The sequence below is a fragment of the Lithobates pipiens genome, unplaced genomic scaffold (genome assembly GCF_037356315.1).
Source record: "Lithobates pipiens isolate NorthernLeopardFrog02 unplaced genomic scaffold, aLitPip1_a1.2 Scaffold_16, whole genome shotgun sequence".
Lineage (NCBI taxonomy): Eukaryota > Metazoa > Chordata > Amphibia > Anura > Ranidae > Lithobates > Lithobates pipiens.
Genome location: NW_027507748.1, coordinates 565,110,910 through 565,225,128, shown reverse-complemented (window position 1 = coordinate 565,225,128; position 114,219 = coordinate 565,110,910). Strand labels below are relative to the sequence as shown.

Here is a 114,219-nt window from a genome sequence, read left to right as displayed (position 1 = left end):
AGTATATCCTATAAACTGAGCGTGACAATTCAGTTTATCATGAACAATACAAAAAAAAAAAAAAAAAATTAAAATCTAATCCAACACCAGCTAAATTTACACCATACACAAATTCATACTATTTATGCCCACACATACGAACAACCATATGCGCCATATTTACCTACACGAACGATTACGATCTAATCCTCCAGATTTACTTCGCCTACACGAACGATTAATATAAAGACGCCTGTTTCACACACTATCTATACGCACGATTATGATAAAATCCGCCAGTTTTACATACACTATCTACGCGAACGCTTACGATCAAACCCGCCAGTTTGCATACACTATCTACACGAACGATTACGATCAAATCAAACGATTATGTCCGACAGTCACGAGAAACACGGAGTTTACTCACTTTTTTTCAGGACCTTTTTGATGCGGTCATATTGGTCCGGCTCCCTGGACTTGATGTCCGACCATCTTTTCCGCAGCTGGTCCTTTCCTCTCCGTACCCCGAATTTTGACTCCAAGACTGTGACCACCTCGTCCAAGATGGCGCTTTTTCTTATGTTTGGTTTTGGGTAAGGGCCATGTTCCCCATCATAATCCTCCCTTTGAAGGATAGCTACCATCTCCACCATCTCTTCGAACGCCATATTGGTGGCCTTATATCTCCTCCTTGCTTGGGGCCCACGGCTTTCCTCCGCGCTGCTCACGCTGCTAATTGAGCTTGCATCCGCCATTTTCCACTCTCATACACCTACAGCGGAAGGAGGGTAAAAGGGGCGGGGAAACACGGTCGCAAGGAACGTCAGGGGCGGGCGACGCAGGCGGAGCCTGAGCGCATGCGCCGTGTATAAAGCGGTGCCACGAGGCCGTACGCTTGTCCGAACGGGAGCAGCGAGTGCTACACGCGACGGTAAGATAGTTATCATTTTATTTTCGGTTAATTTAAAGCCTGCGTTAGGGATATGCATATTTAATTTTATTTTTATTGATGTTTGATTGATTTCTATGTGGGTTGTTGGTTGAGTGGGCTTGGTGTTTTGTGTGGTAGTGTGGGGGTGGGTGTTTAGGGGGTGGGGCTAGTGTGTGTGTGTGTGTGTGTGTGTGTGTGTGTGTGTGTGTGTGTGTGTGTGTGTGTGAGTGTGTGTGGGGTGTTGTGTGGGAGTGTGTGTGGGAGTGTGTGTGTGGGGGGGTGTGTGTGTGTGGGGTGTGTGTGTGTGTGTGTGGGAGTGTTTGTGTGTGTGTGGGGGGGTGTTTGTGTGGGGGGGGGGCAGTAGTGTGTGTAGAGTGTGTGTGTGTGTGTGTGTGTGTGTGGGGTGTTGTGTGGGAGTGTGTGTGGGAGTGTGTGTGTGGGGGGGTGTGTGTGTGTGGGGGGTGTGTGTGTGTGTGTGGGAGTGTTTGTGTGTGTGTGGGGGGGTGTTTGTGTGTGGGGGGGGGGCAGTAGTGTGTGTAGAGTGTGTGTGTGTGTGTGTGTGTGTGTGTGTGTGGGGTGTGTGTGGGGTGTGTGTGGGAGTGTGTGTGGGTGTGTGTGTGGGTGTGTGTGTGTGTGTGTGGGAGTGTTTGTGTGTGTGTGGGGGGGTGTTTGTGTGGGGGGGGCAGTAGTGTGTGTAGAGTGTGTGTGTGTGTGTGTGTGTGGGGTGTGTGTGGGAGTGTGTGTGGGTGTGTGTGTGGGGGGGTGTGTGTGTGTGGGGGGTGTGTGTGTGTGTGTGGGAGTGTTTGTGTGTGTGTGGGGGGGTGTTTGTGTGTGGGGGGGGGCAGTAGTGTGTGTAGAGTGTGTGTGTGTGTGTGTGTGTGTGTGTGTGGGGTGTGTGTGGGAGTGTGTGTGGGTGTGTGTGTGGGAGTGTGTGTGGGTGTGTGTGTGGGGGTGTGTGTGTGTGTGGGGGGTGTGTGTGTGTGTGTGGGAGTGTTTGTGTGTGTGTGGGGGGGGGTGTTTGTGTGGGGGGGGGCAGTAGTGTGTGTAGAGTGTGTGTGTGTGTGTGTGTGTGTGTGTGTGTGGGAGTGTTTGTGTGTGTGTGGGGGTGTGTGTGGGGGTGTGTGTGTGTGTGTGTGTGTGTGGGGGGGGGGGTAGCGTGTGTAGTAGTGTGTGTCTCGCCTACATTGTCACAATATAGTGTGCATTTGGTCTGACTTTTTTTTTTTTTTTTTTTCAGAAAATGCAAAAGTATAGTGCAGACCCCTTTAAAGAGGAGGCCTTCCTCTCCACCTTTATAGATCTAGTGGAGTCCCACAGCAATCTGTGGGATACAAAACACCCCCAATACCCAATCCGTGCTGCCCGGAAGAAGACACTGGAGACAGTTTTGGCGTTTGTGAAAACCCGACTCCCCCAGGCAGACACTACCTTTGTGAGCAACAAAATTCAGAACCTGCGTAGCGCGTATAGGCGGGAGCAACGAAAGATCCTAGAGTCCCAAACATCAGGATCAGCAGCAGGTCAGGTCTATGTACCTAAGCTGTGGTATTATGACAGGCTGCGTTTTCTGGATGACACGTCAGAAGCCAGGCCGTCACTTTCGACTCTTCCGTCTACCCGTCCCTCCACCCTTCCCTCCGCCTCAGGTGAGCCATCCCTGGAAGATCCAGACCCTTCCTTGCTGGACGAGGTTGATGCGCCCAGCTGGAGCCAGGTATATTTTAGTTTCTAACATTTGGATTGCTCAAATATTAATGATGTCAAGTTCAATGTTTGAATTGCTTCCAAATCTAGGATTTCATCACAAATTAAATTAGATAGAAGGATACAGTAGTTTCCACAAATGTGGCTCAAATCTTGGTGAACTGATGGAAAAATGATGGTGTCAAAATGATAGCCTTTTGTATTTCAAGACAAATGTATTTGCAAGTGAGAACTGTAAAATTGTTAGTGATTGATGATTTCTAAATATAGACATATTTTAGTTATTGATTGCTTTGTTTTTTTACACAGGATGAGCTCACCCAGGAGGAGGCTGGGACCAGTGGTATGGAGGAGGAGGCCGGGACCAGCCACACGCAGGAGCTAGCTGGGCCCAGCAGGAGTAGGACTGAGAGCCAGGTCCCTCCCCTCCGCCTAGCCAGCAAAAGGCCCAGGAGGATGGGCCGTACAGAGGAGGAGTCCTTGGTGCTGATACGGCAAGCCACCCAGATTTTGACCAAACCCCCCAATCCGCAGGAGGCCTATGCCACTTATCTGGCTAGCAAGCTCCAGGAAATGGACAAACCCCAAAGAGACATGTGTGAGGCAATCTTCTTTGATGCCATACAGCTGGGTCTGAAGGGTGAGCTCACACCCACCACGAAGCTCTACAAAACAGACCCTACTGCTCCTCATCCTCCTCCTCCTCCTCCTCCTCCTCCTCCTCCTCCTACCACAACTCCACCACCAGAGGCACAGCCTCCAGCGAAGCATGGAGGGAAGGCTAGACGGAAGAGTCGCAAGTGACTGCCTGGCTTCAGTCTGCTCTGAAAGAAGACGCAGGCTGTTGTAGTACCACAGTCTGGGGACATAGATCTCATCTGCTGCTGTTCCTGGTCTTTGGGATTCTAGGACCTGGTTGTGCTCCCTATGTACATGCTACGCAGGTTCGGAATTTTGGTGTCCACTCACTTGATGTGTGCCTGGGGGACAAAAGGCTTCACAAACGTCAAAATTGTCTCCAGTGTTGCCTCCCTCTTGATTCATTTTGGTTATGAGGAAAAATAAAAAATTTTGATTTCAAAAAAAAATTGTATGTTTTCTTTTATTTATTTTTTATCAATATTTTTGTATAATTTTGGGTTACAAAAAACAAAGTTTATTTGTGAGTAGGCAGATACATGTCAAAAAACTCTGGGGGTTATTTACAAAACACATGTTCATGTAAATATGCTAACTTCAAGTGCAATTTTTAAAGCACTGCAAGTGCACTTGGAAGTGCATTCGCTGTAAATTTGAGGCTTAACATTTGAAATGAGGGGAAGCTCTGCTGATTTTGAACATGCAATCATGTGTAGGCTAAAATGATGGTTTGGGTATCTATCTATCTATCTATCTATCTATCTATCTATCTATCTATCTATCTATCTATCTATCTATCTCTACTTGCATAGTCCTGCTTGTCCCAAAAAAATGAAAGTCCATCTTGTTTCAAACCCCCCACCCAAAAAAAAAAAAAAAAAAAAAACAATAGTAGTTCCAAAAATATATAGTAATAGATTTTTTTTTTTTTTTTCTGAAATAAATAAAAAAATATATATATATATAAAAATAAAAAAATATATATATATATATTATATATATATATATATATATATATATATATATATATAAAATATATATATATTTTTTTCTTTTTATATAAATTGGGAATATATTTTTGATATAATTGGAAGATTAATCATAGGATGAGGATGAATAAAAACATGTAGTATAACTCTGTGTGAATATAAGCAGCAAAGCTACTTCGCTTTTCTTGCATTACAAAGAAGAAAAGAACGGGCTATATTAAAAAAAAAACACAAAATTAGCAGCATGACGAATATGCTAGCTTCAATACGAACACTAGTTTTACAAGACCGAGCGCTTCCGCCCTGTAAATTCTTTCTGAGTATGCGCGGAACTTAGTTTGTCGAACAAGCCTACACACGGGCGGACTGTCCGCTGAAACAAGGTTTCAGCGGACAGTTTTACGGAATTTCCGAAAAACCTTGTTCGTCCAACTGTCCGCTGAAACTGTCCGCTGAAAGCCCACACACGAGCGGACTGTCCGCTCAAACACTGTTCAGCGGACAAGGTTGGGCGAACAGTCCGCCCGTGTGTACGCGGCCTTAGTGTTTTCCCCTGATATCTTTGTGAACCACAAAACACCTCCCTCTGTTATGGAGATAAAGTGTGTGTGTGGGGGGGTGGGGGGGGGGGTGTTATATTGTCCTAACACAATGTAATGTAGTCCTAAGACACTCCCTGTCCTAAGGTGACAACGTTGCTATGTACTTTTTTTTACCCTAGCACAAGAAGTGTGCTAATTATAGGATTATCTGGTTAAAGCTGAGCTCCAGGTTTACTTTCACTTTAAATAGTTTGTTTAAGCCAAGCTTCTTTACTAATTGATGTAGCTGCTGTCTGCACTGTATAAACTGTATATAGCATAAGCTACATACCGTATACAGTGTTGTATTCCAGTTGTGGTACAGAGACTTCCTGTCTGCTGCCATAACAAAGCTGAGTTGGGCTGAGGGTTTCTCAGCCATTTGCAGAAAGGCTTGCATTTTTATCAATGAATGCAAGCCTTTCTTTGACTGGCTGAAGTGGAAATCATGACATCATCCACTCGCCTCTCTAAATCAAGGTATAAAGGTATGTAGTGCAGTGCTACCCCCGTAGGAGCCCCTTAAGTTTGTTCAGTCCATTACTCTGCCCTTCATCGGCTGGAGCTCAGAAAAGATAAATAATCCTCAGTATGCTACAAGGAGAGTCAATAATCGGAATAAAGAGATTTAAAGAGTAAGTGACAGGTCCTCTTGACAATATGCAATATGCTTTCTGTATATTGTGTTCAAAGTGGGTTGTGTGTCTTTAAAATGAACAAGTGCCTTCTCGCCAGCCCTGTGACCCAGGCAGGAAGAAGGATGCCCAGGAAGATAGTTCTTCAGTGGCCCCCAGGCCACTTTATGAATTGATCGCCTCTTGTCCTTGGATTGCCTGCAATCTCTCTGGTGGGATGCCTGAATTCCACTGTCTCTGGAACCTTCTCTGGGATCTTTGACAGGATGGTTTCCCGGTGGATCACCATAGGTCCCCTGGACACATATATCTCTCTATCCCTCATGGTGATCATCCCTCAGCAGAGCACCCTGGGATTTGTAGTTCCGTCCCCTTAAAGAGCAATGGGGCCATTTGGTGAATAAGACTTCATGCCCATGGTTCTGCTGCTGAATGGCTTCCTCCTCCTGCCAATAGGGACACAGGAGAAGGGAGCAGAGCTGGCGGATGCCTGTGTGTGTGGAGAGGGAGTGGGGAATACCCCTCGCAGGCACTGACAGGCACATTCTCCCTATCTGCCTGTATGAGCGTTCAGTCCGGTGATGACCAGCTTGGCAAGGTACCCGCTACATAGTCTTTATACCTTTTAATGTTTGCTGAATGTTCCAAAAGTCTGCGATGAGTTGTTTCAGGATGTGTTAAAAATGGATACGTTTTGTAAGTATGACTATAAACAAGAGAGTGGTTTTGTGCTTGTGGTCGTAAGGCCCAGATTTCATTTTGAAAAATACATTCAGTCTCCTGAAATGCATGACATCATTTTGACCTAGGCCAGAAACCAAGAAACTGAAGAAATGTAAAAAAAAAAAAAAAAAAAATTGAATACAAGAAAATCTAATATACCTTGTTTACTAATGCTTGCAGCATAAGGATTAAACATAGGTAATGTTAATTGAGAGAGTTTAGTTTTTGCTTTAATTTAGCTCTTTCATCTCCAAGTCCAGGTTCACACTGAATGAGGCTTTGAAATCGCACAATTTCAAAGCCGCAATATCAGTACGACTTCAGGTTCGACTTGGCTGACATCTGTGTGACTTCATGCACAGATGTCTATGTAAGTCGCACCTGAAATCACCAAAAGGAGTACAGGAATTACTTTCTCAAAACCGCGCAGCACTGCAAAGTCGGCGTGCATCAGGTTGAACAGTTTCAGTGATGACAATAGGGTGCAGCTTGTCATGTGTTTTGACCTGTCAAATTGCATGACAAATTGCACCTGGGTGAACAGAGGCTTACTATCCTTTTCATTCACTGGTTTTCAGTTCTTTCAATCATGGATTTTCAGCATCACATGAGGGCATTATTACAGCCTCTTGTTTTTAGAAAGCTGTGCAGCACCCTGTTAGCCCCTCCCATGAGCCATGATCTGCCTGCATTCAGGGCCATCTTTAATATTGATTGGACCCTGGGCAAAACTTTTCTTGGGGCTCCACCTCCCCCCCGATGCAGTTTCGCTCTCCACCTGCTCTGAGACATACAATAAATAGCAGCTAGACTCAAAATCATTTTACTGAATCAGATCAGTCAGCTATTGCCATTGGTTGCCAGAGGTTACAGTGTATCATTACCACTCACTGACTGGTTGCTAGAGGTTACAACACATTATGGCTCACTGATTAGTTGCTAGAGGTTACAGCACATGATTTATGCTTGTTGATTGGTTGCTAAAGATTACTGTGGATATGACCTCAGGGGGGCATGATATACATATCAATGCCGCCGGCCGCCTCTATTTACATATGTATTCCACCACTATTTACATGTGAATGCCGGTTATTTACATGTAAACACAGGGTCTGGGTGAGTCTGGGTGAGTCATCTGTACACAACAATAGGGCAGAGCTGGGCAGCATTAGTAGCAGCACTTCACACTGAGATATTGGGACACAGCACAGGACTAAAACCTCAAGGAACGAGGGAATTTAAACCAGGATAGTTGGAAAGTATGAGGCAGCTGCTTTGGGCCCCACAACAATGACAGGGCCCAGGGCAGCTGCCCCTTTTGCCCTGTCTTAAAAACGGTCCTGCCTGCATTGCATAGAGAAGCATGGATGATGATGTTAATGGTCTGGTATGTAATGAAAACAGAAACGTTTCATTTAAATAATGTAATTCGTATGAAGGGAAAAGAAGAACTAGGGATGCAGATTAAAGTGGTAATAAACTTTACAAAAAAAAAAAATCTTCTCCCTGCCAGGTAATGTAAAAAATGTGGTAGTATGCACCACATACTAGCACATTATGAAAGACTTACCTTGAAACAAAGCCCTCCAGCAGTGTGCTGTCATCATTGACAGGAATTGTTTCTTAACCGGGTCTTCCTTCCGGGTTTGCGGTCTCTGGCTGCTTGAATGGCTAAGCCACAATAATGTCACTCCCATGCATGTGCACGGGAGTCTCAGCTGTGGCACAGAGCTCTGAAGGAACATCATGAGTATGCTGTTCCTTCAGAGCACATGCGCCAGTGATGTCGCCAGCTGCATATACACTGAATATCTCCTAAACAGTGAACATTTAGTAGATATATCTTCTACCAGCAAGGAAGTTTTATTATAAGCTTACCTGCAGGTACAAGTGTCCAATGGGAGTTTACTACCGCTTTAAACTTCAACTTTTTTTCGAAATGGACATCAATACATGAATTGAGAAAAGGAAAAAATGCTGTGCTCCCACCTAATAATGAAGTAAAAAATATATAGTAGCAGCTACTATGTGTGATACACACAAAAACACAGTGAAATAAGATGTTGGATGTTGAACCAGAGGAAAAAATTATATTCAAAATTGAATAAAATAAATAAATATGTAAGCAATCAAGTGTGAAATGCCCACAACCAATATTATGTGAATAAATAAAGATTGGATAAAAATATTATCAATAAAAATTAATGAAAATTAATACGAGTATATCTTGAGTGATAAAAAAAGTTCAAATATTAGTCTGAATGATAAGTGAATGTGATGAATCATGCAATCTTCTGTCACCAATAAGTGTTGACCACCATAAAGAATGCGCGCTTACCAGAGGCAAGCATCAACCAGCTTGCAATCAACACCCGACAGACAGGGTCCCAATGGCAGATCCCGCGTTAACAATTCAGAGGACAGCAGGTCAGGGACACACACCCCCAATAGTTAGCCGAGGAGACTCCCAATCGCAGGACAATGGTCACTCAGAAAGAAAAGCAAAAGGGACTTCCCATAGTGTAAACCTGATATACCGCTTTAATATATAATGAATAAAAACACTTACAAACACAAGATAAGAACAGCATGTATGCCAGCCAGCAAGCGATCGCCTGTTCGCTCAGGATCCCAACGTGATTGTGTCAGCACGTCCTAGCCACCTGACTCGTGTTTCATCATAGGATGACATCGTCTGTGGTATGGGCAGAGCACTGATGCACCACGCTTAAATACAAATTAATATTACCCAAGCCTCGATCTGAGCTGAGGATGGAGACTTAACCAACATGGCGGACTAGTGATACCACATCCGCCATGTTGGAAAGTGGCAAAGAGAATGGGAAAAAATGGGAAAAAATAGGAAAAAAATTGAAAAAATTTATATATTTATACAAAAACTATAAATGCACATTAAAAAATACAAGGACAGAAAGAGATGAATTAATAAATATTAGTAAATCAAATAGTGAACAAAACTTTATATAGGAAATTCATACAAAAATACAAAAAATCGATTTCTATTGATAGGCGGGAGCTCCTGAAATTTCAAGCAAAACTATTAGATTATGTATGGGGACATGGTAGACCTAGGGTGAACAGACAAACAATGTACACACCCAAAGCGAGGGGTGGCCTGGGCATGCCGGATCTGTTTAAATACCATCAGGCGGCATTGTTATCACAGTTAATTCGGTTCCATACACGCCAAGACAAACCACTCTGGATGCTGTTGGAATCCTCCCAATTCCCTAGAACAGAGATTAGCCATTTAATCTGGATGAAAGCAAAAGACAGGCCTAAGGTGATGTGCCCGACCCTGTCCTACTCTCTAAATTTGTGGGATAGACTGGCAACCACCCACGCCTTCAGATCTAGGCATGCCCCGTTAGCCCCTCTGCTTAATAATCCTCTGTTTGCCCCGGGTCTACGGCCTCAAGATTTTTTATGGTGGACTAATAAAGGTTTGGTGCGCATAGCTGACCTATGCGACCATAAAGGGGCCTTGTCGCGAGCATCACTACAAGATAGACATCAGCTCCCGAGGTCGGAATTCTATCGCTATACTCAGATAGCGCACTTTCTGGCAACATTAAGTCGCACTTCTGACCTCGCTACGTGTACCCCAATGGAATCGCCTGCAGGACATACGACAACCACAAGGGTCATAGTTCCATGATATACAAAATCGTATTCCCGACCTCTCAGAAGCTGCCTTATATGGAGAGATGGGAAAGAGATATGCAATGTACCTTGCGAATGGAAGAATGGTATAAGGTAGTACAAAGTGCATCTAGAGCCCTTATTAATACTTCTTTGATTGAAGCAAACTACAAGGTGATACTGAGGTGGTATATGGTTCCAGCTCGAGTGGCTGCTTTTGCTCCGGCGGCGTCCCCGCGGTGCTTTCGAGGTTGCAATGCGGATGGGACCATGTATCACATATGGTGGTCATGCCCTAAGGTGCGAAGGTTCTGGATACGCATGTACAATTTTATATACTCTTTGACCCGAGTGAACCTTCGGAAGTCGCCACTGCACGCGCTGCTGGGACGCCCCGTAGAGGGGGCATCGAAGCCAATGAGAACGCTTATAGCTTTCATATTTGTGGCGGCAAGGGTCTCTATAGCTAAATCGTGGAGGTCACCAGTAATACCCTTTTATTTACTTAAAACAAAACTGTCCTGGATTATGGTGAATGAATGTCTATCGGCAATACTAACTGATAGAATGGCTTGGTTCAATAGAGTGTGGGGTCCGTGGATTAGGGACCTGGTTACAGACTAATGGGTCTACCTGGCCCGCCAGGGTCGGGGGCCCCCCCCCCGGAGCCGGAGTGCATCCCTTCTTCTATCTCTTCTATCCTTTTTCTTCTCTTTCCTCTCTCTACTCTTTTTCACTCATCTCAGTCTATGATAGCTATCTCATTTGGTTTTCCCCTTCTCTATCGGGGGAGTTCTTTGTTTTTGGTCGCATATGTCCCTTTGATTACAGTACGGTTATTAAGTTGTACTGATTATGGTACTGGAACCGGAATTGAGGGCCGGGTGGCGGGGTCCCAGTACTTGCCATGCCGCTCTCATATAGAGCAAGATAAACACTTGATTCCGGTATGTGTTGATCTAATTATTCTTTGAACCACCTTTTAAGTCATGCATATGCGGACCTACCCTTTTTTCTTACGGTTACTGTTATGCTATTTGAGTTGTATTATTATAAGATTTCTGCCTCTCTGTGTCTTAATGATGCCAAATACTGAGATTGTAATTTCTAAGTGGAAAAACTTGAATAAAAATATTGAAAGAAAAAAAAAAAAAATACAAAAAATCTCTCTTTATTGAAAAAACCTCTATGTAAAAAATTGTGCAAAATTTATTAATTGATAGAGTCAATCAATCATTAAAAATAATAATAATTAAAAATTAAATAACTATTATCATTTATTTTCTTATTAATTGTTATTGATAATATTTTTATGCAATCTTTATTTATTCACATAATATTGGTTGTGGGCCTTTCACACTTGATTGATTACATATTCATTTAATTTATTCAATTTTGAATATAATTTTTTCCTCTGGTTCAACAACTGGGGTATTATTGTCAGTGCAGCTACCTTTTCTTATTTCATTAATACATGAATAATTGTATTACATGTATTACAATTATATACATGAATAAATGTATTCACTTTCAAGTCAAATTCTTATTGTATCTGATAAATAAGTGAAAATTACATGTTTACGAAATGAAATGTAAAGGTCACCCAGTTTTAACAGTCACCCAGGATAATGTTGCACAATTCCTGAAGTTCAGAAAGGTTGTGAGACAAGCAAGGTCACTCATATTGATATTCCATCTCCTGAGGTCACTGATACAAGGTGTCTATAAAAGATTTGCAGCTGTACAGAAGTTTTCAGGACTGTAACTCCAGACACTCCACAATGAGGACCTCCTTCCTTATGCTGTGGTTTTTGCCATGCCTTGCCTATGGAGCGCACCTACCAGAGCCAAGTGAGATCTTTTTATTTTACGTTACTTGGTTGTGTTATAAATAACTTTCATATTTAGATATCGTATTATTTAAACTAGGAACCAGCTGAATGATGAACTATGTATTAAATGTTAATCATTCATTTTTGTTATATGTTTGAAAGGAATCTCTCGAACTGAAACAACAGTGTGAGAAAGTCCTGATCAAAGCAGCTTTTCACCGACTCATAGAACCGACTCATAGAACTCATACTAGTTAATTGTAATTCAATACAGAAGTTTAGCTTCACAACTAGCATGTGGTAGATGAGTTAGGCAATGGTTGCTTCTATCAGAGACTTCTTACTCAGGTTCCTTTTTTTTTTTTTGTGTGGTAAGTGCTGAGGGGTTTGACTCACTGTTAAGTTTGCATTGCTGTCTTTGTCCTCTTTGAGGAGATTTACGCTTTTTAATTGTCCCAAGCACCAATATTATAATTAATGAAAATGGGCGTAAATTCTAAATTTTGAGTTGCCACCAGAACAGAAATAGAGGGCAAATCTTCCAATGGGAGATGTTTGCTCATGTGACAACTGTGTAATATATCTTTTCACTTCCTGTTGAGTCTACAAGACACGGGAAAGGCCCACAGGACAGAGGAGAACATTTCTTAATGAGACACAGCAGTTGTAACTCTGATTGCGCACTTGTAGTCCACTGCCACTTCCTCCAGTTTTCTGAACTTAGTTTTCTGAGTTTTCAGTTTTCTGAAACTGAAAAATAATAAATGTGTATTATTGTTTTTTTTCCTGAAGGTGAACTTAGCATTTAGATTTTGTTCCTAAATCTCAGCTTACTGTTCACAGTAATGAGCTGTAGATATTGTAATTGTTATCAAGGGTTCCCTGAAACCTAAAAGTAATATCGATAAAAAGGTTAAAACATGACAGGGGTTCCTCTACAATAAAAAGTAAATTACGAAAAGTACATTTTACATAAATTGCATATAAAGAACATAGCCCACAGCCCTAGTGTATCCCAGCACTGATTTTCTGTACCAAGACTTCCTGCTGTAAAATGAGTATGGTCCTCAGAAACATGTATCTCCCGAGGTTTGGTTTAATGAATATTAGGAATATTAGGAAATCCAAGTTCCAAACTCCACCCATTAACACAGCATATATTTTAATAGATATTTCAAATATACACTATAGGTGTAACTGTAGTCCAATTGTGTTTGAGATCTGATATCATGGGGACAATGGGCTGCAATGGGCTGCAGTGCATTCCAGAAATGAACCCTTCATGACAGTCACTCCTTAAAGTTTCAGTGCCCTCTCTGCTCACTGTCTGATGCTGACTCTACTATCCACCTCTGCCGTAGTTTTCAGAAACAATTACTCTGGCAATGACTGGCAAGGGACTGGAGTCCTACTGCTGAAAGTTATGTAAATCCTCAAAGAAGATAAAATAAGTGAACGTCGAAGATAAGCTGAATTAACTTTTGAAAATAAACTGAGTGGACTTTCTAAATGTATTATGGTGCCACTTTTGCTTCATTAGAATTAGCAGTTCATTAAAAGATTTTACTTGTTTGGCAATGCTTTGATAAGCTTAAAAACTGCAATTTGATGCTCTTTATGTGTCTTCTTAAACATTATAGTCATAAATACTTATTCTAAAACCTGCATAATCTTTTTTTCTTTTTGTGTAAATCTCTCAAATATTAAATTATTGCAGCAATCACTCTATATTTCTGTTTAAACTGTTGTATTCCAGGGGCAGTACCAGAGCTGTATGCAGCCACCAATGCTGAAATTACCAATTTGGTCGAGCAGTTGTATTCTTCAGATGTAAACAAAGCTGTCAGTGGTGACATTACCTTGAATCTCCAGTACTTGGCATCCAGCACCCAGACAAGCGCCGGAACAGATTATTCCAGCCAAAAGTAGGTTAATGACTTGTTTCCATCATAGTTCATAATTTTCTTTCTATTAAAATTTTATTTTCGAAAGTTGCAAACTTCGACATGCTGGGTAATTGTAAAATAATGAATTAAGGCCTATGTAAGGAACTGTAGCTTGAAAGGGTGAAGTCTGTGCTACATCTCAAGATCGAAGTCAGGGACACTGGTATCATGGGATATAATGTTATGCACAGGGATCCCTCTCTCTACCTCCCTCCAACTAATCTCTGGTATAATATATAAAATAACTCAATCTAAATGTCCCTTTTACTTACTTAGAGTAAATAACGAATTGGTTTAATGGTTTCAAAATCCCAGTTACATTCCCAGCATGCAGGGAAGGCTAATTGTCACATTTGATTGTGCTCTCAACCAATCTGTCAAACCATCCACTGGCGTCATAACTTATTACATGTGCGTGCACCATGGTAGTTTTAGATCAAACAGAGGCTAAGATGGCAACTTCCTTGGCTGAAAAGAATAGAAGGATTTCGTTTCAATTTAAATCCCTGGTCACACAGGAGGCAGGGTCCTTCTTTGAGTGTCCACATCACTGACTGCATGGACACTTTCTATTGATTGTCCAGTGGCAGGGTCCTCTCAGAATTCAAAAGACATTCTGAAATGATGATAGCAGGGCAAGGGGAACAACTAAGAATGGCTGGTGTGGGTACATCTTGAGTGCTGGATTACCAGTTCCCTGAAAATGACAAGGGACATGGATGGTGGACTTAGGTAAGTATGCAATTGCTTCACCAGCAAATGAAATACTGGTGGGATGGGAATAATTGAAAGTTTTGCCTGGAGATGGGCTTTAAAGCTCAGCTCTGGGCACATTTTTAAAACAGTAAATGGTAAACATAAAAAACAGCCTTGGTTAAAAAATACTCTACTGTACTGGTCCCCTGCAGTGTTTCTATTCTGCCATTGATTGTTCTTAGTTATACTGGTTAAATGTCAGGCAGTGTAATTTTATACAGAAGACTGAGATCATACTAGGAGTGCAGGTGTCATAGGTCCACTGTAATTTCAAAACTGTAGTAATCTCAGGCATGTCCATTTCATTAAATCATTGCTTCAACTACTCCAGCCTTTTGTATTTTTACCATGTAGACAAATTGTTGACTAGGGATGAGCTTCGTGTTCGAGTCGAACGTACGTTCGACTCGAACATTGGCTGTTCGTCCGTTCGGCGAAATCCGAACACTTGGTCCGTTCGCGTCAAAATTCGTGTGGCGCGCATGGCGATGGCGCATTGCGTTGCTGGCTCATGATTGGCCAAGCATGCACTGTGACCCCGCATGCTTGGCCAATCGCAGCGCCAGCAGCGAGGAGAGCCATGATTGGCCACAGGCATCCTGCCTGTGGCCAATCATAGCTCAGGCTGTGTAGTGCACGCCCCACACTATATAAGGCCGCCATTGAGGCGGCCTCGTGTAGTGTGTTGGCATCTGAAGCAGTGGGTGTTCTGTGTACCTTCAACACAGTACACACCGATCGTTTTTGGCTGATTTCCTATCTTGCTGTTGTGTAGTGGTTATTGTCTGTGCCCTGACCGCAGTATACACCACTATATTCACTATTCACTTCACTATATTTATATATCTTTAATAATAGAGCTTGCAGTCAGTAGTGTTAGGAGATAGTGCGTGCTGTCTGCGTGCTCTGTACCCAGTACATACCACTATAATCCACCTACATAGCTGTTCTCTATTTGAGCCCAATTGCCATCTGCAGGAGTTATTGGAAGTTGTGTGTGCCTCCAGCACAGCACAGTATACATCTGTATATACCCCTTTATCTCTGCTGTTTTCTGGTTATTGTCTGCGTGCCCTGACCGTAGTATACACCGCGATATTCACCTCACCTATATAGCTAGTGGTCCATCTTTAATAATAGAGCTTGCAGTCAGTAGTGTTAGGAGATAGTGCGTGCTGTCTGCGTGCTCTGTACCCAGTACATACCGCTATAATCCACCTACATAGCTGTTCTCTATTTGAGCCCAATTGCCATCTGCAGGAGTTATTGGAAGTTGTGTGTGCCTCCAGCACAGCACAGTATACATCTGTATATACCCCTTTATCTCTGGTGTTCTATAAAAAAGACATCTGCAGGAGTTAGTGGGTGTTGTGTGCCTCCAGCACAATATAAACTACCCAACTGCTGTTTTACCCAACTCCCTTCAGGCCATTACCATGTCTGGAAGGCCAGCAAGGAGAGGCAGACAGGCGCGAGCCGATAAAAGAGGGCAAGCAGGCTCTGTGTCTAGAGACAACAGTGCTGGTCGTGGACGCGGTGCATTGTCATCAGCACGTGGCCATGGGACATGCTTGTCCTTCTTTTCGGCAGCTGGACATGTTGAACCGCAACATGCCAACGACTTGGTAGAGTGGATGACCAAGCCCTCTTAATCCTCCTCATCCTCTCTCACCCAGTCTCAGGGTAGTAGCAAAGCAGCTGCCAACGCATCGTCTTCCCTCCTCTCAATGTCATCATCAGTGACTCCTTCCCTAGACCCACCACGTCCTCCTGAGGAGTCTCCTGAACTCTTTGAGCACAGTGTTGGGTACATGCTCCAGGAGGATGCCCAGTGTTTGGTGGGCTCTGATGATGACACTCAGCTAGAGGAAGGCAGTAGCGTGAGCGCAGAGAGAGGGGATGCTCAAGAAGGACAGCAATCTGGCAGTCATGTTCCACAAGCTGCAGCATACTGCCAGGTTTGCTACAGCGATGAAGAGGGAGGGGATGATGAGGGCACTGACTCCACGTGGGTGCCTGGAAGGAGGGAGGAGGAGGAGGAGGAGGAGGAGGCACATGTCCAACGAGGCAGGATGCCCTCCGGGGGCCAGCTTAGGGGCAGCACACCGACTGAATCACACCGCAGAGCTCCGCCTGTGCAGAGCGCTGCCTCTGCGCGTTATTCTAAAAGTTCTTTGGTGTGGGCCTTTTTTGAGACGAGTGCATCAGATCGCACCGCTGCTATTTGCAACATATGTCTCAAGCGTATCTCACGTGGCCAAAACATCAGCCGCTTGGGCACCACATGCTTGACCAGACATATGTTGACCTGCCATGCAGCTCGTTGGCAAGCGTACCTCAAAGACCCACACCAAAGAACAAAGCGGACCTCTCCTTGCTCCTCATCAGCTGGCATCTCCAACCCCACTAGACCTTCAGTCCTCTCTGAAACCTGCTCTGAGAGGAATGAAGGTGTAGAATTAGGTGTGTCACAGCCAAGTGCTTCCGGGAACTCTGCTAGTGGTACACCCACGTCCGATTATAGCAGGCAAATGTCCCTGCCCCAGCTGCTGGACCGGCGGAAGAAGTTTACTCCCAGCCATCCACATGCCCGGCGGTTGAATGCTAGCTTGGCTAAATTGCTAGCACTTCAACTGCTGCCTTTTCAGTTGGTAGACTCGGCCCCCTTCCGTGAGTTTGTACAATGTGCGGTTCCTCAGTGGCAGGTCCCCAAACGCCACTTTTTCTCACGGAAGGCGATTCCGGCTCTCTACCGGCATGTGGAAGGCAATGTCCTTGCCTCGCTGGACAGGGCGGTCAGCGGTAAGGTGCATATTACCGCTGACTCGTGGTCCAGCAGGCATGGACAGGGACGTTACCTGTCTTTCACGGCCCATTGGGTCACTCTTCTGGCTGCTGGGAAGGATGCAGGACAAGGTGCAGTAGTGTTGGAGGTTGTTCCGCCACCACGCCTCCAAAATGCTACTATTGGTTGTGACACACCTCTCTCCTCCACCCCCTCCTCTTCTTCTTCCTCCATGGCCTCTTCCAGTGCTCTGTCCTCAGAACCAGCGGTGCTCCGTAGGCGTTCCAGGGGCTACGCAAGTATGCAGGCAAAACGATGCCATGCCGTGCTTGCGCTGGTTTGTTTGGGGGACAGGAGCCACACTGGGGCGGATGTTTTGTCAGCTCTGCAGGGGCAGGCCGAGAGGTGGTTGACGCCACGCCAGCTTAAGCCAGGAATGGTGGTTTGCGACAATGGCACCAACCTCCTCTCCGCCCTCTGACAGGGACAACTGACCCATGTGCCCTGTGTAGCTCACGTCCTTAACCTGGTGGTGCAGCGGTTCTTGGGCAGGTACCCTGGCTTACAGGAAGTCCTGAAGCAGGCCAGGAAAGTCTGTGTGCATTTCCGCCTATCATTTAATGCCTGTGCTCGGCTGGCTGAGCTCCAAAAGAAGTTGAACCTGCCCAAGAACCGCCTTATATGTGACATGCCCACCAGATGGAACTCAACATTGGCCATTGCTGCAGCGGCTGCACACGCAGCAGAGGGCCCTCAATGAGTACCTGTGCGACTACGGCACCAGGACAGGGTCAGGGGAGCTTGGTTTTTTCTCACCACGCCAGTGGGGCATGCACTGTCCTGTCACCATTTGAGGAGGCCACAAGGATGGTGAGCAGTGACAGTGCATGCATCAGTGACACTGTACCTCTTGTCCACCTCTTGGAGCATACGCTGCGTGGAATAATGGACAGGGCACTTGAGGCAGAACAGAGGCAGGAAGAGGAGGACTTCCTTGCCTCTCAAGGCCCCCTTTATCCAGACAGTGTTCCTGCTGTGCCACCCATCACACAGGAAGAGGATGAGGAGGAGGAAGAGGAGGAGGAGGATGATTGTGTCAGCATGGAGGTGGAGGCTGGCACTCAGCATCAGCATCAGCAGCAGCAGTCTTATAGGGATGATTTACAGTCCCAAGAAACACGTGGACTTGTACGTGGCTGGGAGGAGGTAGCTGCGGATCATGTTGTCCTTAGTGACCCAGAGGACTCCGGACCGAATGCCTCAGCTAACCTACGCTGCATGGCCTCCCTGATCCTGCAAAGCCTGCGGAAGGATCCTCGTATTCTTCGGATCAAGGAGAGGGACCATTACTGGCTGGCCACTCTCCTTGATCCACGGTACAAGGGTAAGGTTGCCGACCTTATCGTGCCATCGCAGAGGGAGCAGAGGATGAGACATCTCCGGGAGGCCTTGCAGAAAGGTCTGTGCAACGCGTTCCCAGAGACTGGGAGGTTACAAACTCCTGGTCCTGGACAACGTGTTGCTGAGGCATCGGTCAGAAGGAGCGGTGGAGAAGGTGGCCGTGTTACTGATGCTTTCAGACAATTTTTTAGTCCGCAGCCCCAAGGTATGATTGGTTCCAGCACCCATCGCCAGCGTCTGATTTACATGGTGCAGGAATACCTAGGGGCAAGGTCAGACTTGGACACCTTTCCCACCGAAAATCCTCTGGCTTACTGGGTCTTGAGGATGGATCACTGGCCAGAGCTTGCACAGTATGCAATTGAGCTACTGGCCTGTCCTGCATCCAGCGTTCTTTCGGAACGCACCTTCAGTGCTGCTGGTGGCTTTGTTACCGATCACAGGGTGCGCCTGTCCACCGAATCAGTTGATCGACTGACCTTCATCAAGATGAATCAGTCTTGGATCACCCACAGCTACCAAGCACCTGAAGCTGATGTAACCGAATAATTTTTTTTGAAATACCACATCCCTTCAAGACTGCCTATGCTGATGCTGAGTGACTGTCCTGTTATGTTGATTGTCTATCCTCTTCCTCCTCCGCTGATATGTTGGAAGAACATTTTTGGTTCTGGGTGATGCCAGCAGCCCAATTTTTCTGCCCCTGTTTAACAGGGGCGTTTAATTACAATTTTTTATGCAATGCTTTGCAGCAGGGCTAATTCCTGCAATAAAACTAGAGTATATGGCAGAGGTTGCAGTGTGGGGGCACCAGCACCAGTGCCTAAGGCCCAATTTTTCTGCCCCTGTTTAACAGGGGCGTTTAAGTACAATTTTTGATGCAATGCTTTGCAGCAGGGCTAATTCCAGCAAAAAAAAACTAGAGTATATGGAAGAGGTTGCAGTGTGGTGGCACCAGCAGCAGTGCCTAAGGCCAAATTTTTCTGCCCCTGTTTAACAGGGACATGTAATTACAATTCTTGATATAATATTTCACAGGAGGGCCCCTTCCTGTGCCCACCCAGAGTAACGGTGAGGACTTATAGTGTTGTGGCACCAGCACCACAACCACCAAAGGTCAATTTTTCTACCACTGTTCAACAATGGCATGTAATTACAATTCTTGATATAATCGTTCACAGCAGGGCGCTCCAGCGCCCACCAAGAGTCACTTTGAGGGCTTACAATGTTGTGGCAAAACCAACACCTTGTTCCTCCATTTCTGCAGAGCATATAGGGCAGGCCCCTACTTTCAAACATCCAACTTACAAACATCTCCTACTTGCAAACGCAAGGAGACAGCAGCAAGTGAGATGAAAAAAGATGGACGACAAAACAAATTATACAGGGGTGATAACCCTTCCCTATGTTTTCCAAAAAGCTTAAAAATAGTTTTTTTGACTGGAGCTACACTTTAAAAATGTACCAGTTGAAAATTACAAACAGATTCAACTTAACACAACAAACCTACACAGTCCCTGTCTTGTTTGCACCGCCTGTATACTGCTGTTCTGAGTATATAGGGCCTGGGGGCCACACGCATTTCCTTTTTTTAATATGGGTACAGGGTTCCCCTTAATATGCGTACAAGACCCAAATAGGCTGGTAATGGGCAGGGAGGGCTACCCATGCCATTTTTCTCAATGATTTTCAACCATATTGCAGGAACCAGATATAACATTAAAACCGCAAGCAGTTTTAAATGGTGTTATTTCCGTTTAATGTCATTTTGTGCAGGGACTGTTCTAAACACGGGAAACACGTGGCACTTCACAGGCATACTGCAGACACCCCCCAGGCACCATATTTAAAGGAATATTTCACTTTTTTTTTCACTTTAATCGTCATTAAAATCAGTGCTCCCGCCAAAACGGCCGTTTTTAAAACTTTTTTTTGCATTGACCCATGTCCCCTGAGGCAGGGGTCAGGTCCCCAAACACTTTTTAGGACAGTATCTTGCATATTAGCCATTAAAATTAGCACTTTCCATTTCGAACGTTCGAGTCCCATAGACTTCAATGGGGTTCTAACGTTCGTAACGAACGTGGGGTCTGTTCGAAAGTTCTGGTGCGAACCGAACCGGGGGGTGTTCGGCTCATCCCTATTGTTGACATACAGTATCTCACAAAAGTGAGTACACCCCTCACATTTTTTGTAAAAAAATTATTATATGTTTTCATGTGACAACACTGAAGAAATGACACTTTGCTACAATGTGAAGTAGTGAGTGTACAGCTTGTATAACTGTGTACATTTGCTGTCCCCTCAAAATAACTCAACACACAGCCATTAATGTCTAAACCGCTGGCAACAAAAGTGAGTACAAAAGTAAGTGAAAATGTCCAAATTGGGTCCAAAGTGTCAATATTGTGTGGCCACCCTTATTTTTCAGCACTGCCTTAGCCCTCTTGGGCATAGAGTTCACCAGAACTTCACAGGTTGCTACTGGAGTCCTCTTGATGACATCATGGAGCTGGTGGATGTTAGAGAACTTGCGCTCCTCTACCTTTCGTTTGAGGATGCCCCACAGATGCTTCATAGGGTTTAGGTCTGGAGATATGCTTGGCCAGTCCATGAACTTTAGCCTCAGCTTCTTTAGCAAGGCAGTGGTTGTCTTTGAGGTGTGTTGGAATACTGCCCTGTGGCCAAGTCTCTGAATAGAGGGGATCATGCTCTGCTTCAGTATGTCACAGTACATGTTGGCATTCATCAATGAACTGTAGCTCCCCAGTGCCGGTGTTCTGTCAAGAAGTTCCCTCCATTGGATAGTGCCTGGGCTGAAGAGCGCATGCGCACTACGTAACAGCACAACAACTGATTTTAACATCAGCTGTTGTCATGGCGAGACGGTGCAGGTGCACAATACCCAACAGAATTTTTATTTTCTGTCAGATTGTGCCCCACGCTCCTGTGGCGAGTTCATAAACTTTGTGATGGGCGAATTTTTACATTTCTTGTGGGAGGAATTGGATAAGAAATGTAAAAAGCCTCTCATCACAAAGTTTTATTTTTTTGCTGCACTGGCCATCAAATTCAGCCCACAATCTGCCCACAATGTGTAGAAATTCACCCATCATGGACAGCCCAGGCACTAACCCGATGGGGGGCACTTCTCGACAGAAAACCGGCAGCACTCATGCAGCCCCAGACCATGACACTCCCACCACCATGCTTGACTGTAGGCAAGACACCCTTGTCTTTGTAATCCTCACCTAGTTGCTGCCACACACGCTTGACACCATCTGAACCAAATACGTTTATCTTGGTCTCAGCAGACCACAAGACATGGTTCCAATAATCCATGTCCTTAGTCTGCTTGTCTTCAGCAAACTGTTTGTGAGCTTTCCTGTGCATCATCTTTAGAAGAGGCTTCCTTCTGGGATGACAGCCATGCAGACCATTTTGATGCAGATTATGGCATATGGTCTGAGCACTGACAGTCTGACCCCCCACCCCTTCCACTTCTGCAGCAATGCTGGCAGCACTCATACATCTATTTCCCAAAGACAACCTCTGGATATGACGCTGAGCACATGCACTCAACTTCTTTGGTCAACCATGGCAAGGCCTGTTCTGAGTGGAACCTGTTCTGCTAAACAGCTGTATGGTCTTGGCCCCCATGCTGCAGCTCAGTTTCAGGGTCTTGACAATCTCCTTATAGTCTAGGCCATCTTTATGTAGAGTAAAAATATATTTTTTCAGATCCTCAGAGAGTTCTTTGCAACGAGGTGCCATGTTGAACTTCCAGTGACCAGTATGAGAGTGAAAGCGATAACACCAAATTTATCACCCTGCTCCCCATTCACAGCTGAGTCCTTGCAACACTAATGAGTCACATGACACCAGGGAGAGAAAATGGCTAACTGGGCCCAATTTTGACATTTTCACTTAGGGGTGTACTCACTTTTGTTGCCAGCAGTTTAGACATTAATGACTGCATGTTGAGTTATTTTGAGGGGACAGCAAATTTACACTGTTGGGGCTCTTTCAGACGTGCAGATCCGTATCCAGCGTTCCGCTTGCTCAGCAGGGATCGAACCGTTGATCCCTGCTGAGCCAGCGGATGACAAGTCCGTCTCTGCACATTGTGCAGAGATGGACCTTTCAGATCTCCGCTCTCCTCTATGGGGGGGATCGGATGATTGCGGTCCCCCAGTCCATTTTAATCTGATCCGATCCGCCATATGGATGGAAAGTAGGGTTTCCATCAGTCTGAATTTTGTGGAGTGGATCAGATGGGGGCTGATTGGATGACAGCGGACATGTCATTGCTGACATCCGTCGCTCCATAGAGCTGTATGGAATGACCGTTCAGATCCGCTGTGAAAAACTAAGAGGTGGATCTGAACAGTCCGCACGTGTGAAAGAGCCCTTATACAATCTGTACACTCACTACTTTACATTGTAGCAAAGTGTCATTTCTTCAGTGTTGTCACATGAAAAGATATAATTAAATATTTGTAAAAATGTGAGGGGTGTACTCACTTTTGTGAGATACTGTAATGTCTACTAATATCTACTAGATTATTCCTATTGCTAAATTGCAGCATGTGATCTACTTCAAAAATAGACACATCATGGAGAGTGGAGATCACTTTTTATTTAATTTCTATCTCAACTAGACATTGTGATTAGAAAATAAAAACAGTTTACATTTCACTTTAATGAAATAAATACTTTGTAGAAGATGGTTTTGCTTGAAAGTAGGTGCCATGTGTGTTTAGCGAATATGGTATTTTCTTGCAGTCCTTTTAGGTGTCAGATAAAAAAGAACTCTCCAGTCTCCCTTTTTTGTCTGACCCCCAGGCTATTGTCTCCGCAGGGGCCGAATGATAACTCATGGGGCCCCCGGGCAATAGGGGATCATGGGGCCCCCTTTGTCCCCACCTACCCACACACAAAAGCCACACCCTCACAAAGCCTCACATATATATATAGCCCCCTCCTTACATCAGGGTACCCAGAGAGCCCCCCCTTACATCAAGGTCCCCAGAGAGCCCCCAACCCCCCCTTACATCAGGCTCCCCAGAGAGCCTACCTTACATCAGGTTCCCCAGAGAGCCCCCCCTTACATCAGGGTCCCCAGAGAGTCCCCCTTACATCAGGGTCTCCATATAGCCCCCCATACATCAGGGTCCTCAGAGAGCTCCCCATACATCAGGGTCTCCAGAGAGCACCCCTTACATCAGGGTCCTCAGAGAGCCCCCCATACATCAGGGTCCCCAGAGAGCCTCCCCCTTACATCAAGGTCCCCAGAGTGCCCCCCTTACATCAGGGTCCCCAGAGAGCCTACCCCTTACATCAGGGTCCCCAGAGAGCCCCCATACATCAGGGTCCCCAGAGAGCCCCCCATACATCAGGGTCCCCAGAGAGCCCCCCATACATCATGGTCCCCAGAGAGCTCTCCCATATATCAGGGTCCTCAGAGAGCCCCCCATACGTCAGGGTCCCCAGAGAGCCCCCCATATATCAGGGTTCCCAGACTTAACCCCCCCCCCCCAGAGGTTCCCCTGTACCTGGCTGTCTGTGCACCTCCAGGGGGAGGTGAGAGGTGGCGATCGGTAGCTCTATGGTACCTGTGGACCACGGGATCTCCCTGGGGCTTGTAGTTCTCTTCCTGATTCTGTACAGTGGAGAGGGGAGGGGCCTCTGACCCGGGCAGCAGTGGGCAACAGTGTACAAGCAGAGCAACTCACTTGTACACTGAAGCATGAAACTTGTAGCTGCCTGGGTCAGAGGCCCCTCCCCTCTCCACCGTATACACTCTGGAGGAGAAATACTAGCCCCAGGGAGATGCCGCGAGCACCATAGAGCTGCCGATCGTCGCCTCCCAGTCCCTCCACTGCATCCCAAACTGACAGCCAGAGGTGGCGGGGGCCAGATACTGTGTCTTGGGCCCCCCCTACAGCGCCAGAACGGTTCTGCCGCAACATGACTGCCAGCAGCATACTCCTAGATCCGACGAGCATCTCTTAGGAGCTTCTCACTGGCCCCCTACTGGCCGCGGGCCCTCGGTCGGCGTCCAAATGCCCGAATTGTCAGTCTGCCCCTGTATAGAGGAATCCTTGACATCATTTTCAGGTCTCAGGGAACCCCTGGCTACAGCTCATGGTAAATTAGCTCAAACATTAATCTGAGATATACAAATAAGTAAATAAAGGGAATTGTAGTGTACTTAGCATACTTGATCCCTAGAGCTGCTCTGTATAACAAAATGGATTTTAGCAATAATAATAAAATTAAACGAGTTATAATTATGGCCAGAAAATAAACACAACCAGTAAAATTTTCAGTGTTTTCTCATATTGGTGGTAAGTGGAGAAATGCCCAATTACATTGGTAGTCGGTGAAGTGTCCCATTACACTGGTGGTCAGTGTAGTGCCTTCTAATCAGTGAAATGCTCCCCTACATACCTGTAGATGGTCAGTGGGAAAGCCCCCCTTAGATTGTTGGTCATTAGGGATGAGCCGAACACTCCACGGGTCAGTTTGCAGCAGAACATGCGAACAGGCAAACAATTTGTTCGAACACGCGAACGCCGCTAAAGTCTATGGGACACGAACATGAATATTAAGGGGAACCTTAAAAAAATGGCGTGGGGGTCCCCCTCAAAATCCATACCAGACCCTTATCTGAGCATGCAACCTGGCAGGCCCCAGGAAAAGAGGGGAGAACAAGAGAGCGCCCCCACCCTCCTGAACCATACGAGGCCACATGCCCTCAACATGGGGAGGGTGCTTTGGGGTAGCCAAAGCACCGTGTCCCCATGTTGATGGGAACAAGGGCCTCATCCCCACAACCTTTGCCCGGTGGTTGTGGGGGTCTGCGGGCAGGGGGCTTATCGGAATCTGTAAGCCCCTTTAACAAGGGGACCCCCAGATCCCGGCCTCCCCCCCGTGTGAAATGGTAACAGGGTACAAATATACCCCTACCATTTCACAAAAAAAGTGCGAAAATTGTAAAAATGACATGACATGGCTTGGGGACAAGTCCTTTATTAAAAAATAAAAAAATAAAACTGTCCCACAAAGTCTTCTTCTTCTTCTCTTGCTCCGCCAATGGAAAAGAAAAAAAATGCACGCTGCCTACGATCCGCCTTCATGGGAGGCACCCTCCGTTATAACCGTCGTCTCAGGTGACAGCTATTTTATAACTGAGGGCAGGGCCACATGGTGATGTCCCTAAGTGACCCCCTCATGGGGAAATCCCTATGGCTTTCCGTAGCCTCAGGGGGGCGGGGCCACCGGGTTGCGTAACTGAGTGGCCCTGCCCTCAGTTATAAAAGCTGTCACCTGAGAGGATGTCATTACGGCGGGTGCCTCCCATGGAGGCCGATCGTAGGTGGCGTGAGTTTTATTTTCCAGGCAAGGGTTGTGGGGATATAACCGTTGTCCCCATCAACATGGGGACACGGTGCTTTGGCTACCCCAAAGCACCCTCCCCATTTTGAGGGCATGTGGCCTGGTACGGTTCGGGGGGGCACTCTCTCGCCCCCTCTCTTTTCCTGTGGCCTGAGTTTTATTGTTTCACTCCCGAAAAAATGTCAGTTTTTAAAACTTTTTTTTGCATTGATACATGTCCCCTGAGGGCAGGACCCAGATACCCAAACACTTTTTATGACAATGCCATGCATATAAGCCTTTAAAATTAGCACTTTTGATTTCTCCCATAGACTTTTAAAGGGTGTTCTGTGGCTTTCGAATTTGCCACGAATACCCCAAATTGTTTGCTATTCGGCGAACAAGCGAATACCGATGTTCGAGTAGAACTTACTTTCGACTCGAACATTGGGCTCTTCCCTATTGCTCATTGTAGAAAGACTCATTTAAATTAGTGATCAGTAGGAATGACGCTCCTTACAGATAGCTAAAAAGATAATTGGAGTCAGTGGTCACTTATCTGATAGTCAGAAGTTGCTCATTGCTCAGGGAACCTCTAGTAACTTCTGGTTGAGAAAGACTGGTATAGCTAACAGTAGTTAATCACATTCAGCATGACTTGTTTCATAATGTTGAAGACAGTTCATGGCTAATCAAAGTGGCTTTCTTAGTTCAAACGACTGTGTTATTCTTGGACAATCAACATCTGCCCTGACACATTTCTCAAAACAAGGGTAATTGGATTAAGGTGACTGAATTTACTGTAGATGTTCATATGCAACATGCAGCCTGGGCAGCCATCAGAAATTTTTGGGCCCCTTACACATCTTTAGGCTTGCCCCCCCCCCCGGAGCCTGACCACCAACATTCCCCAGGGCCTGCCCGCCGGCCATCTTACCGAATCCGCACTCAGCCCCCCTCACACATGTACACAGTCAGCCCCCCCCTCATACCTGTATGCACTAAACACCCCCGCACACCTGCATATATGTCAGCCCCCTCCTCACACCTGTACACACTCAGACCCCGCTCACACCAGTACGCACACAGCACCCCCCACTCCTGCATATATGTCAGCCCCCCTCGCTCCTGTATATATGTCAGCCTCCCTCACTCCTGTATCTATGGCAGCCCCCCTCACTCCTATATATATGTCAGTACCCTCCCACTTCTATATATATACGTCAGCCCCCACATATACACATCTATAAACACACAAAGCTCTGACCCCTCCCTGTACACAAACAGCCCTCCTCCCTTTTCTTCACAGCCCCTACTTGTAAATAAGGTCTTCCTACCTAGACCCAGCTCTTGTTTCCACAAAGCTGACATGTTGCTGAGACACAGAAGAGCTGCAGCCGATCACAGTACACAGCACAGGACAGGCAACTCACACGAGAGGGTGCACATGCACATAGTAGCCAGAGGTGGCAGTAAAGAACTTGATGTCTGAGCTTAATGACACAGAGCAGCAGAGGCTGCCGAGATTGTTTCTATAGTGCACAACATGGCTCCTGCCTTCTCTCGGCCTGGTCGTATCGGCTGCCTCCCCCTGATGGCGGCCCTGCATGCAGCACCAGTCTTACATTTTTTGAAACAACTTTTGTACTTTTCTTTACTGCAGAGCCTCCTGTAGTAAAGACCAGTCGCTGCTGTTTTCTCTCCTTGTTCTGCTGACAGACTTTGTATCTGCCCCCCCTATGTAGTTTTATGGATACAACCTGTAGTGGGCAGACCTGCTGGGTCCCTCCCACAGCTCCACTCTCTGCACAGGTGTTGTAGTACAGGGATGATGTCAAAGTACTTACCAGGTAAACTCTGGGACTTTAAAATAATTTGGTGCCTACAAAGTGGACTTAAAGCCTTTGTGGCTATTGTGGAATACATTTAAATGTAAGGATTCGTACCTAGTGTTAACTTTAAATAATGTATCCAAGCACAGAATTGTGTAAGTGGATATTAAAAAATACACCTCATATTTCCCCTATTTATCTGTGAAATACACCATTAAAAATGGTTTCTTATATATGTTTGATTAGTGCACTAACCCTGCTGATTTTGTCAGACGTTAAGAGCTGTCCTGTGCTCCAGAACTTGTAACGTCTCGTACACTATGCTTCTGCTACACTAACATCTCAAGTAGTGCTATTACCCTTCCCAGTTCACCTCTGTGAACTACAGAACACTTCTACCCATGTTAGGGAGTTGTGTGCCTGTCCAAACTAAAAGTGAGTAGCCTAGGTTGACACCATGAAGAATTAATAAGCAAAAAATGATTAATAGACCACAATTAATAAACCAAAATAACCCCAAATTGCTTTTTTCATGACTATGTTTCTTTATACTGGCTTTTTGAAACAGTATTAAAGAGGTTTGTGTGAAAGGTTTAGTGTAGTGTAACACTTTTGGTAGTTAAGTATTGCATTTATTATAGAGGCCTACATATCTCTCCAAAAAGAATGACAATTGAGGAGGAAAAGGGGAGTGAGTGATTTGGTTCCCAAAGTGAGACAGTTCCTCCAAACAAGAGACATTTAGGAGGTATCAATGAGTATTTTCACCCTAGGACAATAATTGGGTTACCAGTAGGATTACAAAGAAAGAAAGCTTGAAGAAAATAAAACAAAAAACGAATGTAGCCACCACTTCTACAGACCGGTAAGCTGTCATAATATACTTTGTTGATGCTGGTCTTAGATACACTTTAAGGATACATGAACATTATCTGAGACACACCCACAATGGATGACCTCGCCCTCCCATCCAGCGTTTATAGGTTTCCTGGAACCATATAACCAGTGATAACGCAATGTGCCCTTGATAGAGTCGCATATTCAGATTCTATGAACTGTTGCTGGCAGGACAGCTGAGCACATCCTGATGTAAGTGAAGTTTGGGTAACCTTTCAGACAGAAGTCTTCTTCATATATCAATAAAGTGGAGGTTTTGTCCCAAGCAACAACCTGCTTTTGTCTCCAGAAAAAAAATGAGACCTGAAATGTGCCTGTTTGCAATAACTATCAATCCAACTTGTAAAAATCATGAAAGATTCCACAAGGTCAGGTTAATGGCAACGGCCTTATAAATATACAAACATTGCACAGATGCAATGTCTCACACAACACAAACTCTATATCAGTAACATGGTTTATTTATTACTTTCCAATTTTTTGTAGTGGTTAAAAAGGAATAAATCATTTATAAAGTTATATTTTTAGTCTACCAACATCTTTATTTTAGTTGGCCACCTTTAAGCATGTAATAAATTCTGTTTTACTTTTAGGCTTTTCAGCTATGTCAATGAGGCCAAACTGTTTGCTCGTCCAACCTTTTCCCGATTCATTGCTCTGCTTGACAATTACGTGCAGACGACTGGAACAGCAGAGTCAGTGCCCACTGGAGAGATCACAGAGCAAAATGCATTTGTTGATGAGGTCTTTAGGACTTCTATCTTCAGTTTACTTTCAAATTTCCTAGTTTCCAAAGGTAAACATTTTTATTATAAAAGCAATACCATTATTATTACAAAGGTACAAAAGGTAAACAATATTATTTGCACATATTCTTACTATAAGTTGGATTACTTACATACAAACAGTCCATGCAACCTTTTTAAAGGACAATTTTGGATGAGTGATGATAATATACAATATTCTATGATATTTAACAACCATATCTGAGTTTACTCTGGACAGACTAGTAAAAGAGGAATTTTGATCAATTGATAAAGGTTGTGATATTTTGAGCATTGCTGTTTGCCTTATAGCTACCCTCCTATGTCTGCATTCACTGTATCACATTTGCTTTAGACAAAACATTGATAGATTATCTTATTTAGACCTGCCACAAAACTCGGATAAAATGTATTGTAGCTTTAGCGTAGGAAAAATCCAATGTATAGATGTAACATTGTTGGCAAAATTTTATTACAACCTACCTACCTACCATAGGGGAGTTATAGGAGACCAAAAAACTTTCAGGAGATGGGAATACTTAAGCAACCCACAAATTACTCAATTTTCTTGTGGAGGAAGGAAAGAAAATTTCTTGATTCCCCCATCAACATAGTTAGTATTGATGGGGGAGCATTCCTGGCAAACAGAATACAATGAATACTGCTAGTGGCTATAGCTACTTGCACTAATCAAATTACGAAAAATCTGAAAGGCTGGTTCTACCCAAGATGATCGATGGATCGACTTAGGTATTGTACATGGATTGAAATTTTGCCAATCCCTGCTGAACCAGCTGAATTTCGATCCATGTATGGCTGCCTTTAGATTGTAGAAAACTGTGGTAAGGTCTTCAAATTTTCATGAGATGTGAATACTCAAACTGTAAAGAATGCTGAAAAGGTCTTCAAATGATTAGAAGATGATGATACTCAAACTGTGCAGAACTTTGATCAGAATATAGATTTTAGAGAAGGTGCGAGTACTCCAGCAGATTGTTTTGGAGTTCTTTACAGTCTATATATTCCTGTCCTCTTAAAGTTTGAAGCCTTGATGGGGTGGGGGGATTGGGGCTTGTTAACAGAATTTTTTCAATAAATAAACTTTCCTACTTGGACTTACAATGGCCTGGGCCTCTTTTTTATATTATGTATATTATATAACATTTTGGGCTTGAGAGAGGCCTCTCCAAAGCCATTATACTACAAAATACAGTAACCCCAAGGCTTTATAGAAGGAGACTGAGCATTTTGGAACTAGTGTCATAGAACATATACTTGCTATGTAAGTGAATAGCAAATACTGTATGGATAGCAGTTTTTTTTTCTGTATGGGGTTAATCAATCAATTCAGAAGCCAGTCACCTTAGGCTGTTGACTAAAATGCAGAGAAATGCCTCCAAGAAGTTAAGCAACGCTCTTACGAAATGTGCCAAAGGCAATTGTCCAACTCTGCAACCTGTCAATGATTGTTAAGGTAAGTCTAAATGAAAATTTGTTTACCTTCACACAGGTTATTATACATCTTCCACAAGCTTTAAGGATGACCTGAAGTTGATGTGGTTTGGGCTGTTTACCCGTACCAAGGGGCCCTTGGACTCATCAGGGTTTGAGCACATATTTCTTGGTAAGGAGTAACTGCTTCTTGTATCTCGCCTTTTTTTTTTTATTTATAGAAATAATATACTGTCAGCACATTAGGCCTAACTAACATATCATATACTGTATTTATTGAAAGCATTGTCTCATTTTAGATATTTTTATTTTGAACATGTCTTATACATCTTTAACATTTTTCAGAACACCTTCTGGACATTATTCCCAGCTATTGTTAGTAAAGAGTATACCCGTGTGTTCCTATCCTGATTATCAAATGCCAGTCGGTAAAATGGCTACAGCTGTGAGATTACGTTTAACTAATTTATGTTGATTCCCATTCCCTTTTCTGAGGGGGGGGGGGGGGGGTAGATGACTTTAGAGCTTACCAGGCATACTCAGCCTTCATATTATAGACTTCTGCTGAGTCAATATAGCTTTAAAGGAGTTGTAAACTCTCAGGTTTTTTCACCTTATTGCATTTTATGCATTGAGGTGAAAAACCTTCTGTGCTGCAGCAGCCCCCAGAGCCCACCTTTTCTTACTTGAACGCGATCGTTCCTGCGACGAGAACAAGCCCAACAGCTCCAGCCGCTGTCTTGGGTCCTCATTGAACAGACTGATGCTCCCAATGCATTGACTCAAATTCAGTGACATGGGAGACGGGGGCTGGGCCGAGTCCTGCTGTCTGGCTCAATGGACGCAACAGCAGGACTTGGGAGCGTGCCCGCATGAGTGCCCCATGGAAAGCTGCTCTCTGTGGGTTCACTTGATGAGGAGGAGGCGCCAGAAGCACCGTCAGGGGACCACAGAAAAGGTGGATCGGGGATGCTCTGTGCAAAACCTTTGCACAGAGCAGGTAAGTGTAACATGTTTGTTATTTAAAAAAGAAAAGGAACCTTTACAATCACTAAAGGTCTATGAATATTTGTTTCCTGTTGCCTCCGTCTACATTAATGCCTTGGAATATATAAATCAACAGATATCCCCGCAGTACCTATATCAGAAGTACAAAAAATTACTTTTTAGATTTCTGAATGAGCAGCTATCACTAATGTGCATTCACTAAACACATAAACAGTATAATAAACAATAAAACAGTGCAGCGCTCCTATTAGTGGTAACAGGAACAATTTAGTAGGTCCTTCACACCAATATTTATGTTAATTTAAAATTACTGAGAGAACAATGAGAAATACCTTACGCCTAGCTGTGAGATATGCCAATAAATACACACACAGACACCTGTTTAGTGGTAAATACGCTTAATTTATTGATACGGATTAGCGTAAGTAATAGTTAATCCGAATTTAACACACATAGCAGTTAGCAATAAACAATGCATATAAACTTTAAATGCAACAAGGGTACTTATCAATCCACACTAGGTTTTGAGTGCAGAGATAGAAAGAGGTATGATACCCCTTTAACTAGCAAATGGCCAAGGTTCTGGGATAGCTAAGGTTAGGGGCAATCTTTAGTCCTGAAGCTAAACCTTTGGAGCTTGTTGCGGCCATCAGTAAAGTCTGCAGGCAGCATTAAGGCTATAGGATAGCAGGTCAAGCAGTTCCTAATAGCTCAGTCTATAGCAGTGATAACAAATAATGAGAGCAAGGCCCTTTCACCAGACCCAGAAACACAGCATTAGCTGTCCCTCTGATCGAAATTTGCTTGCTTGGGTTACCTAAGGTGACTCTGGTGGACAGCATGGCAAAGACGGTGTCCCAGCTGTGAGTCTGTCTCTCCCCATTCGGGTGCCACTCTGGCGCTTGCCTTGGTCCCTTTCCCTGAAGGCGTTCCCTCAGTCACACTTCAGCCTCCTCTCTCTCCTTGTAGCACTCTACTCACTCTGGTGGTGGAGGGCAACATGACCCCCTCTCTCCCTCTCTCCTTGTTTCCCCAGGTCATACACTGCAGCGTGGTTCTCCTTTCTCTCCTTTAGACTCCAGGCTCCTTGTCCCTCACACACTCTCTCCCTCAGCAGCCTGTCTCTCTCCTGGGATAGTGCTGGGATGCGTAGTTGTCCCTCATGGACACACAGTCCTCCAGCACAGGCCGCTCACCACTCTGTTCTCAGTGTCATCTGTGTCTCTCCATGTTCAGGAAAGAAAGGTCAGCATCTCCCTATCTCCATCTTGTGACCAAAAGGAGAAATTGCATGACAATTAGTCTTACATTATAATCTATGAATGTCCTTTAAGGCTCGATGGCAACATGCCTGTTACACATTCCCCCACCAAAGAACCTTTGGTCCCCAAATAGGGACAATGTCCATCAAACTTTAGACCAGCTTCACACTGGTGCGGTTTTCAGGCACTTTAGCACTAAAAATAGCCTCTGCCAAGGGCCTGAAAACCACCTCCAATTTATTCCAGTGTGTCTTTTCACACTGGGGTGGTGTACTTGTGGGACATTCCGAAAAGCTCTGCAAGCAGCATCTTTGGGGTGGGTTGGAAGCGCTGTATTTAGTGCTCCCAAAATGTCTTGCCCAGTGGAATGAATGGGCACCGCTTTCAAAGCGTCTAAAAAGTGGACTTTTTACCCTTTTTCAGCGTGAAAGCAGCCTTAATGTCCTGTTACATGCTTTCAAAATACATCAGGAGGAATAAACAGGTTAGTGCATGTATGCAAACAAGCAATTGGCATGCACGTATGAACCTGGCAAGGGAACCTCCCACCATTTGTCATAAGAGGTGAGGTTGTCTTGCCAACAAGCCACTGATATTGGGATGGTCCATCTAGATGTGCCAGGGGGTGAGTTGGAGTCCCCCTCCACTAAACTTGTAATGGGAGGGGTCGACATGTTGTGAGTTCTTTGAGAGGTATAGATAGCTTCCTCAGAACTTTTGCCTGGAGTATCGTAAGTCAGTCTTTTTGGCAGGCAAATTGTTTGCTTTTTCCCTTTGCTCTTTCGGCTCAGATGGTTCTAGTACAGCAGTCTCTTCCCCTTCCCCCTTCCCCCTTCCCCTTCCACTATAGAAGGCTGAAGAGTCTCTGTGTCCTCTGCAGTTAGGGAAATCAGAAGATCGTCCTGGTCTGTCAATGATTGGCTCTGTGGTATGAACTCTTGTGCCTCAGGCCTAAGGATTCCAGTATCTGCTTCTTTAGAAGGAAACAGAGTGGCAGTTTCTGATAGCATAGACTGCCACAGCCAGTCCATGAAAAGTTTTTTTATCCTCACTATCCTCTTTATCTGTGTTCAGTGACACAGACTGAGAGCTGGTTATTGGACAAGATTTCTGACAGGTAGTTCGAGTAGGCTGTGGATCTGGTTGTTGAGGGACACAAACTTCTGCTTCTGATAGCAGCAGTAGGTGATTATGGTGCCAGGTCTTTAGTGGGCCCATACTTCCTATCTGGACGGATCCGGTATACTGGTAGTCCTGGCAGATACTTACAGATAATATAAGGCTGTGACTTTCAGGGATCATCCAGCTTGTGTTTTCCAGGGACACCTAAGTTCCTCAGTAACACTCTGTCACCAGACTACAGATTATGTACCCTCAACTTCAAGTCAAAATGTATTTTGTTTCACTGCTCTTGGGTGTCTGAGGCAGACTGAGCTTTCTCATATGCTGCTTTTAGACTCTTCCTCAAGAGGTCCACATATCCTCTTTGGGACATCAACAAAGTATGGTCCAGAAATGTGCTAAATGCTAAGTCAACTGGCAGTCGAGCTTTCACTTCCAAACATCAGCCTGTAAGGTGCGTAGCCTATGGCATCATTTTCGGTGCTATTGTAAGCATGTACAGTATCTCACAAAAGTGAGTACACCCCTCACATTTTTGTAAATATTTTATTATATCTTTTCATGTGACAACACTGAAGAAAATATACTTTGCTACAATGTAAAGTAGTGAGTGTACAGCTTGTATAATCCTGTACATTTGCTGTCCCCTCAAAATAACCATTAATGTCTAAACTGCTGACAACAAAAGTGAGTACACCCTTAAGTGAAAATGGCCAAATTGGGAAAGATTAGCCATTTTCCCTCCCCGGTGTCATGTGACTCATTATTGTTACAAGTTCTCAGGGGGAGCAGGTGTGTTAAATTTGGTGGTATCTCTCTTACTCTATCATACTGGTCACTGGAAGTTCAACATGGCACCTCATGGCAAAGAACTCTCTGAGGATCTGAAATTTTTTTTGTTGCTCTACGTAAAGATGGCCTAGACTATAAGAAGATTACCAAGACCCTGAAATTGAACTGCAGCACGGTGGCCAAGACCATACAGCGGTTTAACAGGACAGGTTCCACTCCTAACAGGCCTCACCATGGTCGACCAAAGAAGTTGCTTGCACATGCTCAAAATCATATCCAGAGGTTGTTTTTGGGAAATAGACATATGAGTGCTGCCAGCATTGCTGCAGAGGTTAAAGTGGTGGGGAAGATCAGCCTGTCAGTGCTCAGACCATACACCGCACACTGCATCAAATTAGATAAAAAAAGAAAACCCGCAAACAGTTTGCTGAAGAGAAGTAGACTAAGGAAATAGATTACTGGAACCATGTCCTGTGGTCTGATGAGACCAAGATAAATGTATTTGGTTCAGATGGTGTCAAGCGTGTGTGGTGGCAATTAGGTGTGGAGTACAAAGACAAGTGTGTCTTGCCTACAGTCAAGCATGGTGGTGAGAGTGTCATGGTCTGGGGCTGCATGATTGCTGATGGCACTGGGAAGTTACAGTTCATTGGGGGAACCATGAATGCCAACATGCATTGTGACATACTGAAGCAGAGCATGATCCCCTCCCTTTGGAGACTGGGCCGCAGGGCAGTATTGCAACATGATAATGACCCCAAACACACCTCCAAGATGACCTCCGTCTTGCTAAAGAAGCTGAAGGTAAAGGTGATGGACTGGCCAAGCATGTCTCCAGACCTAAACCCTATTGAGCATTCATGGGGCATCCTCAAACAGAAGGTGGAGGAGTGCAAGGTGTCTAACATTCACCAGCTCTATGATGTCATCATGGAGGAGTGGAAGAGGACTCCAGTGGCAACCTGTGAAGCTTTGGTGAACTCTATGTCCAAGAGGGTTAAGGCAGTGCTGGAAAATAATGGTGACCACACAAAATATTGACACTTTGGGCCCAATTTGGATATTTTCACTTAGGGGTGTACTCACTTTTGTTGCCAGCGGTTTTGACATTATTGGCTATGTGTTGAGTTATTTTGAGGGGACAGCAAATTTACTCCATTATACAAGCTGTACACACACTACTTTACATTGTAGCAAAGTGTAATTTCTTCAGTGTTGTCACATGAAAAGATATGCCTACTTCAATGCTGCCTCTGCTCTGAAGTAAGAGTCTTAAGCATATCTGGGTGTGATTAAACCTTTCCAGCTGAGGGTCTGCTTGAAGGTGGTAGGGAGTTGTTCTTGATTTCTGAATACCCAAAAGGTCTAAGAGTCTCTTTATGAGTCTACTGTCAAAGTCTCTCCCCTGGTCAGAGTGAATACGTTGAGGTAGGCCGTAATGGACAAAGAATTTTGGCCACCATAGATGCTTGCTGATCTTTAGTTGGGAATGCCTGGGCATACCGAGTGAAGTGGTCGGTTACCACCAGGACATTTCCCTGTCCACTCGAATCAGGCTCCAGAAACAGGAAAAGTCAATGCACACCAATTCTACTAGTCCTTGACTTTGATGATGTCCCATTGGGGCAGCTCTGTAGGGTAAAGTCTTCCTCTGCATACACCGTATGCAGGAGTGGCAGTATCCCTCAACTTCAGCCCACATACAGGGCCAATAGAAATGGTCTCGCACCAGTTTAAACATTCTTTCAGGGCCTAAATGATCATGGTTGTCATATAAGTACAGTCTCACTATGTGTATATGAGGGCTCCTGCGCTATATGTAAAAAAATGAAAGGCACAGTTCTATTCCAATAGGTGCAGCAAACACTTTATGAGTTGGCTCTCATTTAAATATGAATAGAATAAAAATGGTGTTGTGCTCCTAAAATAAAACTGAGCAGCTACTCAATACTCAATCTATATCTTAAAAGTGTCAAAGATATGATAGTGTGAATGATAGTGTAAAAAATTTAAAAACAAAGTGCAAATGTGTTTAATAAATCTCAAATAATAGCATAAAAAAAAAAAATAGAACAAAGTGCATATGTGCATAGCATATCAAAAATATAAAAAAACTTTAAAGTAATATGCAAGTAATTCAAATATCAGCAACAGTGGTGCTGTGATAAAACATATAATATAAAGTAATAAAGTGCATACAGCAAAGAAAATAAAAAATTCCAAAAAAACCAATTGGGTTTAATCAGAGTGACCCATAAATAGTCCAATCGGGAATACTAAGGCCGCGTACACATGAGAGGATTGTCCGTCCAACTTAGTCCGCTGAAACGTGTTTCAGCGGACAGTCCGCTCGTGTGTGGGCTTCAGCGGACTTTTTCGGCGGACAGTCTGGCGGACTAAGTCTTTCGGAATTTCCGTAATATTGTCCGTCCAACTTTGGTTTCAGCGGACAGTCCGCTCGTGAGTAGGCTAGTTGGACGGACTAAGTATGGCGCATGCTCAGAAAGGATTTACACGGCCGAAGGTTGCATTGCAGTGTATTGGACGTCGTATTTCTAGTCCCGTCGTACGTGCTGTACACGTCATCGCGCAAGCTTTCAGCGGACTGTCTGTTCATCGTGTGTGGTCAAGTCCGTTCATTCAAAAGTAGGACGGACTGTCTGTCGGATTGTCTGACGGACTTAGTTGGACGGACAATCCTCTCATGTGTACGCGGCCTTAGGTGAAATATCACAACCAAATAAAATAGTGCAGTTGTGTGTTCACAGTGCCAAGCCAACTCTCTCCGTTCAGGTGGTTTTCACGTGTTAGTGCTGGCCACACCAGGTAATTACCTTACTGCTGTAAGGTATACAGCAAAATAGCCTTTTATAAGGAACACTTGAATTCGGGAGATTCTGTTCAGGAAAGAAAGGTCATTGTTCTGTGAGATCAGAAACCGTAAGTGTTGAGGATTTTGTCTTTTTCAGTTTTGGTGTTTTGTTTACTGGCCATTACAGTCTTTTACAAGCATCTGATCAAACCAATCTTGGTTTAATCATATGCTATGATGGCTAGAGGAGAGATCTGGGGTGCAGGCCCCAGATCTCTCCATAAAGAGGACTTGTTATGACCAATGCTATCACAAGGGATGTTGTTTATCCCCCGTGATAGCAATAAAGTTGATAAAAAATTTTTTTTTAAATAAATAATAAAATAAAAAAATTTAAAGCACACCTATTCCTTCGTGCTCACGCACATTTAAGTCCTGCACACATATGTACACACACTCTATACAATCTGATTGTGTAAACTATGTGCAATTTCCTTTAGATTTGCCACAACTATTGAATAGGTGGACACACCTGATCAATCCATTCAATTTGTTTCAAATCAGGCAGGCTCTTTTACTACATAGCTGATGGGAGATCTAAAGGAGTGTATACAGATTGTATAAAAAGTGGGTGAAAGGTGGTATTGCAGTGAGGGATATGTGGTGATGAACACACCCTATCAACCCCTTTCTGTGATGCAACTAGGAAGAGAAGGCTTTTGGGATGACCTACAGGAAGTGAGAGAAAAGCACATTGGAATGGCATTGGAAAATGCTTCTATTTATTATGCAAACTACAATTCTGCCCTTTGAAGCCTAAGTTTAGCTAAAATAAAAAATAGAAAAATCAGCACAAGGGACATTACTTACAGTCAGTTATGTCCTGCCCCCCCCCCCCCCCCCAGCTGCTCCATTTATAGAAGCCACACTATAGCATCTGTGGATGAAACAGAATGTGTAAATTGAGGATGGGTGGATGATTGAAAGATCTGCCCCCTCCATTCATAAATCCTGTTTTATTCATAGAAGCTGTAGTACAGTTTCTATGAATAGGGAGCTGGATGGAAAGGGTGGGTATATTCGTTTTCTCTTGATGAAAGGAATTAGCGCAAAGGACACATCCAGCTGTCTGTACCTTATGTCCCTTGTGCTGATTTTTCTATTTTTATTCTAGCTGCACTTAGGTTTTAGATAAATCCCTTAAAGTGGAATTCTAGCTTAACCCTAACTACTCTTAAAACTGTCCCCTCACCCCTCCTAAGCCCTTGTACACACGGTCGGACATTCCGAAAATAAAATCCGTAAGATTTTGTCTGACGGATTTTGTCCGAAACTTGTGTTGCATAAACATGGTCGGACAAAGTTGTCGGAAAATCCGATCGCTCAGAACGTGATGACGTTATTTCGTTATGAAGGGACTACGTTCAGGCTAGTAGCCAATAGCTTTGGTCTAGGAATTTGATCTGAGCATGCTTGGCACTTTGTCTGATTTGAATTCTCTACACATGATCGGACAAAGTCCGATCGGATCATGTTGTCGGAAAGTTTTATAGCCAAGCTCTCAAACTTGGTCCGTCGGATATCCCGACGGAAACAGTCCGATGGAGCCCACACACTGTCGGATTATCCGACAACACGGTCCGATCGAATATTTTCCATCGGAATGTCCAACCGTGTGTACAAGGGCAAACACATATGCTTAGTACCCTATGTAAGAAAGATTTAACTCTGGTCTGGTCATGTGATGCCGATCCCCTGTGTCAGCCAGTGTCACTGCAGGGGAGAGGAGGGGGCACCAACAATGAATGGGCCATTGTCGGAGTGCTCTCTCATCTCCCTTGCAGTGGCACTGGCTGTCATAGGGGAGTGAGATCATGTCATTAAACCAAAGCAGCCTGAAAATAGGTGTTTACATCTTTTTTACATTACTTTACTAAACATAGGTGTTAGGAGAGGGGAGAGAACATTTTTAAGAGTAGTTAGGGTTAAGTTGGAAATCCGCTTTACGTTTCGGTGCATGTTTGATGTGTGCTTAATAATTTTGTCTTGCATTTTGACCACATCAAAATGTTATGTATTAAATGTTAGTATAATATATTTTGTGCAAGAGATAAAAAAAAGCTACTTAAAATCATGGTAATGATGTAATTACAGAGAGTAATGGACTGTACAGGTAAATATACGTCAAATATCTAATTTTCTATTAAATGTGGCACATTTTGTATATATAGGTGTGAATGTTATAGAGATGCTTTCACCTAATACATATAGGGGGATATTTACTAAAACTGGTGCACTCAGAATCTGGTAGGGGCAGCTGTGCATTGTAACCTGTGCAAAAATCCTACCAAGCAGTGTAGAATGAGTGGTGCTCATTCTACACTGCTTGGTAGGATTTTTACACATTATTATTATTTATTTAGAGTGGCAGCAAGTTTTTTTGTTGTTTTGTTTGATTTTTTTTTGTGTGTGTGTGTAAGTGGTGGTGATACACAGGTGTGAGGGCGGAAGTGTGTATTATTGTGCATTGTAACCGATCAGCTTCAAAATTCAGCTTGTTCATTTAATCTTTGACAATAAAACCTGGAAGCTGGTTACAATGCAAAGCTAAAGTAGATCCCCTGTGCACCAGCTTTAGTAAATCCCCCCCCCCCCCCCCATAATGTATCTTTTGGATTTGAGCCTTCTTTACACAGTGCACATACTCATTGGTGCTTTGCATTCATAGGTGAAATTCATGGAGGAAAGATCTCTGGCTTTCACAACTGGATACGTTTCTACCTGCTGGAAAAGTCTGGCCAACTCAACTACCTGAGTTACAGTGCAAATGGACCTGTAAGTGTTTCCATGCAATTATTAATTCTCCCCCCAGACAATGTTAACCACTCAAGCCCTGGGCCATTTGGCTGGCCAAAGACCAGAGCACTTTTTGCGATTGGACACTGCGTCGCTTTAACTGACAATTGTGCGGTCGTTACGACATGGCTCCCAAACAAAATTGACGTGCTTTTTTTCCACAAATAGGGCTTTCTTTTGGCGGTATTTGATCACCTTTGCAGTAGTAGCGACAATTTTGAAAAAAACACATTCTTTTTTACTTTTTGCCAAAATAAATATCCCCAAAAACATATAAAAAAACATTGTTCTCCTCAGTTTAGGACGATACGTATTCTTCTACATAATCTTGGTAAAAAAAATCGCAATAAGCATTTATTGATTGGTTTGCGCAAAAGTTATAGCGTTTACAAAATAGGGGATAGTTCTATGGCATTTTTATTACTATTAGTAATGGCGGTGATCAGCGATTTTTATCGTGACTGCGACATTATGGCGGACAGATCGGATACTTTTGGCGTGATTTTGGGACCATTCACATTTATACAGCGATCAGTGCAATTAAAAATGCATTGATCACTGTGTAAATGTGACTGGCAGTGATGGGGTTGACCACCAGGTGGCGCTGTAGGGGTTAAGTGTGTCCTAGGGGGGGATTCTAACTGTGGGGGGGCTGTGTGTGACACTACACTGATCACCGCTCCTGATCACAGGGAGCTGTGATCAATGACAGTGTCATTAGGCAGAATGGGGAGATGCTTGTTTACATTAGCATCTCCCCGTTCTTCCTCACCGTGAGACGATCGTGGGTATCCTCGTGGACATCGAGTCCACAGGACACGCGATCACGTTCACAAAGCTCCCGGCGTGCGTGCCCACAAGCCGCCTCTTAAAGGTGGAGGTACATGATTCTGCCTGCACATGCCCTTCTGCCGACATATATCGTCGTGAGGCGGTTAAGTAAATGTTGCAAGATGTGCAAATCTTACTTATGTATGCTCACTGGGCTCATAGTAACAGTTCCACAGGCAGAATAGCGTTTCTTATTACAATCAATTAAATAGTTGCATTTATTTTTAAACGTAGCCTAAGAAAGTGGCAGCTGTAATCTCGATGAAAGGTCGTAATTCAGAGATTTCGTGAGATGGGAAATATAGGTATGCATGGCTGTACAGTTTTCATACTTATCAGTCCTCTTTTAGCTATATCTTGTGTTGCTAGTAGTGATGGCCCGAACCTCCGACGGGACGTTTCGCGAATGCGGACCGCGAACGAGGCCGACCGTTCGCGAAACCGAACGTTCGCCGCGGGCCCCATTGACTTCAATGGGAGGCGAACGTTTCAAACCTTTAGGTCGAATTTGCAGCCACGAGGTAATTATTAGCAGGGAAAACATAGTCCCACCACCTGGCCAATGACATAATACATGTATGAGGTGAATTTGGGATCGATAACTACAAGCATTCTTTTTTTATTTGGTAAATTGTTCTGACAATTCAGGACTGTGGAGCGCATGAAGGCAATGGAGGAGAGGGAAGGTCAGGGACCAGGGTAGGCAAAGAAGAGGGTGCAGGAGATGATCACCAGCAGCGTCACATACAGCAATGACACATGCACCGTGATAGAGGCATCTGACAACAGCACCGTGATAGAGGGCACTGACATCAGCAGCGTGACATAAAGCATTAACACCAGCACCGTGACATACAGCATTGACAGCAACACCGTGATAGAGAGTACTGACATCAGAAGCGTGACATTAAGCACTGACATCAGCACCGTGATATACAGCACTGACAGCAGCACCGTGATAGAGAGCACTGACATCAGCAGCGTGACATACAGCACTGACAGCAACACCGTGATAGAGAGTACTGACATCAGAAGCGTGACATTAAGCACTGACATCAGCACCGTGATATACAGCACTGACAGCAGCACCGTGACATTAAGCACTCACACCAGCACCGTGATATACAGCACTGACAGCAGTACCGTAAGCAGCCCCAGGAGTAAGTCAGCACAGCACAGGGATGGTGTGATCCCCTCATAATAAGAACCCCCAGGAGGAAGTCAGCACAGCACAGGGATGGTGTGATCCCCTCATAGTAAGCAGGCCCAGGAGAAACTCAGCACAGCACAGGGATGGTGTGATCCTCTCATAATAAGAACCCCCAGGAGGAAGTCAGCACAGCACAGGGATGGTGTGATCCCCTCATAGTAAGCAGGCCCAGGAGAAACTCAGCACAGCACAGGGATGGTGTGATCCCCTCATAATAAAAACCCCCAGGAGGAAGTCAGCACAGCACAGGGATGGTGTGATCCCCTCATAGTAAGCAGGCCCAGGAGAAACTCAGCACAGCACAGGGATGGTGTGATCCCTCATAAGAAGAACCCCCAGGAGGAAGTCAGCACAGCACAGGGATGGTGTGATCCCCTCATAGTAAGCAGGCCCAGGAGAAACTCAGCACAGAACAGGGATGGTGTGATCCCCTCATAATAACTCAACCCTATGTACTGTAGCATCCTAGACCAAGTTACCAGTCCTTATAGGAACTTTTGTGGACCAAGCAGGTTGTGTTAGTGATTAGCAGACTGTACGTCAGTCCCTATACTGCTGAAGGACTGCTGCAGTATAGGGCAGCGGTCAGCAGTGGTGCACCTCAACCCTATCTATTGTGGACCGATAGCGGTCCTTACAGAACAGCAGACTGTACCGCACTGAACCCTATGTACTGTAGCACCCTAGACCAAGTTACCAGTCCTTATAAGAACTTTTGTGGACCAAGCAGGTTGTGTGTTAGTGATTAGCAGACTGTACGTCAGTCCCTATACCAATGAAGGACTGCTGCAGTATAGGGCAGCGGTCAGCAGTAGTGCACCTCAACCCTATCTATTGTGGACCGATAGCGGTCCTTACAGAACAGCAGACTGTACCGCACTCAACCCTATGTACTGTAGCACCCTAGACCAAGTTACCAGTCCTTATAAGAACTTTTGTGGACCAAGCAGGTTGTGTGTTAGTGATTAGCAGACTGTACGTCAGTCCCTATACCAATGAAGGACTGCTGCAGTATAGGGCAGCAGTCAGCAGTAGTGCACCTCAACCCTATCTATTGTGGATCGATAGCGGTCCTTACAGAACAGCAGACTGTACCGCACTCAACCCTATGTACTGTAGCACCCTAGACCAAGTTACCAGTCCTTATAGGAACTTTTGTGGACCAAGCAGGTTGTGTGTTAGTGATTAGCAGACTGTACGTCAGTCCCTATACCAATGAAGGACTGCTGCAGTATAGGGCAGCAGTCAGCAGTGGTGCACCTCAACCCTATCTATTGTGGACCGATAGCGGTCCTTACAGAACAGCAGACTGTACCGCACTCAACCCTATGTACTGTAGCACCCTAGACCAAGTTACCAGTCCTTATAGGAACTTTTGTGGACCAAGCAGGTTGTGTGTTAGTGATTAGCAGACTGTACGTCAGTCCCTATACTGCTGAAGGACTGCTGCAGTATAGGGCAGCGGTCAGCAGTGGTGCACCTCAACCCTATCTATTGTGGACCGATAGCGGTCCTTACAGAACAGCAGACTGTACTGCACTCAACCCTATGTACTGTAGCACCCTACACAGACCAAGTTACCAGTCCTGATAAAGAGCTTTGTGGAACAAGTGAGTTGTGAATGATTAGCAGACTGCAGCAGAAGGGCAGCAGTCAATTATAATATTCTTTCTATATTTGGAAGAAAGAATATTATACGTGTACAAGCCTATTACCGTACCACTGATACCAGTCCTGAAAAGAACCTTTGTGGAACTAATAGTAACAGCAAGTCTTTAAACTGACCCTCACTGCCTGACAACACTGCTTCCTTCCTGTCCCTATACAAAGTGGCAAAAAAGAGTAGACTGGAACGATTAGTGGTTACTGGAACAGCTCTTTTGTGGACCTGATAGTAACAGCTAATGATGATGATGATGATGATGATGAAAGACTAATCTGGCTGTCCCTGTAGCACACACCGTCCTTTCCCTTTCTCTAAACTGACAAAAGACACTCAGGCTGCTGCAAGAATCAGTAGCACAGCAAACCTATATACACCTAACACCTATACCAGTCCTGAAAAGAACTTTTGTGTACCAAATAGCTAGCGTTTTATCTGTCCCTACTCCACACAGCAACCTTTCCCTATAGTGACAGAAGAAAGAATGTAAAATGGCCACCGGATCGGGTGTATTTATAGGTTAGGGGGAATGTCCAAGTGTCCATGTGCTGTCATGTCTCAATTGGCTGTCCTGTACCCCATGATAGACGTGTCATCATAGGTCAAAGTTCTTTTACACATTAAACACGTAAGTCCGCCGGGGCGAACGACGGAAAAAGGCTAGCGAACGAGCGGACCGCGAACGACCGAAATTCGCCGCGAAACGACCGCCGGGCGAACCGTTCGGCCATCACTAGTTGCTAGTAGTAGTTAATCATATTCAACTGGATTTTCTGTATTAAAAAACAATTTTGCTGCTTATCCAAACAGCTTCCCTAGCTCGAATTACTCTCATGCCGTGTACACACGACCGGACTATCCGGTGGACTTAGTCCGGAGGACAAACCTCCAGACTTTGAAGCGGAGGTCCGCCGGACTTCAAAACGAGTGGACCTGACCACACACGACTGGACTTTTCCGGCAGACTAGGTGCAGCGGACAAACTGCCGGACTATGGCCGGACTTTTGAAATGAACGGACTTGCCCACACATGGAGGAAAGTCATTTTCATTTCATTTTGAACGAGGCACCAGGTAGATGGGACTAGCGCAGGAGGTCAATGTCGCCGCCTCCATGGGCGAGATTGACACGTTGCTGGCCCCGTCATTTGGTATGGACTTAAAGGGGAAGCCCTACGGCGAAAAAAACGGCGTGGAGGTCCCCCCCAAAGTCCATATCAGACCCTTATCCGAGCACGCAGTCAGCGGTCAGGAAAGGGGGTGGGGACGAGCGAGTGCCCCCCTCCTGAGCCGTACCAGGCCGCGTGCCCTCAACATGGGGGGGTGCTTTGGGGAAGGGGGGCCATGCGGCCCCCCTTCCCCAAAGCACCTTGTCCCCATGTTGATGAGGACAAGGGCCTCTTCTCAACAACCCTGGCCATTGGTTGTCGGGGTCTGCGGGCGGAGGGCTCATCGGAATAATTTAATAAGGGGGCCCCCAGATACCAGCCCCCCACCCTATGTGAATGACTATTGGGGTACAATGTACCCCTACCCATTTACCTGGTAAAATATGTAAATAAAACACAACACAAGGTTTCAAAATAATTTATTGCACAGCTCCGGGGGTCTTCTTCCGTCTTGGGGGTCTTCCCGCCGGACTCCTCTGCTATCATCTGCTAGCTCTTTTACTAGCGTAGGAGCCTGGCTTTCTTCTTCGTCACCCCGCGGGGGTCTTCTTCGGACTTCGGGGGTCTTGTTCCCCTCTTCGGGGGTCTTGTCCCCCTCTTCGGTTCTTCTTGCCGGGCTTCCGCTTTCTTCCTTTAGCTCTTTTACTAGCAGTGGCCCGGTCTACTATCACCGCCGCCTCTTCTTCCGACCTCGAGGGTCTTGTCCCCCTCTTTGGTTCTTCTTGCTGGGCCCCGGCTCCTTCTTCCAGCTCTTTTACTAGCGGTGGCCCGGTCTTCTGTTGCTGTTGCCGCAGCCTTCTATTCTTCTTGTTCTTGTTCTTCTTCCTTGAGATGTTAACTTAACGCTCTCTCTGGCTGCAATGACAGGGACGCGGTGTGCAGCGACTTATATAGGGACAATGAGCAGGGTCACCGGGTGATGTACCAGCCCCTTATGATGTCACCGTCCCAGCATCTTCTGGGACTGTGACATCACCCAGCTGTGTGCTCGCATAAGGGTCTGATATGGACTTTGGGGGGGACCCCCACAATGTTTTTTCGGAGTAGGGCTTCCCCTTTAAGTCCATACCAAATGACGGGGTCAGCAAAGTGTCAATCACGCCCATGGAGGTGGCGACATTGACCTTCACTAGTCCTGTCTACCAGGTGCCTCCTTCAAAATGAACCGACATTTCTCCATGTGCGGGAAAGTCTGTTCAGTTCAAAAGTCCGACGGACTAGCGCACAGATGGCCGACTTGTAGTCCGGCGGACAATTTTTGAGTCAAAACTACTTTCTAAGTCCGCCGGACTTTTGGGGAAAAAAAGTCCGCCGGAGCCCACACATGGGCGGATTGTCTGACGGACTCTGGTCTGCTGGATAGTCTGATCGTGTGTACGCGGCATTAGGGACATACCCCAGCATTTATAGCTACATGGGAAACTGAGCCGTCCGTCTCTGCACACTTGTCAGATCTCCGCTCTCCTCTATAGGGAGATCGGATTATTACGATCTGCCTGTCCATTTTCATTTTATCCAATCCACCAGATGGATGGGAAATAGGGTTTCCATCCGTCTGGATTTTGGTGGATCGTGGCAGATCAGATGTCATTCGCTCCATAAAGATGTGTGGAGTGACCGTTCAGATCCGCTGTAAAAAACTGACGGATCGGTCACGTTCCGCACATGTGAAAGAGCCTTAAAGGTGATCTTGACCTAAGAACAAAAATGTGATCTATTGCTGCTTAGATGCTTGTGGCTGCATTCGTTTTATTTTTTTTCCAGGAATTATTTCCTTTATATTTACCTGGTGATCCTGCCAGTAACACACTTTCTGTTCTAGGATGATAACGCTCGCTTACCATACAGTATGTATGAAGGAGAATGATTGCCACTCTCCTGTCAGGCATCTCTTTTGATTTGGAGTACAAAACACCTTCCCCTCTCCATATCTCCATTACATAGAGCAGCCTATCTCTACATTTTTTAATATGGAGGACCTTTGAAAAAACTTTCAGATCTCAGGGAACCTCTGGTAAGAATAACTATAGCTACAGCTCATGGTACTTTATCCGAAACAGTAATCTGAAATACACTATATTGTCAAAAGTATTGCTCGCAGTCGCCTCTCTAATTCATCCCGTTATATCGGGTTGAGGTCAGGACTCTGTGCAGGCCAGTCAGCTTCCTCCACCCCAAACTCATTCATCCATGTCTTTATGTAGCTTGCACTGGTCCAAATCATTTGGTGGAAGGGGGATTATGGTCTGTGGTCGTTTTTCAGGGGTTTGGCTTGGCCCCTTAATTCCAGTGAAGGGAACTCTTAAGGCATCAGCATACCAAGACATTTTGTACAATTTCATGCTCCCAACTTTGGGGGAACAGTTTGGGGAAGGCCCCTTTCTGTTCCAACATGACTGCACACCAATGCACAAAGCAAGGTCCATAAAGACATGGATGAGCGAGATTTGGGTGGAGAAACTTGACTGGCCTGAGTCCTGACCTCAACCTGACAGAACACCTTTAGGATGAATTGGAGCGCTGCGAGCCAGGTCTTCTTGTCCAACATCAGTGCCTGTCCTCACAAATACACTTCTGGAAAAATGGTCAAACATTCCCATAGACATGCTCCTAAACCTTGTGGACAGCTTTCCCAGAGGAGTTGAAGCTGTTATAGCTGCAATACTGAACCCTACAGACTAAGACTGGGATTGCTATTATAGTTCATGTGCGTGCAGGTGTCTCAATACTGTTGACAATATAGTGTATATGAATAAGTAAAAGAAAAGGGATTGTAGGGTACTTAGTGTATTTAGGGTATTTGATCCTCAGAACTGCTCTGTTTGACAAAATAAATGTTGGCAATAATAATGAAATCAAACGAATTATAATTATGTCCAGAAAAGAAACAGTGAGGTCGGGAGTAAAGCCAAGGGAAAGGAAAGACAGATTCTGTCGGTAGGGGACTTAATTGTCAGAAGGACAGAGAGGGCAATCTGTCACAAAGACCTGAAGCTCCAAACTGTATGTTGTCTACTGGGCGCTCGGGTTCCACACGTCATTGATCTGGTGGACAGATTACTGGGAGGGGCTGGGGAAGACCCAGCTGTCATGGTGCACGTTGGCACCAATGACAAAGTCAGAGGAAGATGGAGTGTCCTAAAAATGATTTTAGGGACTTAGGAGCTAAATTGAGGAAAAGGACCTCCAAGGTAGAAATACAACCAGTACCTCGAGCCACACCAGAAAAGCAGGGAGAGATTAGGGAAGTAAACAAGTGTCTGAGAAGCTGGTGTATAAAGGAGGGGTTTGGGTTCCTGGAGAGCTGGGCCGACTCCTCAGTCGATTATCAGCTCTTTAGCAGGGACAGACTGCACCTAAATGAGGGTGCAGATCTGCTGGGAGTAAAGATGGCCGACAAGTTAGAGGGGCTTTTAAACTTGGCGACGGGGGGAGGGTCCAGAGGTAGAGATAGTCAGCGCGGAACAAATTCCAGAGGGTATTGGGGGCATTAGTGGTAGGTTGACTAAACCACCTAAACCAGAGGTAAGTAAAGTAACAAGTCCTATTTGCAACCTCAGAACACCCAATAAGGTGATAGTATGGGACCTGTCTAAACTATGTGGCATGTTCATCAAAACCAGGAGTCTGCCAGACAAGATGAGAGAACTAGACCTGCTATTGTACAAGGAGGATTTAGATTTTGTAGGCATTTCAGAGACCTGGTTCAACATCTCTCCTGATTGGCTGGCAACTAGGGAAGGGCGAACGGTTCGGCCTGAGCAAAAGTTTGGGCCGAACTTCGGTTGTTCAGATGTTCTGCGAACACAGAACAATATGCGGTGTTCAGGGCAAATTCGAAAGCCACCAAAACACCGTTAAAGTCTATGAGACATTAACATGAAAAATCATAAGTGTTCATTTTAAAGGCTTATATGCAAGTTATTGTCATAAAAAGTGTTTGGGTACCCGAGTCCTGCCCCAGGGGACATGTGTGAATTAATATTTTTTTTTTTAAACTGACGTTTTTTCGGGAGCAGTGATTTGTTTAATGCTTAAAGTGAAACAATAAAAATGAAATATTCCTTTAAATATCGTACCTGGGGGTGTCTATAGTATGCCTGTAAAGTGGCATATTTTTCCCGTGTTTAGAACAGTCCCTGCACAAAATGACATTTCTAAAGGAATTTAAAAGTACTCGTGGCTATAATGAATTGTCGGGTCCTGGCAATACAGATAAAAGTAATTGAAAAAAACGGCATGGGGTCCACCCAGTCCATTACCATGCCCTTTGGGTCTGGTATGAATATTAAGGGGAACCCCGAACCAAAATTAAAAAAAAAACTGCGTATGGGTCCCCCAAATTTCATACCAGGCCCTTCAGGTCTGGTATAGATATTAAGGGGAACCCACGCCAAAATTGAACAAAAAATGGCACGGGGTCCCCCCAAAAATCTATACCAGACCCTTGTCCGAGCACGCAACCTGATAGGCTGCAGGAAAAGAGGGGGGATGAGAGAGTGCCCCCCTCCTGAACCATACCAGGCCACATGCCCTCAACATGGGGTGGGTGCTTTGGGGTAGCCCCTCAAAGCTCCTTATCCCCATGTTGATGGGGACAAGGGCCTCTTCCCCACAACCCTTGCCCGGTGGTTGTGGGGGTCTGCGGGTGGGGGGCTTATCGGAATCTGGAAGCCCCCTTTAACAAGGGGACCCCCAGTTCCTGCCCCCCCCTGTTTGAAATGGTAACGGTACATTGTACCCATACTATTTCACAAAAAAAGTGTCAAAATGTTAAAAAACCACAAGACACACTTTGGGACAAGTCCTTTATTAAAAAAATAAATAAAAATGTCCCACAAACATTCATATTCTTCTCTTGCTCCGCCAATGGACCGAAACCCCTCCGCAGGCCACCACCGATCCGCCTCCATGGGAAGCTCCCACCGTCTGACGTGTCCTCGCAGGTGACAGTTATTATATAACTGAGGGCGGGGCCACACTGTGACGTACCCGGGTGACCCTGCCTCCCCGACACCTTGGGAAAGCCTTGGGGAAGTCCATTACCATTTCAAACGGGGGGCAGGATCTGGTGGTCCCCTTTTTAAAGGGGACTCCCAGATTCTGATAAGCCCCTTCGCCCGCAGACCCCCACAACCACTGGGTAAGGGTTGTGGGGATGAGGCCCTTGTCACCATCAACATGGGACATGTTGATGTCCCGATGTTGGTGGGGACAAGGGCCTCATCCCCACAACGCACCCTCCCCATGTTGAGGGCATGTGGCCTGGTGCGGTTCAGAAGGGGGGGTTACGTGCTCAAATAAGGGCCTGGTAAGAACTTTTGGGGGGACCCCCACCATTTTTTAAAAATTTGGGCGTGGGGTTCCCCTTAAAATCCATACCAGAACTGAAGGGTCTGGTATGGATTATGAGGGAGATCCCTACTCCATTTTTTTTAAATTTTGGTTTGGGGTTCCCCTTAATATTCATACACAAAGGGCCTGGTAATGGACTGGGGGGGGGGGGTCCCATGCCGTTTTTTTAATAACTTTTATTTGTATTCCCGGGACCCGACAATTCATTATAGCCACGAGTACTTTTAAATGACTTTTTTTCTTTAGAAATGTCATTTTGTGCAGGGACTGTCCTAAACACTGTCCTGCGCCACTTTACAAGCATACTATAGACACTCCCCCAGGTAAGAAATTTAAAGGAATATTTTACTTTTATTGTTTCACTTTAAGCATTATTGATCCGAACAAAGTGCTTTCTTGTATTAACCACTTTCAGACCGGACCATTTTGCTGGTAAATGACCAGAGGTCTTTTTACACTTTGGCACTGCGCTGCTTTAACTGGTAATTGCGCGGTCATGCAATGTTGTACCCAAACAAAATTTGCGTCCTTTTCTTCCCACAAATAGAGCTTTCTTTTGATGGTATTTGATTGCCTCTGCGATTTTTATTTTTTGCGATATAAACGTAAAAAGACCGCAAATTTTGAAAAAAAATGATATTTTCTACTTTTTGTTATTAGAAAAATCCAATAAACTCAATTTTAGTCATACATTTAGGCCAAAATGTATTCAGCCACATGTCTTTGGTAAAAAAAAAGTCAATAATTGTATATTTATTGGTTTGCGCAAAAGTTGTCACATCTACAAACTAAGGTACGTTTTCTGGAATTTACGCAGCTTTTAGTTTACGACTGCCTATCTCATTTCTTGAGGTGCTAAAATGGCAGGGCAGTACAAAACCCCCCCAAATGACCCCATTTTGGAAAGTAGACCCCCTAAGGAAATTGATAAGAGGCATGTTGAGCCCATTGAATATTTTATTTTTTTGCCTCAAGCGATTGAATAATGACAAAAAAAAAATTTTTTTTTTTTTTTTACACAAAGTTGTCACTAAATGATATATTGCTCACACATGCTATGGGCGTATGTGAAATGACACCCCAAAATAAATTCTGCTGCTTCTCCTGAGTACGGGGATACCACATATGTGGGACTTTTTGGGAGCCTAGCCGCGTACGGGGCCCCGAAAACCAAGCACCGCCTTCAGGCTTTCTAAGGGCGTAAATTTTTGAGTTCACTTCTCACTACCTATTACAGTTTTGAAGGCCATAAAATGCCAAGATGGCACAAAACCCCCACAAATGACCCCATTTTAGAAAGTAGACACCCCAAGCTATTTGCTGAGAGGCATGTTGAGTTCATGGAATATTTTATATTTTGCCACAAGTTGCGGGAAAATTACAAACTTTTTTTTTTTTTTTTTTTTTTTCACAAAGTTGTCACTAAATGATATATTGCTCACACATGCCATGGGCATATGTGAAATGACACCCCAAAATAAATTCTGCTGCTTCTCCTGAGTACGGGGATACCACATATGTGGGACTTTTTGGGAGCCTAGCCGCGTACGGGGCCCCGAAAACCAAGCACCGCCTTCAGGCTTTCTAAGGGCGTAAATATTTGACTTCACTCCTCACTACCTATTACAGTTTTGAAGGCCATAAAATGCCAAGATGGCACAAAACCCCCACAAATGACCCCATTTTAGAAAGTAGACACCCCAAGCTATTTGCTGAGAGGCATGTTGAGTCCATGGAATATTTTATATTTTGCCACAAGTTGCGGGAAAATTACAAACTTTTTTTTTTTTTTTTTTTTTTTCACAAAGTTGTCACTAAATGATATATTGCTCACGCATGCCATGGGCATATGTGAAATGACACCCCAAAATAAATTCTGCTGCTTCTCCTGAGTACGGGGATACCACATATGTGGGACTTTTTGGGAGCCTAGCCGCGTACGGGGCCCCGAAAACCAAGCACCGCCTTCAGGCTTTCTAAGGGCGTTACAGTTTTGAAGGCCATAAAATGCCAAGATGGCACAAACCCCCCCCAAATGACCCCATTTTGGAAAGTAGACACCCCTAAATTTAGGGGTACACTAGTGAGACTAGGTAATAAATGGCGGGTGCCCTGAAACTATAAAAAAATAACTAACCAACCAGCGTCACCTGTAACAGTTATATGGTGATCACTGGTGAAAGGGTTAACTAGGGGGCAATCAGGGGGCTTTATGCGGTAGTATATGGGGGTCCCTGGCGCTATAAAAAGCTGCGGCGAACCTAAATACCTACCTGCCTAACTAGCGTCACCTGTGACACTAATACAGCGATCAGAAAAACGATCGCTTATTAGGCTGGGTTCACACTGGAGCGATGCGGGAACGCCACGAATGCGCGGCGGGTTCCCGCATCGCATGCCTCCCGGCGGCAGTTCACACTGCCCTATGCGAACTGCTGGGAGTGTCAGTGAAATGTTACTGACACCCCCAGATCAGTTCGCATATCGCAGTGCGATCTGCAAACTCGGATCGCATGGTGTGAACACCCATGCGATCCGATTCTGCTGCGGGCCAAAAAAAGGGTCCCGTGCGAATTTGCGGCGGGTGCGGCGGGTGCGGCGAATGGCTGAACTCGAATCGCACAGAGATCGGATGTGATTTGCACTGCAGTGCGGTGCGAATCACATCCGTTCTCAAACCGCTGCAATCTGAACCCAGCCTTAGTGACACTGGCGACGGGGGGTGATCACGGGGTTAAACCTTTATTGGGGGGGTTAGGGGGGTACCTTAGAACTAAAGGGGGCTAACCCTAACTGCCCTAACAGTTATTAGTCACAAATGACACCCGCCGGGTGATCAGGGGGTTAAACCTTTATTAGGTAATAAATGGCGGGTGCCCTGAAACTATAAAAAAATAACTAACCAACCAGCGTCACCTGTAACAGTTATATGGTGATCACTGGTGAAAGGGTTAACTAGGGGGCAATCAGGGGGCTTTATGCGGTAGTATATGGGGGTCCCTGGCGCTATAAAAAGCTGCGGCGAACCTAAATACCTACCTGCCTAACTAGCGTCACCTGTGACACTAATACGGCGATCAGAAAAATGATCGCTTATTAGGCTGGGTTCACACTGGAGCGATGCGGAAACGCCGCGAATCCGCGGCGGGTTCCCGCATCGCATGCCTCCCGGCGGCAGTTCACACTGCCCTATGCGAACTGCTGGGAGTGTCAGTGAAATGTTACTGACACCCCCAGATCAGTTCGCATATCGCAGTGCGATCTGCAAACTCGGATCGCATGGTGTGAACACCCATGCGATCCGATTCTGCTGCGGGCCAAAAAAAGGGTCCCGTGCGAATTTGCGGCGGGTGCGGCGGGTGTGGCGGGTGCGGCGGGTGCGGCGAATGGCTGAACTCGAATCGCACAGAGATCGGATGTGATTTGCACTGCAGTGCGGTGCGAATCACATTCGTTCTCATAAACCGCTGCAATGTGAACCCAGCCTTAGTGACACTGGCGACGGGGGGTGATCACGGGGTTAAACCTTTATTGGGGGGGTTAGGGGGGTACATTAGAACTAAAGGGGGCTAACTCTAACTGCCCTAACAGTTATTACAGTCACAAATGACACCAATGCAAAAAAAAAAAAAAAAAAAATGACATTGGTGTCACTGTGACTGGGGGGCAGGGGTAATTGGGGGGGTGATCGGGGGGTAAAGGGGGGGTGTGAGTGTGCCTGGCATGTTCTACTGTGTGTGTAGAGTGTTGGTGCAACTCACCGATCCGCTCTCCTCCGTGTCGGAACGGAAAATACCGACACGGAGGAGAGAATACATCACTTCCTCTCCTGTGTTTACATTACAGGAGAGGAAGTGATGTCACCGGGGATTTCCATTCGTCGAGAGCGATCGCGAGGGGGTGGCCATGAATGAATGGCCGCCCCCTCATCCCGGATCGCTCTCGAAGAAATGCCGACCGCCGCAGGCACCGGGGGGGGGCCCGATCGGGCCCCCCACCCGCGGGCAGGCAGGGACTTATATATACGCCCATATGCCTGCCCGTGCCATTCTGCCGACGTATATCGTCGTGCGGCGGTCGGCAAGTGGTTAAGAGAGGTATGGACTCCAGAGAGAGCGAGAGAGATAATTTTGCCCCTGTTCAGTAAGGCCTCATCTGGAATATGCAGTTCAGTTTTGGGCACCAGTTCTCAAAATGGATATCGGGGAACTGGAGAAAGTGCAGAGAAGTGCAACCAAACTGATAAGAGGCATGGAGGAACTCAGCTATGAGGAAAGATTAGAGGAACTGAATTTATTCACTCTTGAGAAGAGGAGAATAAAAGGGGATATGGTCAACATGTTCAAAAATATATAATATATAAATATATAAGTGGTCCATATAGTGAACTTGGTATTATTCACTTTACGGTCAATACAGAGGACACGGGGCACTCTTTACATCTAGAGTAAAAGAGATTTCTTCTCCAAATACAGAAAGATTTCTCCACAGTAAGAGCTGTGAAACTGTGGAATAGACTCCCTCCAGAGGTGGTTCTGGCTAGCTTAGTAGATTGCTTTAAGAAAGGCCTGGATACTTTCCTAAATGTACATAATATAACTGGGCACTAACATTTATAGGTAAAGTTGATCCAGGGAAAATCTGATTCCCCTGCTGTAGCAAATTGGAGCATGCCCTGCTGTTTTTTTTTGCCTTCCTCTGGATAAACTGTGGGTATAGAATTGGGTATATGGGATTGTACGATATTTTTTATTTTATTTTTTATTTTTTTATGGTTGAACTGGATGGACTCTTTTTTCCTCCTGACTAACTGTGTAACTATGTAACTATGCACCTATGTTACTATTATTAAAATCACTGCTCCCGAAAAAACTGCCCTTTTTAAAACTTTTTGTTTGCATTGATACATGTCCCCTGGGGCAGGACCCAGGTCCCCAAACTATTTTTATGACAATACCAAGCATATAAGCCTTTAAAATTAGCACTTTTGATTTCTCCCAATTCATTATAACTGCAAGTACTTTTAAATGACTTTTTTTCTTTTACAAATGTCACTTTTTGCAGGTACTACTCTAAACACGGGAAAAATGTGCCACTTTACAGGCATACTATAGACACCCCCCAGGTACAAAGAATATTTCACTTTTATTGTTTCACTTTAAGCATTATTAAAATCACTGCTCCTGAAAAAATTTAAATTTTTTAAACTTTTTTTTTGCATTAATACATGTCCCCTGGGGCAGGACCCAGGCCCCCAAACACTTTTTATGACAATAACTTGCATATTAACCCTTAAAATTAGAACTTTTGATTTTTCACGTTAATGTCACATAGACTTTAACAGTGTTTGCGTGTTCAAACAAATTTTTTGCCTGTTCGCATGTTCTGCTGTGAACTAAACCGGGGGGTGTTCGGCTCATCCCTACTGGCAACCATTCAAGGGTATTCCCTATATCACAGGGATAGAGAGTGTAAAAAAAAGGGGGGGGGGGTGTGCCTGTATATCAAAAATGATGTACAAGTGAATGTGAGAGATGACATCACTAAGGGAGTAAGGGAGGAGGTATAATCCCTATGGGTAGAGCTACAAATGGAGGAACCTAAAGGGAAAGTAATACTGGGAGTATGCTATAGGCCCCCTAACCAGAGGGAGCAGGGGGGAGGCGGACCTCCTATCACAGTTTGGATTAGTGGCAAGGATGGGAAGTGTCATTATAATGGGGGATTTTAATTATCCAGACTGTCTTGCAGGACAATTTCATGTGTCAGATGGTAAATACACCAACTAGAAACAAAATGTTACTAGACCTACTGATTACCAACAATACAGACCTGATCATGGATGTGGAAATATGGGACAATTTAGGAAACAGCGATCACAGGTCAATTAGTTTCAGTATAACTCTCACAAATAGGAAATATAAGGGGAATACAATACAAAGACACTGAACTTTAAAAGAGCCAACTTTCGTAAACTACGATCCTTGCTATAAGGTACTACATTTGATAAAATCTTAGGAACAAAGAACACAGAAGAAAAATGGGTATGCTTTAACAGCATATTAAATACGGGTATTAGCCAGTGCATCCCAATGGGAAATACATTTAAAAGAGCTAATAAAAGTCCTGGGTGGCTTAACTCCAACATAAAATGCATATAAAAGCAAAGGAGAAGGCCTTCAAAAAATACAAGGCTGAGGGATCATCATCAGCTTTCCAACTATACCAAGGATGCAACAAGAAATGTAAGGGTGCAATCAGGGTGGCTAAGATAGAACACGAAAGGCACATAGCAAAAGAGAGTAAAAAAAAATCCCAAGAAAATCTTTAAGTATATGTAGCACTGACCCCCGAAGGAGCGGCTGGTTTTCTTGGGCTTACCGTATACCTTCTCCACCTCGTAGCTTGTCGTTCTTGTCTAGGGGTTCCCGAGGTTGATGGCCCAATAACTGCAGAGACCGACACTTGAATTCCTTTAGGAATTTTTATTTGCATAAAACGTTGAACAGAAACTCAGTCTCTCAGTTGGGAATAGAGGATATGGGTAGGAAAGCTCAGGCACTTTTGGAAACTGCTGACACTTAATAAATGTCTCTCTCTAGATGATCCAGGGAATAGCCACTCGCAACTGGATACTTCAACTGTTGGATAAACCCTTGATTGTGGATCTAGCAGCCAACAAGTGATTTTAGCTTAGCAAAGTCTCTGCCACAGACCTGGTTGTAAAACTTTAGATGAACACTGAAAGTCCCTCACAGGAACTTAGTTGTAACCAAAAGATGAAATTAGGAATTTTCTTACAGTACCAGTATCTTACAGCTGGTCCGGCGATACCGTAAAAAATGTGGATTCAATTAGTGTCCTTACAGCTCAGCTTCCAGGCTCTTACCGAGCAGCCAGCCTCGTGCGCAGCCCTCTTCTGAAGAGTCCTCCCCTGGTTGCATGTTGAGTTGCTGGGCCTCTCCAAAACGGAAGATGGCACCTGACTACTTTAGAATCCTCCTTCCAGATACTGTGCCTCAGGCTAGCTAGTCCCGAGACTAGGAAATGGATGGATCCACACCCCAGGCCATGAGGGCCTCTGGGGGCTGGTCAGGAGGACCAGGACCATGGAGTCAGAACATACTTCTGGATCAGAAAAAAATGTCTAATTTCTTTATTAACCTAGGCAAATATGTATTCTGCTACATGTTTTTGGTGAAAAAAAAAATCCAATAACCGATTGGTTTGTGCAGTTATAGCATCTACAAACTATAGGATATTTTTATGGATTTTTTTTTTTTTTTTTACTAGTAATGGTGGTGATCAGCAACTTATAGTGGGATTGTGACATTCCGGTTAACAAATCGGACACTAAGTGACACTTTTGACACTTTTTTGGGGATCAGTGCTAAAAAATATGCACTGTCATAGTTACATAGTTAATCAGGTTGAAAAAAGACACAAGTCCATCTAGTTCAACCACAACTAGTACACACAACAGTCACTGTACTAATGTTACTGGCAGTAAAAGGGTTAAAATCAGGGGCGATCAAAGGACTAAATGTGTACAGTTAGCAAAAGTTCTTGCTAACTGTGGGCAATGTGCTTTAAAGAACCTGTATTAAAAAATGTTTTAGAGTCAGCAGCTACAAATGCTGTAGCTGCTGACTTTTAATATAATGACACTTACCTGTCCAGGGAGCCCACAATGTCGGTACCTGAAGCCGACCTGGGTACAGCTGCCGGCATCCTTACTAAGGGAAATGGGAAGTGAAGTCTTGTGGCTTCACAGCCTGTTTCTTACTTCACATGTGCGAATCGCACTGCACTTTCTAAATTGTCCCGCTATCTTCTGGCACCTGTGTGTGTTTCCCAGAAGGCAGCAGTGGGATGGAGGAAAGGCCGCAAATGACGGAGGTTGCCATGGTGCCCTCACACAGAAGTCAGAGCGGGTATCCGTTTTTGACAAGTATCCACCCCCCAGAAAGGTGCCAAATGTGGCACCGGAGGGGGGGGCAGAAGCAGATAAGCAGAGCTTCCACTTTTGGGTGGAACTCCGCTTTAACTGTGGGAAGCAGAAACACAAAATCTCTATTTTCCTCACTAACAGAAAGTCAATCTGCCTTATTTACATAGGTAGACCACTGTTCTGCCTCTCTTGGGAATGGGTGGCGGGTCCCGGCGGACATCGGGTCTGCCGGACCCACTGATTGTCTCCCGCTGTATCCAATCACAGTGGGAGCCGGTCGCCGGCAGAGCACATGCGCACCCCAGACCCGGAAGTGCAGAATCACTTACCTGTACGTGATTCTGCGCAGAGAGGCTGCACGGCCGCCGTATATCTATGGTATACAGTCAGCAAGCGGTTAATTACGTAAATGCCATCGACCTATTATATTAATATTTTTATTGACGTTACCCTAATAAATGAATGCAATATACACTAATTATCTGGCAATCATATTTATATATGTGTACAGTCACAGATAAAATCATTCTATCAATCATGTTTACCTTAAACATAATATCTTAAATAGATTAACATCACCAATAATGAATTTTCACAATATACACTAGAAAATTTGTAATCATGTTTACCTATCCATAAAATCACAGATACAATAGAACCTTTTTTTTAATTACATTAGCCATTAACTATCTTCCAAAAAAGTTTTAATCAATTTCAACATTTATTCCATTTGTTAAGAGTATTTAGCTTATGAATCCAGTTTTTTTCCTTTTTTGAACAGAAATTTCAAAGAAGGAAATAGACTTTAGTCACAGGAAATCCTTTTCTTAGGGTACGTCGTAGGCTACTGGTTAAAAAAAGTGGAAGTCACGCTTCTGGAATACACACATGACATTTCTTTTGTATTAGTAACAGTTTCCTTATGAACCGAACATTTCCCAGAGACCACTTACTGTAAAGAGTCGTTTTCCCCTTAGGAAGGCTTTTTATTTAATTTCATTTAAAGTCTAGTCATACATGGATCGAAAATTTGGCCAATTCAGCAAGGATTGGCTGAATTTTGATCCATGTACAGCCACTGTGGTTGAACAGAAGTCGATCTACCAATCAACTTTTGCTCCAACCACCCTGTCGGATTTTAGACGCTCATTCAACGCTGCAGGCTATTGATTGCAGCTCTGTGTATTCTGGGGGCAGGGTAGTTTCCCTGTTCTTAGAATACAAAATGAGGAAAAGCTTACCCATAAATGATACTTAAGCAAACGTTTACAAGAAATCTCTTTTAAAATTCGCACTCAGTGGTACATCACACCAGCAAAATGAAACAATTGGTCTCCTACAGAGTCAGACGTTTGCTGGAGATGCAATGAAGGAAGGGGCTCCTTCCTACACCTATGGTGGAACTGCACACCAATCAAACTTATTGGACACAAATTAAAAATTGGATAGTTCATATCACTGACACCCAACTAGAACTAAACACAGCCTGTTACCTACTACATGTCAATGATCTTTCCTATAAAAAATACAAAAACTCCCTAAGACGATACTTACTTAATGCCACCAAAGTGCTGATTCCTCTGAACTGGAAAACCAGAAATACAACAACAATAAAAGACTGGTTACTGAAGGTCAAACTAATATATGAAATAGATGAAACCATAGCAATAAAAGTAGGATTTTTATGACGGCTTACCTGTAAAATCCTTTTCTTGGAGTACAGCACGGAACACAGGGTCATATTAATTACTACATGGGTTATAGGCCACCTTCTGGTGATGGACACTGGCACACCCAAGACAGGAAGTCCCCCTCCCTATATAACCCATTCTATTACAGGGAACACCTCAGTTTTGTAGCAAAGCAATATACATATATCCCAGAAAGAGGGGTGGGACCTCTGTGTCCCGTGATGTACTCCAAGAAAATGATTTTACAGGTAAGCTATTATAAAAATCCTACTTTCTTAATCGTACATCACGGGACACAGAGCCATATTAATTACTACATGGGATGTCCCAAAGCAATGCCATTTGAGAGGAGGGAGACACAGAATAAAAATGGCTGCCATCAGACGTGAGGATCTATACTGCTGCTTGCAGAACACTGAGCTCAAAGGCGGCATCCTCATGCCCTTTTACATCCACCTGATAGAACCTGGTGAATGTATGGGCCGAAGACCAAGTAGCAGCCTAGCAGATCTGAGTCATGGATGCTTGGTGATGCACTGCACAGGAAGCACTGACTGCTCTGGTAGAGTGCGCTCTAACTTGGAAGGGAGGAGATTTCCCTTTCAAACCATAAGCTTGGATAATAACCTGCCAAATCCACTTAGAAATAGTAGACTTTGGTGCTGCCTGGCCCTTCCTGGGACCTTCTGGCAGCACAAATAAAACATCAGTTTTACGTATCTGAGCTGTTGCTTCCAGATAGACTCTGACTGCTCTCATTACATTAAAGCGGAGGTCCACCCTAAAATACACTCCCAGGGCTATGTGATCCCCCCTTCCCTAAACGCTTGGTAACCCCCTTACCTTCCAGCTGTCTTCTTTAGTTTTTTTTCTATTTCAAATTTCCTTCCACAGTGAATTCCGGAACGGGGAGGAGCCGATGCGGAACGGGGGCGGGGCTTAATCGGCAGGTCACTCGTTCCGGTCTGCCGCATGGGCTCCTGGGACCTTTTTTTTTCCCCAGGAGCTCGATATTGACGCCGCTCGATATTGCGCTTACTGCGCATGCGCGGGATCTTTTATAGATCGGGCGGTGCATGCTGGTATTTGAGCATCACACACTCCCGGAAGAGGATGCCTGTGGGCTTCACATGCCCACAGGCAAAATGGAAACCGTCAGGAGACGGTTTTATAAAGTCATTTAGGAGGAGACAAAGGCATGCTGCTGATGCCAGAAACAACAGAAGTAAGTGTTAGCCTTCTTCATAATATTGATTTTCACTATGCCTTAAAAAAAAAAACGTTAGAAACGGTGGAATCCCGCTTTAAGTGAGTGCAAAGACTTTTCCTGCGTAGAACTAGGTTCTTGAAAAAAGGAAGGCAGGATAACATCTTGGTTCAGATAAAAACCTGACACTACCTTAGGTAGAAAGGATGGGTGAGGTCGCAACACCACCCTGTCCTTATGAACAATCAAATATGGCCCCTTAAAAGAAAAAGCAGCCAACTCTGATACTTTTCTAGCCAAAGAGATAGCCACCAGAAAAAAACAATTTCCTTGTAAATAGAACTAATGGAATATGACGTATCTGCTCAAAAGGCTGTTTTTGTAATACCAATAAAACTAGTTTCAAATCCCATGGGTACAGAGGGGATCTGACTGGTGGATTTATATGCATTACCCCCTGTATAAAGGCCCAGATTAACCTCCCTGGCCGTGTGATTATTTCAGATTTTAGGTGCTGAAAGACGTACAATTATTTTGCATGGAAATTTGGTGTTTTATATTGTAGGCCTGTAATTCTTAGAAGTAACTCACTTAAATCTGTCCAAACAAGAGTCTAGTATACATCCCTGGCATGATAAAGTTTAAAACATGAAATCATAAATTATAATATAATAAATAACTATAAATACTTATAACAAATAATAATATAATGGTAATAAATATTATTCAATAATGTAATCAAATCAAAAACACAGAAATCTGCTCAGTTGCAGAATTGTCTCTGCCATTACTAAGAGTTTGATGATGAATTTCCCCACAAATTACTATCGCTCAATTCTGCAAGTGATTCTAATTTATTATCGCTGTTTTCTAGCTGGTCTAAAAGTACTTTTGACGTAAACTGCCATTTTTTGGTTGCTATGGACAATCTCCAGTTTCCTGGCAGAAAGAATAGTATTTATAATATAAAACTGTATGTATGCAGGACACTGGACAAACCACTAGGGGCAAAGGGGCTGTGTAATTATTTGATACAGTACTGTAATCTGTAAGATCACAGTATACTATATCTATACTGTGTTTTTTACTTTTTGAATTTTGTGCCGAACTCCGTCCCCGTGCGTCGCAACACTTGCAGGGAACGGAGCTCAGCACTGTAAATGGAGCGAGACACGGCGGCTTGCAGATCACAGCGGGGAGACATCGCAGGATCCTGGGGACAAGCTAAGTAACCGCTACATGGATCCTGCGATGCGATCCCGAGACTGGCTCTGTGTTAGCGCTTTTGGTACTGAAATCTCACCCCGAGCCAGACTCGGGCATACCGCCAGGGAGGCTAGGGAAAGTCAAGCAAGCGGTCTTTGAAAGAACACTGATAAGGCTGAGATTTGACCCTTGATAGTACTCAAGGCCAGCTTCATTTCTACTCCCAGCTGTAGAAAGGTAAGAATTCTACCTATGACATACTTCCGGGGATGCCATCTCTTGGATTCACACCAAGAGACATAGGCTTTCCAGACCCTATAATAAATTACTCTGGAGGCTGGCTTTCTAGCATTAATCAGGTTAGAATTCACAGAATCTGAAAGCCCCCCGATTTTATAGAATATGGGCTTCAATAGCCAAAACGTTAAATTTAGTGTTTGTAAGGAAGGATGGAATACTGGACCCTACAAGAGCAGGTCTAGGCGCAGTGGAAGGGACCATGGGTCTCCCCCTGCCATCTTTACGATCTCTGTATACCAGGATCTTCTGGGCCACGCTGGGGCTACCAGAATTACTGGCTTCCCCTTCTGCTTTATTCAGCAAGAAGTTGCAGTATCAATTGTACTGGAGTGACCGCATAAATCAGTGAACACTGATCCCACAGGACCACTAACGAATCTGTTCCACATGCGAGTTGGTCCCTTGTCCTTGACACAAAGTTGATTAACTTCTTGTTGAACCTGGACGCCAATAGATCCACATCCGGGGTGCCCCATTTTTGGCAAATCACCTGAAATCAGCCGGGGTGTAGAGACCATTCCCCTGGAAACAGCTGCTGACGAATTAAGAAATCTGCCTGCCATTTCTCCACACCCGGAATGAAAACTGCAGATAGGCAAGGTACATGATTCTCTGCCCAAACCAGAATATGGTTCTCTTCCCTCTGTGTGACTTCTGGTCCCCCCTTAGTGATTGATGTAGGCTACCGTTGTCGGATGGCATCCAGACAGGTTCTGTAACCTGGACGTTCAGGACCATAGAGCCAGACATGCTGCCCGAATCTCTAGGATGTAGGATGTTGATGGGCAAGGTCTTCTTGACCCTGGACCATTTCCCTTGGACCGTGGCCTCCTCTAGGACTGCTCCCCAGCCTGAAAGACTGGCATCCATTGTCACAATCTTCCAAGTAACCGGCATAAAGGATTTCCCCTTCTGCAAATTCTTGGCTACCAAACACCAACTGAGGTTCTGACAAACTTCCTGGGTCAGATAGATCGTTAAGTCCAAGGCTTGGATTTTCTTGTTCCAAGCCGACAAGATCCTGTTTTGTAACAGACTTGAATGAAATTTAGCATATGGGACTGCTTCGAATGAAGCCACCATCTTTCCCAATAATCTCATGCATAGGTGGATGGAAGGATTCTTCCTTGCCTTGATCAGCTGGACCAGCTCCTTTATAGCATTGACCTTTGATTGGGGAAAAAACACCTTTCTCTGGGCTGTGTCTATGACCAGACCCAGGTACTCCAGCTTTTTTACTGGCTGTAAGGCTGATTTCTCGAAGTTTAAGATCCACCCTAAAGCCCCGTACACACTATCAGATTGTCTGCTGAGTTTTTCCTTCAGATTTACCAAAACCATATAATATGAGGTCAAACCTTAGGAGTTTCAATGTGTATGCAATCAGGCAGGCCCTTCTACTACATGGTTTTGGTAAATCTGAAGGAAAAACTCAGCAGACAATCTGATAGTGTGTATGGGCTTAACTTGTTCCAGATACTTCACCGTGGTGGATACACTCTGATTTAGGCGAGCCACCGACTGATCTACTAACAGCAGATCATCTAGATATGCCATCACTGTTATACCCCAGGTCCTTAGCCTTGCCAGGAGGGGAGCTAGCACCTTTGTGAATATCTGAGGGGCAGTAGCCAACCCGAAGGGTAAGGCCACAAATTGGAAATGGTTATTCTCTACTGCGAACTGTAGGAACTTTTGGGGAGCGGGAAAAATAGGTACATGTAGATATGCATCTCTGATGTCCACAGATGCCAAAAATTCTTTCCCCCTTAGGGTGGAGACTACTGATTGGATTGACTCCATCCAGAAAGAACAGATGTTTAGCAACTGGTTTAGGTCCTTGAGGTCCAATGCCTTATGCTGGCCGGCTGTATCGGGTCTTTCCAAAGAGGAAGGTACTGTGGATGCATGCACAGGAACCTCAGATCCTGAAGCTGATGCCTTTGTGACCCCTTTTGCTGCAAACGAGCCCCCTCTGTGGGAGCCCATAGTCCTAAGCACAAATGCAGAGGTACTAACCCAAACGCATCACCTGTTGAGCCTTAGTCCAGCAATACAGTGGTGTGAAAAAGTGTTTGCCCCCTTCCTCATTTCCTGTTCCTTTGCATGTTTGTCACACTTAAGTGTTTCGGAACATCAAACCAATTTAAACAATAGTCAAGGACAACACAAGTAAACACAAAATGCAATTTGTAAATGAAGGTGTTTATTATTAAAGGTGAAAAAAAATCCAAACCATCATGGCCCTGTGTGAAAAAGTGATTGCCCCCTAAACCTAATAACTGGTTGGGCCACCCTTAGCAGCAACAACTGCAACCAAGCGTTTGCGATAACGTGCAATGAGGCTTTTACAGCGTCCTGGAGGAATTTTGGCCCACTCATCTTTGCAGAATTGTCCTAATTCAGTTACATTAGAGGGTTTTCGAGCATGAACGGCCTTTTTAAGGTCATACCACAACATCTCAATAGGATTCAGGTCAGGACTTTGGCTAGGCCACTCCAAAGTCTTCATTTTGTTTTTCTTCAGCCATTCGGTGGTGGACTTGCTGGTGTGTTTAGGATCATTGTCCTGCTGCAGAACCCAAGTTCGTTTCAGCTTGAGTACATGAACAGATGTATATATCTATATGCTGCTATCACTTGCCCAGCCTGATGCTTTAAGTAAATGTGCCCCCTTAGGAAGTGCCTGGAGCCACCACCTTACATGCCCTGACGCTTCTGTGCACTGTCGACTTCTCAGCCCAAAGAGTGAGGCTTTTTCAAACTTTCAGCCCGCTCTGTGCCATTAGGAACGTGCACGCCAAACCCATGTGCATGCCGGCTTGCGTCTTGGCCCCGCCGCCAATCATATCCTATTCAATACAAGGATGTGCATGCCCACAAGCCCGCCGGAGGGGGGGAGGGGAACAGGATGTGGGAAAATCCATTTTGGGGATCGCTGGTAGATGGGTGACCCCCCTAAAACCCCTCTAATGGCTAGAGAGCGAGGAGAGGCTGCTGGATTCAACCAGAGCTGCTGCCACACTGAGCATTGTTACACTGTGAGGTAAGGTAAATACATCAGGCATGTGTTTAGAGCTGTCACACTCTCTACTGGTGAAACATAGGCAGGACACCATTTACTTGAATAAATAGAAGAAATACATAGGTTTTTCCTTAGGATTATCTTTATGTACCTTATCCCCACCGTAGGATACTGCTGAAGACCAGACAGACCCAATCTTCACCCATCACAGCAGGCCAAGTCATGACAGAACTTCAGGGACTGGGACCCCACTTACGGGGTCCTCTTTCCTGGACCCATATAGCACCCTGCCAGAAAACATTTAGGTATTCAGAAGAACGACCAGATCACTGGGTCCAGCTCTCCAGGGAGAAGCATTATGGGCAAAACCTTGTACCTTTGACGAGGCTGGGTACCATTCCTCTGCCTTATCAATGCCTTCTGGACGGTTCTGGTTGCATAGCTCCTAGATCCAAAAAGGATCCTGGCGGAGCTTTTTCTTTGAAACTTCTCTACCCGTGACCAACACCTTAGACACTGGCGAAAAAACTGAGGTACTCCCTGCAATGAGAGGAGTTATATAGGGAGGGGGACTTCCTGTCTTGGGTGTGCCAGTGTCCATTACCTGAAGGTGGCCTATTACCCATGTAGTAATTAATATGACCCTGTGTCCCGTGATGTACGATTAAGAAAAGAGAAACTCAATTCCACAATAGATGGAAACCTTGGAATATTTTCACTCTATCTGAAACCTTTAAAAGAATCCTTTCTAATTAAAACTCCAGGTGGATTTACTTTTAAGAGCTACACCCTTACCCACATTTTACTTTATAAAACAATACTCCTCTTCGATATTCATCATCCATTCCTATCCTCAAAAATTAAAGTAAGTCTTTATAAACCTTCTTAAAGCTATTTTCACGTGTCATTTGATTGTTCCTCAATAACAGTTGACTAACTTTGAATTCTTGTTTAACTTCTGTTTACTCCCAATTATATGGATTTAATTTTAATAGAACAAATAAGTATCATTTGTTATGCCATACCTCATTTGTTCATCACAAGTTGTGTATATTTGATGTAACATTTTACCTTTTGCTGTCTATTTGCATACCAGGTACTTTTATATACTTTATCATTCTTTGTATTTAATTTTTTCCTTTACTTTTACAATAAACTTTATTGTGAAAAAAAAAAAAGAATACAAAGACACAGCAGAAAGGATTTCCTCATCCACATCAAATGTGTGAATGGGGGAAACTGGTCAGTTTTTTTTCCCCGTTAGTTGAAAAAACTGAATCATCTATGGCCGGCTTAACTCCAACCAAGTTTTCACAAGTTTTATGCAGATAATTTTCTCTCAGGTTTTTGTTTCTGTCTGTAACCTTATTGGAGAGATTTTCCAGCACTTCCATTCCACAAGAAGCCTACACAAGGAATAGCACAGACTGGGAGACACTGACAACAATAAAAACATTGTCAGAAATTCTAACCCTTCTCTGCTAAAACTGTGTTTTGGGGATTTTTTGTGCCCCACGGGGAAAGGTGTCTCCAAGGAGATTAGGGACACAGATGCCAGTTGACATCTAATTATTTCCTTCTAACCCTTTCCTGCTTTATTGAAATGAAAAAATAAGGTTTCGCTTGTGCTTGGCTTTAAATTCTTTCAACACTGAACATTGATTTTATTATCTATCTTCTTCTAGTGGACAAATTATCCTGATGTATATGGATTTCAGTTTAAGTGGTCAAACTACCTGAAGAGCATCGGTTCGTTGTTTGTTGGAAGCAGTCCTGAGTTTGATCTCGCAGTTTTCACCCTGTGTTATGTGACTCGCCCTGACAGTTTGTAAGTATCCCATCTGTTCTTTGGGCATATATTCACTTTTTTTTCCTATGAATGACTCACAGGCTTTATCCAGATATATGTTGTGGAGAATTTTTTTTTCATTCTTCAAGTCACCATAGAGTAGACTTTTTCAACCTTTTTCACACAGAGAGGTCTTTTTGGGGGGGGGGGGGGGCTTAGGTAATCTAAAGAGAGAAGAAGAGGGGTAATAAAAAATGAGAGGTATAGGTAAAGGGACTTTGGGTACAAAAGGAAGCAAGGGGGTAGGAGAGAACTCCATGTGGAAGACCCTTTGTTACGGCTGGAGTGGTCAAATTAGGAAGGACTGATGGATAAAAATCAACAGATGATGAGGCTACAGAAATTCTAGTCAGAGTAGTCAGAATATTATTGAAAGTATATCGAAAAATTTCAAGTGTGTTGGAATTTCTGCTCATTATCATAAAGGATACAGGTGAGATCTTCCATGAGCATTGCATTGTTAACTATGAAGAACCACTAGTCCATCAAGGGAGGGGGGAGGAGTAGTATTGTTCCCATGTGGCAGGGATGCAGGATTTTGCCGCATTGAGAAGGAGGATAAGTAGAGATTTCTTGGTGGGGACGAGGGTAAAGCAAAATAGGTAGGCAATCAGATCATCCCATAAGACAATGGCTGTTAGTCTGTGGTAAATGCTCCTCATGAATGAAAAAAATTCAAGTAAAATGATGTGAAGGAGGCTTCCAGTGTGCAATTTACACTTCCAACATGAGGGAGCGGGGGGGGGGGGGTATGTTAGGGTAGAGGCAGTATAGTAGAACTTTGGTTTTCTACCACCTGGAGATGAACTTGTAGCTCGCTTCCTATTTTATGGAAATGGAGGATTTATAGGCAAACAATAGCATATGATCAGTCTGTTTTGAGGAGAGTGAGTGTGAGCTCCCCCTCCCAATTTTCAATATATGATGGGGGGGAATGGCACTAATGTAATAGGCTGTTGATAGAGAGTATCGTCCTGGGAAGTCTAAAAGACATATATTTTCAAATGTCATGAGAGATTAGGAATAGACCGAAGATAGTGTGTTAGTTAAACAAGGCTCCGATGGTTAAGTTCAGCTACAAAGGAGGAATTTAATTGATCCGGGGTCATAAAGCCATTACCCCAACAAAAATGAAGGGTTTTAAGTATAACAAGGTTCAAGAGATGGAGTTATAGTGAATGCATGGGGGGTGATTTTCTGTAATTCTATGGAAGAACTAGGCAGCACTGTTATTGCTGTTTTTGGGTTTCAGAGCAGCAGAGTCACTGTGCTGTCATCTCACTACAGAAAATTGTGAATTTACTGAATTTCTGTATTTATAGTGTTTTAAAAGTGATAAAACATGGAGAAATGTGCATGTATTGCAGACATTTATTTATTTATTATTTTATCCTCTAAATCAAATTTTGGCCAAAACGTATTTTTTTTAAAGAATAGAATAGATTGGGGTAGGCTTTCAAATTATTTTGGGTTTAAAACACTATCTGTGTCCCCGTTTGGGACATTTTACATCAGATTTTAAATATTTTCTTAGAATTGATTTCTATATTACTGTTTTGTCTGATACTAGACATCTGGGTAGGAAGTGAGGCGCACTCTTGCTAATAGGGAAGCAGACTGCGATATAATTCTGACACAAATTCTTAACCTTATTTATTTATTTCATTATTTAGGGATTTCCCCGAACTTCTTGTTCTGTATGACAGACATGAAGTAGACAGACAGTAAGGAGAAGTTTCCCGAATAGTGACAGACAGCAGTAAAAAGTTGACATAGCATTTAACCCTTCCACACCACTTCCAAAGCAAAAAAAAAGTTGAGACTAAAGTTAACTTTTAAGTTAAGAAGAATCATACAGTTTCTTTTTTTAAACACTCATGTCATGTCATGTCATGGTTACCACTACTGGTAAAATTCATGGTCTAGATCTACTCATGATCTATATTGATTACTTACGGTAGTTCATTTACCATACCTAGTAGTGGTTATGCAAACATCAGTATTATGTTATCATTAATTGCAATATTGCAAGAAAACAAAGTATGATTTGTTTGGCTATACACAATGATGTAGACAAAATCGTGATCCAACCATGGTAACAGGATTTTTTTCTTTAGAGATGCCTCATTAACAAAATGTATTATTTTCTGATTGCAATTTTGAATGCATGTAATTACAATACAAAACATTAGATAGGGGTTGCAAACCTTTGTGTTTTTTCATCTTAATGCATCCTATGCATTAAGGTGAAAAAACACCTGGCAGTGACTGGCCTCTTAACCCGCCGTGTTACTTACCTGAGCCCTGGAACTTGACCTGATGGGGACGCGCTGTCTCTCTGCCTGGGATTCTCAGCTTTTATTGGATAGATTGATAGCAGCACAGCCATCAGCTCCCGCTGCTGTCAATCAAATCGAATGATGCGGGCACCAGGGGTCATACTTTTGGCGTCTATGGATGCCGAATGCTGGACTCGGGAGCAAGCCCACAAGGTAACCCCCTCAGGAGAGCGCTTCTCCTAGGGGGTTACCTGATGTGGGGAGGAGCTACAAGAGCCGCTGGGGGATCCCAGAAGAGCAGGTTCGGTGCCACTCTGTGCAAAACGAGCTGCACAGTGGAGGTAAGTATGATATGTTTGTTATTTAAAAAAATAAAAAAAACGACCCTTAAAATCCCATTAAACTAAGATCATTTTAGCAAATTAAGAAAAAAAACCTTGCTCTTGCCACAATTGCATATCCTGTGTGCTGCACAGAAGAATATCTTCTTTCTTAGCTATTTTCTGTAAATTACCATTTGCTCTGCCCCATATAATGGAGATGAAAAGATAAGAACATGTTTGTAGTCCATGTCAGGAGAGCTGACTAGGTTGACAACCATGGCTCCCGCTATAGATAAAGTAGAAGAGTGACAAAGCCACCCAGGTACCAGAAGTATGTTATTTACTGGATTATCTATAAAAAATAGCTTTGGAAAAAGAAATTGAATGCAGCCACCTCATCAAGGACTAGTAAGCTGCAATATATATTGTTTTATTTTGGGGTTTATATACTCTTAAATTATCATTTTCTATTTTTTTTAGATGCACTGTCACAATGGGAGGCAAGACCCTTAAGATTCAAACCTACACCTGGGCCAACACGACTTATGGAAATGGCAAGAGATATGTGGGATCTTCTTATCCTGTTGTTTAATAGGAAGAACCTGTGGCTAAAATGTGAAAATTAAAGTTCTTTCTTCTGCAAAAATATGCTTGACTCATCTGTTTGCATGTAACATTCTTACCTGATAAAACAAGACAAGACTAGAGTCAAGTGCAGGTGTTTCATCAGATTAGGCGACCCATCAGATTTTGAAATGGAAGTGACGTTCCATTGCCGCCATCTTGCTACACCCCGCACTCATCCACAGTAAGGATACAGTGAGAAGGTGGCAAGCGGACATCTTTTTACACCCACTGTAGTCTGGCATTTCACACTTATTTTTACCCCTAAACAGAGCTTATATAGTGAAATAGAGTATTTGGAAATCCATATGACCATTTTGATGATGAATTGTAAAATTAGCATTGTTCTGTCAGATCAGCAAACTGGCGAGATCAGCAGGCTTACCGCTGCTTTTATAATTCAACGTCAAAACACTCAGATGGATTTAAAAACACTGAATGTCACTATATAAGCTCTGTATAGTGGTTGCAATAAGTGTGAAATGCCAGGCTCCGGTGGGTGTAACAAGATGTCCGCTTGCCACCTTCTCATTGTATCCTTACTGTGGACGAGTTCTGGGTGTAGTATGGCGGCGACAGAACGTCACTTCCATTACAAATTCTGACAGGTCACTGAATCTGACTGTAGCACTGACCCCCGAAGGAGCTGCTGGGTTTATTACCGTTAACTTCTTGACCTCGTGTTCATCTAGGGGTTTCCCATGGTAGATGGCCCAAAGAATCGTAGAAACTGACACTGGATCCACTCTTTAGGATATTTATTTGAAAAAGGTAGACAAAACAGTCTCTCAATGAAGGGTAGAGGGTTAGGTAGGAAGTTCAGGTACTTTCGGAACTGCAAAAGATAGGAAATCTCTCACTATAAAAATCAGAGAATTACCGTTCACAACTGGATTCTCACAGCTACCGGATAGACCTTCTCTCACTAGGCCTAGCAGCCGATAAAGTGTTTAAGTAAAGCAAAGTCTCTGCCACAGACTTGAATGTAGAACACTTGAACAAAGTCTCTGCCACAGACTTGGATGTAGAACACTTGAACAAAGTCTCTGCCACAGACTTGGATGTAACTGAGGGACTTAGGTAAATTTAGAGAGCTATCATATGGTACCAATATCTCGCAGCCGGTCTGGCGATACCGTATGAGTGTAGATATACTTAGTGTCCTTCCTTCTGAGGAGTCAGCCTTATGCATGGCCTTCTCCCGAAGAGTCCTCCCCTGGGTGCTTCTCCAGTTGCTGGGCCTCTCCACAGATGAGACAGCACCGGACCACCTTTGAATCCTCCTCTCAGTTACTTTGCCTCGGGCTAGCCAGCCCCGAGACTCAGAATTAGATGGATCCAAACCCCAGGCCATGAAAGCCACGGGGGCTGGTCAGGAGGACCAGGAACAAACAGACAGAAAGATCTTCTGGACCGGAACCCAGAAGAACGTGATGTCAGTACCTTAAATACCCTTTCCCAGAATGCACAGCAGGATGACACTCCCACTGGGCTGGTTCCGAGAAAGAATGGCATTCAATACGCCTAGCTAAACTGCATTCTCACACTTGCCAGCGGTGACAGCGACACCTATAGCCAAGGAGAACCCAATGCAAACCAGCTAGACTGGTACTAAAACCACAATTTGCCATAATTAACCCTAAAACCCAACTGTGGCTTTAGGAACTTTAAATTGAAATAAACACATAGCGTGTGCTCTTCAAAAGTACATGACGAAACACAGGCAAAGCGAAGATCAGAGTGCAGGCTCAGGATCAGTGTGGACAAGGAGAGACTGTCAACAGGACTCAAGGCACAGGTGTACCTGGTCATCACAAAGATCTCTTGATGGCAGAGATGGAATTGACTGTAGGGCAATTCCTATAACACGGCCCCCAAGATCACTGAGCTGGGAACAGTTGACAGTGCAGATAGGATAGAATGGAGTATCAGACTTAAAGCAAAATCATAGTTTAAAACAAAGCTCAGGTCAGACCGAAAACATGCATAGAACATTCAGATGATATCAGAGCTTCAATATTGTCACAGATAAACAAAAGAGGAGACACAACTATGGAGAGGGATGTGGCAAAAAGCAGAGCCAACGTATGCTGTTGCCATTAACTTCTCCTACTGATGAAGCCTATGGCCTGGCTTGCTTATTCAATTACTTCAATTATATCTAAGTTAGTCAGACAGCAGATCATTCAGAAAAACACCAGCAATGGCAGTCTTCATATTTCTCTCACTGAACGTGTCCTTTATATTTATGCACACATTTATGCTCATATCTATATATACATAGCTCCTTATAATTGCAAGATGGCTGCAAAACGCTGCAGGCACCTTGGGTTGGCCATGTAATTTAAAAAAATGGCTGCGGATTCTAAGCTAGTAATATTAGGGTTTTAGAGAATATTGAGACGCTTAAACCTTTTACACCCAAACTCTAGGACTAAATATTACATTAATACATTCACAATGTATGCTTTCCTATGATCCAAAAAGGGATAGTGTGTCAGACTGCTTGGGGAGAAGGGAGTGTTACCTGGGTTTGCCATTTACTAAATAACAAGTAAAGAGAACCTTTTACTTTGCTCACCATCAAACAGTAACTGCAATCAAGAAATGGACTACAAAATCTTGACTAAAGTGTATAGAACCTAAGCCAAAGTACATTCACTTAACCCAGCATTATCACTTAACCCAGCATTACAAAACACATACAAGAGAAGCAAAATACGAGTCAGTAATATCCTCCATGCCAAAACATGTTTTAAACAAATACAGGGGACACATACTGCACTCAGGAATCACCTACTGTGTCCTACCTCACTGTTGTATGATATGTAATGTATTGAATACTAACTACCAATCAATGAGCGTGCTACCACTCAAAGTAAGCAGCGGTCACTAAATGGCAGACCGTGTGACAGTCCTATCTAGACAACGGCTGTGCCACTGCCATGGGAGGGTGTCCTGTCATGGGCCTCCCGCCCAGCCACTACATCCTTACAGTAGCAGGGGGGTGGAAGGAGCTGCAGATTGGGACTGATTGGCAGGAGCTGCCCAAGTGATTATGTTAACAAGCAGGTGATTACCCAGCTTGTTAATATGAAAAGTCTCCCACTCGCTGTTCTCGGTGCTAGATATGGGGACAGAAAGAGGGAGACTTTTCATATTAACAAGCCGGGTAATCACCTGCTTGTTAACATAATAACTTTTGCAGCTCTCCACCCTCTGCCCTGCCAAAGGTATCGTAGGACTGTGCAGGTGAGGCTTTAATTAAAGGGGGCTCTGTGTTGTGTTAGGCCGCGTACACACGCGGGGACTGTTCGCCCAACTTTGTCCGCTGAACAGTGTTTCGGCGGACAGTCCGCCCGTGTGTGGGCTTTCAGCGGACAGTTTCAGCGAACAGTCTGCTGAACAAAGTTTTTCGGAAATTCCGAAAAACTGTCCGCTGAAACTTGGTTTCAGCGAACAGTCCCCTCGTGTGTAGGCTTGTTCGTCAAACTAAGTTCTGCGCATGCTCAGAAAGGATTTACACGCCGAAAGTTGTAATGCAGTGTATAGGACGTCGTATTTTCCGTCCCGTCGTACGTGCCGTTCACGTCATCGCGCACGGTTTCAGCAAACTGTTCGTTCGTCGTGTGTGGGCAAGTCCGTCCATGCTAATTTTGAGCGGACTGTTCGCTGAAACTGTTTGACGGACAAAGTTGAGCGAACAGTCCCCGCGTGTGTACGCGGCCTTAGAGGCACTGTGTTATGTTAAGGGGTGCTGTATAACATTAAGGGACGCTGTGTTAAGGGGTGCTGTGTTGTGTAAGGGGGTACTGTGTTGTGTAATGGGGCACTGTGATGTAAAGGGCACACTAAAGTAAAGGGGGACAGTGATGTGAGGGGGAACTAAGGACACTGTGGTACTGCTTTAAAGAGGTGGACTGTGATGTAAATGGGACTACGATGCTGAAGACAAGATATGGACCTCTGTTGGAAGGAAATTTTGCTGACTGGACATCCATAAATTTTAATTCAAGGCCCCTGGTCTAAAGAATGTGAATAGAATAGGGTGATTGTGTACAAAGCGCTATTAGTGCTGTGTGCAAAATATGAGTGCAGTGTGCAAAGCATACAAAATGGGGTACAGTTTTATACAGAATTCAAAATTTCTTTCACAATAACTGTGATTAGTTCACACATTTTGACTTCACTTTGCATATTTTTTAATAATGGGAATCTAGCACGTGCATGCATTTCTGCATGTTAATTAAGCAAACCAACTGAATTAAATAAAAAATACACAAAAATGCACGAATCATGCATTTTCTTTTTAGTGCGCTATAGAAAATCTTTAGTCTGAGGGGTTCTTCCTCAGGTTATGTGAACAAAAAAAGAAGATGCAGTTCACTTGGGAATGTGAATCTTCCATATGTTCTCTATATGTACCTAATCAAGTGTAAGGCAAATGAAAAAAAAACAACTTTTTCTTGCACATAATTGAATAATTAAAGTTAACGTGTCTTAACCTTATTTACTAAAGCTCAGTGACGATTCCCTTTGCAAAGTAAGGAGGATGGAGAATAGGGCGCTCTGGATAACATGGACACTTTAACAAACAGTACACGACTGGCTCTTGAAATGTGATTAATGCATCGCAGCAGCACTTCAGAAGAGGGAAGAACACTCTATAGGAAAAACAAAGCAAAACATTAAAACATTTTGACCTCCCTGGCGGTATGATTATTTCAGATTTTTGATGCTCAAAGTGGTACAATGTTTTTCATGGAAATTTGGCGCTGTGATACATTGAGCAGAGACACCGCTCACACACAGTGTGGGGAGACATTGCAGGATTCTGGGGACAAGGTAAGTAACTGTACCCGGCTCCTGCAATGCGATCCCGAGGGTGGCTCGGGGGTTACCGCTTTTGGTACTAAAAATCCACCCTGAGCCACACTCGGGAATACCGCCAGGGAGGTTAATGATAAGGAAGGGTTAAAAACAATTACAAGATGGAACTAAAACAGACATATCAATGAATCCATAATGTCCAGTGGGATACCTCCTGGGAGTAAAGGCAGCTGCAGGTGAAAGTTCAAGCTGACCAGCGGTGGGAAACACTGCGTCTCGGGAACCAAGATCTTGAATGCATGGGATAATAATATTAAAAATATAGCACGCAGTAAATTATTTGTATGTCTGAGTAGAGTTCATACTTAATGGATTTCAATGATTTGAGATTGTAGTCCTTAAGTAGATGTCTGTGCTGCACCGTGCTGTGTTAATGAACCTGTTATTCCATGCATTGAGTTATTGCAGCAAATGCAGTAAAAAACAGATGTTTGCTATTTTTTCAGATGCAGTACACCAAAATGCATGGTAATACTTTACTGTATGTAGTGGGTCATTGCAATAAACCTACATTGAAGGTGCATTTGCTTAGTGCGTAGGGGTGCCATTCGAAATGCATTACCATAAGGTCTAGGTCAGTGATGGCAAACCTTGGCACCCCAGATGTTTTGGAACTACATTTCCCATGATGCTCCACTACACTGCAGAGTGCATGAGCATCATGGGAAATGTAGTTCCAAAACATCTGGAGTGCCAAGGTTCACCATCACTGGTCTAGGTGAAAAGCTGACCTCAAAATAGTCTGTCTTTACAAACACCTTCTGAAAATGATAGTTGCTTTGCTGCTAGGTTGATCCTCTGCCCTCACTACTTGTAGATTCACTTTCAACCAAATGCTGGACTGGTGGCCTTCAGCTAGTCGGACTGCTTAGGATGACCTGTCCAGTGTCCACTGCCAAAAGATAAAAAAATAAAGTAGATGATGCTAGATAGAGTAATTCAAGTTAATTCATGTTTCATTTAAAGTCGAACTTCAGGAAAAAGTTTTTTTTTTTACTACTGCTATGTACAAAGAAGTTACCTCTAATGATGTTTATCCCAGATTTGCATCACTCCTGTGTACTGTAAAAATCCTAATTTAATCAATGCCTAAAAGTACCAATGTTATACTTCTGACAGCTATTTAATCTATAACTAAAGGCAAAACCTTATTTTTCATTTTGGGTAAAGTAACAAAGTGTCATAACTTCTGTCAGTTTTTTTTTGTGTTATCTCCCCCCTCAATTCTTGTTCCATAGCCACAACTAGAAGTTAGAGGAAATCCCTCTACATTAGGGAATCCAGAGTTTCACCAGGGTCACCAGGACTAGTGTCTCCTTTCTATTCCTGTTCTGGTGACCATTTTCATTTTCAGTGATTGCAGTAAGCAGGACAAACAGAGAGGGTGAATCTCAATAATGGGGGGACACAGACAGCAATAAAAATGAGACAGGTGTTAGAATCCCTCTCCAATATGTCTAAAACAAAAGCTGGTTATACACTAGTAGAATTTTATTAAAAATTTCTTGTTTTAAGACCATTTGTTCAAATTTTTAATCACATGTGGGCAAACTCGTTATTCAATTTCAGCTGCAGTGACGAGAACGTTTGAAGGAGCAAGATGGAAATTTTTTCTTGAACAAACACATTTCTAACAGTGTATGTGGCTATTGTTTGGTAAAGTTTATTCAATCCAAAATTGAATGTTAAAAAGAAAACAAAATGTGAAGGTGTTTTTTCATCAAGCTGTTGAATGCACTGAGAATTTTTGTATATAATATGATACAAATATCCGTATGAACGGTCATTCAAAAATCTTCTAGTGTACTAGTATGCAAAAAAGAAAAAAAAAGGTTTTGCATTCAGGTATGCTTTAAACTCCTAAGCTCCACTTTCGTTTGTCCTCTCGCATTGGATTATTCACAGGATATAAGGCGTTCTGTGAAGGGGAGAGGAGGGGCGGACAAATGACACTTTGGCTTGTGTGTATGAAAGCTGCATGTGTCCTGTGGCAGTGCCAGGAGTATAGGTCTAGCTGTACGTTCTGGCATCAATCATATTGAAATCAATTAATTATTTTTTGTTATTTTGAGAAAAACTGTTATTTACTGTAGGCATCAGAAAAATCTGAATTAATAACAAAATAAGGAGATGAAGTTTGTTCATTATACTCAATCTAAGTAAGATTATGAGCCATACAGGGATGGTCTGTGTATGTTCCGCCCCATGACGTCACTGATGCTCTCTATAAAGGACTTGCAGTTACTGCTTTAAGGGATCTGGTTGATGACACATCCACGATGAAGGACACATTTGTTCTCTTCTGCATCTTCCCTTCAGTGATCTATGGAACCACATTATCACAACCGAGTGAGACTTCTTACATACTGCTATTTCTGCTATAGCTTGAGTTTTTTTTTTTTTAAGTATAAGATACTGAAAATGTTTATTTTGTACCCATAGGATTTTAGGAAATGCTACATATTTTGTACGACAAGTACTTTTCTTATAATTTTTAGGTTTTGCAAATCAATGTCTTGTTTTAAATGTAATTATTGTCTGTTCAGATACGTTGCAAATAGATTAAACACTAAAGAATGTATATATATATATATATATATATATATATATATATATATATTTTTTTTTTTTTTTTTTTTTTTATCCTATGACTAGACTGTATATGAAGTAATTGGATTCCACAGGTGCTACAGTGTTAACCTATCCAATGATTGTACAAACACATGTGGTAAACCGAGAGCAATGTTATTGTTAAAAATACGTTACATATTACGGGACTATTTACTATAGGGTGTGAATTTTACACCAACCTAGCAAGTGTGCATTTACCTCTAAGACCAACTGAGGTTTCTAAATGGATTCTAAAGCCAAAGTTTTTTAAATTAAAATAAAATAACAGGTTATCATCACATGCTCTGTGCAACAATATTGCACAGAGCCTGCCCCTTACCTTTTTTTTTATGGTCCCCACCAATGCTGTCCTCTTCTTCTCCCTCTGAGTTCCCCAATAGCGATCTGAGTGGTACTGGATCATAGCTGTGCTGGCGCATTTGCATCCATAGACACACACAGTGTGGCTCGGCCATGCCTTCCGCTCCCTTCTCATAGGATTTGACTGACAGCCGCGGGAGGGCTCCCGCTGCTCTCAGTGAAGACAGTTGAATCCAGGAGGAGAGGTGAGCAAGACTGCTGGCATGGATGGGGTTGGATTGTCAGAGGTCTCAGGTAAGTGCTTAGGGGTGGTGGGGAGGAGGGGAAGAAGAACTAGTGGAATGTTTTGCCTTTTGAACCACTTTAAGCTGGCCATACACTGGTCAAAATTTGGTTGGTTTGTTTGTTTCTTTTTTGCCTCCCTCCACTATGATGAATCCAGACACCCCTGGGTATAGTGTTGGGAATAATGGGCATAACACATGACAGACTTGACCTTTGTGTCTGGTTCTTGTCAGTCGGTGCTCATCCCCACATATGTTTATATGTGTATTTGTTCATTTGTTATAATTGGAGAAAGCAAGGCTTGTTTGCTGCTCTACCAACTGCTCTTTACTGTTTTACTAAATCATTTAATAGAAACCATTGAAACAAAATTTGGTCGGTTTAGCAGGAGCTGGCTGAAGTTTTATAAGTGTGTGGCCATCCCTGCTAAACAGAAGTCTATCCATTGATCCTCTTCTGTCAAAGGGACATACTGGAGAACTTTTATCAATCAGCGGCTGCAGCCAACGATGCCCCGATTTTTCAAATAAAAAAAGTGAACACACCTCTCTAATTACAAGCCTTCTTAAAAGCTGAAGTCCAGTTTCTTTTGTTGGAAAGGACAGGTCAATTACAATGTAAAATAAATAATCTAACTGAGTTATGCCTCTATAGTTAAAGTATTTATTTTACAAATAAATATTTACTATAGGGTCCATCCAACATATTGGTTTCATTAGGTAGGGATTATTTTTTTTTAAGAAGAGAGAACCAGCTCTGTAAAAAGCGCAAAATAGTTAAAATTAGCCCGATAAACATTTAAGAAGAACATAGAAGTCTGTACGCACATGGTACATAAAATATGAAGTTCATGTTTATGTTACCAAAAAAAAAAAAAGTAGACCTGGTGACTTCTCAGTAGTGCAGTTTTGATATGTCCATCAATAGTGGTCACTCCATAGTCAGCAGTAATTACCTATCCCCTGACCATCACCCAAGAAATTATCGAGTGGTTGTACTACATCACGAGGCTTAATTTAAAGAGAAAATGCAAGCTGTTCAAATCATGTTTATTAAATAAAAAACACCACATGCATATTGCAGTTTCTAAAAATGTTTTTATCTGGGGTCCCAAAATTTAGTTTTAGCCATCCTTGCCACTTTAGACATCTTTGCCACAGGGACAATAAGGACCGCTTTTAAAATACCTGAAGCTTTTAAAGAAGATCGTTCATTCACTATAGAAATATTTACTAATGTTTTTTTGAACGTATATCCCTAAAATTTTATAAACATGAGTACTAAAGCAATGTAAAATGTTTTGTAGCATGGTATATAGACATAAAAATAAGCATTGCCCTCAGACTTTCTTGTTTGGAAATCAATTCAACTCACAGGAGTTAAACATTTTCTACATAGGCCTGCTAACTCTTTTGTTCTTTGAAGTGAGAAAATTCTGACTGGCCTATTCCCATTTGTTGCACACTCTGTAGAACTTTGTACAGGGTATCAAGTTCCAATTGTGTACATTTACACCTTGTATGTATTGTAGTTTTTTCATGTATACATCTTTAGTGTTAGGCTGGCTCAAGTTACTTATGTAGAGGTACCCTCGTAGGGGCTGCTAAGTGATGTGGCCCAGCTGTCACCCTGCCCAGCCCGGAAATTACTTCCCAGTCACTTTGAGACAATGAATAGTCCATGTGCTTGTTTTTGTTATTTTATGAGGGAATTTAACTTGGATGGGGTAAGGGAAATATGGGATGCCCGGTGTATTGTATATCAGTCAATTGGCGTTTTTTCTATGTCAATCAATTGGTAGATTGTATATCAATCAATTGGGACAACTATATACACTTCTCTGTACAAGTTACTACTCCAATCTCCTCCAGCACATACCTTGCTTGCAGACTATTCCTATTCCTTCCTCCTGCACAACTCTTTATCTCCCAGGATGAGCTAGCACTTGTGTAGCGCACTACTCCCTTGGGAGCTGCTGGTGTAGGTCATTACAGCACTTCTGGTGTAACCCCACTCTTCCACCCCACACGAGTAACAACAGACACATTCGAACAGTTGAACAGTGAATGTTTATTTTCTTGCTGCATTTCATGGTGTTTTCAGTAGTGCAAGGTAGTATGAGCTATCTCTTCTTCCTGTTTCATATTGAGTAGCTAAGACCCTTTCCCTTAGCGAACTGGCTGATGCCCCTCTGAAAGACACCTTGGTAAATCGGAATGCTAGAAGTCCCAGGCCTCACCTGCCTCTCTCGCCTCCTGCAAATACTCCCCAGGCCAGTTCAGGAAAGTCCAGGTGCCCCCAGTCTACTCCATCCGCTTTGCAGCTACTTCCCGGTTCCTGTGCAATGATCCATCCCAGCCGGGATGCCTGGTTTGTTTCCCCATGGTTTTTGGTGTGAATTGTAGGTTTGAACCATCCAGCTCTGGGGTCTCTGAACTCTCAGGCCTTCCAGTTAGGTTCCTGCTCTCCAGTGCTGGAGTCTCTGAACCCCCAGGCCTTTGAGCCTGCTCCCGAAGGTCACATTGTGAAGCTTCTCTGGAACTAGTCTCTTCCCATCTCCCCATGAAGCATGTGACCTCAGTATATATGTATGTCTTGCCACTGCCCATACAAATTAATGATTGGGCCAGGGCCATATACACTGCCTGCTCTTCAGTCCCTACCCCGCCTTCTTTCCAGAACATTACCCTGGAGAAGCAAGGGAGGTCTTCCAGGGTGAAGAACATGTGGTCACACCCCTCTCTATTCTACTGTTCCTCCGAAACCAAATTAACCCACCAGGCCTAAACAAACAGTGTAAGGCACTGGCAATTTCTCCTAACATCTACCTATAAGCACCCACCTAAAGGTGGTGGGTGTTATACATGTTTAGGCCTGACACTGGTTCAGCCAGGCCATAGCAATTGACTTTTGCGGGCAGGGACAGTGGGCCCCTATGGTGTAGCAAGAAATGAAAAGTCTTTAGTGCTAGCTGTCCTTCTGGTGGACTACTGCTCTCAGTCAGTCCTCTTCAGGCCCTGCCAACCCTCCTGGCTGAAGCTAACCAACTTCGCTGCCCATGACATTGCAGTCCTCACTACTGGCTCTGCACACATCTCTGACTGCATGCTCCCAGTCATCTCAGGCGTGCCTCCCCAGTCCTCCTGATTGCACATGTCACTCACCATTCCTCCTGGCTGCAACCAGGGGTTCCCTCCTGGAGACTTGCCTGGCAGTTCTAGCTCCTGCTGTCCTCTCTTGCTCATCCTGTGCCTCCTGTCCAGCACTCTCACCTAGCAGTAAAAGGGGTTGCTGGTTCGAATCCCAAACATGACACTCCTGCTTGCAGTTTGCATGTTCTACCTGTGCCTGCGCGGGTTGTCTCCCTGGGTACTCCTACACTCCAAAGACATGCTGGAAGATTAATTAGCTTCTGTCCAAAATAAACTGGCCCTAGTATATGAATGTAAGTTGAGGACCTTGGATTGTGGGCTCCTTGAGGGTAGGGACCAATGTGAGGTGTGCAATGAATGCGTGAAGCGCTGCATAAATTGATGGCGCTATATGGGTCCCTTAACCTCCTTGGGGGTATGATTATTTTAGATTTTTGGTGCTGAAAGCTGTACTGTTCCATTATTTTGAATGGAAATTTAGCGTTTTATATTGTAGGTCTGTAATTCTTAGGAATAACTCACTTAAATCTGTCCAAACCAGACATCCCGGGTATGATAAAGTTTGAAAAGTGAAATCATAAATTATAATATAATAACTACAAATAATTATACCAAATAATAATATAATAATAATTAAAAAATATTCAATAATGTAATCAAATCAAAAACACAGAAATTTGCTCAGTTGCAAAATCGTCGCTGTCCTTACTTTCAGTGTTTGATGACGGATCTCCCCACAAATCACTATCACTCAATTCTGCAAGTGATTCTAATTTATTATCGCTGTTTTCTAGCTGGTCTAAAACCACTTTTGATGTAAAGGGAGGGTTTTGGTTGCTATGGACAATCTCCAGTTTCCAGACAGAAAGAACAGTTTTTATAATATAAAACTGCATGCAGGACACTGGACAGACCACTAGGGACAAAAGCTATGTGAAATAGTTTCATACAATAATGTAGTTTGTAAGATTACAATATACTGTATGTATAGTATGTGTTTCACTTTTTGAATTTGGCACCGTTCTCCATCCCCGTGCGTCACAACGCTCGCAGGAAACGGAGCCCGGCTCTGTGATGAATCGAGTGGAGGATGAGCCGCTCACACTGTGGGACGATAATGCAGGATCCTGGGGAAGAGGTAAGTAAGCTCTTCCTGGATCCTGCAATGCGATTCTGAGTCTGGCTCGGGGGTTACCGCTTTTTGTTCTGAAATTCCATCCCGAGCCAGACTCAGGAATACCACCAGGGAGCAGGGACGGTGCTACCACTAGGCGGACTAGGCAGCCGCCTAGGGCGCACTGCAACCTAGGGCGCAGCTACAGCCCCTGGGAGGAAGAAATTGGGGAAGCATCCAGCAAAACGAACAAGCCGGCGGGAGAAGGAAGTGACAAGCTGGCCGGCCGGCCATGGTGGCAGGGATGGATGACAGCAGTGGCATAGTAGCGCTACGTGGGGGGGGGCGGGGGGCGGTTTGCCAGTTCGCTTACCCCAGATGACATTACACAGGATCTTGCCGGAGACACAGGCAGTGCCGCCGGACAGGACAGCTAAGAGAGAAACAGCGGCTTTGCAGTGAACAGGAGACGGGGCTGGGGGATGTCATGATCTCTTCTATCAGTGGAGGGCTGGAGGAGCAAGCGATGATCGTGAAGCAGGCAGAACCAAGTAAGTCTGTGCTGTGCAAGTTTCAACACACACAGGGACAGGAGAGTAACATGGGTGGAGGCAAGATCCGCATGAACCCCTTACTGTGTGCAGAGCGGCCTGGGACAGATGAGATGGAAGCCCTGCATGTTAGGTCTGGGTTTGCCGTGATTTCCGCTCCCCCTTCCTGGACTGTCAGGGATGTCACTGTGTGGTGGGAGGACAGGCAGCAGCGCCGCTCTCCTCGAGATGAGGCTGCCATGGCTGTTGCATTATATTGTGTGCAGAGGGAGGGGAACAGATTTGGGGGATACCGAGGAGAACTAATGTGTGTGTGTGTGGGGGGGGGGGGGGTACAGAGGTGAACAGACTTGAGGGCAACAGAGGATAACTGATGAGTGTGTGGGGGGGGGGTACGGAAGAGAACTAATGTGTATATGGGGGGTTACAGAGGGGAACAGATTGGGGGGGGGGGGGTACAGAGGAGAACTAATGTGTGCGGGGGTGGTACAGAGGGGAACTAATGTGTGTGTGGGGGGGTGTACAGAGGGGAACTAATGTGTGTGTGGGGGGGGGTACAGAGGGGAACTAATGTGTGTGTGGGGGGGTGTACAGAGGGGAACTAATGTGTGTGTGGGGGGGGGTACAGAGGGGAACTAATGTGTGTATGGGGGGGGTACAGAGGGGAACTAATGTGTGTGTGTGGGGGGGTACAGAGGGGAACTAATGTGTGTGTGGGGGGGGGGGGTACAGAGGGGAACTAATGTGTGTGTGGGGGGGTACAGAGGGTAACTAATGTGTGTGGGGGGGGGTACAGAGGGGAACTAATGTGTGTGTGTGTGTGTGTGGGGGGGTACAGAGGGGAACTAATGTGTGTGTGTGGGGGGGGGGAGAGGGGAACTAATGTGTGTGTGGGGGGGGGGTACAGAGGGGAACTAATGTGTGTGGGGGGGAGTACAGAGGGGAACTAATGTGTGTGTGTGTGGGGGGGGGGGGTACAGAGGAGAACTAATGTGTGTGTGGGGGGGGGAGTACAGAGGGGAACTAATGTGTGTGTGTGGGGGGGTACAGAGGAGAACTAGTGTGTGGGGGGGGGCAGAGGGGAACAGATTTAAGGGGTACAGAGGAGAACTAATGTGTGTGGGGGGGTACAGGGAGGAACAGATTTGGGGGGAGGGGGTACAGAGGGCAACTAATGTGTGTGGGTGTAGGGGAGGGGGTACAGAGGGAAACAAATTTAGGGGGGTACAGAGGAGAACTAATATGTCTGTGGGGGAGGGGGTACAGAGGGGAATCGATTTGGGGGGTACAGAGGGGAACTAATGGGGGTACAGAGGAGAACAGATTGGGGGGGGGGTTATTTGAGGTGTGGAGGTTCAAGTTCAGCTTTGTAAAAAAAAAAAAATGCAGCTATTTTTGCAGTTAAAAAAAATGTGCATTTATTATTATTTTTACTAGGAGCCCATAAAGTATTGTCACTAGTGTATCTGTCTGCTCGTACAGATAGGCAGTTGCATAGTTAGCCTGTGCGTATATAGTACCCTAGCCAGTCCATATAGTACCCTAGCATGTCCGTATACTACCCTAGCTTTTCTGTATAGTACCCTAGCCTTTCTGTATAGTACACTAGCCGGTCGGTATAGTACCCTAGCCTTTCTGTATAGTGCACTAGCTGGTCCGTATAATACCCTACCCTTTCTTTATAGTACCCTACCCTTTCTGTATAGTACACTAGCCGGTCTGTATAGTACCCTAGCCTTTCTTTATAGTACCCTAGCCTTTCTGTATAGTACACTAGCCGGTCCGTATAGTACCCTAGCCTTTCTGTATAGTACCCTAGCCTTTCTGTATAGTACACTAGCCGGTCCATATAGTACACTAGCCTTTCTGTATAGTGCACTAGCTGGTCCGTATAATACCCTACCCTTTCTTTATAGTACCCTACCCTTTCTGTATAGTACACTAGCCGGTCTGTATAGTACCCTAGCCTTTCTTTATAGTACCCTAGCCTTTCTGTATAGTACACTAGCCGGTCCGTATAGTACCCTAGCCTTTCTGTATAGTACCCTAGCTGGTCCGTATAGTACCCTAACCTGTCGCTATAGTACCATAGCTGGTCCGTATACATGGACAGGGAAAAGGAGGTGGAGTCACGGGTGGAGCCAATGGGGGGGCGGCAAAATGAGGTTTCGCCTAGGGTGTCAAAAATCCTTGCACCAGCCCTGCCAGGGAGGTTAAATAAATAATAATAATAGATGAGCATCTTAATGAGACACAATGTACAGGTATAGGGACAATTGTAGACATGCAACCACACTCACTCAGGTTGAACTAGATGGACTGGTGTCTTTATTCAACCTTACTAACTATGTAACCTTCACGCTTTACTGAAGGCTCCATCTTGCACCTGAGCCCATGCCCAAGGTCACCCCCCTAAGACAGGAGAGCTTCCTTAAAGGCCTCGACGGTCTAGTACTCCGTCTTCAATTCTTCCACCTGACCACTCCTCCCCAGCTGGGCTGACTCTGGATATTTAAGGAGGCCTGCCTCTTGCCAATCTAGGTTGGGGATTGTTCAGGGCTCCTTAACACACCCCTGGCAGCTCAACCCCTCCTCTCCGTCTCTCTGTCTAGTACCTTCTAGAAGGCTCTAGAAAGAAGAGGGAGGTCTTAGTGATGCTGCCTGTGAATCACCAGCTGCTAACTCTGAGCCACTCCCAGCCCACACAAACCAAAAAAAAAATTAAATTTTCTTATATTCACAAAAAAAACGAATCTAGCACCTACCTATGTAGAGGGTGCTACACATATAAAAATAGATCTGTTTAAAAGATAATTTCATATTAAATATAACAGTTTCCTCCACGCAACAGATCTATGTTGAGTATTGTGTACCAAGGGTTTTGTTTCTCTGAAACCTAGGCTTTAAAGCAGATTTCCCATTATAAAAGAAAAATTAAAAGTCAGCAGCTACAAATCCTGCAGCTGCTGACTTTTAATAATTGGACACTTACCTGTCCCACGGTCCAGCAATGCAGGGGATCAAAGCCCTGTTCCCCTCTGCTCGACGTCGCCGACATTTTAACTGTAGGCACCCACTGAGCATGCCCGAGCTGCGCCAAGCGCCGTAATTGGCCGTGCAATCATCTGGGACCTGTCACGTGTCCCTGATGATTGCCTAGAGGGAGGGGGGAGAGGTGATCTCCCTTCCTGCGCCGAGGGAAGTGACGTCAGGAGCCCAGGTGCTGAAGGAGGCAGACTACGAGGGACCCCCTAGCAACAGGCATTTAGAGATGAGTAAAAAATAATAATTTTCTCCAAATAATTTTTTTTTTTTTTTTAAGCACATTAATTAATTTTTTGGGGTGGAACTCCACTTTAAGTTTACACACAGTGCTGGAAACTAGTGGCAGCCTGAAAAAATATTGATATCCATTGGCCTTCCACACAGGGATCTGGGACCAGCCTGTGTTGGTGGATTGGCTTCATTTTGATTCACATCTTGTTGGTTTATAGCCTTGACATAGCACAAATATATACCTATTTGTTTAGATATGTGACCATGACATATTGTGATAAGTTCGAGTTGTGTGAAATAACATTTTGGTTTTACATTTGAATAGCGGTAAAAGCTCACTTGAAATCACAGTTCGCTGTCACCAATGAGGAGATTCAGAGTCTGGCTGAAGAGCTATATCTAGCTGATATCAATAAAGCTGACACTGATGACATTATTCTGAATCTACAATACAAAGCCAACAGTTCTCAAATGAGCTCAGGAACTGACTTTGCCAGCCAAAAGTAAGTTGACAGGCTTTGTGTTTCTTAACTATGCCATATTTTATTTATTATTCTATGTTCATTAACATTCTTCAGAGTTGTAGAAGAGACATGAATGTCTTTCTTACCGTGTGGGATTGTTTGATAATTGAAATGTCTGAGAATCTAAGTGGACTGATTTACTAAAACTGGAGAATGCAAATTCTGGTGTGTCTCTGCATTGAAACCAATCAGCTTCCAGGTTTTATTGTCAAAGCTTAATTGAACAAACTGAAGTTAGAAGCTGACTGGCTACCATGGACACTTGCACCAGAGTTTACTCTCTCCTGTTTTAGTAAATCAACTCCTAAGTATCTAACACTGAGAATCATACTTGAGAGGACCACATCTAAAACAATCTTTTCTCACAAGGGGGTTAATTTACTAAAGGTAAATAGTCTGTTCATTTTGGAAGGGAATTTTTCCCAGAGCTGAGTGAAAGAGGTGAAGCTTTGCTGACTCCCATCATCCAATTCTGTGCAAGCAAAATTGTTTTGTTTTTCTCCTTCCACGTGACTAGGTATAGTTTTCAAAGTGAAACTTGACCACATTTAAAGTGGCTGTAAACCTAATTACAACACTTTTACCTAAAGGTAAAATTAATTAGGTATTTAACCACCTCAATACAGTGCACTTACACCCCTTTCCTGTCCAGACCAATTTTCAGCTTTCAGCGCTCTCACAGTTTGAATGACAATTACTCAGTCATGCAACACTGTACCCATATGAAACTTGCGTTCTTTTTTCCAAACAAATAGAGCTTTCTTTTATTGGTATTTATTCACTAGTGTTTTTTTTTTATTTTTTGTGCTATAAATAAAATAAAAAACTTACATTTTGTGAAAAAATGCCTTTTTCTTTGTTTCTGTCATAAAATGTTGCTAATTAGTAATTTTTCTTCATAAATTTTAGCCAAAATTTATACTGCTGCCTATATTTGGTAAAAATAACCCAAATTAGTGTATACTATTTGGTCTTTGTGAAAGTTATAGAGTCTACAAACTATGATGCCAGTCACTGAAAATTGATCACATCTGATCAGGCCTTCAGTACAATATCAGGTGTACAGTATCATCTCATTTCCTGAGACACTAACAAGTCAGGAAAGTACACAAAGTTGTTCATTTATAAGATATTTCTAACACATAGCATGTACATAGTAAAAATTACACCCCAAAACACATTCTGCTACTCTTCCCGAGTATGGTGATACCACATGTGTGGGACTTTTACACAGCCTGACCACATACAGAGGCCGAACATTGAAGAAGTACCTTCAGGTGTTCTACGAGCATAAATTACACATCTCATTTCATTCCTACCTATCACACTTTTGAAGGTCCAGGAGTACCAGGACAATGGAATTACCCACAAAATTACCCCATTTTGGAAAGCAAACACCCCAATGTATATTCTATGAGGCATGGGCTGCAAATAGGTACTGGGGTACTCTGATGGGCTGCAGATAGACTGTCTCATTTCATGGGACCCTAAAATGCCAGGACAGAACAAATACACAATTGTACACAATGGATGGCATGAAAGTAAATTGTCACGTGACCTGCTGCAGTTGGTCGGAGCAGTGACATAGTACTGGCAGAGATCTGGTACAATGATCGGTCCTTGGCTGTGTCTGATGGACATAGCCATTGACAGATCGTGCCCCTGCATGACCCAGCAGGGCCACTCCAGTGGTGCTTTCTAAGACAACATCAAATGACGTTCACTCAGGATTGTAAAGTCACCCCCCCAGCCAACATTCTGTTATAGGTTGGGCGGTAAGGTGTTATTAAGCTGTAAGGTAAACCTGCTAAGTGCATCCTCCCTCACAAAGTGAACAGTCTTTTTGCCTTCAGTAAATCAACTCCAACATATCGAAGAATTACTGCTGTGTACTCATAAAGATCATATTTGAAAGATCTAGACAGCAACTATAATTTTATAAGATTGTTTCAGTTTGAAAATTATGACAGCACATGATGACAATGGCTTTATTTTCAAGGCACTTTCACTGTCGAGTAGTGTACACCAGTGGCGGCAGATGCTCAATATTTTGGGTGGACGGCAAACCAATGCTAACCTCCCTACAGGAGGGGGACAGGAATTCGGCAATCCCCCCCTACGGGAGACGGACGGGAATGCAGTGATCCCCCCGTGTGGGAGATGGACAGGAAAGCGATGATCCTCCCCCCCCCAAGCTAGAGACTGACAGGAATGCGGTGGTGATCAGAGACCTCCTCACCTTGGGAAGGAGGCAGGTCATGCATCCTGCGCCCCGCATGTAGCTTAGGGGGCCAAACGCATGGATGGGGGGTGGCGCCTGTGCATCCCCTTGTGGACAGGTCGCCACTGGTGTACATCTATGAAGAATGTGTAATCCAATAACATTGGGTGTACACCTTTGTCCAGTAAGACATTTGTTTGTTCTTTATACACAAACTTAATAGGACACACTGGAAGAAAATGTGCAACTCTATAAGAGGAGACTGACACGTTATAAGCTAGCACACTGGTTTAACTATGTTAGTTGTGCCTTCTATAGACAAGTTATGCCTACTTTCCCAGTATGATTTTCCATAGATCATAAAATTGGGGACCATATACACAAATATCTATCAAATCTGAAATATTTATGTACCACAGTGAAAGGATTTGTATGTTTCACTAAATGAACTTATCGGTGAGTGGAATTCCAGCTTAAACCTAATTAGCCTAAAAAACCCACCCTCAACACCTATGCTGACTAACCTGTGGTAAAAAAATATGTGTGTATTTATCTATTTTCAGTTTGCTTCGCTACAGTCCCATGATCCCTTGTGTCAGCCAGCTGCAGGGGAGAGTGAAAAAAGTGTCTGGTAAAGCCTAGAGTGATGATTTTACCCATTGGCTTCCATGTCCTAACCATTGTTGGCACACCCTCCTCTCCCCTGCAGCCACTGATGGCTGACAAGGGGAGCTGAATCATGTGACCAGTGTGGGCTGAAGATAGGTAAGTATATTTAGTACATATAATTTACACAGGTTAGTCATCATAGGTATTAGGAGGAGGCATGGTGATATTTTTAGGACTAGTTCGGTTTTTGCTGGAATTCTACTTTAAAGTGGACCTTGCAGTAAAATGCAAGATCTGCTCAACTTGTGCAAACTACCTTTTAAATCACCTATTAGTAAGTAGTAAGTAGGTATGAAATGTACCTCACCCGAGTCTACCACAATACTGGGCATGGCTTCACTGTTCTTCTGGGGGATGCAAAGCATGTCAGATTTCAGGAAAAGACACTTCAGTCCATTGCAAGATTGCCTTTTATCAAGAATTTGAATGCTCTGTATTCTGCAGGATCTTGCTGCAAGGAGTTGTCATCATCTCCTAGGCACTGAAGACAGAAGTTAGGGGTGAGATAGATATAAACACTGGCTGTTTTCTTTACAGGTACAATTTATACTTATTCATTGTAGATGAGGGTGCCTGGACAATATAAGTGGACCTTGCATTTTAGTGCACAATTGTATGTAAACCTTGAATATGTGCTACTATAGGTCCTTATGCTCTCCACGCAGTGCAAGCTCTCAGAGTCATTATACAGTACAGGGTACACTAACTATATGGTTAGATGACCCTATAGAGTAGTGGCAGCCTTGCAGAAACAGAACAAGCCCCGCACATAAGTTATATTCATGAATGGCAGAAATTTACAGTGGATGGAATTTATGACAATAGTCTGCAAAATCTTAAATTATTTTACAAGCTCCAGGTTGCTGGTGTTTTTTTCATAAAAACACTGCTGCTGTATTTAAAAGAAACCAAATCAATTGAATGCCAACTCTTACTTTGATGTCTATACGTATTCTGTGTATATATTTTGTACCAACAGTATAGGATTTTCCTGATTATTTTACTAATAATTCATTTCTGTATTATGATCTTAGGCTGTTCAGCTATGTGAATGAAAGCAAACTGTTCACTCGCCCAACTTTCACCCATCTTATTGCACTGCTGGATAATTACATCAAGGAAACAGGAACAGTGGAGTTGGTGACCAGTGAGGAGATCAAAGAGCAAACTGCTTTTATGGAAGCCATATTCCAAACTTCTGTGATGAACAAGCTATCCAAATTCTTACTTGATAAAGGTACATTGGAATAATGGTAACAAATGTCAATAGAATACAATGTGAAAATGTGGAATAGACTCCCTGCAGAGGTGGTTATGGCCAGCTCAGTAGATTGCTTTAAGAAAGGCCTGGATTATTTCCTAAGTGTACGTAATATAACTGGGTACTAAAATTTATAGGTAAAGTTGATCCGGGGAAAATCCGATTGCCTCTTGGGGGATCAGGAAGGAATTTTTTCCCCTGCTTTAGCAAATTGGATCATGCTCTGCTGGGGTTTTTTGCCTTCCTCTGGATCAACTGTGGGTATAGAATTGGGTATATGGGCTGGTATATTTATTATATATATATATATATATATATATATATATTTTTTTTTTTTTTTGGTTGAACTGGATGGACTTGTGTCTTTTTTCAACCTGACTAACTATGTAACTATGTAACTATGTAATACATAAGCTGGGCTGCACTGCTGGATAATTACATCAAGGAAACAGGAACAGTGGAGTTGGTGACCAGTGAGGATATCAAAGAGAAAACTGCTTTTATGGAAGCCATATTCCAAACTTCTGTGATGAACAAGCTATCCAAATTCTTACTTGATAAAGGTACATTGGAATAATGGTAACAAATGTCAATAGAATACAATGTGAAAATGTGGAATAGACTCCCTGCAGAGGTGGTTATGGCCAGCTCAGTAGATTGCTTTAAGAAAGGCCTGGATTATTTCCTAAGTGTACGTAATATAACTGGGTACTAAAATTTATAGGTAAAGTTGATCCGGGGAAAATCCGATTGCCTCTTGGGGGATCAGGAAGGAATTTTTTCCCCTGCTTTAGCAAATTGGATCATGCTCTGCTGGGGTTTTTTGCCTTCCTCTGGATCAACTGTGGGTATAGAATTGGGTATATGGGCTGGTATATTTATTATATATATATATATATATATATATATATATATATTTTTTTTTTTTTGGTTGAACTGGATGGACTTGTGTCTTTTTTCAACCTGACTAACTATGTAACTATGTAATACATAAGCTGGGCTGCCTAAGTATGGAAGGATTAAACCCTTGCCAGTTTAGTTTCAGCTGCCTGTGTAATATAGGGGAAATTTCTCTTAACTTCCTGTCCTAGAGAGGAAATCTCCCGAAGGGAATTCTCTTCTTTGACAATTGTCCCTGGAAAGGCTATCCCCATTGAAAGATTTCCTCTCACCTTTTATTCTAGGGTTCTAGGGGCCAACTCTAAAGTTTTGGATTTCCCTTTATTTTCTTTCTCATCAACAAGTTCACTAGTACAAAAGGAGGGATGCATCTCCCCAATAGGGAGAGAGGGTGCAATAAAAACGTAAAAGAGGATCCATCCCTTCACTGTTTTATCCAAAACTAAGAAAAAGGTTTTGCCTACAGATACACTTTAGGTCTATTACACAGCCAATGTTCATATTACTATACAATGCAATGAGAAAATAATGCCAGTTTTAACACAACTGATTACGAACCATGTGGCAAGAAGTTAATCTGACTTGAAGCACTAATTGGAGACACCTGAACAGTGACAGTCACCAATGTATGCATGTATGCATATGTTTTTTATATATTCTTTATTTTTTCCTTTAAACACAGTATACAAACACGTTTATACAATTCTTGAGGGGGAAGTAATCCTACAATATAATACAACAATCTCCTTGCACCCCTCTTTTTACAAAATACCTTTAAAACCCCAAGCCCCCCTCCCCCCCTTGGGCACAAACCGAAAAAAAAAAAAAGAATCCAGGAGGAGGTATGCCCCCCTATCTCCTCCCGTGTCCTTCGTCCTCCTCCCTATCCCCTTCACCTACTAATCAGACATGGCAGCCCCCACTCTCTAAGAATGTCAGCCATTTTTGCCACTTCCCTTGAATTTCAGTTTCTATCTCCTCAGTTTTGTCGATCGACTCTTCCATCAGCCTGATCTGCTCCACCCTCCTCACCCACTCAAGGATTGACGGCTCCTGAGGGTCTCCCCAATGGTTTGGGATTAAAGCTTTGGCTGCATTCAGGAGATAAGGGGCGAGCGTGGCTTTATATTGCCTTACTCCCATGTCTGTATCGTGGAATAGACAAGCCCATGGGCATTTCTTAATCCTCTTTCCAGTTATCAGGAATATATTTTCAATTATTTTGTCCCAGAAGGGTCTTATTTTTGGGCAGTCCCACCATATATGTTTGAAAGAGCCTATTTCCTTACATTCTCTCCAGCAAGTTGGTTCCTCTCCACCTCTTAACCTCTGCATTCTTGTGGGCGTCATATACCATCTCGCTATTAATTTGTATGCCATTTCGTGTGTTCTTGAGTCTTTTGATAGTGCATATGTCATTTTTAATAGTTTCATTCTGTGTTCATCATTTCTAAGTGTCCCCAATTCCCCTTCCCATTTCCCTAAATAGGCAGGGAACTCCCCCTCTCCCTCACCTCTTAGTATTTTATATAATTTAGAAACCCTTTTCACCGTACACTGTGTGTCCTTAAATAGCTTTTCTAGTGGCCTTAACGCATTCATTCCTCGCAGGGGCTGTGGGAGCCCTTGTGTAAAGTGTAGTAATTGATTGTGTCTCCATCTGTCTAATGGTCTGTGTCCCCATTCTTGAGTGATTTCCCTATACGTTAAAATCCTATCCCCTTTGATCACCTCTCCTAGTGTTACTTCTGCTCTCTGTGCCCATCTACTGTAGTACAGCCGCTCTTCCATTCCTGGTAAAAAATGTTTTGTGTCAAGTAGTGACATAAGTGGAGAATTATATGTCCAGTTGTGTAACTTATTTATTTTATCCCATATTCTAAGTGTATGTCTTGTGATTATACTAGTGCGTGTTCCTAGGTTCCGTGCCTGAACAGGTATCCAGATCATTTTTGCCAATTCCGTCCCACTTAATCTAGTTTTCAGCTCAGCCCAACTCTTCTCCTTTAAGTTGTGGATCCAATCTGTTATCCTAGATAATGCTATGGCTTCATAATATTTTTTAAAGTCTGGGAGACCCACTCCTCCTCTTTCCTTTGCCTTCACGAGAGCCCTATGCGCAATGCTGTTTTTTTTTGGGTGCCATATAAATGCGAGGACCATAGATTTTAGTTTTCTGAAGAAACTTCCCGGCAGCGAGATGGGGATCATTTGAAATGTATATAGTACCGTGGGCAATATGAACATTTTTATCACGTTCATTCTACCCACCCAAGATATTCCTTTGTGTTTCATGTTTTTCATTTGTAATTTGATTTTATTAAGTAAAGGCATATAGTTAGCTTCATACAAATTCCCCTTCTGTGCCGTAAGTTTTATCCCCAGATAACTCAATTCCCCTCCACTCCATCTAAAGGGTAAACTAGCGGCCAAATCTCTCTGCTCCTCTTCAGGTAGGTTCAAATTTAATATTTCTGTTTTAGATAAGTTGATTTTAAAATTAGAGAGTCGACCGTACTGTTTCATTTCCTTCACTGCAGCCGGGATCGAAATTCTGGGGTGTGTAATATATAATAGCAGATCATCGGCGAATGCAGAGACCTTATACTCTCTACCTCCCACCTCGACTCCCCGTACGTCCCGGTTGCCCCGGATCGCTGCCAGCAACGGCTCCAAGGCAATCATGAAGAGAAGCGGGGACAGTGGGCATCCCTGTCTCGTCCCATTGAACAATTCAAGGGGGCGGGACAGGGAACCATTCACCTTAATCCTGGCTGTCGGCTTGTTGTACAACGCTTTTACCCACTTCATCATTCTCTCTCCTAGGCCTATATGTTTTAGCGTCCCCATTATAAACTCCCAGTCTGCTCTGTCGAAAGCCTTCTCGGCGTCAACAGACAAGAGCAGCGTGGGAGTCTCTCTTCTAGAAGCTTCCTGGATCAGCATGATTGACTTCAGGGAATTGTCCCTCCCCTCTCGTCCCCGAACGAATCCAACCTGATCGGTATGGATCCACTCGGGGAGGAGTGTTTTCAATCGCTCTGCCAGGATTTTCGCGTAGATCTTCACATCCGTATTCAACAATGATATCGGCCTATAACTCTCTAATGCTGCGGGGTCCTTACCTTCCTTTAAAATCAATGTGATGTGTGCGAGCAGGGCCTCTTCGCGAAGGGCCCCCCCTTCTCCTACCTCATTGAAATATTCACACAGTTTTGGTGCCAAGAAACTTCGAAATTTCTTGTAGTATAAAATGGAGTAGCCGTCTGGGCCGGGGCTTCCCCCTAGAGCTGTATCTTTAATTACTCTTTCTACTTCCATTACTGAGATAGGGGCCTCTAATTCCTTCATCTCGTCACACATATCTTTTGGGAAGTCGAGCTTCTCAAGATATTCCCTGATAGCTTCTTTCCTTTTCCCCCCGTCCTCCCTTCTAGTACTTATATTGTATAAAGCGCTATAATATCCGTGGAAGTTCTCTGCAATATCGGGTGTTGCAAACTTCATCTCCCCCTCTTTGTTCCTGATCTTCGGTATGTAGGTCCTATTTTTCTGCTCCTTTACTCTTCTTGCCAACCACTTACTTGACTTGTTGCCCCAAAGGTGTCTCTCACTATTTATTTTATGAAAAGCTGTCCTCCTCTCTTGTTCCAGGCATTCCTCTAACTCTCTTTTTTTTTTTTATAATTCCTGGGTCTCCTGGAGCCCTCTGGGTCTGGTCATTTGTTCTAATTCCTCTACCTCCTTATAGAGCTGAACCTTCACCTTATCCCTTTCTTTCTTTTTCCCGGTGCCGATTCCGATCAAGATCCCTCTAATAACCACCTTGTGTGTCTCCCAAATAGTAGCCTTTGAACACTCTCCTGTATCATTTACTTCATAAAAGTCGCTTAATTCCTGTAAGATTTTTATACTCACATCCTGTTCTTGAATGAGTGAGTCATTCAGTTTCCAGGCACTTCCTGTCCCCATATGACCCTGTATATCTAGTTGGATTTTTACAGGTGCGTGATCGGACAGGGTGATTGGTTTAATTTCTGATTTTTTTAAGTTGGCCACTAATTGTTGTCCTATAAATATGTAGTCTAGTCTTGTAAAGGTTTTATGGGCTGAGGAGAAATGGGTGTAGTCCCGATCTTTCTGGTGGCTGATCCTCCATGCATCATGTAACTGGGCACTGATCAATGCTTTATTTAATTTTCTATATCGCTGTTCTGCCCCCCGTGTACCGCCCCCTGAGGAGTCCATCTTAGGGTCCAAACACCAGTTTAAATCGCCTGCTAAAATTACCATACCTGTTCTAAATTCCTCCAGTTTCCTTAGTACTCTCCTTAAAAATGTGTCAGGGTTTCTATTTGGAGCGTACACATTAACAATGGTGCATTGCATGATTCCCAGTTTACCCTTTAAAAACAAATATCTCCCCTCTGAGTCAGCCAATCGTTCCTCGATTTCAAACCTTACTGATTTGTCAAAGCCAATGGCTACTCCTCTGGAGTGCGCAGAGGGTGTGTCTCCATAGAACCACATTGGGAATTGGGGTGATGTCAATTTTATCCCTGAGTTATTGGTTATATATGTTTCTTGAAGGCAAATGACATTTCCCCCCATAAATTGGAGTTCCTTGTTAATTTTATATCTTTTTTCTTTTGTATTTAACCCCCTCACATTATATGTTATCACATTGATAAGAACCATTGGCAACTAATATATTGTTCTATCGTTCAACGAGTGCTGACCCAGCGGGGGCTTTACCCTTCCAGGGGACAAGGAGGACGCGAAGGGCACTACACAAAAAAAAAAAAGAAAAACCCACACACTCCCTCCCCCCCTCCCCCCCTCCATCCCAACTCTGCGCCTGCAGCCGTTGGTCGGGTCTCTCCCCCGTTTTTTTTTTCTCTCCTCCTCCCTTTCTCATTTGTGGGTATATGAACCCGACGTTTATCTCTCAGATAACGTCTGTGCTTCATATTTACCCGGGGGTTCACACCTGGTAAAGCCTGCCCAGCAACGACGACTCCCTCCGCCCCACCCCCCTCCCCCAATCTCCCTCTCCGGACCCATCTAGCCCTCAACATTGCTGCACCCTATTTGTCTCCTTCCCTATCGTTTGTCTTTCTATTTCTCCCTCTCTGCCATCTTAGCTTCCGTTGGGGAAAGTTCGTATCGGATTCTTCCTGCCAGCCTGGTAGCGGAGGGGGGGCAATCTCTAGACTCTCACAGAACCTTCTTAGGTCCTCAGGGAACCGGAGTACCGCTGAGCGGCCATCTCTTCGTCCCCTCAAGCACGCTGGGAAGCCCCACTGATAGGGGATACCCGCCGTGTTCATGGCTTCCGTTAAGGGTTTTAGCAGTCTCCTTCTCCTCAGCGTTTCCGGGGCCAGGTCTGAGAACACCCGCAGCTCAGCACCCTCGAAGGAAATCTCCGGCAATGCCCTAAGTTTCTCCATTATTTGCCCTTTCTCCTCTGCGTAGTGAAACCTGACTATCACATCACGTGTAGCTTCCCTACTTGCTGCCCCCCCAACTATGCTCCTATGAACTCTGTCTAACTTTAGGCTTTCAGTAGGCTCTCTTTGTAGTAACGGGTTGAAGACCTGCTGCACTATTTTACTTAGCTCTGCGGGACCGTATTTTTCGGGGATACCTTTAATGCGTATGTTCTTCCTCCTACTCCTATTCTCCTGGTCTTCTAATTTATAAAGGAGGGACCTATTTGTTCTCTGGAGGCTCTGTACCTGTTCTGCTATCTCATCTATCCTAAGCTCTTGGTTGTCAATTCTATCTTCGATCTCCTCTACCCTCTCCAATACTCGACCTATATCTGCACGTACTCCAGCTATTTCTGTCTTTAGGGCCGCCTCCATTTTTGCGAACATTTCCCCAAGCATCTCTTTTATCAGAGAAGGTTCCATTTGGGGACCTGGTCGCAAGATCTCTTCTTCGGACGCAGGCTCTCCTGATATTCTCTCCCCCTCTTTATCCTTTTGGCCTCTGACCGAGCTTTGTATTATGGGACTCGTCTCTTTAGTCCCCCCACTTTTAGCCCCATTTGCTTTCGCACCTCTACCATCCTCTCCTAACTTCTGTCTGTTCAGGCCTGACCTCCTTCCCACTCCTTGTTTTGGGCTTTCCTGTCCCTCTTCTAGCGCACTGATGCTAGTGATATTACTTGCCATGTATCTTTGAATCCCTCCGGGGCTGGATGCAGGTGGGGCGCTTTTTCCTGATTTTGCCTTCCCCCTCATTCATCCTCCCTACTATTTTTTCCCAACCTATTTCTAAGTCTGTCCCACCTTTCTATAACCAAGTCGTCTCCTCAGAGGGAAACGGATAGACCTCTGGGGGATAAACCCTTCCTACAATCCGCCAATGACCCCCTTACAAATAAATGCAAATAAATGCAGAGTGGTAAAGATCAACACATTCAAAGTAAAAAAAAAAAAATGTCTACACAGAAAGGGGGGATAAGCTCGTTATAGACAGTCAGGCTGAGAACTGGCAAATATCTTCTAAGGAGGGCAGAGGGCCAATGCAAATGGACTATTCTAAGATATATAGGGGCAGCGAGATCTTCATTTGCTTCTTCTATTTCCAGCCGTGGGTTCTCCTATCCCCTTCACGTTTCCTTCCTCCTAGGCTGGGGGTTTATTTATTGCCCCTGTCCTCAGTACCTCTCCCTTCGGCTGAGGAAGAGGGGTAGAGTCCTTCTATACTGTGAACGTGACTCCCTCGCAGGTCTCCGCTTTATTACTGCTACTTCTTGGTAGGGACTTAAATACTCTTCTGAAGCGAAGACGGGGAGGTAAACACACACAAAAAAAAAGAGAGAAACCCTCCACGTCAGTCCCTAATAATGCGAGAGCGGGGGACCCTCCAGTCCAGGAAGGGCCAGGGGGGATGCAGACGCTCAGACTCCTTCACTTTAATGGTCCCAGAGAGATGCTTCCTTGCGACTGTCACAGTCAATCTCTCTCACGCCTTTCAAGAGTGCGCAGTACCCTTACTCTTGGGACTATGTCCAGTCGGGATGGAATTTAGGGTCTTCTAAGTGCATACACAGAGACCGGTATGCGTCCGGATCAGCCTATATGTTGTCACGGCAGGCCCCAGTCCTTGGATTTATTACTTTTTGTTTGGTGTGCCTGAGCCGCACAGGCTTGAGGAGGATATCCGTGCGCTAATTCTACCGCTGCCTTTCCAGTAACCTGTGGGGGGGGGGGGTGATAACTTTTTCCCTTTCCTGCTAGTTTACTTAGATCAAACAATTTGACTGTTAACCATCAGCGTTTCCACACCAGAGTCTCTGTATCTGTCATCCATTTATTATTTCCTTCTTAAAACAGATTTAAGCCAGTTTGTTTGCATACTGTATCCAGCAATTCACCCCACCCCCGTCAGGTACCTTTCCTCTGGAGCCTCGTCCTCCGCAGCCTGGTTCCTTACTCCACTCCACCGCTCTTCTGTCCACTCGGCGGGCTCCCTTTCACATCTTAGTCCCAGCGGGATGTGTGCTGCGGGTTGGGCGGGACACTCGCTCCGCTCTCCGGGTGGCTGGCTCTCGCCGTTCACTCCTTCCTCCGTCCGTCGGACCGATCCGATACAGTCTCTCCGCTCCCCTCCACCAAGCAGTTGATCCGGAGGCGCCGTCAAGTAAGCTTATCCACGGCAGGGTGCTTTACTGCTGGATCCTTCCGAGCGTCTCGGCCATGGCCTTGGCGCCGGTCACGCTCACCGCTTGTCCGGGGGCTGCGATGTTACGCGGGGATGCTGGAGGCTGGGGAAGAGGAAGCCATCTACTGCACACGCCTACCTCATGGTGCTCCACCCCCCTCCTGCCACCTGTATGCATATGTTATTGGGTGATTAGGTGACTATATAAGTTTGTAAACACAATTTTTATTTTTTTGTGCTTTTTAACTAATGGAAAGCACACTACATACATTTCAAACAGATAATTGTACCATGCACTGTAAAGAATTAATATGTTACATTGGGTTACTCACCCTTTATAATAACAAGCTCATTAGCATTTAATTCCATGGTAGAATTCCACTTATATCATTTTAACAGATTTTATGTTTTGCAGTATCCTCCAAGCCCACACTGGAAAATGACAGTCTTCCTGATTGTTGTTAAGGGGCAACACAGACATTTCCTACTTTGGTAACTGAGGGTTTATTTGAAAAAAAAAATGGGTGAAACTATTAGAGAGTGGCATCAATGCTAGATTAATAAGATGTTATCATCTTCTTGCACCTTCCAAACGTGTATTTTATGAGAATGTTTTTAATATGTAACACTGTCCTTCCTAACAGGCTTTTATACCTCAATGGAAAGCTTTACGCAGGATTTAGAGGAAATGTGGTTTGGACTATATGCTCGTAAAAAGGGTTTCTTAGACTCTTCAGGCTTTGAGCATGTTTTTCATGGTAAGAAAAATACTCCATTTACATTACAGGTTGTAAAGTCACAATGGATTTCATTATATCCTGTATGTTGTGATCTGGCCACAAAAGGGGCAAAAGAGACTCATAAGGGATCTTTGTTAGCATTCTGTCTCAGCACCTTGCAGTGCCCTAAATATTCCCTATTTTTAAGGATGGCTTCTTGGTGAACTGAATGATGGAGGTCATTGTCGCATAAATAAAATATAAAAAAAAAGTGAACATTAACTTTAAATCATATTTGCATTCATAACATTCCCAAAAAAGGCAAATTTGAGTTTATTTATAGAGATTTATCTGAAGGTATGGGTATATGATAGACAGTTGTTGAATAACAATACCTTTTTTGAAAGCTCATGGCATGTGAAACACACTCAAAAACTTCACCCGGTGCCAAAAAAATGTGCAAACACATGAGTGAGTCACAAAAATGTGCAACGGTTACACAAGCCCTCTGAAATCAGAGGGCCTTGCCCTGAATCCCCCGGTGCGTTAGGCTCCAGACAGGGACAAGGGTACTTAAAACATGGTCTATCTGGCTGAAACCAGACAGACCCCTTTCTTTGGAAGGTCTGCCGAAACAGACCCACCCAAGTACTAGGTAGGGCTCCCCTGAAGGGAGACCCCAGAAGAGAGAGGGCAAACTAAGTCAAAAGGCCAGGCCCGAAGACCTGTGACCCTACTCATCACTCACCTAATTACATTCAGAGATAGTAATGTGTTCTTCCCCTGCATGCAGAAGAGGACCCAGTGTTCTCTCATGAAAAACTGTCCGGAGCTTGAGCTCTAGGCCAGAAGGCCAGGGACCCTACCCTCTGGGGTCAGACCGCATGCAGAACCCATACCCATTAGGAGCATCCTTCCTCGGACTCAGACCTGCTGACACCAGCATGTATGCCCAGACACTGGCACTGCCGAACCGCCCTTCCAGGTCCTATGACACCATTGGATTTGCCTGTGTCCATCACCACAATTGGGAGTAACACAGCACCTCCTTTGGCAACTGATAAGAACAGATTTTTTTTTATTATTGAAAAGCCTGTGGCATGCAAAACACACCCAAAAACTTCCACCCAGTGCCAAAAAAAGTGCACACACAAAAACGTGCAATGGGTGTACCACTGTCCTCCATGAGGAAGGACCCTACCCTGATCCCCCAGGGCGTTAGGCTCCAGACGGGGACTGAGGTACTATACCTGGTCCATGTGGCCGAGACCAGGCGACCCCTTTCTCTGGAAGTTCTGTCGAAACAGACCCAACCAAGTACTTGGTTGGGGCTCCCCCGAAGGGAGACCCCCTGAGAGAGAGGGCGAACCAAGCCAAAAGGCCTATGTCTACCCCCTACCAAGACTTTCAGGGTTGACCTGAGGACCGACACCCTACTCAACACACAAGTGACAAAACTGTGACACACCAAACATAAAAATACAAAAAAGAGACAGACAGGGTTAAATAAAAAGAAAGTGGGGAGAAGGAAGTGGGAGAGTGAGTGAAAAGTGACCATTGTGTGTGACAGACCTCGATGGACATCCTCTCCCTCTGGTGGATGAGGCGCTTTCTGGCACACCAAACAGTGTCCTTAAAGCAACACAGCACCCGCCAGGCACTATCAATGTCCTCCTGTGAATGAGTTCCACAAAAGATTCCGTTCAGCACACCAAAGTGTGTGATAGCAGTCTGTGGAACAAAGTCTTTGAGGTCAGGTTCCAGAGCCCTCAACAGGTCCTGTGCAAAGGGACACTCCCAGAAAACATGCAGAGCAGTTTCCTCTGCAAAAGGGGCAGTGTCTGTATCTGCACAGGTTTCTGGTATGCATGAATGTCATGAGTGGCAACCCCCCTTGGATTGCCATGCATGCCAGATCATTGTGCCTGTTGGTGAGTCTCTTTGAAGAAACATTCCTCCAGACCACTTTACAAGTGGCTGAAGGGAGGCCTGGAACAGTCTCAACAATGTCCGATGCTCTAATCAACTTGTGGATAGTTTTTGGCTTCCACAAGTCAGGCTTCACTCCATGTAGCCCCAGCTCCTTAATAAACTTGAAAGTGTCCAAGTAGTACCAAGGAGTGTCCCAGTTGTAGGGGATGGAGCTGTCCCATTTGTCCCATCCAAGGGACCTCCAAAGAGGCAGGAGGAAAAAACAGGACATGGAGTTACCACCAGAGTCTACAGTTCTGTCCACCAAAGTTCTGCGGATGCAGTTACAGGCAAAGAAAACCCTCAGTAGAGTGGCGATGTCGGACACGCCCTTACCGCCCTTGAGGGGTTCCTTGAACATAACTGCCTGCTTTACTCTGTCCATTTTGGAGCTCCAGATGAAGTGAAACACTGCCCTGGTGATGGCCTTGCAGGTGTTAACCCGGGGGGGCCAGGCCTGGGCGAGGTACTGCAACACAGGGAGAATCTTGCTGCGGAGCACCAGTGTTTTACCTTCGATGGTGAGTTCTCGGAGGCTCCAAAGTCCAAACTTCTGTCGCATTTTTGTCAGTCTTTCTTCCCAGGACTTCAGGGCTGCGCCCTCTGCTCCAAACCAGACCCCAAGAATTTTGATGAAGTCTGCTTTGATGCTGAAGGGCATGGGTGCAGAAGAAGGCAGGAACCACTTTCCGAAGAGCATGACTTCCAACTTCCCGCAGTTGACCTTTGCCCCTGAAGCTTGGCCGAAGTCCTCACATGTCTGGGCGAGTGCGTCGATGGAGCGCCGGTCGGCACAGAACACCGTCACATCATCCATGTAGAGCGAGCACTTGACCCCCCCGTCTGTCCGGTCCTGGTGCGGTGATCCCTCTGATCTCTGGATTCCGTCTGATGCTTCGGGTGAAGAGCTCTATACAACAGACAAAAAGCAGAGGTGAGAGAGGGCAGCCTTGTCTGACCCCAGACAACACTGGAAAGGGGTCAGTTTTCCAACTGTTCACCAACACCACACTACAAATTTCATTGTACATTACATTTACGTATGAACAGAACATTTCCCCAAGACCAAACCTGCGCAGAGCGCTGCACATAAACTCATGGGAGACACGGTCAAAGGCCTTTTCCTGGTCAAGACTGACCAGGGCCGCGTGCACACGGCGGCCATGAATGTACTGGACCGTGTCCCGGACAAGCGCAAGGCTGTCCGCAATCCTGCGACCAGGAATGCCACAAGTCTGATCCGGGTGGATGATCTGTCCGATGACAGATTTCAGCCTGTTGGCCAGAACCTTGGCGAGGATTTTGTAGTCCACGTTCAGAAGAGAGATCGGACGCCAATTTTTCAGGTCTGATCTCTCCCCCTTGCGCTTATACAAAATCGTGATCATCCCTCAGTGTCGGAGGCATTCTGCCCTCCACCACCATCTCCTCATACAGCTCAAGCAGGTCTGGGCCCACGAGATCCCACTGCGTTACATAAAGTTCAGCTGGGAGACCGTCGCAGCCTGGGGTCCTGCCCCGCCTAAAGGATTTAGTGGCAGAGTGCAGCTCCTCCAACACCAAGGGGGCGTTGACGGCCGATGAACCTGCAGGATCAATTGGGTTAGAGATACCTGACAGGATCCTGTCGGCTGCCTGTGTGTCTGTTGTTTTCGGGGAGTAGAGGTTGGTGTAGTAGTCGCTGACCACTTGCATCACAGCCTCCTTTCCCTTCTGGAGTGTTCCGGTCTCGTCACGCAGCTCTGACAAGGGTGTGTGTCCTGAGTGGAGTTTCCTGAAAAAGAAAGAGTTACACTTCTCACCTTTCTCAAGATTCTCCACCTTGGCACGGAAGAGAATGTGCCTGGATTCTTCCTCAAAGTGCCCTTTCAGGCTCTTCTTGGTGTCCTCCAGGTCCTGCCTAACGTCCCAGCCACAGTGGTGAAGGTCCTGCAGGGACTGCAACTGACGTTGCAGTCTCCTGAGTTCCTTCTTCCTGGCAAACACTTGCTGTCGTCCCCTTGCCTGAAAGAAGCTGCGCAGCCTGACGTTCACAAACTCCCACCAGTCACTTACCCTTCCGAAGAATTGCTTTTCCTCCGTCCAGGTGGCATAGGCCTCCCGGAGTTCCCCCATCAATTCCTCATTTTCAAGCAGGGTACTATTCAGCTTCCAGGAGCCTGGTCCGTGGGCAAAGCCCTCGCCCATGTCACCCCGAAAGTGAATAGCCCTGTGGTCAGAGAAAAAGCAGGGGATCATGGAGAAATCGCGATGCTTGACTGCTCTTGAAGTGAGTACGAAGACGATCCTGGAACGCACTGATCCATCGGGACGGCACCATGAGTAGTTCACGGTACCTTTCCCTATGGATCCCACGGCGTCCTGCAGGGAAGCCTCCGAGATTATCTCCTTGAGCAGCCTAGATGTAGCATCAAGTTTTGCATACATGCTGGAGCTGCGCCCATCCTCCTCTATCGGACAGTTAAAATCACTGCCGATTACTACTGCCCTGGTGGTGACAAGTTGGGTCCGCAGGGTCTGGAAAAGTTCCAGCCGCTCATTCTTATCTGGGGGGGCGTACACGTTGATGAGCCTAATTGGCTCTCCCACCCACGAGCCGTCTATGACCAGAAGACGGCCACAGACTAGCTCATGGATGGAGTCAACCGCGAAGCGCCCACCCCTGACAAGAATGGCTACACCTGCAGACTTACAATCGGCACCCCCCGACCAGTAGAATGGACCGAGGGTCCACTGGGAGGTCAGATGAGTGTACCTCCTCAGAGGAGGAAGTGCGCACTCCTGGAGCATGTAGACATCACTCTGCTGGGTGGCAAGAAATGTCAGTGCCGCTTGCCTTCTAGATGTATCCTTGATACTCCTCACATTAATGGAAAAGATTGAGATCTCTGCCATAATGAAAAAGGGTATGAGGTCTACTCAGCAAGGGACCGAACTTACCTCCCCAGAGGGGGGTCTTCCGTTGCCTCCTCTGCTTGTCCTGTGTTCTCGGACAGACCGAGCTCCTCCAGGACAGCTTCCATCATCTGCTGGTTGATGGTAGTTGAGGGGGACGTCAGGCACAGTTTCGGCCATGACCTCCTCCTCTCCCCCCACGTCCTCATCCTCCTCCCCCACTGACTCGAGGTCCTCCACTATTGGCTCTGGTCCCTCGCTGTCGCGCTGGTCCCCATTGGGCCTTTTAGTGGAGGAAGCGGGTTCCTCTGCAGTTGGACTGCTAGGTTTCCGTTTCCGGCTTCCTGAGGGTCCACTGGTGGGGGTGGAAGGGAGGACAGGTCCGGGGTGGGTGGGGGGAGGGTGGGGAGGGTCTCCTCCAGCACAGAGGTGGTGGGTGGGGGTGTGCTGGAGGCAGGGGCTGGGGCGGGGGAAGGAGTCTGGGCTGGGGCCTGGACAGGGGTGGGGGTAGGCTTACCAGTGGTCTTCCGTGGTTCTTTTTCTCTTTCCGGTGGCTTCTTCCTGGTGCTGGCAGATGGCTTGCCCTGGATCAGGGCTCCAGCGTAGGATCGGGACCGCTGTGGGCAGTGTTTATACACGTGCTCGGCAGCTCCGCAGAGGTTGCAGGCTTTGGACCTTGGACAATCCTTGGTCTTGTGGCCTGTGACCCTACAGAACCTGCAAGCAAGTTCTTTGCAATCCTTACCCATGTGTCCAGTGTGGCTACACCTGTTACAGGTGTAGGGTATCCCAGGGTAGTAAAGGATGCCTGTGGATTTGCCCAGGGAGAAGCACGGCTGCAGGTGCTGGATATCCCCCGAAGGGTCCTTCCTGAACTTGCAGAGTACTGACCACTTACCTATCCAGAAGCCGTTGGCATTGAGGATTCGGACTGGGTCCTTCACCACGGTGCAGAACCTCTGCAGGTAAGTGGCTATGTCCTTACCTGGGGTATGGGGGTTCCTCATGGCCACCGTCACCCACTTCTCGTCCCGTGTAATGGGGCAGTTCGCAGCAAACTTACGAAAGGGGGATTCAGGACCACTCGTCTTTACCATCTCCCAGTACCTTCTGCAGACCTGGAACGACAAAAAAGTTATAAAAAAGGTACCTTTTGTGAAGGCCTGGACCGAAAGCGTTTCCGCTTTGCTGAACCCCTGCTCCAGTATCATCTTCTTTCCGAAGATCTCCGGGGTCATGTCGGGGACTTTTCCGTCCACCTCCTTCAGCTGCAGCACGACCGTCTACTACACTTGATCTTAGCCAAAATACCTTGCACACCCTCTGATATAGAGCTTTGCAGTGTATGCAGGAGATAACACTTGACCTGGTCTGTGGTGGGTAGGTCAGTTGCTGCTCAGCTCATAGAGGGTCCTTAGAATGGGTCCCTTGCATCTGTAGTGCCCCTTGCATCTTTTGTTGCCTTTGTTTAATGTCATATACCAATAACGTGATCATTGTTCTCACACTAGCTGAAGTTTCCAAGACTTTCTGAACAAGCTTTATAGTAGGACATTTTATTAAATACAATTTTACATGTTCTTTTGTTAGAAAAGGAAATGTGACAGAGCGTAGCAGCTCAAGCTGAAATTTACATATGCAAATGACGGAATTAGAGCAGTGACTCCCTTCTTTAACAGAAAAGTTTATTTATATTTTCAAAACCAAACATACATTATCAGGTGTCGAATCATCGTACAGACAAGTATCCTCGTTCCATTACATGCTTAATACAATTAGTTTCTTAACAGCAAGTATATATGTTCATCTAAATATATGTTGTGACAAGCTTGATTTAGATTCCCCTGTGCTGGGGGCATGGCCATGTGGACCTGCATGGGGGGGTGGGGCAGAATTGACAGCGACTCCCTTCTTTACCTTTCCCTTTCCTCCATGTTCAATAAGAGACACAGTGCCTGAAAGAAAAACACTTCTGCTATGCTATCTCTTTACAAATGAATACTCTGAGAACTGTGCACCATGTGTTAAATATTTATTTTTAAAACAAAAGATTGTGTAGAATAAAATAAAAGTTAAGGCTTGTACACACTATAAGAAAATCAGGCGAACATTTTCGTCCGAGGAGAGATGGTGCGATTTTCTGATAGCGTGTACACAACTTTCCACAGCCGATTTCGACATTCCGAATGAAAATTTCTGAAGGGACAAACTCCAAAATTGTTCTCATATGGGAACAGTATGAACAATTTTTGTTTCATGTGTACCGTTTTCATATGATTTTCATATGAAGAAAAATCAGGAAAGAAACACTGCACATGATCAGAAGCAATAAACAACACAAAAAAAAAGCCTTTGTTGTACGAGAATTTTACATACATTATTTCCCTCCTCGGTCCTGACTTGCTGTGAGGTGATCATTCATCTGAGTTGTTTGTTTTTGCAGGTGAAATCCATAAAAGAAAGATTTCTGGATTCCATAGTTGGGTACAGCTCTACTTTTTGGAGAAGGTTGACGAAATTAACTACTTGAGCTACACCACAGATGGACCAGTAAGTTGACTAACTAGTGACATGAATAGAACCATCTCTTCTAGTAGAGCAGAGTTGTTACTTTATAATCAGCATTACTGACATGAGATAATCAAGCTTTGGATAAACGTAATAAAATAAGGTAAATACTTCTGTCAAGTCTTTATAGCTGTTTGTGACTCTGTTGGGAGAGATTCCACTTTAATTCCTGTCCCTGTGAAAGCAGAGCAAGAAATGAGGGGAATGGCTGTCATGCGGAAGGAAAACACCTACAGTAATATCTACCTGACAGATGTTCTCACTCTTCTGTGTTTTTTTGCAATCTGTGTCCCCATTGGAAAGATTTACAATTACTTCCTATCAAGTGGGGACACAATTTGCAAATGAAGGACTCTTTTTCAAGTTGCGCAAAGAAAGTGCTTTGGGTTGAGTTAGACTTTAAGTGGGCGATATTGCAATCATAATGAGATTTTCTGCAAAAAATGTAAATTCGATTTCTTCGTGACCTACAGGAGGTAAACTAAAATCAATCTGCTATCAGTTAATAAATGTTGCACATTGCAACTGCCCTATGCTTGTCTTTATTGCCTAAGGGTTGGGGAGGGGGGGGGGGTTGTAATTTTTTTGTCAAATGTTCTTATCTACTAATGCCAAGAGCAATAGTTAACCACTTGCTTACTGGGCACTTAAACCCCCCTCAGTCCCAGACCAATTTTCAGCTTTCAGCGCTGATGCACTTTGAGTGACAATTGCGCGGCCATACAACACTGTACCCAAATGAAATTTTTATCATTTTTTTCCCACAAATAGAGCTTTCTTTTGGTGGTATTTAGTTACAGCTCGGAGTTTTATTTTTTGCTAAACAAACAAAAAAAGATGCAAAAAAAAAAAAAAAAAAAATCATGTTTTAATAGTTTGTTATAAAATTTTGCAAACGGGTCATTTTTCTCCTTCATTGAAGTGCGCTGATTAGGCGGCACTGATAGGCTGCATTGGTGGGCACTGATGGGCTGCATTGGTGGGCACTGATGGGCTGCATTGGTGGGCACTGATAGGCTGCACTGGTGGGCACTGATAGGCATAGTTAAGGCGGCACTAATAGGCACAGATAAGGCGGCACCGATGGGCACAGATAAGGCGGCACTGATGGGCAAAGATGGGCACAGATAAGATGGCACGGATGGGTGGCACGGATAAGTGGCACGGATGGGTGGCACGGATGGGCACTGATAGGTACCACAGATAGATGGGACTGATGGGCACTGATAGGTGGCACTGATAGGTGGCTCTGATAGGTGGCACTGCTGGGCACTGATGGGCGGCACTGCTGGGCACTGATGGGCGGCACTGCTGGGCACTGATGGGCGGCACTGGGGTGCAGCACCTGAGGCAGATTTTGGGTGGCACTGTGGGTGGCACTGCTGGGTGGCACTGTGGGTGGCACTGTGGGCACTGCTGGGTGGCACTGTGGGCACTGCTGGGTGGCACTGTGGGCACTATGGGCACTGCTGGGTGGCACTGACAGGGGGGCACTTACTTTATTTCAGGATGGCACTGCGGGTGGCAGGTGGGCACTGGCAGGGGGCAGGTGTCCTTTTAAATTGCTGGCCGTGATCGGGACTGATGTCCCGAACACGGCCGCCGGCGATCGGCTTTTTTTTTTTCTCCTCGCGCTGTCAGCGCGAGGAGGAATACTAGCCGATTACCGGCTCCGTTTTATCACATGATCAGCTGTCATTGGCTGACAGCTGATCACGTGATAAGGGGTCGGGATCGACCCCTTACACGGATCGGTGATCAGGCGAGTCTCACGGACTCGCCGATCACAGAGCGCGCCGCGCGCGCCCCTCAGGGGGCGCGCAGGCCGCTCGTAACCGGGACTACGTCAATAGACGTAGTCCCGAAAATGTGGGTCCGCGCTATTGCCGTCATTTTGCAATAGCGCGGATCCCAAGTGGTTAAAGTACATCAACATACAAATACAAAAACACAATCAGGCTGATTTACTAAAGGAGTTGAAAATCTTTGCATATCCTTTTTTGCCCGGTGCTATGGGGGGTCATTACCCCACAGTCATCAGTTTACCGTAGATTGTAAGCAAAGTAACTATAACATTTCAATTCTTATTGACTCTACTAAAAAATAGTGTCACTTTTTTTTTCTTCAAATAAACATTTTTAATCATTTTTCTTTTTTTTTTTCTTGCGAATTGAGCCTTTTGTCTATATAATAGTTTCTGCCTGGACACAAAGAAAAAAATTGAAGATTCTCAACAGACGGCAGGAAAAAATATAAGACCAGTTTTAAATACTCTTAAGGCCCGGTTCACACCGCTGCGGGGGGAGATCCGGATGTGATTCGCACAGCAAATCACATCCGATCTCCGTAGCGATGCGAGTTCAGCCATACAGATAGTATGGCTGAATTCGCAGCGCTCCCGCAGCAAACTCGCACGGGACCCTTTTTTGGGTCCGCAACAGAATCGGATCGCATGGGGGTTCACACCATGCGATCTGATTCCTGTGCGAGTCGGCAGATCGCACTGCGATATGCCGACGGATCTGGGGGTGTCATTAACATAACATTGACACTCCCAGCCGTCCGCATAGGGCAGTGTGAACTGCCGGCGGGAGGTGTGCGATGCGGGAAAACGCCGCGGATTCGCGGCGTTCCCGCATCGCTATAGTGTGAACCCGGCCTAAAAGTATTAGGTATTACTATAGAACCATACACATACAGATAATGAATATTATTTACAAAGTTGACTCGTTTCCTTTCCGAGCTCAGAATATTATGTTAGACAAAAAAAATTTATAAATAGAATAGACCCCCATATAACAGGAAACTCAGACCATCGTATGCCTGCAGAGTCATTTGCTTCCTCTATATTGGATGTTGTGTCCATTTTAAAAATGATAGCTGTTATATTTTCTGTCAGTTCCATATCATGGTCTCATCCTACTGCTCCTTGCAAAGCCTGACAGTTACTAACTTGGCATGTAGTTAGCAGAAAATCCACTACGTGGGGACATTTCAACATAGATGAAAAATAAATAACGATGCATGAAAAAAGGAAGATATGTCAGTAGAAGTTGTTAGGAAATATATTTATGTAAAATGGATCTATTTGTTGAATGATTATGCAAAATCATGAAAACTATGGAATTAAAGCACTTAGCAAAATCATTAGAATGCATGGTTCTATGTAAAACTGACAAAACAAGTTATATTTGTTTATTTCTTTTTTTTTCTTCTTTTTTTAGTGGACAAGTTATCCTGATGTGTTTTCATTCCAGTTCAAATGGTCCACCTATTTGAAGCCCCTAGGATCTTTCTTTATGGGATCCAGTCCTGAGTTTGATATAGCAATGTACACACTGTGTTATGTAACTCGTCCTAACAAGCGGTAGGTATTTTGTGTTTCTGATATGCACTTTGCTACTACAGTAAAACAGCAGCTAAGCTATGTTTATTGCAGGTTATTTAACTTTAAAAGCCTGTGTTAAGAAGCTTTGAGGGTTATTTACTAAAGTAAAATCTGCTTAGCACTACAAGTGCACTTAAAATTGCACTGAAAGTGAACTTGGAAGTGCAGTCGCTGTAGGTCCGAGGGGGACATGCAAGGAAAATAAAAAAAAGCATTTTAGCTTGCACATGATTGGATGATAAAATCAGTAGAGCTTACCCTAATTTCAGATCTACCCCTCAGGTTTAAAGCGATTGCACTTCCAAGTGCACTTGCAGTGAACTTGTATTGCAAAGTGGATTTCCCTTTCATAAATAACCCCCTTTGTGTTTGCGTCAGTGGCATCAGTATAACATTTATTGGAGATGCTTCTGTAATCAGTATTGACTGGTGCATTTCATCTGCAGTTGACCACCTTTGACATGCCTTTGACCTGCTTCAAATGGGTTCTACATTCCCATAGACTTGTATGTTGACACAGGTCCAAAATGTATGTCCAAACAATTTTTGGAGGGTTGGAAAAGAGTGAGGAGGTATTCGAATCTGACAATTTTTTACTTTGCTTCAAACGTGATGGAAGATGCAACAGACAGAAATAAAAAAAAAAATACATTATGGGAAGGCTAGAACCCCTGAAAGATTTTTATTTTTGTTGTATGGCCCTGTTGGAGATTTTCCTTCACTTCCTGTCTAGTAGTACCATTGTCACAGGGGATGTACATGAGGGAAAATTTCTCCAAAAATAGAATAGGGGTAGAAGTAAAAGCTTGAGAGGGGTTCTAATCCTTTCCCATTCTATCTAAAACTAAAAAAAAAAAAAAAAAAAACAACAACAACAAACAACTGCAGCAGGATCTACTTTGTAACCTCATTGCATATGGTGCACTTGTGTTAGCGGTCAAGTATAAACTTTGCATAGTTATACCAACCTTTATTCATCCAAGGACTGTTTGTATCTTATTACTTTTAACTTTTTCTTTGTCTTGAAGGTGTACCGTCCGATTTAATGGTCATTCTGTGCCAATCCAAACTTACACATGGACTAATTCATTCTATGGAAATGGAAAAAGATATGTAGCAAGTTCTTATCCTTCTCCCTAGACAAAATGCTGCAATTTTACACTTTACAAATAAACATTGATTCTCACATTTGTCTGTTCCAAATTTTTCTAATGCTAAATATGAGTAAGATCTTTTCATAGTAACTATTAAAGTGTTACTAAACCCTCAACAGTAAAATCTGTCTGTATATGCAGAACAGCATGCTTGTTATACTCAATGTGGAACTTAAGGGGTTAATTCTCTGCATTGTGTAAAAAGGCTCTTTGACACTATGGGGGTCATTTACTATAGCGCTGCGGCACTAATTAGCACTAATAAGCACTAATTGCAGTAATTCGTGCTAAAACAGTATTCACTAAAGCGCTGGTGAGAAAATACTCCCCAAATCAAATTTACTATAGTTCCCTGAAACCAAATAAGCGCCCAAACCCTTACTCTACAAAAACCTGCAGAATTGCACATGGAAATAATGTTTAGAACATGACATAATTGCCTAAATTGTACTGAAATGTGCAGTATATTATTTAACCCCCCTGACGGTATTCCCGAGTCTGACTCGGGGTGGATTTTTTATACCATTAGCGGTATCCCCGAGTCAGACTCGGGACTGCATCGCTGGATCCAGGAGGAGGAATACTCACCTTCTCCCTCGGATCCAGCGTCGTCTCCCCGCTGTACGAGCGAGCCGTGTCTCGCTCGATCT

At 44.3% G+C, this 114,219-nt stretch overlaps 3 protein-coding genes across 3 annotated transcripts; 2 read left to right on the top strand and 1 right to left on the bottom strand.

Annotated features, from left to right (window-relative positions):
- Positions 1-11,541: 11,541 nt before the first annotated feature.
- Positions 11,542-71,448, top strand: LOC143983673 (uridylate-specific endoribonuclease D-like). The gene is made up of 7 exons (XM_077483651.1): positions 11,542-11,698; positions 13,436-13,604; positions 29,270-29,472; positions 30,951-31,064; positions 40,617-40,723; positions 68,037-68,179; positions 71,283-71,448. Exons 1-7 carry the CDS (start codon positions 11,629-11,631, stop codon positions 71,392-71,394), a joined length of 918 nt encoding a protein of 305 aa, XP_077339777.1. The 5' UTR covers positions 11,542-11,628; the 3' UTR covers positions 71,395-71,448.
- A 7,058-nt stretch (positions 71,449-78,506) lies between these two features.
- LOC143983672 (uridylate-specific endoribonuclease D-like) lies at positions 78,507-113,601 on the top strand. Its single transcript, XM_077483650.1, has 7 exons — positions 78,507-78,665; positions 87,951-88,128; positions 92,074-92,276; positions 101,519-101,632; positions 108,903-109,009; positions 112,252-112,394; positions 113,444-113,601. Exons 1-7 carry the CDS (start codon positions 78,596-78,598, stop codon positions 113,553-113,555), a joined length of 927 nt encoding a protein of 308 aa, XP_077339776.1. The 5' UTR covers positions 78,507-78,595; the 3' UTR covers positions 113,556-113,601.
- On the bottom strand, positions 103,031-107,697 carry LOC143981485 (uncharacterized). Its single transcript, XM_077479355.1, has 2 exons — positions 106,977-107,697; positions 103,031-103,050 (listed from the first exon to the last, which is right to left on the bottom strand). Exons 1-2 carry the CDS (start codon positions 107,695-107,697, stop codon positions 103,031-103,033), a joined length of 741 nt encoding a protein of 246 aa, XP_077335481.1.
- Positions 113,602-114,219: the final 618 nt, after the last annotated feature.

Coding starts and splice junctions, on each gene's coding strand:
- LOC143983673 (XM_077483651.1), top strand. CDS start 11,629: ATGAGGACCTCCTTCCTTATGCTGTGGTTTTTGCCATGCCTTGCCTAT. Junction 11,699..13,435: donor AGCGCACCTACCAGAGCCAA/GTGAGATCTTTT, acceptor GTTGTATTCCAG/GGGCAGTACCAGAGCTGTAT. Junction 29,473..30,950: donor AAATTTCCTAGTTTCCAAAG/GTAAACATTTTT, acceptor ACCTTCACACAG/GTTATTATACATCTTCCACA.
- LOC143983672 (XM_077483650.1), top strand. CDS start 78,596: ATGAAGGACACATTTGTTCTCTTCTGCATCTTCCCTTCAGTGATCTAT. Junction 78,666..87,950: donor AACCACATTATCACAACCGA/GTGAGACTTCTT, acceptor ACATTTGAATAG/CGGTAAAAGCTCACTTGAAA. Junction 92,277..101,518: donor CAAATTCTTACTTGATAAAG/GTACATTGGAAT, acceptor CCTTCCTAACAG/GCTTTTATACCTCAATGGAA.
- LOC143981485 (XM_077479355.1), bottom strand. CDS start 107,697: ATGACCCCGGAGATCTTCGGAAAGAAGATGATACTGGAGCAGGGGTTC. Junction 103,051..106,976: donor AGAACCACGGAAGACCACTG/GTAAGCCTACCC, acceptor GGTGTGTCACAG/TTTTGTCACTTGTGTGTTGA.